The sequence below is a fragment of the Eucalyptus grandis genome, chromosome 9, assembly GCF_016545825.1.
Source record: "Eucalyptus grandis isolate ANBG69807.140 chromosome 9, ASM1654582v1, whole genome shotgun sequence".
Lineage (NCBI taxonomy): Eukaryota > Viridiplantae > Streptophyta > Magnoliopsida > Myrtales > Myrtaceae > Eucalyptus > Eucalyptus grandis.
The window spans coordinates 8,210,711-8,338,335 of record NC_052620.1 but is presented as its reverse complement, the minus strand read 5'-3'; the positions used below and the strand labels follow the sequence as shown (position 1 = coordinate 8,338,335).

General features: G+C 39.1%; 8 protein-coding genes and 1 long non-coding RNA gene across 13 annotated transcripts; 4 read left to right on the top strand and 5 right to left on the bottom strand.

Annotated features, from left to right (window-relative positions):
• The first annotated feature begins 24,063 nt into the window (after positions 1-24,063).
• Positions 24,064-29,923, top strand: LOC104418238 (photosynthetic NDH subunit of lumenal location 4, chloroplastic). 3 transcript variants are annotated; one of them, XM_039301542.1, is made up of 6 exons: positions 24,064-24,561; positions 25,629-25,721; positions 26,843-26,903; positions 27,007-27,075; positions 27,487-27,621; positions 29,729-29,923. In XM_039301542.1, the coding sequence occupies exons 1-5, from the start codon at positions 24,151-24,153 to the stop codon at positions 27,564-27,566; spliced, it is 714 nt and encodes a 237-aa protein (XP_039157476.1). In that variant the 5' UTR covers positions 24,064-24,150; the 3' UTR covers positions 27,567-27,621; positions 29,729-29,923. The 3 variants fall into 3 exon arrangements, with proteins under 3 accessions (XP_039157476.1, XP_039157475.1, XP_010027814.2); XM_039301541.1 differs by lacking the exon at positions 29,729-29,923 and adding an exon at positions 27,795-28,971; XM_010029512.3 differs by lacking the exon at positions 29,729-29,923 and adding an exon at positions 28,997-29,414 and having other exon boundaries at positions 24,065-24,561.
• A 550-nt stretch (positions 29,924-30,473) lies between these two features.
• Positions 30,474-32,056, bottom strand: LOC104418236 (heavy metal-associated isoprenylated plant protein 23). Of its 2 annotated transcripts, XM_039301407.1 has the most exons (3): positions 31,840-32,056; positions 31,498-31,744; positions 30,474-31,216 (listed from the first exon to the last, which is right to left on the bottom strand). In XM_039301407.1, the coding sequence occupies exons 2-3, from the start codon at positions 31,652-31,654 to the stop codon at positions 30,915-30,917; spliced, it is 459 nt and encodes a 152-aa protein (XP_039157341.1). In that variant the 5' UTR covers positions 31,655-31,744; positions 31,840-32,056; the 3' UTR covers positions 30,474-30,914. The 2 variants fall into 2 exon arrangements, with proteins under 2 accessions (XP_039157341.1, XP_010027813.2); XM_010029511.3 differs by having other exon boundaries at positions 31,498-32,055.
• Positions 32,057-39,581: 7,525 nt separating this feature from the next.
• On the bottom strand, positions 39,582-44,687 carry LOC104418235 (aspartic proteinase-like protein 1). Of its 2 annotated transcripts, none has more exons than XM_010029509.3 (10): positions 44,112-44,687; positions 43,133-43,271; positions 42,219-42,460; positions 41,848-42,075; positions 41,596-41,734; positions 41,454-41,524; positions 41,267-41,366; positions 40,430-40,490; positions 40,282-40,353; positions 39,582-40,047 (listed from the first exon to the last, which is right to left on the bottom strand). In XM_010029509.3, exons 1-10 carry the CDS (start codon positions 44,429-44,431, stop codon positions 39,761-39,763), a joined length of 1,659 nt encoding a protein of 552 aa, XP_010027811.2. In that variant the 5' UTR covers positions 44,432-44,687; the 3' UTR covers positions 39,582-39,760. The 2 variants fall into 2 exon arrangements, with proteins under 2 accessions (XP_010027811.2, XP_010027812.2); XM_010029510.3 differs by having other exon boundaries at positions 42,219-42,494; positions 44,112-44,258.
• A 4,693-nt stretch (positions 44,688-49,380) lies between these two features.
• Positions 49,381-60,823, bottom strand: LOC104418234 (protein CELLULOSE SYNTHASE INTERACTIVE 1). Its single transcript, XM_010029507.3, is given in 10 exon segments — positions 49,381-49,830; positions 49,936-50,052; positions 50,782-51,236; positions 51,965-53,782; positions 53,785-54,051; positions 54,054-54,522; positions 54,600-57,651; positions 59,145-59,218; positions 59,868-60,037; positions 60,597-60,823. Coding segments are annotated over 8 exon segments (6,336 nt in total). The 5' UTR covers positions 59,162-59,218; positions 59,868-60,037; positions 60,597-60,823; the 3' UTR covers positions 49,381-49,689.
• Positions 60,824-66,011: 5,188 nt separating this feature from the next.
• Positions 66,012-75,038, bottom strand: LOC104418233. Its single transcript, XM_010029505.3, has 12 exons — positions 74,942-75,038; positions 74,620-74,683; positions 73,446-74,147; positions 72,718-72,831; positions 72,446-72,598; positions 72,178-72,255; positions 70,709-70,801; positions 70,507-70,626; positions 68,872-68,949; positions 68,549-68,728; positions 67,282-67,383; positions 66,012-66,935 (listed from the first exon to the last, which is right to left on the bottom strand). Exons 1-12 carry the CDS (start codon positions 74,947-74,949, stop codon positions 66,702-66,704), a joined length of 1,926 nt encoding a protein of 641 aa, XP_010027807.2. The 5' UTR covers positions 74,950-75,038; the 3' UTR covers positions 66,012-66,701.
• A 2,534-nt stretch (positions 75,039-77,572) lies between these two features.
• Positions 77,573-85,128, top strand: LOC104420218 (18S rRNA aminocarboxypropyltransferase). Its single transcript, XM_039302077.1, has 8 exons — positions 77,573-77,673; positions 78,297-78,362; positions 79,574-79,614; positions 80,221-80,357; positions 81,147-81,237; positions 82,027-82,098; positions 83,198-83,310; positions 84,319-85,128. Exons 1-8 carry the CDS (start codon positions 77,668-77,670, stop codon positions 84,450-84,452), a joined length of 660 nt encoding a protein of 219 aa, XP_039158011.1. The 5' UTR covers positions 77,573-77,667; the 3' UTR covers positions 84,453-85,128.
• Positions 85,129-91,984: 6,856 nt separating this feature from the next.
• On the top strand, positions 91,985-97,496 carry LOC104418232 (apoptotic chromatin condensation inducer in the nucleus). The gene is made up of 5 exons (XM_039301648.1): positions 91,985-92,386; positions 93,736-95,007; positions 96,118-96,318; positions 96,406-96,557; positions 96,674-97,496. Exons 2-5 carry the CDS (start codon positions 93,789-93,791, stop codon positions 97,172-97,174), a joined length of 2,073 nt encoding a protein of 690 aa, XP_039157582.1. The 5' UTR covers positions 91,985-92,386; positions 93,736-93,788; the 3' UTR covers positions 97,175-97,496.
• Positions 97,497-98,295: 799 nt separating this feature from the next.
• Positions 98,296-100,770, top strand: LOC104418231 (DNA polymerase delta subunit 4). Its single transcript, XM_010029499.3, is given in 4 exon segments — positions 98,296-98,456; positions 99,876-100,064; positions 100,365-100,376; positions 100,379-100,770. Coding segments are annotated over 3 exon segments (363 nt in total). The 5' UTR covers positions 98,296-98,456; positions 99,876-99,892; the 3' UTR covers positions 100,558-100,770.
• A 9,911-nt stretch (positions 100,771-110,681) lies between these two features.
• On the bottom strand, positions 110,682-112,181 carry LOC120288058. Its single transcript, XR_005546299.1, has 2 exons — positions 112,099-112,181; positions 110,682-110,770 (listed from the first exon to the last, which is right to left on the bottom strand). It is a non-coding gene; the product is annotated as an uncharacterized LOC120288058 (long non-coding RNA).
• Positions 112,182-127,625: the final 15,444 nt, after the last annotated feature.

The window sequence follows — 127,625 nt, the reverse complement described above, 5'->3', positions numbered from 1 at the left end:
AATGTTAGCAATATAATATTTTCCATTATGACATCATATGAGTCTGTTTTAAGAGTATGTTTCTGAATGATAAACTCTTTTCCTTTGCACTTATGAGGCGCAACTACGATATTGATTCAGAATAAGTCAATGGAGCAGACATCGGGAATACCAACATCTCATCTTCCGGCAAATGTGCATAACTTGTTTTGGCAAGATGATCCTCATTCCAGTGCTACTGATAATCTGGACTGCAATGCTTTTCTGGATACTGAGAGGTATGGTCTCTCTCCACATCATAATTCATGACAGGACCCTTTGTATTCCAGAAGAACTAATTCTCCATATATTGGATGCTCGTTGCCATGACTAATTATTTTGATTTTTTTTTTCCATCTTACTCATAGCTATCCCTCATTTGTTAATGGAAACAATGATGATCATCATGCTGCTCTGTATCATGGGAATCCAACATCTGAAAAGCTAGAAGACTTGCATTTATTGAATAATCCTACTTCTGAGGTATGAAAATCCTTTACCTGTATGACATTGTTTTTATCTACCTGAGCATGTTTTTATTTTAACTATAAGTATATGTTTCCCAACCGTAAACTCTCTTCCTTTGTGCTTACGTTGTATAACTAACATTCTGAGTCAGAATAACTCGATTAAGCAAACATTCAGAATACCAACATCTTATGCTCCTGCAAATGTCAACGACTTGTTCTGGCAAAATGGTTGTAATTTCAGTGCTAATGATAATTTGGACGGCAATGCTCTGGTGGATCCTGAGAGGTATGTTCTCTCACCACATCATGATTCATAATAGCACTCTTTGTATTCTAGAAGAAATAATTCATTATATTTTGGATGTTTCTATGACTGATTAATTTGATGTTTATTTATTTTGTTTACCTCATTGCACTCGTAGAAATATATATCTCTCATTTGTTGATGGAAACAATGATGGTCATCATGCTGCTCTTTATCATGGGAATCTATCACCAGAAAAGCAAGAAAACTTGTATTTATTGAATAAACCTACTTCTGAGGTATGAAAATCTATATGATATTGTTTTTATATACCTGAGCATGTTTTTATTTTAACTGTAAATGTATGTTTCCTGACCATAAACTCTTCCTTTGCGCTTACAACGTATAGCTAACATTTTGACTCAGAACAACTCATTTGAGCAAACATTTGGAATACCAACATTTCATGTTCCTACAAATGTGCACGACTTGTTCTGGCAAAGTAGTCATAATTTCAGTGCTAATGATAATTTGGACTGCAATGCTCTGGTGGATCCTGAGAGGTATGATGAAACAATTAACTCTATCTTGGATGTTGATTTCCGTGACTTATTATATCAATATCGATATTGATATTTTTTTGTTTTTTGTTTCATTTAACTCATAGAAATATATATCCCTCACCTGTTGATGGAAACAATGAGGGTCATCATCCTGCTCTTTATCATGGGAATCCATCTCCAGTAAAGCAAGAAGACTTGTTTTTATTGAATAAATCTACTTCTGAGGTATTAAAGTATTTACTTCTGCTTGATTATGTTCTAATTTTCTTTTTACTGACTATTTTCTTTTGTGATGCTCAGCAGGAGCAGGGAAATATGGCACCAGAAAACTTGCTGAGCATTGAAGAAAATCCAGAAAGCAGAAGTTGCAAATGGGATGGCTATGCCCTAGCAAAACTTTTGAACTCAGACAAGTTTGATACCATGTTTTGAGCCCTTATCTATGATCTTTCTTTTGGCTAATGGGCAAACTATCATATTATCTTTTTCTTCGAGACTTTGAAGGAGATCAAAGTTTCTTAATTTGGAGTTATGCATTTGATTAGTGACAGCATAGACTTTGACACCTATTTGCTTGCATTCCAAATTTAAACATAGACCTTGTGGAAGGACATAGTAATCCGGATGGACTGTTGAACTTTAGTTCACAGTGACGAGTCGGTAAACTTCTCTTTCTTCTTGTTTTTCCGTGAATGACGTGAAATATTCACGGACGGACATGTTTGACAGCACTTATCAGCTACAACGATATATGACTTTCATCTAAAAGTTGAAAGCTAAAATTGCACATGATTCTACCTGTCAATACTAGAGTATAATGAAAGATTTCAACTATTTTGGTAAAATAAAATTCGGAGTACAGTTTCCACAACATTCACAAACATTTAAACAGCAAAAACAAGATGCTGACACCCAAAAATACCTTTGCTATCATGTGCTGATCACGAGGGAAGAAATAAAATCATCCTTGCTATCACATGTGGACTCTGATTGACATCACCCCAGCCCATGTTAGTCATGGAAACAAAGGATGGCCAAGGATTTCAAGAGCCCTTGGGCTAGATTTCGACAAACCTATAGGCGGAGATACATAATTTGATGATAAAGCAATTGATTGTCATGTGTCCAAGCCAAGAGATGCTATTAAAGACAGAATTTAGATGGAATAGACGGCAAAATTTGGGCGGGAACAGTTGATGTTTAAAGGGCACCAAAATCAAAGGAACGGTTAATACTTGCTAAACAAACCATGTGAACATTGTCGAATAGGTCAGAAAGCAACAGGATATGGATAAGGTAGTTCAATAAAGAACGTAAAGCAACTTTTAAGGACGAAGCAACCACTGATGGTTATCAAATTGACCTATAAATACTATAGGCAATCCAACAGAGAGCTCCCCGAACAACACACAAAATTCCTTTCTCTTGCCCTTTAGTTATCTTTGCAAAGTTTAGCTTAATTATAGCTTTGAATTCCCGTCATAGATTCAATTCCAACTAGTATATATATCCTAGGTAGTGCCGTTGATTAGATTCCAGTTTCGTTTCCACCATCCAGCATCATTGATTAGATTCCGATATGTGTCCTCATACCTATTTAGTAGCAGTGTTTATTAGGTGTTGTTTCCACCATCTAGTGATGTTGATTAGATTCCAACATTGTGTCTTCATACCCATCTAGGAGCAATGTATGTTTCCATTGTCCAGCGTCATTGATTAGATTCCGATGTTATGTCATCATATCCATCTAAGAGTAGTGTCTAATGGTGTTGTCCAATGTCCTCGATTAAATTCGGACGTTGTGTCCTCACACCCATCTAGGAGCAATGTTTACTAGGTGTTGTTTGTACCGTCCAACATTGTCAATTAAATTCCGATGTTATGTCCTCATATCCATCTAGGAGCAGTGTTTACTAAGTGTTATTTTCACTTTTCAGCGCCGTTGATTAGATTCCAACATTGTGCCCTCATATCCATTTAGGAGTAGTGTCTATTAGGTGTTGTTGATGTCATGCCCCGATCCTTGAGTGTGTACGCATCCCTCACTAGTCGATAGATATTTGCGACTTCCCAGGACGAGTCATCGACTCTTTCATTTTAATGCACATGCGGAAGCAAAACAAATACCCCTGACAACAAATAGCATGGGATAGGAAAGCGGGGCAACATTTCACAACATCGCATTCTTATAAACAATGGGGTTTAGGTATAAAACAAGTCTGGTCAAAAGCCTACAAAAGATCGGTTCTCAAAAAGGAGCTGTCCTACGACATACTAGTTAAACAAATATGCCGATCCTTCGGACTCCACCTCCACAGACTCTGGGGCTTCGGTCTTCCATGACCACCATCTAAGAACCTGAAAATGGTTATACAATAACCAGTGAGATAATGTCTCGGCAAGTCCATCCCTTAATCCCTTATTAGAAAGGAAATACACCCAAGGGTGGCCTAACCACACACAACAGATGACTTACCTTACCTCAATTCCTTCATGCACGTTAGCACAATTCATATCTCATATACGTACAATCATCACTCAACAATTGGAATGCATCATACTATATCTCAATCAATCGCTCCAACAACTCAAATCATCAAAATAGATCGAATTATCGGTCGATCAATCCAGTCAATTTCATGTCATCAAGACCGTCACACGGTCATTCCAATTATTCATTCCAACTAATAATTACGGCCACACTCGAGCACAGCCTACTAAATGATCAGCGGTAAATCATGGCCCAACGGGCACAACCTATATTAGGTAGTAATCACGACCCAATGGGCACAACCTCTATTAGGTGGTAATCATGACCCGATGGGCACAAGCTCTATCAGGTGGTTTTCTAGCTTAGCCAGGTGTCATACACAATTGCTCACAATTCACAATCAATACACAATTTCACAACCCAATCATCAATAGTACAATCCTATGGCACCCCTCGACGGCCCCCAATCCGTTAGGGTCACCACAAATTACTTGCCACTCATCCTATTGCATGCCAGTTTATTGACTTTTATGATTAAAATGAAACCACAGTTCATAGAGGTTGATCAATGGAGTTTCTTATCATTTTTTTTGTAAAGGTCCTAGTGCAGTTCATCAGCGAAAGCATAAACAAGTCTCACCATCTCTTCCTCCAATAACCCCAATGCAATGCACACCAACTATGCATCAAAAGAAAAGATAAAGCCAATTCACTTTTATTTATATTTTCATGATGGACTTTCAAGTCGATACAAAAAGGCCAAGATTTTTAACTATACTTGGCTATACCCAAAAGAGAACTCGACCCTATACGAAACATGTACATCCCTCCATCAACAAGTGTCGACTATCCCTAAAAAGAAAGCGTCAGCTCCCACCAATCTTATGTGCCATCACACCCACCCCGGTGCATCGGGCGGCGGCGACGGTAACATCCCTAGCATCACCCCATTGCATCAAACGTGAACGAACAAAAACTCTTGGATGATAGGGCCATCAACTAATCCCACGTCTTACATCACCAATACTTGAACTCGGACATACTCCAGACCAGGTATACTAATATAGGAATACTCGATGCACTCCACCTCGATGTCAATAGGTATGCCATAAAAGGTACCACGCACAATTGGTGAAAGAGGCATCTTTCTAATCTGAAATGTTAATACCTAAAATGGGTGAGTACAACCACTCAGCAGTAAAGATCCACCAAACTACACAATGCGTCAAACAGAACAATCAAGGTATCATGAATAAAGCACATATGATTCATGCATTCAAGCATACCTTACCTTGCAGCCATGCGTATATCACCATGCCATATGTGCATATACCACCATGCACTTATCATCAAACAATCATGCATATATCACCATAACATATGTGCATATACCACCATGCACTTATCATCAACGGTCATGTATATATCACCATGCCATATGTGCATATACCACCATGCACTTATCATCAAACAATCATGCATATATCACCATGTCATATGTGCATATACCACCATGCACTTGATACAGTCTCAATTTTTTTATCTTTCCAGGAACCAATGTTTGCATCCCTCAATTTATCGCTCGCATCCAACCTGGCATCACGAGGAACCTTCGGGCATCCGACACACACACTCCGGGCATCTCGACTAGCATCACGAGGTATCCCCCCCCCCCCCGGCACACACCTCCGAGGCTTCCGGCACACACCTCCGGGCATTCCAAAACTTCCGAGGACATCCGGCACACATACTCCGGGCATCCGGCACCCACACTCCAGGCATCTCGAAACTCCCGAGGCATCGTCGGCTCACACCTTCGAAGGTCTTGTTATTATCTCAATTTATATTCACATACGAATCTCAATTTCAACATGGCATCTGATGCATCAATATCAAGAGTCTCAACCAGCTTTTAATGCCATATAACATGCCATATGTCATCACATATGCAGCAAAATCAACCACTCAAAGCATTGCATCACATGGAAAAATTCATTTATTTTTTATAACACATCAATTTTTAGATAAAACAGAATACACTCCTTTGGTTAAAACTCTAGGAAAATTAGTAAATGGTATAAATAAATTCTGAAAAATTGACACATTATAGACAAGACCTAAAGGCAGATATCTCATGAAGACCACCATACCAAAAGAATCTCACACAAAACAGTACGGTCCATGCATCACGGTCTTCAAAATTTTAACACTTCAGCTTGCACAGTTTCGGAAGTAATTTAAATTAAATATCGAATTGAACTCCGAAAATTATGAAATTTTGATATGTTATATAAAAGTCCTAAAGGTAAATATCTCGTGAATAAATCGAACCCCAAATTGTGACATCCTGATTTTTCAAATCTGATTTCAATTGAATAAATCGGGCCTTTCGTCGACACGTCTATAGTGTTATTCTCTGAGCCGATCACTCATGAGATAACTAGACTATCTGGGAAAATTATTAAGGGATTTTAACGCAAAAGGCTTGAGAATTCGACCAGGAATCGACTACTCGACCATGCTAATTTGCAAGGATCATTACGGCACACTTAAAAATCGATTAGAGATCAGAGATAGGTCGATTCGATTGAGATGAGTAATCAAAATGTGGGTGATTCCACATGATTGCAAAATTCTCACCGATCGGCACTAAATTGATTTTCTATCGTTTTAGGTACCCTGTGTCCGTATTTGAAACCTTGAGATTTTCATGACAATTGAAAGTCGTCAATGTGTCGAAGATGTACATTGTGACTCGAGATAAATCGATCACGGGTCAATTGCACTAAAAATTCCTAAAAGCTACCCGATAGACTAGGTCACGCTAAAAGCGCGCCGGATTGAAAATAACCGTGAATTTGAACCCGATTTCAAAAATTGAAAGTTATGCGGTGTCACGAGCTATTTGAGGAACGTCGACTCATTCTCCGAAGAATTTTCAGAGATTTCGGGATTTTTGCGGAAAATCGATTCGGACGTTGCGGAAATTCAGATGGGCTAAATTGATGGAAATGGAACTTCTAAGCCAGCGCTTGTGAGTGTCGGGAATTTATAGAAAATCGTTCGGGATTTTTCTTCATCGAGATTGGATCTCAATTTGGGAAATTGAGTGAAGAAATTTATCCTAAAATTAGTGAAATTCGGATCAATAATTGGGGATGGAATTTTGCACTTAAATTGAGTTATTTTGGTGGATAATTGATTGGAAAGTAATAGGGAACATCCAATTAATGGAGTGGCTAAGGTTGTTGACTAATCTTCCCTTTTTGGCTGGCTTCTACTTCACGATTCACCCCCTCCTTCGGACGCTCATAGCCGCACACTCACCACAGCGTCGATCTCTTCTCGTCCGTGTGCTACTTCACTTTCATTTTCATTTTTTCAGCTTCTGCATTTCGGTCTTCTCCTCTGCAACGACACCCCCACCGAAAACGCCTGCCCATCCACCGAATTCCCCTCATCCTCGCCACTTGTCCCTCAACCAGCAGCTCTTGGTCAACCTTCAAGCCCACGAAGCCCAGCAGTTGACCGCTTGTAGCCCACGCTCGCGCCATACGTCCGTCTTCTTCATTTTCTTCGGTCAAGCTCCACGTTCCAGCAAGTGGCCGAAGCTGCTTCTCTGTTTATTTTCAAGCGAGGCCACCGGTTGACTCCTCTAGCTGCGCGCCTGCCCCCACTTTCTTCGTGTCCTTACTTGGACGGCACGAGGTTAAAGTCTCCAATCGCAGGCCCATCTTCACAGTGTCTTCATCTCCAACGCTGGGACTTCTTCGGTCAGTCTGCAGCAAACGAAGCCACAAACCACCGAACCAACGCCGCCTGGTCCCATCTTCTTTCCTCCGCTCACGCCAACTGGACCGAGCCCATCTCCTGCCAGCAACGTCGTCCACACGCCGGCAAAGCCGAAGATCTCCCACGAAGCTGCTCTTTCTCCTTTGCCTGTGCTTCGCCCAGCAACTCCTCGCTGCCCCTCTCTCCGGCCCAATTGAAGTCAGGCCCAGTCGTGGACTTTAGCTGCAGCAGCCCGCACAGGCCAGTCCATCAAAAGCCAGGCCCACCGAATCAGCAGTCTTCAGCCCATTTGAAGCTTAGTACAGCGAATTCCAGCAGCCCAATCTTTAAGCCCAAGTCCAGCAACCCATCTTGAAGTCAGCTCAGTCCAGTGAAGCCCAGCCCGTTTCAGCAACAAATCTCAGTTGGGCTGAGATTTGTTGGGCTAAGTTTAGGCCCGGCCCAAGTTTGTCGACGCCGCCGAAAATTTCGATTTCGGCCGCCATCGAGTCGTTGTCGCGGTGAACCGGTTTTCACGATACACCGTGAGTTTATACTCTAAACTCGCTTAGTAGGTTAATGACGTTTAAGGGGTGTTAGATTTATTTTATTAGGAATTAGGTGGTTAGTTAGATTAAATTAGAAATTGAATTATTTAATTCAGCATGTTAGGTGGTTAGCATGGTTTACCTAAAGCCTAAATAAATTGTCTTGTTTATCTAGAAGGGTTCGGGAATTTTCAGTCCGTATTATTTTTAATTTAATGATTCTGCCTAGGTTAGTATTTTTAGAATTGAAATTTATTTATTTAATTAATTTCAGTAATTATTTAATTATTAATTATTTTTCCGGAAATTAGACCGGATAGCCGGTGACCGAATTTCGTGCGATTGCAATGGTGTGGTTAATTTCTACAATTGAGTGCTAAGTTATGCAAATTGAGTGCTGATTGGATTTTTGGTATTTAATTCCAAAATTGTGAATTTCAAATATTTATTCAAAAAATCCCAGGTGTCGGGTTTTGATACCGAAAATGGTTTTTAGTACTATATGAAATAGTGGGATTTCAAAAAGGAGGAATATCAATTTTTCTGGATCAAGTTGACCGTGTCCCCACACACAAGTAATTTCATGTGAATTTCTAATATGAAGAAAAAGGCCAGGCTCACCATTTTAATTGAAGCATTTGAGTGCAATGCACGGTGTCCTGGGCCATATTTGAGTGATCGTGTGATGGTTATGAGAAATCGTCCCGGGCTGTTGAGCTGGACGTTATCCCAATGTGGGATACCCCCTGGACAACGGGAAGCCGGTCACAGTTGATTATGGACCCTATGCTCCTTCGGGAAAGCCGTCTGATAAAGAGACGTGCCGTGTTCAATGGGGTGAGACGAAGCCTGGCAATGCCAAAAGACCGCCGAACTAAGAGTAGGCCGTGCTATATGCCGAGATCAAAATTAGGAACGCGTGATTAATTGAGTGTGGCGTTTCAATTATTGGAGCTTATTTGTTGCTCATGCTCTCATGTTGTCTTTAAGATAAATTGTACTGACTTGCAGGGTGGGTCTGAGACGAGGTAAGTCTCTTGATTGTGTGATTGCGTGCTTAGGACGCTTCTTGGCGTATTTCCCTCCTAATTGGGGTTTAGAGCTTAGACTCGCTGAGATGATATCTCACCCCGTTGTGGGACAACATTTTCAGGGTCGTCGAGTGGAGGACCTGGAGCTGAGAGGAGGTGATCGGAAGTATAGGTCAGTTAGGACTGCTTCTTTTTGAAAGGCCAGTCTTTTGTAGTCTTTTGGCCATAAACCTGTGTGCATGACTCAGTGTATATATAAAAGCATGTTTGTTTGTGAATCTATTGTCCTGCCTTTCTATCCCGAGATGATTACTGTCAGGGGATTTCTTTTCGCTTCCGCATGTGCAATAAAATGGAAAGGGTCGGCGACTCGTCCTGGGAAGTCGCAAATTATTATCGACCAGATAGGGATGGCACGCGCTCGGGGTCCGGGGTGTGACACAAATCGTTCTAGATTAATAGATATAGACGATTAATTCCCCCTGTTCTCGGTGTCGTTTTTCCAGATTATCTTCTTTCAAAGGAAACTCGTTTCACCGATCTACATATGTCCGTTTTGTCTCAAATTTTAGTATGTTATTCCTCAAGATGTTCTCTACAACTTTTATGAATAGATTGAAGCAAGATTTCAACTAAAAGGTCACATGCAGCTCACAAACTCGTGAAGGGTCGGACTGGTTTTTCCAGAAAACAGCATACTAGGCCAACGAATTTCTCCCCATAGCTTCGACCTTTCATCACATCTACCACAACCAAAATTTACCATCTTCTACACACACAACACAGCAAGCAAAGGGTAGGTTTTAGGACTCTACTTGCCTCGAATTTAAACTCAAAACAGCAACAAACGGCGGGCAAAGCGGCGAACAAACGGCGGCGAGCTAGGCGAACGATCGGCGGACGGACCTCCCTCCTTCCTCTCGCACGCGTGGCCTCTCCTTTCTCTCTTCCTTTCTTCCTTTCCTTTCTCTCTTTCTCTCCTCTCTCTCTCTCTCTCGGACGACTCTCCCTCTTCCTCTTCTCTTTCTCTCGCTTAATCCGCCCCCCTCACTCTCTAATTTCTTCCCCCTCATGATTAACAATCATGATCTTTGCATGCCGGCGCCACTTGGCAATTGCCATGCATGATGGGCTTGAATCCAGCTGGGCTTGGGCCAGCTTGGTCGACGGCAGCTCCTCCTCTCCCTTTGGGCTTCGTGGGCTAGGCCCATGTGGCTGAATGGTAGGTGATCTTGGGCTGGTCTTGGCCTAAGAGTCTTGGCCCACTCTTCTCTAATTTAATCTACTAATATCTTCCACTCAAATAAATTCCTAACTTACAAAAATAGTATGGCCATAATACTTGAAGTCATAAATCCATAAATTCCAATTTATAACACACATGGCCAATGATAGAATTTTCTTTCCTATCAAACTAATTATCCACTAAAAGCTTGGGCATAAATCTCATTGCAAATTATGAATCAAATAGCTACAATATAACTTGATGGTACTTCTATCACCTATTCATAGACTTTAATGCTTCTAAAGATTGCCATGAATTTTGGGATGCCACAAATCCAACCATCAATTGCATAATCTAACCAATTCACAATTATCACACAATTTCACAAAACCTCACTCAATTGATCAATCTAGCAATCGACTACACATTCTTGCCATACCACAGGTGACCAGCTCGAAATTCTATCGAGCGGCTCTCCCGACATAATTTTCTAGAAAATATTAATTAATTAATTAATTAATAATTAAATAAATTCTGAAAATTAATTTAATTTAAATATTAAATAATTCAATTAAATAATACTTAATTTAAATAAATAAAATAATTAATTATAAGTCTAATCATGCTTAACACTAATTTAATCACATAATTAGACTAATTAATCCATCCATTAAACTAATCATTCATCTAATATAATTAACATTTACTTAAATTAATCTAACCACCTAAATATACTTAGTATAATCTAAACACCCATTAAGCATCATTAACTCCTAAGCGGAGATTAGTTAGTAAACTCACTAGTTTAGTGTTCCGATGAGTCCACAGCGACAGTGACGCAGAGTCGAGCGACAATCCTCCTAGCTGCGACACCAAGCAAGGCCGGGAAGGGCTTGAAAATGGGCCATGAAGTCCCAAAGCCTTGCTGGAACTTCAGCTTCTACTCTTGGACCAAATGAGGGAAACCAGCAGCTGAACGGCGAAGAGGCGGCTGATCGAAGCTTCGGCGAGTGGGTGGCCGACAACCAATGGCTCCTGGGGGTCAAAGGGGTCTTGTTGGTGATTGATACAAGCAAAGGAAGGGTCAAAATGGAAGAAAAATCGAAGAAAACGCGAAACAGGCAGACTAGGCGGGCAAACCGACAGACCGGCAACCGGTGGCTTCTCACCGGCAGATCATTCCGGCGAATGGCGAGATGCTCCTGTACGAATTGGACGTGCTGAAGACGATGGTGTGTGGAGCATGGGCTAATTCTCACGAGAATACAACTTTTAACTTGAGTTTTTTACGAAATGTCAGTTGGAGCAAAAACTGGAAGAGAGGAAAACAGAGAAGGAAAGAGGTCCGGTCGCTTGGGCGGGTGTGCAACCAGCTAGGGGGCTGCTGTGCTCAATTCCTCTAGTATTTTGGGAGCTTCAAATGGCCTCTAATGGAGAAAGGAGGGAGAAAGAGGAAGAAGAAGGTAGCTACTGAAGAGGGTCCACCGAATGGCCTCCAAAGTCTTCAACCTTAGCCTCATTCACTCATTGCTTGCCCCCACCACTTCAGCCCTATCTTCAGCCCTTTCTCTCTCTTCAATCTTCCTCAAGAAGCTTCCCATGTGTCCCAAATGTTGCACCCCACCATGGCCTACGAATTTTGTACCTTTGCCCATTAATTTCATTCAATTTCTCCTTCAAATCCATTCAATTACACTTCAATTCCATCCAATTGAAGGCCAAACAAATCAGTCATGGTGTCCACACTTAAATCATGATTTTTCCTCATCAATTGAACTAACTTAACGGCCATGGGTGCACTCAAAATGATCCCATGAATTTTCCCAATCCAATTCTGCCAATTCTTTGAATTTCCGCCAAATATCTCGGTTTGTAGAAAAATCTTTGAAGGATGAGTCGACGTTCCTAAAATGATTTGTGACATGACAGAACTTTCAAATTCTTAAATTGGATTCAATTTCGCGATTAATTTCAATCTGACACGAGTTTAACGCGTCCTAACCTACCGGGTAGTTTTAGGAATTTTTCATGCATTTGAACATGATACCTCATGAATTCCCATTTGAATGCCCATAAAACCTACTTTAAAAATAATAATTAAGGCTTATAAATTGGATAATCAATATCATGGCATAACAAACTCCGACAACAAAAATTATGCATAATTTCATCCAATAAGTCAGGTAAAAAATTCTGTTTAACGACTAATCCATCATTAAATTTGCACTAATCGTCATTAATTAGGACTAATCGTGATTAATTAAATTAACTATGATTAATTAAACTAACTATGATTAGTTATGACTAACTATTGTTAATTAATCTAACTACAATTAATTAAGCTGATTACACCTGATTAAGCTAATCATGATTAATTAAGCTAACCATGATTAATTAAACTTATTGTCCTTAATTAACTAACACTCACCATTATCCCTAAACTAAACCAATCCTTAAACATAATTAACTTTATAATCAAAGCTTAGGAGTCAACTCACGCTTTTCTAGCAATGGCAAACTCATGACGACAACGGCGCGACAGCAATGAAAACACGAGTCTCTTGGTCCAACGGCGACACCCCCGTGCAGTGGTTGCGATTCAAGCTCACAGCCAAGCTTGGGCTTGGGAGGTGGCTTGTGGCTTGGTGGCAATCCAGCAGCTTGAGAGATAGCGGCACAGATGGCGTGACAGCATAAGTGGACAACAACAGTTAACAATAGCAAAAGGTGGTGGCAAATAGGGCGGCTAAGGTGAGGAAATGGAAGAAGAATAAGAAGGAGAAGAAGAGGAGGAGGAGGAAAATAGAGGGGAGGGGGCTATGACCACTTGAGGGAAAGAATGAGGGGAGAGAGAGAGAGATTTGAAGATTTTCCCCAAAAATTCATCATGAAAAGTTCAACAAAAATCCCCAAATCCCTCTCCTTCACTCATTCTCCTATTTTGTCATATAGTCCATATATGCAAGCTTCTAAAAGAGCATTTTGGTTATTTCACACACTTTTTGACCAAAATTTCCAAATTCACCCTTGGGCGCGTTTGCTTGAATTGGACTTGAAATGGGCTTGGTGCATTTGGCTTGGCCCACTGAAGCCCTCATGGCCCATTAGCATTCACTTGGCTCGACTTCCCTTTCCAGCTTCCAATTCTCGACTGATTAGTCCTTATCCAAAACTTAAAGCTTGCCAATAAATCGCAAATAAATGAGACAATGTCAAATAGGTTAGTTTCGAAATCCTTAAAAGTTCGATTCCTGAAATCGAATTTAATTTCATGATTAAAATCTATCAAATGTGACTTTAGTCCGATCTAAACTATCGGGCAGCTTTTAAGGTTTTCACCCAATTAACCCATGATCGATGATTTTCAATCCACATTTATGTCTCTTCAAATCGTGGACGACCCTCATTTGTCACATAATTGCAAGAATTCAGTTATGTACCCTAAGTACATAATCAATAGAGAATCGGTTTATCGTCGTTTGACACAAGTATCATAATTGTGCAGAGTCACCTGCAAACTAATTACGTACTTCTATCAAATCGATTTATATCCGTTCATTAATGGACTCATAATAGTGTAGAATTGACCTTTGTCGATCATTATGGTCGAGTGGTTTGTCCCTGATTTAATTCTTTGATCTTTCAAATTTTAATCATTTATGACCTCACCCAATTAATTAGTTAACTCATGAGTGATCAATTAATAATAAATTCACTATCAGTGCATTGATAAAACAATTATTTTATATATTTCGAAATGGGTCAAATTTCAGGATATCACAAAAATAGCGCTTATGTCAATAAAATTGGCACCGTTCATCTTAAATTTGCTTCCAAAACCTGTGACGATAATTCTTGTCATGTCATATTCAATTTTGAAAATTGCTTCTTTCAAGACTATTTGACTAGCAAACCAATGGATGTTGGTAGTATCGAATGAGGACTATATTTTTGGACTAGTTTTTTGAAAGATTTTAATTTGTTGAATAAGGGAATCTCTCGTAATGCTACTACTAGTAGTAAAAATTTTATTTCTCATCAACGTCTAGGCCATGCTACTCATTTTCCTCATCCAAAATGTCCAGAGTATCATTTGGCTAAGCAATCACAATTATCACCCTCGATCAATACATCTCAAGCTACTAGTGCTTTTTCTTGATTCATATGGATATCTAGGGTCCCCATCATACTCAACATTGTAATGGATCCCCTGTTTTCCTCACCATTGTTGATGATTATACACATGCCACTTTGGTATTTCTTATGCAATCCAAGAGTCCCAACTTTTTCTCATCCATCGAAGTTCCCTTCCTTGGTTAAAAATTAGTTTGACAAATCTATCCAACAAATTCGGACAAATAATGGGCGTGAGTTTATCACTAGTGAATGCAATTCTTTTCCATCCTCTCAAGGGATACTCCATGAAAGCTCCCGCACTTACACTCCCAGACAAAAAGGGATTATCAGGTGCAAACATCAACACTCTTGGAAGTAGCTCGAACTCTAAAATACCAAGCTTCGATTCCTAAAATTTTTTGAGGAGATTGTGTAGTCACGGCAGCATATTATTGCATGCCAACTCAAATATGTGAAGGTCAAACTCCTTTTGAGATGCTTTTTGGAAACAAAACCTGAGATTGAGAGTTTTTTTGTGCTTACGTATGTAACGACCGTGGGCGCTCGAGATAAAATGGATCGCTATGCTCTTCAATGTGTTTTCATGGGATATCCTACTCTACATAAAGGTTATTAAGTCATGGAGATATCCTCGAGCTATTGCTTTTTTAGCCAAGACATTGTTTTCCATGAAGATGTGTTCATATTCTAAGAGATGACATCTTCGTGCCAATCGCCTGTAACGACCCCAACTCCATCTCCAGGGTCTTCAGCAACAAGGGTTATTTTCGCGACATCCTAGGTGCATCACCATCCCATTTCTTTTTAATCTTTAATTTAAGCACATGCAAAAATGTACATACAACACCTAGACAATAACAAACAATCAAGAAAACAACCACTTATGAGTACACAATTACATCAATTATATTTACAAGCCCTTTTGTCACGAGCCATTATATTTACAACCATTACATGCTCTATGCTCAAAAAGGCCAGGGTAAACCTTAATTCCTCTATCAAAACTACAACTCTTCCATACCTACAATTATGAAAATATAACGGGATGAGTTATGGACTCAGTAAGTAAAATCCCTAATTCTCTACTAGAGGACATCTCATCATCAAAATCCAATAGGTACAATACTCGCAATACAATGTCGATAACAGATAAATGGTAAACTTACTGTTACACCTCTTGATTACATGCAGATGTCCATCACAACATGCTTTAATGCATACTTACCTCTGACTTATCAAGAAACATTTCAACATGTCATATTTATGCATAGCAGGCACTCATGCAAATTAATTTACCGTTGTCCTGGCTCAACCAGGCCTTTCCAGCTCAACCAGGGCTTTCAGCTTCTTGCTAGGCTTCCTAACTCAATCAGGATATTCCAGCTCAATCCAGGCATCCTAGCTCAACCAAAGCATCCCGAAGCTAACTTACTCAAAGCATCTGGGCTCAAACCCAGGCATCCTAATTCAACCAAGGCATCACATTCAATGAACGAGGCATCGTCGACAACGCTATGTGGTGACAGGCGTTTTTTCCTCTTTAAGTGCGTCATAAAAATGCATCACACAAGCCGGTTCTTACTTTTCTTCTTAATCCACTCATACACGGCCCTAAAGCGTGCCCATTCAAGTGAGTGTGCCATAACTCTTAACATCATATTATATGATATGCCAAGCACGATTCTTGGTCTGTGGCTTGAGCCGCATGCTTAGACCATTGTGACTTGACGTCGATTCCAAGCCCAGCAAACCTCGACCTCATCTAGAGGCATGAATGCACTCAAGTATGCAAACATGAACAAACCATACAAAAAAAACATACACACGGCTTACACGAGTGAGCACATCACTAAACTTGACGACATAAGCTACTGTCCTAGCCAAGAGTTAGACATTCTACTTACTTTGATAAACCTCGATAAACTATAGATGGTTTTACTAAGAGAAGGTTGTCTTGTGAGGTGGTGGGCAAGCAAGGGGAGAAGGAGTGATAGTGAGAGGGTATGAGAGAGAGAGAGAGAGAGAGAGAGAGAGAGAGAGAAAGAAGAGAGAGCAAGTGAAGGAGAAGAGATGGGGTGGTGTGTGTGTGGTGATGGTAGGATTGCCTCTATTTATAGGCAAACCTCGAGGTTGGGACACCTGGAATGTCATAACTTGGCACGGAGGGACACTTAAGTGTCATAACTTTAAAATGGTACACTTAAGTGCCAATATTGGAGTAAAATGGGACACTTAAGTGCCACTCAGACGAAAATCCGACCAAATGGCTGACGTGGCCATTTTCTGCGAGTTTGGTCCAAAACGGCGTCGTTTTGCACGGCGACGTGGCGGAGAAAATGCAAAAAGACGCCGTTTCATGTCTACGTGTAAATAATAATATAAAAATTAATTAAATTAGATTTAAAATTAATTTTATTTAAAATATTCAAAAATTAAGAAAATTTTAAAAATTTTAAAAATTTTAGAAAAATTTAAAAATTTTAAAAAATTAAGAAAATTTTAAAAATTTTAAAAAATTAAGAAAATTTTAAGAAAATTTATAAAATTTATAAATAAAAAAGGTGGGGTTCGAACGAGGCGGGAGGGTGAGCCCTGCCGCCGCCGCCTCCCCCCGTCGGCTGGGAAGGGTCGGCGACGGAGGGGAGAGGGTCGGCCGGGGTCGCCGGCCCTAGCCGACCGACGGCGAGGGTTGCGAGCCCTCGCCGGCCGACCCTCCCCACTCCGTCGCCGGCCCTTCCCGACGGCGGCGGGGAGGCGGCGAGGGCCCACGAGCCCTCGCCGGATCCGGGCGAGGTCGCGGCCGCGCCTAGATCTAGGGCAAGGGTCGCGGGCCCTCGCCGCCTCCCGCCGCCACCGGGAAGGGCTGGCGACGGAGTGGGGAGGGTCGGCCGGCGAGGCCAGCCGACCGGCGGCGGGCCCGTGAGCCCTCGCCCATATGGGGCGAGGGTCACGGCCCTCGCCGCTGCGATACGACGAGGGCTCGCAGCCCTCACCATCGGTCGGCCGAGGGCCGGCGACCCCGGCCGACCACTGCCCCCTCCGTCGCCGACCCTTCCCGGCGACGGCGGGAGGCGGCGGCGGCGAGGGCTCGCCCTCGGCCGCCCCATTCGACCCCCTTTTTTAACTTTTCTTAATTTTTTAAAATTTTTAAAATTTTCTTAATTTTTAAATTTTTTGAATATTTTAAATTTAATTTAATTATTTTTTATATTATTATTTACACGTAGACACGAAACGGCGTCGTTTTTGCATTTTCTCCGCCACGTCAGCATGCAAAACAACGCTGTTTTGGACCAAACTCGCCGGAAAATCGCCACGTCAGCCATTTGGCCGGATTTTCGCCGGAGTGGCACTTAAGTGTCTCATTTAACTTCAAAACTGACACTCAAGTGTACCATTTTAAAGTTATGGCACTTAAGTGTCCCTCCGTGCCAAGTTATGGCACTTGAGCTGTTCTTTTGCCGGCAAACCTCTCATCATTACCCTTCCAAATAGACCAATAGGATTTTTTTATGTGGCAAGTCTAGGTTGATAAGGTGGCAAGGTTAAAGAGATGAGTGGCATGTCTTGTTCCTAGAGGAGGACATTTGCTTTTTCTCTTGTTGAGCCATTTGGGGTTGAGTCATCTTTGTAATGATGAATAGTAATGATGACTATATTAATTAAGGGACACCTAAGCCTTATGACTCAACCTAGCACTAATGCACTAAGGTCCAAGAGCACTTGATGCATTCTTATCTTCAAGTCAAGAAGTCTCTAGATTGGCTTGCTTCTCAAGTTGGGCATGCAACCCCCTTTCCTTCCAAGTTGAGCATGTGACCCTCTTATCCTAGGGTGAAAAATAGTTTTAAGCAATTTACAAAATAGGCACCGTTACCTTATCAAATGGGCTTGATAAATTATAAAATTTTAATATGTTGTAGAGAAGATCAACAACATTTTTCATGAAGGAAGCTTGGAAAAATTCATTTTATGGAAAGAGTAGTAAGTCACTTAACACAACCCAAAAATTTGTCTGTCAAGTAGGTTCAACGGTTGGAGAAAAAGACCCATTTCAAAATCCAAGCCTTCACAAAACTCTTTGAAATTTTCATATGTTGTAGACATAGATGTCCTTTAAAATTTTATGAAGGAAATATGTCCAAATTCAAAAGTAAAAATTTTATAAAAAAATGGAGAGGGCAACCTAGTCACTGATTTTACTACACTAGGTAGGTTCTAACTAATAAATGATCAGGCCCTCATCCCAACCATTTCCTTTTTCAGACAAATATGAAATTAAAATATGTTATAGGTTGAAATGTTTTGAATAACTTTTATCAAGAAATTTTCTCCAAATTCGAACCACAAAGAGCTCTATAAAATTGAAAAGTAGGAAAGGTCTAGCAGTTTCGAAAAATTGGAAAGTCAAAACCTATGAAACTCAAGGTGGCAAGTCTATGGAGGAGAGATGGCACCCCTAATGGTCTTTTGAGACCATCCTTCATTAATTCTTCTAGACCAATCATTCACCAAGCATTTAAGGTTGGGAAGAACTTATCTTCCAAGTCTCAAAGTAGTGGAATCATAAACTAAGTTCTTTAGGGACACATGGACATGTGATTCACCTCATTCATTAATGGCCTATCATGATAACTATATACCTAAGCTTATGAGTCATCTTCTTTCACTAGTGGCTTGTCATGATGACTATAACGCCTAAACTTATGAGTCATCCCTTTCATTAATGGCTTGTCATTAATTACTAGCTTCCAAAAGTAATAACTACACCCATGGGAAAATATCTAAGTTAGAAGGCCGTCTCATTGGGTGGGTGTTAATCAAGTTTAACCGCGACCGACTACCTTATTTGGCCTAAGGTTCATGCGTGAGCCATGACCAAATGGAGCCGGATGCAACCAGGCTCAATCGGCAAAACCAAGCTCAAGCTCCCCTTTATCGAGTGAAAGGGGCTCATGACTGGGTCCACTGGCCAATCCTTGGGCCAATCGACTAGTCTTGTAGCTAGTTTTGTGGTCTACTAGTCAAGATCGATATAAAAGTCGAAATCGAAGATATTACATCACATATCTCGTCATCTAATCACGGGATATTTGTATCTAAAGATGATTTATCTATGACACCCCAATGCATCTTCATTGCCCCAGACCCACTTGGTCAATGTCAGTCAATCATGATTTCATGGATCAAGCAATTGGGTCTCCAACATTATCATTTAAGGAGAATCATTTGTTTATATCACCAGTGGCATCTCCACCACCTCTTATTGATGGATCTTTTTCAATATCCCCCAAATAGAAAATTACTATGCAACCTCGACACTTTGGACGTCATGTTCGCCCCCCACATGGACCAAGGATTTGGTTTATCTTGCATTGGATTCCCCAAGTACATATTTTCCAGTATCCTCATATGTCTCATTTATTTGACTATCACCAGAACACATGTTGTATTATTTGTATATTCGAGGAAGAGGAACTGCTTTCTTATATAGAAGTAGTGTGATCGACACTGGCAACATGTTGCAAAGGTTGAGTTAAATGCCCTTATGCAAAATCATACTTGCGACATTGTTCTATTACCCCCACATTGTAAACTCATTGGATGCAAATGAGTATACAAGATCAAATACAAAGCAGATGGCTCTATTGAACATTACAAGGCTCACTCAGTTGCTAAGCAATTTTATGCAACTGAAAGGTTTTGATTATTACAAGACCTTTTTTCCAATCACCAATGAGACAACTGTTCGTTCTTTTTTATCCATTGCTACTTTTCACAATTGACAACTGCATCAAATGAATGTCCAAAATGCTTTTCTACATGGGATCTAGATGAAGAAATCTATGTGAAACTTTCACAGGACTTGCCAAGACAGGGGGATTCTTTAGTATGTTGTCTCCGTAAATCCCTATATGGACTTAAGTAGGATTCTCAATAATGGTATGCCAAATTTACTAATGCACTCATAGGTGCAAGCTTCTAGCACTTCAAACATGATTATGCTCTATTTACTTGGACTAGAGGTACATAATCAAATTATTTATTAATATATGCTAATGATATACTTATCTTGAGAAATGATGAATTTTCCATTGAGAAATTCAAAAAATATATGCACTCTACTTTTCACAAAAAGGATTAGGATCTCCCAACTATTTTCTTGGCATTGAGATGGCTTGATCCGACAAAGGAATCTATCTCGGCCAACAAAAATTTGTTTTGGAGATTATCTCATAAGCAAAATTGTTAGGGTGTAAGCTAATTGTTATACCAATTGAGTAAAATGTTAAGTTAACGACACATAAATATGATGTGAGTTCATCATCTAATGAAGACTCATTGCTTAAACATCCGTTAGGTTCGTTGCAAAACTAATATACCTCACTATGACAAGACCTAATATATGTCATGCAATGCAGATACTCGGTCAATTCATACATATCCCAAAGCAGTCTGATATGAATCGAGCACTAAAGGTCATAAAGTACTTGAAAGGATGTACAGGAAAGGATGTACAGGACTTGGTACACTTTTATCTCGAGACCTACTTCTTTTTCTTTGATTTGTTATTTTTATTTATTTTTTTGTGTGTAATACAACTTTGCAATATGAAGATGACAACTTATTATTCAATGACTATAAGATATATTACTGGTTTTTGCATCAAACTAGGGAGGTCATTGATTTGATGGAAGATAAAGAAACAATCAACTGTCTCATTGTCAGCTAAATCATAATATCAAGTCATGGCCAAAACTATTTATGGAATAGTTTGGAAACGAAATTTACTCCCGAAACTTAGAGTACAAGCTGATGAATCAAAAAGGCTATTTTGTGACAAGCAGCAAATCCAGTCTTTCATGAACAACAAAGCATATAGAGGTTTATTGTCATTTTATTCAAAAAAAAATTCCAAAAAGGTATACTTGTAACGAGAGGAAGTGGAACTGTGGAACAGCCTACAGACATTTTTACCAACCATTGTGTCAGAGACAACATACGTATCTACTAAGCAAGCTAGACTTCTTTGGTACGTACAAGCCGCTAGCTGGAGGGGGAGTATTGGAGAAATGAAGGGAATTGTTTATGATATGGATTGCAATTATAGACTAACTGATTTAATAGAATAAGAAAACGTAATCTTGTATTTTTTTTCCCTATTTTCATATTTTTTTCTTTTTTTCACTATAAATGACTGATTTAATAGAATAAGAAAACGTAATCTTGTATTTTTTTCCCTATTTTCATATTTTTCTTTTTTTCACTATAAATGGGCTTATGTACATGCATACAAATCATAATAATACAATACAATTCCTCTGATTTCTTCATTTTCAGTCACTAAATCATGATTATTGTGATTCTAACCTTGATTACGATTAAATTTTAAGATGTACCCCAATTGGAAAATTTCCTTTATGAGTTGTGCACAAAAGCCGAGGTTTAAATCTTGTAAACTAAAGATCGGACCCCGATTATCATTATGTCCTATTTTTTAACGTGGCAAATATTTGATTGTTTGGGTTCATCTATTATATGTTATTAATTCAAGAAACTTTCCTATTTTCAAAAATACCAAAAAATTTGCGTTGCATTTAAGATAGATTACATTCCTAATTTTCAATTGCATATCTGGGAATCATGTAGTTGATTAGAAAATTGCCTAATTTAGAATAGGATTTAATATAAATTATTTACTAATTTAAATTAGGTAATCACATGTCTTAGGTAATTTCCTATTCTAGTTTAAAAGAAATTCATGAAAATAACATGAATAAATCATATAGAATTAGTTGAATCATTGCTAAGTCGTAAGTGCCATGTCATCATCATTGCTACATCATCGTTGCCATGTCATCTTTGCCACATCATTGTTGCCATGTCATCACATTCTCATGTCGTCATAATGTTTGTATCATCAATTACACATCATCATGGTATCCACATCACAATTTTCATGTCATTGCATGTCATGTTAGGTTAATTCATAGTTTCTTTACTTGTCATTATAATTAGGTTGCATATAAATTACCAAAAAAAATTGTCATCAATTCAAATTAGAATTGGCATAGACATAATTTAGATTAAAAATTGCATCCATTAGAAAAACCCAAAAAAGAACTAAATGCTGTTGAATTTAGAAATCATGTTTAGGCCATGCATGCATTTTTCAATTAACATCGTGCAAATATTGGGAAATTAATCATAGTGAAGATATGCTTTGCTTAATACATTGAGGTTTGCCGTATTTCTAGCAATTTATTTATTGTTTTGATCTATTTAGTGTTCTATTGTTTTTGTGAACCCGCATGATCATTATTTACATGTTAGTGTTTAGACCTATAATTGACTCAATTTATTTGTTTGAGGAAGAAGAGAGAAAACCCAAGAGAAAATCTCAAACAAAATCCCAAGAAGCTCCCAAGATCGAAAGGACAATGCACAAGAGTTCCGAGGTCAGCAAGAAATCAAGAGAAAGCTCGACCTCGGAACTCTCGTGCATTGTCCTTAAAAAGTGTGATTGGACCTGAGTAAGTCCTTAAAAGACTCACGGAGGAAATAGGTGAAGAAATTGTCCTGATGTGAGAGACCCCACGCTATCCTCATATTCCCTCTCTGTCGGGAAGACAAAGATAAATAGGGAATTAGGAGGCCTCACGGTGGTAAAGGTAGACACCACGTCAAGACTTCAGTTCTGACTACTAGTGGGTAGGCAGGCAGGTATAGTAACCTCACGCGCCTGGAATGAGTAAGGGTGGGTTAAATGCCCACTATTGGGTTGACACGCCTTATGGCACTGTCATCAACCACAGGTTGACTCAATTCTCCCCATTGAGGACAGTGTGCTTTAATTGAACAAAAGAAAAGGAAGAAAATGGTAGCTTGTCAATAGTTACACTTAATTATGACACTTGCAAAACATAATATATAAGGAACGCTTTCAATTTTAAGCACCAATTATACACTTCACTAGAATAATAAATGCACTAAAAATCGTATTAGTTAGTCACTTATAAGTACATTTTAAACAAAATCCAGGGAACTAAACATAAAACAAACATATCTTTTAGGTTGACGTAATCTCAATTCAGCCCGCACATTTATCTTGTTTTTTATCCAACTTAAAACTCTTCTACAAATAGTTGAACGATCACAGTCTCTCAATTTTAAAAGGGCGAATTTCGTATTCAAATCACATTATTCCCTACTTTATAAATTTATTGGAATTTAATCAAGTCGAGGTTTGGATATTCATAATTATCAAAAAATAATTAAAAAATTTCACAACTTAAAAAGGTGCCTAAACTAAATAGATGAACCAATTCTAGTACCCACCATTTTCACATAACAATTTAGCTTTGAATAAGATTTTCGATTTCCATACCCTAAAAGAATGTAAAGTAAAATTCTAAGAGTGAAAATTAAAATAAGAGTAAATATGATTAATCCAATATATATATATATATATATATATATATATATATATATATATATATTATCCAAAATTCCAAAGGTCCCACTTGCCATTTGGCAAAAAGCCCCAACAAAAACCATACAAACTCCTCCCCAATCTTCAGATAGCATCATCATCATCTTCTTCTTCAACGCTTCTTCTCCTTCTTCGCAGCCCAACCAAGAGCGAGCAACAATGGCGCTCTCCACTTTGACGCTCACCACTCCAAAACCTCACAACCCTTTGCATGCCCTCAGTCCCAAGCCCTCCCCCCTTTCCAAGCCTCCCCCGTCTTCTTCTCCTTCTCCTCCTCCCTCCTTTCCTCCTCGCTTCTCTCGTTCTTGCTCCTCGCTTGCCACCAACGCGAGGATGCGCGCGAGCTCGAGCTCCGCGGCGGGGAAGGCGCTCGCGCTGAACGTGGGAGTTGGGTTTTTGGCGGCGTCCGTTCTGGTTATGAGCCCGCTGGATGCCGACGCCACCCGGGTCGAGTACTACGCCACCGTTGGCGAGCCCACGTGCGAGCTCAGCTTCGCGAGCTCGGGGCTTGGCTTCTGCGACGTCGTGGTCGGTTCGGGCGTGGAGGTCCCTCGTGGCGAGCTTGTCAATGTGAGTGAACTGAATTGACTCTGTTGTCTCTGTTAGGCTTGGTTTGTATCTGCATTACAGTTGAAAGGTCAAATATGTTCTATCTTTTCGAGAAGCCGTTGCGTAATTTGTTGATATTGGATGGAATTATCGCAATATCGAGATTAGAATGTACTTGCTTCTCTTTGAGTAGTGTAATTGTCTGCAAGATGGATGCCATTTTGGGTTCTTTTACGACTCTCTTCCCACCTGTTAGTGAGATTGGGATGAGAATGGAAAACAGAATTCATAATTTAGAGAGAGAGAGAGAGAGAGAGAGAGAGAGAGAGGTGAATTAAGCCATTCTTTCATTTGGTGTATAATTACTTCCAATTACCGCAGAATCTTTCCAGCTTATGGGTTGAAAAGCAGTTGACCCCTCGGCGCGCATGGCTAGTCTTTGTGCCCATTTCTTATGTATATCCATAGACTTCTGTGGAGATGTGAAAGGCATATTGACACGAGAAAAGAAAGCGTTAGTTGCAAGTAAGTTATGTTATGAGCTCAAAAGTTACCAGCTTTGGGAAATAGGTCTTCACAGGATTCCACAACAGACTACTTTATGATAGGCGTGATACAGGACACACCAAGTGTTTGTATCCCAAACACCAATTGTAACGTAATATGTAGGTCTTATGTTTTTCTTGTACCTCAGTTAGAAGGTTTTGTGTTTTAGGACGATAGTTGTGCTCTATAAAGATACAGAATACGATCAATGAAGAATGCTGGACCTTCAAGGGCATGCCAATGGTGATGGGACAATCTCTTGAATTTTTTTCTGTTCATGGTTCATACTATGGGGATAAGGCCAACTTTGAGTGATTCTGATCTGCCAAACCCTTTGTAAAAATCCAGGCAGTGTGTGTAATCTCAAAATCATGATCAGCATTATTTATGTAAACAATCTTCCGTCGATTTAACATAATCTGAAAGGACTCAGTTTCTTAGTTTACAAGTTGTTATGTTTCCTTTTATTGCCTTGAGGCAGATAAGAAGTTACTCTATGCCCAAGGTATTCCTCCATAATGCCATCTTTGTTTATTGTGCAGGTTCACTACACTGCACGATTTGCAGATGGCAGAGTCTTTGATAGCAGCTACAAACGTGCTAGGTATCTTACTATGCGTGTTGGTGTTGGAAAGGTATGAGATTTTTCTTCTTATTTGTTGAGCTTCTTTTAGGTTTAGATCACTGGTCATCAATAGGTTGATGAAGTGACTGCTTAGTTGGTTTAAGTTCAAGGCGAAGTTCTTTAGCAATGCTCACTTGACAACAAAAATTTTCATTGTGCTGTTCTCTTACCATCAATCCGTTGCTGCATCTTCTTACTGTTATTGAGCAGGTTGTCCTCTACATGATAACATAATTCAAACTCAGAGGGTTGCTTGAGCAACTTCATAAATGGTGTACTGTGCTTTACATGTAATGAATACAAGGTGGTTGGAGATGTGAAGTCACAGCCTGCAGGAGAAAAGAAATTTTTCTGGACATATAATCTATAATGTCCAAGATTGACTGCCGGTTAGATAATAAGGACACATTCCAATGCAATATCTTCAAATGCCATCTCAAGCTCCAGAAGTCTAATTATTTTTCTTTTCTTTGCAATTCATGCTTCTCTTGTACATGGATTCTGGTGTCACATTGATGACAAATCCAAACCCACTCTCCCTCTTTGGAGCATCTTGTTGCTTCAGTTTGATAAAATCTTCTTCCTTCATACAGTTGAAAAGATTCCTTCGTAGATGGTGCAAAAAGATATTGTTCCTGTCCACTTTATGAATTATCCAAGGCATCCTCAGATATCTTTACATCAATTCCTGAGCGTGGCAAGTCGATGCACAAATTTCTATAATTAGATGGTATATTTTAACATGTCCAATATTTCTTGATGATATGCACTTGCCTCTTGAAAACCAAAGTTTGTCTTGTTAATTTGAACTTGCAAAGAGAGCAAAAGTATATATTTTCTTTTAAGCAATCAACCACTAGTGCTGGAACTTGTTTGCCAAATTATGTGGTCATATCTTTTGATGTAAGTGATAATGTTATGATTCATTACTAGGACGAACATGGGCAGGGGGGATAGGGACAAGAGAAGCACAAAAATTATGTCTTTGTTTCTGGGCTAGCCTTCTGTGCCTGATTGTAGTTGGTCTTTAACAGAAAAAATGCCTCGGAAATTTTAGAGTAGTGATGTTGTGTGCCTTGAGAAAAATAGCAAGTCAGATAAGAAGCTCTGTGTTCTGCTTTGGATGCCCAGGTAATTAGAGGACTTGACCAGGGGATACTAGGAGGTGCTGGGGTGCCACCAATGCAAGTCGGTAAGATATTGAAGGCAATATATAATCTTCTTCAAATTCTGTACTCTTTTTTTTTTTTTTTTTTTGGTTTATACAAAAATATAACCCTGCCAAATTTCTGTAGGTGGTAAACGTAAGCTTCAGATTCCTCCACAGTTGGCATATGGGCCAGAACCTGCAGGATGCTTTTCAGGTGACTTTGCAAATACTTACAGATTAAGCATTACATCATTTAGTTACACAAACGCTTAAAGCTATTTTCCTTCAAGAAGCGAAAGTCAGCTTATGTGGTCAAAGAAGAGTATTATTGGACAAGGAGTTGTTTTAGTATTGTTTGCATCTTCTCTGTTTTGATATATTCTTTCTGTTTGAGGGAACCCCATGCCTCTATGTTTTTCTCATGAAAACAGCATTACGGGCCATTGTATGTTAACACCTTGTACAACTAGCTTTCGGCTAGTATATTCTTTTCTAAAACAAATGCTTGTGTCAAAATCAAAATACCTCTCTTTAGGTGTCTTATACTTGAGTATATGCCCAAAAAACCCATGCATTGGTATAAACTCATCCAACTGGAAGCTCAAAGTGTGAATTTTTTGGATAGGTGACTGCAATATACCTGCCAATGCGACTCTCGTCTATGACATAAATTTGGTGGGTATCTACTCGGGAAATGCAAAGTGAGGTCTAAGTCCCCTGCATTATAAAGTAAATCTGAGGACGTTGAAGGTGTGTTGAGGTCAGTAATCCTTTTCTTCTTGCTATGAAGTCCCTCCCACTAAATGAAACCCCCAATGCTATCGTTGAAGGAACCTTGAGATTTAATATATTTGGATTATTAGTACAACTTATAGCTTTTCCTATGTAGTCATCAAGAGCCAAAATTTAAGGACATCAACTTAGCCATTTCAGGAATCGTACCATTTGTGAGATATGGCTAGTCGAGGTCTATGCAACAAACAATGCTGGGGTGGAAGAGCTAGGCAATAGTTCGAACAACTGTATTCTAACTTGCATTTAAGGCTAGCAATGCCAGACACGACCCATTTGCACGACACATGGTGATATACCAATTACAAAGGGAACAACCGATCATGACATGACCCAACATGCTTAACTTTATATGTTAACGTGAAATAATGCTTTCGCATCGTATTTCAATTATTAAGTACATGGAATCAAAATTAAGATGTTTTAGGCCGACGCAAATTGCAAACACAATTATGACATGCCAAACCAAATTGTCAGCTGTACTTGCACTCGAGGGGTATCTCATTTATTAGAAATCTTCTTCTTGCCAGGCAATTAGCCTTTTGTCGGCTAATTGTCTGTTGATTGTTAACTAAAGCTCAGTTCAAATCAAATGATCAAAGTAAGTGAAGTGTTCGAGTTTTCATTTGTACTGGAAACTATTTTTCTTTTCCGGTTTCCTGATCCTAAAAGCGTGCTTGGTCTAATTGTTTTTTATATGTCAAAATTTCTGCTTTTTCATATTTTAGGACAAGAAAATTCTGAAAGAAATAGAAGCTTCTTTTCATTTTAGTTGGAAGACGAAAAAAAGCTGCAATTGTGGGTTTTAGTTCTACAAGACTGTTCTTAATTTAAAAACCAAAAGACAGAAAAGAGCTGCTAATCGGTTTATTTTTTCCATCTGCTTGCAATGGCCTTTCCTGTTTAAAAGTAATTATTGAAAACATTGACATTTAACGAATTCAATGGCATGGTGACATGAAAAGCCCCACGAGTGATCTTCGGTGATGTGGAGGAGATCTTTGTATGGAGTCATACATGACGTATTTAGGATTTGATGCTGAGTTCATTCTCCACAAAGACTCTGGATTCACTGGAGGGCTCTAGCCCATGAATGAACGTGAGAGGATGAGGTGGTTTTATTGGCCCCCCATTTAATGTCATTGGTCATAAGTCCTGAATATCCATCAAGCTACTTCCCTTGAATTTCTAAAGCTATTGCCTGACTGGATGACTGATTTGTTAAATCTTTTATAATAAAGATATTATTTTTCAAAGGCCTTTGGGAAAGAAATAGCATGTTGCACATTATTATTTTGCCCACCATTTTGACATCGCTTGCTTGCTTGCTTGCTTGTGATTAGGTTTCATTTTGGAAGTAAAGAACAAATCTGTCCCATGATGATGAGAAATGTGAACGAGACAATTTGTTTCACATGAACATAGAGCCTATGTCTCTAACCTAACCTGTCGCTTCTGCCCAGAAGAGAAATATGAAGATCCCTGCTAATATGTTTCTGGGCTGGCTTGGAGCCACTGACCTCCATCTCTTCACTGCCTTGAATGGGGCAATTGTCATACCGATTGATACTTTAGTATGCGGTACATCTATTCACATGTAGAGCAACTTGAGCTTTGTAGCGAAACAGCTTCTGCACTCCGGATGTATTGATACATAAGTGTTAAGATGAAAGCTTCATGTTAAATTGATATATTTCCATGGTGACAGTTGACCTGATCTCTGCTAGCTTGAGTGGCAGGGTTTGAGGTGGTATTAAGCATTCACTCAGCCACAGTGCATTTGTATAGTATGCGCCTGCCTATGCACACAGATGCAACTTACGTAGATTTTTGTCATTTTCAGCTCCTTCAAAAAGATTTTGACCCGTTGGGGACAAATCAGAGATTGTGGCGAGAACTTTGGCAAGTACGAGCATCGTCTAGGTTTAAAACTAATAGCCGGGAGTCTTTTTGGATGTTAAGTGCTTTTAAAAGTTCTGATTTGTACCATTTTGTCAAAAGGGGGTTTGAGACTTAAGAGAGTGGATCTTGAGATTTACTGGACAACTTCTTATGAATCTCTGCTGTCTTCACAGTGACTTTACGCTTTCTTTGGCTCCAACAAAGGGTCCTCAAAAGAGAGAAAGCTGAAGGGCAAAAGAAAGTTGATTGATTCTTGTGTTTGGTTTGGTGGGACATGAAGAATGTGCCCTTTTTCTGCTTTTCCTCTAGCTCCCATTTGGAACCAAATGAGTTTGAAATAATTCGAACCATTCCAATCTTCCATATTATCCTGCTTTGGGAATTTAATTTATAACGTCTGCCTTGTCGCTTTCAGGCGCATTTAAGACTTGATAAGAGTTAACGCTTTCAGGCGCATTACAAATGTCTTAAAACAATGATGCTTTCAGGCGCATTTGAGACTTGATAATAGTTAAGTACAAAAGTCTTAAAACAATGATCCAATTGAATATCTGGCCTTTTGATTATTGTGAATGTCGGAATGTCGAATCCATCGGTAGTAATCTATTTAAATCTCTTTCTTTTTGGTAAGTCTATTTAAATTTATTCAAATAATCGAGTGAGGACTCCAGGTGATTATTTCTCGAGTCTCTTTCTACGGAAGAACCAGTACTTGGCGCTGCAAAACGTAAGCCAGATCTGGTTGATTTTGTGATTTGGGTCAGAACTAAACACAGCAACCTACTCAGGATCACCATATTGCATCCAGCTTGCTCTATGCCTATAATGTCCAGGTCCAGCTGGGGGACGAAATCAAAGTCATCTCAATCATGAACTTGGAAACGTAACATCACATCATGCAATAAACGACAACAGGGAAAAAAGAAAAACACAAGCAAAGCTTACATTGCATAGACTATTCATCGCCACATTACATGACCCAAAAGAGCAATAGATCCATACAATACGTATATGACAACATGGGCATTGACAAAGTAGAGGAGAAGAAAGTTACAAAACTCAGCTAGCCTACAAAAGGGCACAACACTGACTAAACACTCTAGATTCTGAAAGTTGCCAATAACAAAGATGCATACACAACAATAATTTTGACCCTAATCAACCCAATATTCCTCCCACTTTACCAAAATCTCAGTACCCCGCTATACACCAACCCGAAATTCAAATTCGGAGCTGTACGCTCCTCCTCCTCCTCACATGATTGACCGCGAACCAAACCGCGAGAACCGTTGCTCTTACTATTGCTTCGAGTTCGACAACCTTGCAAAACATGTACATAACAAACTCGGGTCCCGAGTCCTACATGATGGAGCAAGCATTGGGGTTGTCGTCGCTGAAGAGGGTCATGTAAGGGTCCTCGTGCCGGGTCACGATGGCACTGGTGGCGGTTGGCTCGACCTTCCTCACGTGGCCGGGAGGTGCCTTCTTGTCGTAGGACTGGGCGATGTACGGCTGGTGAGCCACCACACTGTAGGGTATGTAGGGCCATATCTCCGCCTTCTTCCCCGTCGACTTGGCCCTCTTCAGCACCTTATTCTGGTCGACGTACCCGTTCACCGTCACCTTCTGCTGCTTCCTGTTTATCTCCACCGTCTTCACTCCTGCAATCACCATCGAACACCCCCCCTTGAGTGGACAATTTATATGTCAAACAAATCATGTTCTTGAAAAACCTTTGCTCTCACTTTGGTCAGTTTCGTTTTTTAATGGCTTTTGGGATGCAAAAATTCAGTTCAGTTGAAGAAGGAAAAATGCTAGGAACAGAGAGACTCTCCTAAAGTTTGAACTAATGGGAAATTCAGTCACTAAATGTGAATCTGTCTTTTCATGTTCTCTTTTCAACCAAACGTTCAAGAAGGACAGATATTAATCTGAAACTCACCGTCTAAAGAAGAGAGGGCCTTCCTGACCTTGAGCTCACAGCCATCACAGTCCATCCTCACCTTCAGCTCCACCGTCTGCAACTGCTTCCTCCTCTTGTGCTTGTGCCCACTGCTCATCAAGTCAGACAAGTACTCCAAAGTCCCTGCAACACCCATCTCTCTCTCTCTCTCTCTCTCTCTCTCTCTGTGTGCTGAAGCTGAAAGCCTCGTACAAAAGAGAAGTTCAGGCGAAGATGTTGATGGGTTCTGTGGATCAAAGTGGGGTGGGGATTTCAAGAAAACCCTACGAGAGAAATCACAAAGATTAAACAAACTTCCCTCCGAAAAAATGCTTTTCTTGCCTTGCAACAAAACCAAGAAAGACTGCTTCAAAGGCTGTGCTCTCCTCTCCTCTTTGTTTATCTGCGAGTATGAGGAAGTTCCTTAGGACCGAGGACACGCTTATATAGTCGCTTCGATGGAGCAAAGCATTCTGGAGTCGGGACCCACGAACAGGAGGGAACAGACGAATTATGGGACCTCGATATCTGCTGGTCGCATCAGACAATGCTGTCTTAAAATATCCATCAGCTCATCAAACGATACTCTTGACGAGATTTGATTTATACTAACTTTTTGTGTTAAGAAAGATGGGGCATTGCTTAGGGAGGAAAGCTTTGCACCCGGTAATGCGTCCTTCGGAGGCAAGCAAGAATATTTGAAACGTGCCGTTGGACCTTCTTGGATGGTGCCCTTGCATCATATTCATGTGCTACTTACCTTTTTCTCTTTTTTTTCCTACTTAGATCCATTTTGGTATGGTCGTGGCTGAACGATTAGCGTGTTGCATTAACCTAAAAGGTCGGCGAATAAATTTTCTAAAAGTTACCGTGAGATATTTGTCAAATACTTTACAAAAGCCATGGTATCTACTGGGAAACTGTTAAAATTATTATGATGAAATTCACCAAATAGTCTCGTACTTTCTCTATCGTACATGTCCAGCACTCATCATGATTGAGTCAATCTCAATGGATTGATTTCATAGATAAGGAATGTTGAATGAGTTGGATGTATTCATAAGAACGTAAAAAAATTACTAGAAACTCTAAACCATGTAAGTTGTAATATCAAGGCTCCAAATTCCTTTTCGTACCTAAAAAAGCTCTCAAACTCGTACCGGTATAATAAATATACTCTCTATCATAGTTCTGTCGAAGTTGGCCGTTAAACCTACATAGTGGCACATGCAAACAATCTTCCTTTTTGAATTCAATGTTGTTTTAGTGAAGCCAAAACAATGTCATTTCTGTATGGAAAAGACCCACCTCATTTGTTGAATCTATGAGATATTTTGTGTCGTGCAAAAAATCTAACATGGGTGAAAATGATTAAGAGAACCGATGTCATTTTGACTTTACAAAAGGCACGCCAACTAGTTTGCCTACTATTGGATTCACGTAAGTTGCCACTAGGATTAAGAGAATTGTGATGGAGGATGCTATTGTTATATTGATATAAGTTTAGGAATTTTTGCAATTGAAAAAAAATTGAGTCTTAGTGTCATAACGAGCATAACTTGAGATTTTTTGTGCTACTTTCTTTTATGAAAACGTCTGCACTGAATTGGAGAATGCAATTAATTTTTCATTTTTCCTCCCCCATTCTTATCCCTTCAAGTCAAAAGGAGGAAAGCTAGACAACAGGGAGATTAGGTTCCTAGAGGAACGTTCATGGAAAGGGACTGGCTCCCCAACAATCTGCTTAATAATGGAGCGCCCTCCTCCTGATGAACACACTAATTTATTCCACTTTACAATAAAGGACCGAAAGCGACCTGAGCTTGAAAAGTCCCCCCAAAGGCAAAGAGCAAGCGGGATGCACGCCACGTGGATCCGATCGACAGCGGAGATTGCTCGAGGAGCCGAGTTGGAGCAGGTGGCGCCCCTCCGATGGGCGGGGCCGTCCGTCTTTTGTTCCGACCAAGTCGGTGGGTCGCTCCATGGGAAGCTGATGGCGCCACCAAGCAAACGTCCTCAGAGTCAGAGACCAAAATATATTTATGCCAAATTCATGAAATTTAGCTTACACCATGCGTAATCTAAGCATGGCCACAAGCACGTAGATTCGACTATCAAGAAACCCAAGAAACCCATGAACTGCGTTCGGAATTTTAGGCCTTTATAGATAACCTCAATTCAGAATGATTTACATGTAATTTGTGTGATTTGATCAGACGACATCAAAAGTTTCTAAGCTGGAAACGCTGGACCCATCAACCTTGGAGGCCAATCCTGCAATTCCGTGATCGAATGATTTGAGTTGTTAGAAAACGGGACGAGAAGAATATGGAGGCATGTGGAAGAACAGGAGAACGGAGAAGTAGAGTTTGATAACAAATCGACTTCCGTGAAAAGCCTCATGGATCGCATCGTAATAACTTCAATTTCTCCTAATTACGACTCGATCGATCATTGCAAATTTGTAAAAAGTTCACAAGGGCCCTTTTTTATGGAAGTGGTAGGGGAAAATCCTAGGTTTGAAAATCTCCTATTCGGCGTGGACCGGTTAGGTATAAATCATTCCTTTTTTGCAGGGTAAGAACACTACATAAAATAAAGGAGCTTGAATCCTTCCATTCTTGTTATTAAATTGCTTTAAGGTTCAACATTCGCGTCCATCAACTTTCTTGGTGGGAATTTGCCAAACGAAAACAGCTGGAATATTATATCTTGCCAACGTCTCCTAGGTTTTGAAATTTTGAAGCTTCCTAGGCTCCTCCTATAAATTTCTATATATATGCTCTCCTGTTCTTTTCAAGTGTGCATTAGCTTGCATATGGGCCCTTCCATAATGTTATTATATTCATATAGAGCAAGCATCACACACTTTCGGTATATGTTGAATCGTTTCATCCCAATTATCTGAATATACGAGCCTAGCGTGAGATTCACGATATCCAATGGTTGAAATGAAGTAGACTCATATGCTTCAGGTGCATATAAGAATTTTTCTATCCTTACGTGCTCTAGCAAAAAGCAAAATTTGACCATTAAAAGAACGAAAGAGGATAGCCCAAACCTATTACTTAATAAGCGAAAGAGGAACTTGGAGTATCAACTTGTGATCTTATCTAGTTGAAATCACATTACATAAAATAGTAATTAGATGTTGAATGTGAAGTCATTCTTTAGCAAAAGATCAAGCTCTTGCTTGTAAGTTTAAAGAAACCAAATTTAATTATGTGGGTGATTATTGGAGTTTTGGGTTTGTCGTCTGCTGAATCTTGGGCATCCCTCTTCACGTCCAATAATATACTTTTTTTCATTATATGGACAAGAAAAATATATGGATGTGTAATTGTCACGTAGCTGTCGTTGCATGGTTGATCCTCACCACCAAGAATATTATTTTGGTTATGAATTAAATAATTACCCACCGAACCCACCACTCCATCCAATAAGCTGTTCCATTTTCATCATGAAAATAAAAAAATATTGCACGTTTATTATTTAAAATTAAATCACGTCCTTGATTTAACTTGACACATATAGAAACTGTTTAACAACTGTGAGGCCCTCTCCAAAGATAGTACCCTAGAAAAGGACATGATATATGTGCTTCCACCACACAATCCGTAGTACAATAATCTATATTGTAGTCAATAAAAATTACACAAGCCTTCCCCATTTTTCCCTTTAGTTTATGTAATTCCCCATTTATATTTTACTGTTTAGTTTCAAGATTCTACACTTTGCACCCTGAAAGCTAAAAAAAGGTATGCATTTTACACGTTCTATACGTATAGTATGTGTGTGTACATATAATATATATATATGACTTTTCCATACTTTTGAGGTGTAAATTGCATGTTGCAAAAGAGGGGAAATTCAGAAATAAGAGAAAGCTGAGGTACTTCTAATTCAAATTAGTTTATCCAAAAGGGAAAATGCTAGGCACAGTTATGCAAGGCTTCTCTTTTTATTGAGAAGATATTTTTGTGTATCAGATGCATCACGCAAGTATAACACGTAGAGAAATAAATTAATAATAAATAAAAAAATTTAAAATTTAAAACTACAGTTATTCAAGATGGATATGCCACAAAGAATGTAATTAATTCGTTATGTATTATATCAACTGTATAATTAATCGACGCATAAAATACTTTTTTCCCCTTTTTATAGAACAAACCCATGGGCGAGATCAGTCGGAGGGATATCTTCTTAATGTGATTGATGTAAAAAGTGCAGAGGAGAGGCGACCTATAAGCTTCACCTTTCACCTGCTACGACAGTGAATTCATTGCTCCTCTCTTTTGTACTTTTACTCAGACGAGGAAAATATCAGACATTGAATGAGATTTTGCAGATCCTCAGCAACCAAAAATGGAATTCTAAAGTTAATTTATGCAATCAGGCAACACCCAGCTTATGCAGTGACCATTTAATTCCTATTTTCGCCTTTTTCCATTAATATTATATTATTATCTTCTTATCAGTATAATTTGATATTATCTCTCAAACAACAATAATGATCACAAAAACGTTGGGATTGAATTTAGTCGTGTTTGTGCCAACCTAGCTGTTGAGTAAGCGGGTTGATTTAGCTCATTTACATGTACACATTCAAGCATCTTCAATTGAATATGTTAAGAAGTTAATTGCATCACCGTACATGTTATTATACTATCTAAACCGATTTCTATGTACTGATAATATGGAAAAAAATCATTTATTACATGTACTGAACATGTTGTGTGGTATATATATATTCAGTAAAGTTATCGTACGTTTAAATTTCATTTTTCATAACACAACAAATAATGTGTCGTGTTCGAATTAAAATGATGACAAAGGAATTGTTAACCTGTGGAACCCACCATACTTCCATCAATGAAAGACTGACAACAAAGGAATTGTCAAATCTCTTTTCAAGATAGTTCAATATTCAACGGTTAAGATTTGTCAAGTTGTTGATTTTTTTTTCCCAATAAATAGTAAATAACGTGCTGCATATGGCAAATTGCCATATACATACAAAAGCTATATCAGCTTTATTTGATGGTATCTTTACTCCTAATCTATCATTGGAAAAGATCAATTTGAGTTCAGGCAGAATCACTTTGGCAGTCCTAAAATTCAGTGAACCTGCACCAAGTACAGCGCATGGGATTGTGAGTAAAATTGGGAAGATGCAAAACCTTTCCAGCTGGAGCAAGCTGATGTATCTTATTTCTCTGAGCTTAAGATAAAGGCTGATTTATGGCAGCAAAATTCAGCATTCAAAAAGTGACTTTGAAAGGCTTCACAAAAGGCAAGGAAAGTACACAACTTTTCTACTAATAATTTATACTCATTATTATTTATTCTTACTACTATCTCTACGTAAGCCCAGTCGAAATATCATAATGTATAAATCTTGCAATACCAAAAATCAAGGGACATATCCCTTTTCTTTACCATTTCTTTGGGATTGTCCACATATAGCAGGATGGAGTTGTCTAATTGCAACTCAATTGTCGTAATTGGAATAAGTGTACTTGAAATCCTAAAATTTATTATAAAAATACAATTAAGTCATAAAATTTTCAAAAATACAATTAAGTCCTAAAACTTATCAGCATTTATCATTAGCTAAATAAAATGGAACTAATGGAAGAATTTGATTGCATCAACTTGACAAATATTAAGATTAGATTATTCTTTTTGAAAGTTTTAAAATTTAATTATATTTTCGTGACAAATTTAAGAACTTACACTTTTAAACATTTTTTGGATTCAACTATACTTCCGTAATAAGTTTTTAGTACTCGACTATACTTCCGTAATAAGTTTTTAGTATTTTCAATGCACTTATTTCATTATGATTTACAAAGTTCGATTCTATGCTATCTTGTTCGAAACCCTCACCGCATCAGCCAATATGATATACGATTTAGGGCTTGTAGCAGATTTACAAAATATTCAAGACTTATATCTCCAAATCAAATAAATAAAAAATCCAAATGTCAAGACAATCTATAGAAAACAAAAATCAGAAAAGGCATACAAGAGAAAAAAAGCTGTGAGTCTATGCCGTCTCTCCCTATGGGTACAAAAAGAATGCAGTTCTAACCATGCTTTATCTTTTGCCCATAGAGAACAAGGATAGAATGGGAAATAAAGTGATAGAGAGAGTCTGATGCATGCCACCCTTTTAACAAATCATCTTCCTTCATTGGTCATGTTGCTTATCTAATATTTCATTTTCCCAAAAAAGAATACCCGAAAGGGCTATATTTTTCATTTTTTCACGAAATTTCCTCCGATCATACTTTTGATTGATAGATTAACAATTTATGGGTTATGTACATTATCTACGTGTAAACTTGATTAAATATAAAATTAGTGATGTTCAGATTTATAACTTTTCGTTTAAAAGACTGATTTTCTTCTATCAGGAATTGGGAAAGAAAAAACATGATGAGAGCTATCAATCTAACAAGATGTGATAACTCCGAGTAGACCAATTCGAAATCGGACATTCTCCACCAATAACCCCATTCTCACGCGATGTGGCGGTCTGGAAGTTCAATGCTTCCTTTGTTAGGACGGGCAACCAAATTTCAACACCTTACTTTCAAAAATCATCAATAAAGAGCTCAAATCCAAGTCACAGCATACTTACATAGACCTACTTTCATTCGAAAGTTCAAGTCCATGAATTGCAATTGCTCGATACATAAACTATTTCATATCATATCAATTCTCTATCGTATAATTCTTTCGCCTAACGTCCTAACAAGTGCACCTCAACATTATTACCCTCATTGGGTCTTGTCGAATTTCCGATTTAAGAATTTTAGATCGACAAAGGGAAAAAGGTAAGTGAAGAGCGTGAAGATGGGTGCCTTTGGCAACTTCTACAGCTGCTTTCCACCAACAAAGAGAGCACAAAACAATGTTCTCCTCCCACTGCAACTTTGTTTCTACTTCAATACGTGCAACGCCCAAAAGCAAAACCACGAGGGAAGATCCATATTCCCCACGATACTTTCTAGTGCGCGTTGCTCTTTTGTGCTTGGAGGCTTGTGTGTCTTGTACAACAGGCGAAAAAGCTTTAGGACGATGGCGCAGATTTCTTTTAATGTTGGGTCGGCGCCCTTTCTTCAATCATGCAGTGCACTTCCCTCTCTGCGACCCAATAATTGCTCACCTTATTGTAGCATTATAGCATACACTTTGACGCATGCATACGAAGTGGGAAAGTAACACGTATGATTGCATAATGTAAGTGGATTGACAAAAAATGAAGCCTGAAACTAGGACGCGAATAGTGGCAAACCGACCCGGCACAATACGAAAGCGATTTTTCGTAAAGTTTGTCCTGACCCGTGATTCAAACATCATTGTATATTAATTAAGATGCCCATCGTTCCGAATTGTACTTGTATATCTGATTATCAATAATTACAGGGAAAAGGCACAAAGGACTTCTGGTCCCGAGGGACGACGCAAATCACCGAGATCCACCATTCCAAAAGGACTTTCGTGTTCTCTTTGAGGGCACATTTTGAAGACAGGACGAGGCAACAGAGCAGTGCTAGACAGTGTAGAAACTGAACTCCTAGGTTCAACATCAACTTATTGTCCATGTTTCTTGTATCCTTGCCTCCTTGGATACATTGACATAGGCATGTGGACGTTGGAGCTTTTGGGAACTAGGTTGATGGGGAATCTTGACGCTAGGGTTTGTGCTTGATTTTTTTAGATGGGAGGACAACTTGAGCTCTGCCATCATAAGAGTTTTGTCTGAGGAAATCACGAGACGGTATCTGACAAAGCTCTAATGACATCCTGCGCAGAAAAGTAGACTCGTCGAAAAATTTTAAAAACCATGATCCGGCTGTCTGCTTCTGCCCCCATAGGACACAGTTAAGCAAATGATTAGAATGTGGGTCAACCTGTCCTTCTGTCCTCCAACCACCATTACCATTTTCTTAAGTTCCTGGCCTCCACCAGAACGACCCGAGCACGACTGGAGTCCCACAAACAGACGCGGAATAAAACCACACTCCATTCAAAATTATAGCGAATGAGGACAATATGGAAGGCACGGGAGATAGAAGAAGACACGGGAATATTTATAAGACGTGACAAATTTACAATAACATTATCAACCACCAGCCCAGAAGAAACACAAAAAACCTGACAGGCAATGGTCGACGCCGACAAGCTCCCCCATCCCGACTAACTCTCTTGCAAAACTGAGGAAAATTTACATGTAAGACCAACCCCACCATCAGCGAAGCGAGTTTTGGTGTATGAGAGAAAAGGGTTCGTTCATGTGCAGGAAAGTGGCAAGAAAGTGCAAGAGTAGCAAAAGCGGCATTAAACTGATTAAACTTAAGCGGGATGATATGAGCTTCTCTGAAGCAGCCGATGGTTTGGAGACCGCTCTCCCAGCCACAGCAGGCGCCACCGCATGCCCTCCTCCGGGAGCGCTCTGTTGCTCAGTTGTGGGTAACGGGTTTGGGGATCTGCCATTCGGTGTTAGAGGCATGCTCCGATCATCATCTATATCTTGGCCTGCACAAGTTCAAATGGATTTTATGCAGGTTTTAAGTAGTAATTTGTATAAGCAGTGCAAACCTAACCAGCAAGAATGTGGATATGAACAGAAGTATCACATTGTATAAGGGAAAGAGGGGTAGCAAAAAGAAGACCTGAGGTTACAAAACTGGTAGTAGCAACACATGTTAGCCAAACAAGTGATGGGGCAATGAAAAGAAGATGATGAATGAAAAGAGCCAGAGAACTTACAGTTTGAGCGTGACCAGCCTAACTTTAAATTTTCTCGGTCAAACACTATGCGGTATCCCATCATAAAGTTCTCTGCATGGATATCTTATAAGTGAATGACAGCACGCAATGTATGAGAAAGATTAGCATAAGCAGAGGGAACACTTACGTCCAATTGTTCCGATATCTATATCAGTTCCCTGTATGGCTAAACAGAATCCCACCAGCCCCTGCAACCCACAGAAACAATTGAATTTGAGATCTTATCTCAACAGAAACCAAGAACTGCAGTTCTGCTCTAAGGAGATGATGAAGCACTCCGTACATGCAAGATACACAGAAATCGAAATACTAATTTTGCAACCAATGTGCTTTACTAATACATTTCACCATCTACACTTCCCATAGGCATCATTTTAACAAGCTTTGTTGTGTATCCCAAAAACATTCCCAAAAGGACTGTCAATCTCACATTTTCAAAATGGAAATTTGCAAACTGAGTACAAGAACTTGATAAGTGACTACTGACAAAACAATTATAGTTTTCAATGCATAACTATACCAATGAAGTATGTAATCAGTATTTTGAAAATTAAAACTTTCTTCATACAACATACTTAACAAGTGCCGCTAAGGCAGTTGTTAAAAAAGACCCTTTCAATGTCTTAACTTGTACTCATTGCATCCTACCAAAGCAATCCTACATCCATCAAGACACATAACCGGCCTTCTTCCAGCAGAAAGGTGGGGTAACCAGTAACCTACAAACCATAGAGTGAATTACGATGAATGGGCATCAACTCTTTGCAGTGCAACAAGACTTTCACTAGTGATCTTGGTGTTGCAGAAAGTAAAGCCCCAATTGATCAGCCACCAACTCTCACCTCACATAGCCAAAACTTATTGGACGAACATAATTTTTTTATTGGTCGTGTTCAATGAACATGTGATATATTGCAAAGCTAGTTTAGACAGCCCACCATCGCAGAAATCAAACAATACATACCTCCATGCCATAGATCTTGAAAACAGGATCAAAGACAACAAAGCTCTTATTTAGTGGAAAAACAAACGTGAGAGAGGGAACTTTTGGCTTCTCCTTCGTACTGTCAAAACAAGTAGAATGTCAATCTACAGAAACATACTTAAGAGGGGGGAAGCAGCATTTACAACTCATCCTCAAGCACATTCACCTGGGTTTGTAGCAATACTTCCAAGGTACTTCTTTAATGCTAGAGCGTGTTGCATTTACTCGTCTGTCAAACTATTAGAAGACATTGAAATTACATATTGAACTTCACAAAATCACACAGAAATAGTATTGATGTAAAGTACCTCTTGGGCAATAGTTTCAAAAACTCCATTGGGAAGAAATGTGAATGACGTGCCACTATCTACCAGAGCACTGAAACTTGTTTGGTTGAGACAAGAGTTTCCAATGCAACATGCCTCAACCCCAACAATGTATGTCTCACTGAACCAAGATGATGAGTTAATCATGAGAAACATCACAAACGAAACATCAACATGATCTTTAAGTGTGTATTATTTACTAGCCGAACGTCAAGAGAGGATTCTGGTACACACTATTTTCCATTTGAAGGTAGAAAAGCTGTATATTTCTGGTTGGCTGGACCCTGGTCCCCAAAGAAAATTGTCCCAGAATCATCTTCATCAAAGCACAATGAAAATGAGTTGGGGACCAATCCTCCTTTAGCAAGAAAAGATGGAACAGAAATTTCTCCAAGCCCCAATCCCATCAGACCATCAGGAGCATCACCATCCAAGTAACCCCCACTCTGTTTCATACCACATCTGAGTTCAAAAGCATGTGAAAAAAAGTCATAACTAATTAGGCCATGCCAGAGTCACATTTAATTGCTACCAGAGACAGCACAAACATTAATAGAAATAGAAAATTAACTGCTAAAAGAGGAAAATCAGCAAAAGAAACACACCCTATAACGACTGGAGCCGATACAGAACTATTTGATGCCTGACCACTGCCTGAGGCAAGATGTAATATATCTTCCACCAGTAATCCAGAAGTTGATGTGTTCTCAGTGTAGTAGTTAACAGTGTATGGACATGATTCTCCAGGACTTTTACAGCTCGGGCCCGATTCACATAGCCGATGGCTGCAAGTTATGTGCTTGCTACTGCTGGAGCCAGATGGATTGTATTCATTCAGATCTCTATCCTGCACAATAATTGCCCCAAATACAAGGGAGCACCTGCCAATCAATCATCGGAAATAAGTGCTAAAACTGTTACGAACTTAAGGCCGGAACTTCACTATCTCACGACTCCATGAAAGCAAATATTCAACAGAGAACCACGCAAATGGCACTGCTTGTGGCTGGTGAGCTGTTGCATGTGTTAACTACATTACTGTCATGCTTCTTAAATCAAATTTTGCCTAATAATAGCATAAGACCCTGTAAAGTCTTCATTTTTCTCCTTCTGATGTTCTTGATATATTCTTCTATTTACTTCCAGCTATCTTGAGTTTATAAGTATCGTTATAAAATCAAGAGGGTTCTGATACTTGATCCTTCACCTGAAGTTCATATCTTACCTCAACAGTACAGAGAGCTGCTTCCTAACTACTTTTGAGAACTTGTCTTTTTCCTAACGTAAAACCTACTACTCAAGGGCAAAGCAATTACTACACAGAGAAAAGCGTATTCTTTCCTGATAGGTATTATTCACGGCTACTGCAAACAAAATAAGGACATGCTGACATCTGCACAGGATAGAGTTCACATAGCGCCTACACTAATAATAACCATAAAGACCACTAGTTGATAGAAAAAAAGCAAGCCAAAGACAGCGGCGGAAAACAAATGTATCAAGTAAGGGGAAGAACTACCAGACTGCTGTAGTAGCTGGCAGACAGAGGAGCACATTGTACACATTCACACGGAAGCCAAAGAAGATCACTCCCACCATCCAGTGCAACAAGGAAAGAAACACTTGGGCTACCGACGTCGATCCAGGAGTAGTGTAGCCTGAAAGGTGGAAGCCACACTGAGATGCGTGAACAATAAGGGTCACAAGGGACTGTCTCATCTGAGACTGATATAAATCACATCAAATGGCTACACGGGCATTTGCGTTCAGTGCCCAGAATATAAAGGAGAGTCAACCATAAGCACAGACGCAGCAGGCAGGTTAAGCATCTGCTTAAACACCAGAGCCAAACAGAAAAAATCAACAGCTGATATCAACATGGGCATTTTTCAAATTGTAAAAATCCTTTAGATGGGCATTCTCAATTTGTCTTCTTTGTTCCTCAATCCTCATGCTATGCTACGTTAAAATTGCCCTGCAATCTAATTCCCCTGGTTCGAAGCGCCTAAACATTTCCCAGAAAAATTTCCAGACCAGGAGTTAGGACTAAGTTTTTCCATGGAAAGATTCACAGATAAATCTTAACAAGCTATTCGCCGTCTCATCTAACTTCCCCTTTTTGGGCCTTGGAAAGCAAAATCTATCCCAAAATAATCTCTCGACCGGAGATTCCAAACCCCACAGACAAATTAGGATAACATTAAAGGAAGCTAATCCAAGAATCAAGAGAAATGGCGAATAAACCAAAAGCGCTGCTCAAATTATGCCGATACCGTCACCTTTATAATAATGCCAAGGAGTTTAAATATATATTCATGGCCACGACCATGGTCCATTGACTGGGTCGTCGTCTCTTGGAGCAGACTAATCAGTCAACCACACAAGGAAAGCTAAGGCGTCTACAGAATCACGAGCGGAGAGAGAAGAAAGAGACGTTCCTCAGTAAATAACAACCAAAGAAACCACAAAATTCAAAGACAAGGCGCGCCGAATCTGACCATCCGAAATCATCCCCCAGCGACATCGTCTTGCTCCCTTCGGAAGGGAAGAGCAGCTGGTGGCGCGCGCCGAGCTTCATGTTCTGCCGCCGGAGGTCGCTGGCCACGAGGACCTGGTAGTACTCCACGCTCCTCTTCTCCGGCCACGGGGCCTCGGCGGCGCAGGAGCCGTTCGCGCCGCCGCGGCGGGCGGGGGCCCGGAGCGACCTGACCTCGTCGGAGAACCGGTGGATCAGGCGCGAGGAGAAGGTGGCCGCGGCGGCCGCCTCGACGGCGAGGCAGGACAGCAGGAGCGAGACAGGCAGGAGGAGGGTGGCCATTGCTGCGACGACGCCGGCGCCGGCGCGGCGAGATCTAGGGTTTCCCGAGCTCCGGCGGACAGCCGGGCAGGCGCGAACGGCGGCAATGGGGGAATCTAGAGAGAGAAAGAAGAGAGAGAGAGGGGGGGCGATGGGTTGAGCAGGGAGAGCAGTGGCGGTGGTGGTGGAAATGGCGGAAATGGCGGCGAAGGTGGGGAGCTTGGGGGAGTGAGCTGACGAAGAAGACGACGATGGAGAAGATGAAGAAGGAAGGAAGGGGAAGGGCAAGGGGGCGGGGGGTGCGCAGTGCGCACCTTCTGGGGTCCGTGAGCGGCGCGTGTGGTCATGGGGTATCGGAATGCGAGCCACGGGGCCACGTGGATTTTTCTCCCTGGTTTTTATTTTGTTTTGAACAGTAACTGACGGCGAATTATTTCTATTTTATTATTTTATATAAATCGAGGGGCGTCTTTTTGGAGGGGGCGCGTGATTAGGGAGGGTAGGGGCAATCCAGTCCATTCACTGGTTCGAGGGTGGCGTTGCGAAGAAGCGACACGTGGGTGGTCCCCCCCCTCCGGCCGCCCCGCTTTCTCCCAGGTTTGCTTTACGAGTCCAAACACAATTCGAAAAACTATGGGTTTTAACCTCATCTGCATTAGTCCCAAAAAAAAAAAAAAAAAACTCATTTGCATAAGCGTATATTATTGAGTGTTTTTTTTTTTTTTTGAAAAATGACACAAATGATTCGTAAATTTTAATTTAATATATAATATAATTTCTGAACTTTTAATTTATTTATCGTGATATCTGAATTTTAACCTAATATGTAATGACATCCCTAAATTTTCAATTTATCTAATTTAATCTCAAAACTTTTGATACATGTACAATTTAATCCATAAATTATATGAAAATATTCAATTTTATTATTAAGCTTGAATTAATGGAAGAACAATATTGAATGTTTTCAAATCATCTAGGGATTATTTTGAGTATCGAAATCACATTGAACAAATTAAAAATTTAGGATGACATTACACATTAAGCAAAAGTTGAGAGGTCATATTGAATAAGTTAAAAGTTCATTGACTAATTATGTCGTTATCCCTTTTTGCTTCAAATGGTCACCAATTTTAATCCCACTTGGCTCGTTAAACAAGTGGATTTGACGAGGTAATACAATTCTAATAACACATATTTGGCCCAATTGATAAACCAATTCTATACTTAACACGATTTAAGAAAACTTATACCTTAATTGAGATAAGTGTATAGAGTGAGGTAGTGTGAGAATGAGTGGGGGCAAGAGAAAACAAAGAGAGCGTCATAGAAGTGAGTTTAGTTTAATAAGTTGTAAATCCATTTAACATACACATTATTTTAGATTTACTAAACTCATTTATCATCCATTTACTAAAAAAGCTCAACCCATCATATATGTATTAATAAGAAATGTGTTTTATGACCCATTTTAACTTATCTAAATTCCACGAGCTTGATAATCAAGCTCGGAGAAACTCATATCAAGGGCAATGAAGGCACTACGAGCCAAGGTCGAGGACATGCATAGACAAAGCTTTCCATAAAAGTATATGAAATCTCTAGAGATGAAACATCTCAAGAATGCGAGTGTTAAAATAATTAAATATTAAACGACACATTCATCTAATAGCTTGTGCTTTTATATTAGTCGACAATTATTCCACCAAATCTCACATGATATTAAAGCTGAAGATCCTAAGTTCGAATCTTTTTAGGCCCCATTTACCTATTCGATTAAATATGTCACCCTTAGTACTAAGCAAAAATGCCAAACTAAGCATGGGAAGAGTAATTAATACTCAACCACGCCTTAATTAAAGACTTAAACTTTTGGTATTAGTTGCACCAAAATCTCACATCTCTCTCTCTCTCTCGCCAATTTTCTTATTACAATAAATAAATATTAAATTACGTCTTTATTGAAAGATTTAAACTTTTAAAATAGTTGATAGTGGTCCTACCCAAGTTTTACACTAGCAAAAAGCTTTAAACTTTTAGATAGCAGTGATCTTATCAAAATCTCACACCATTTGTCATCGTATTTCTCATTAGAGTAATTAAATATTAAATTATACTTTCATTTAATAACTTAAACTTTTAGGTACTCCCACCAGAATTTCACACCATCTCTCGCCACTTTTCTTCAATAGGAAAGAAGGCGAAGTGTATGAATTACATGTCCAAAAGGTATTGATTAGAGCTCGCATGTGGAAAACAATTTCTGGCAATTGCTTTAATATTAAATTATAGCATCGATGACCGTAACTACGTCTGTTATAGATCTACGAGCTAGTAGTAATATCCATCTATATATATGAATAGCCATAAATCATAATTATTAAATTACACGTGCTTCTTTCCTCTCCTCCACTATATTCGTGTTGGGTAACATTTATGGAAATAAAATATACTTAACAACACTAATCATTATATTTTTTAAACAACGGTGCTATTAATAATGTACTCATTTTATAATTGCAATAATTGAATTATGTATGATGCATCTGATCGACTTTAATATTAGTCATAATAATAAATTAATTACTCTTTAATGCATCATTGCTACTATGGCTTAATATATAAGTCGATGTTTGAGCATAGTGATTCTGATTCTGATCCATTAACTAATTGAATATTGAATATTGAATATAACTAATAAAATGTGATTTATAATATGATATCATCATCTCAATTAGTTTAATTAATATTTTATGGGTGGAATGTCTTGATTTCCAACAAATATGGAATATAATTTAAATATATCTCAATTGATATTCAAACCTTTAATATATCTAAAATTGGCCTAAAACTTTTCACTTTGATTGTTTGCAATCGAGAAATGGATTTTATGTTAATATTTGATAGTAACAGTTAAACAGTTCGATTTTTAATTAATATTTTTATTTTTTGATTGATTAATATTTTCATTTTTTAGCCAAATTTTAATTGACATTTGTAAATTTATCATTTAGATTTTTGTGGAAATACTTTCATTTTTCGCATTTTGTCGGTAAAGTATTTTGTTTTGGCTTTTCCATTATTTGTCCCCATTCATCTACCTGTTGGGATTCTAGATTATCTTTTACACTTTCATATTAAAACAATTTGCCAAATGGCAAATTTCAAAGCATCTCCCTTAGCCTATCTCTTACTATATCAGTATAGAAAGACCAAAGGAAAAATTGTCCAATTTTTTTTGAAATTATTGCACTTTTACTGATTTAATTATAAATATTTTAATTATGCCAATTAAATTTATCTAACCAATTTTGGTCCAAAATTACTAATATGGACATCGTATGTCCTATGTAATGCCATCGTGGATGATTTTTAATAATATCTTAATGTTTTATTCAATTTTAAAAAAAAAAATTCTTGTGTTTATTTCTTTTACTACTCTAGCCGGCAAGGGCATCCAAGCCCTCACCCAAATAGGTGCCCTTGCTGACCAAATTCAAGGGTGTCGGCCCTAGCCTGAATCTAAGCAAGGACTACGACACCCTCGCTAGTCCAAGTTGTACAAAGAAAAACAAGAACAAAGAAAAGAAAGACAAAATTCAAAAAAAAAATTAAAATAATATTAAAATTTGTCTATGTCAGCAATTTCCGACCAAAATAGGTTACATATAGACTCAATTGACACAATGTAAAAAGATTTAGAATTCAATTAGCATAATTAGAAGGTTTATAATTGGATAGGTAAAAGTGAAATAAGTTCAAGATTTTTTGAATAATTTTCCATTACATCAATGTAAAACATCGAACTCATCCATAGGCAGCCACGCTGGTATTCGTTCTCCCCTGCTTCAATGTGGTCGAGAGTTCGAATCCCCACAATGCTAGTAATTTAAGTAGGGGGCCCTAGCGATGGGTTGCTGGGCTAGCTTTTTCCAAGGTATAGTCGCTGTTGGGCTTCCATCGCGGAGGCCCATGAGACCCCGAATCGGCGTAAGCTAACAAAAGCATACTCCAATGAATCCTTGGTCACCAAAGAAAAAAAAAACATCAACATTTAAAAAAATGATAATATTTTTGGAATATTAATTAGTGGGTAGAAATTATTAACACAATATGAAGAGATTATTTACATATATGTGGAAAGAGAGAAATATTTCTAGATTGTAATGAAAATGAAAACTTGTAAGGTATTGATCGACTCCACTAGTTTAATATGCGACATCTCCCGACGTGTGCACTTAAGAAGCTGTCCATAGAATATCGTACACGCCCCACAATCGCAATCCGCTTTTGAAAATAAAGCACTTGAGAAGGTGTCCATAGAATATTGTACACATGCCACAATCACAATCCGCTTCTGAAAAGAAAGCTTTCCGTCGCCGATGTTTGCTATAAAGGCTCAAAAAAATATTAACGCAAATTTAAAATGAATTCTAAATATGTGGAGAAAAATCCATCAGTTATTATCCATAAGTAAATGTTTGGTGAGAAAGTAATAATATTATATACCATGCTAGATTTTCAGCTATTATCAAATAATTATTTTTCCATTTTCAATTCTGAAAAATTAAGCATTTGAATGTTCATAACTTATAATTTCATCTTTTCCATCAAATGAGCTCCATGTCCCAACTGATGGGCCATGGCCTGTTCTTACTAGATCAGTGGAAACCGCTGTCCTTGTGCAGAAGTCGTGAATTGCAAGCATATTGAAGGCAAAAAGGAAGCAAAAGGATGACTCCCCAATCAATGGGACCTCAAGAACTTGATTTTGCCCTGCCTTTGCATCATTTGATTTAGACACCAGCACATTTTCTAAACCAAACTACCATGACCAATTCGTCGAAACTTACGATGATTCGCGTAAACATGAGATTTGCAGGACCATGGATCAGCTGAGAATATCATCGACGAGGCCGACAAGAAGCGGCCTCGTTGCATACTAGTCGCTTGTCGGAGTATCATCAAGATATACAAGTAAATATGGTTTATTATCTCCGTCGCTTATCGGGAAATCGATCCTTCTGTTCATTATGTTCACCCAGAAAGGAAAAAAGAATACATCAAGTTACAAAAGAATACACTGACTTGTCTTGACTATGTTACACAGAAACAATCACTAGGAAAACTCTGAAAAAGGCCCCCACTCCAGCAACGTATATACAATGACATCATAAGTACTCCAGACAAAAATCTTACGTAAAAGAATTCCTTTCTCGAACTCGGGTCCTCGCCGAGGCTCGCTTCGGGGAAGAATGGCGAGTTCCGCGGCGTAAACATCACTTGTTCGACCACTGGAACTCGATCTCCAAATTCCTCGACGGGCCGCTTTTGCTCTCTGGCAACAAAGTGTACTCCCCAGCAACAGCCCCCAGCATCACGACCCGATCAATCTGAATTGTCACTTTCCCAAAAGAACTCTGCATCGAGACAGAGAACACCAGCCATGAGTAATTAGCAACTGAATCAAGACTTAGAGCTTTTCACATTCCTGTCATCAGATATAACAGCCACAATTAAGTTACCTTTCCCATTTTGCTTTTGTTCTTGCAGGAAATATGAAGCTTCTGGCCTTTGGGAGGACTTTCAAAGGACCATGAGAAGCTTTCTTCCCACTCCGGATTTGGACCAGTGGCAACAACCTGATTACAAAGAAGAGATTTGCAAGGACACCAAATTAGCACCAGTGAAAAAACTGAGGCATCACTAAAAATAAGGCAATTAGACACAATGACATGACTAATGATGAAATTTTAGATGGAAGAATTGGAAGAGAGAATAACTTCATGTCCTGGAAGGAGAAAAAGGTATAGCTAACCTTTAGGAACTTAAAAATCTCACAGTTGCCCGACCAGACAAAATGGAAAAAGTATTTACTTAATTGTCCCAGTCATTTAGGCAGTAGTTAGCAGATTAAATGGCATCTAAAATCACAAGCATTATATTGAGGTTGAAGACTAAAAACGTTCTCCCGTTTAGCAAGTTTGAACAAGATCAAGTCAACATCCAATTCATGAATGCAAGAGTGATTTCAACTGTCAAGCACCAGCTCAAGGACAGCATGACAAAAACCTAAGTCTATACAGTTCAAAGTAAAAACGTGGCAGTGATTCACCACAATTTTGTTTTGAAGGACTTTTGTGTCCTACAACAATTCCTTGCTGCTTAAGTCCAACAGGGCTCATACTGTAAGGTAAATATTAGTACCATCATATGCGAAATGGAGATAGGCTCTGGCTAAACAAATTCTATTTGGACTTGCAGCTTCCACCCAAACCGCTTGCAAGGTAGTTGGTAGTTACAACAAGTTTCAACAATTTGTTGTTCATACCATAATACAAGAAGCAACTGATATAGTATATGCAGCTAACCTTAGTTTGCCTGGGTGGTGTGTTGCCAAGTGTGAGCTTGCAGAAAACGCTAGGGTTACCAACAGACTGCTTCATATTATTGCCACGCTTGATTATGACTACCAATGTCCCTGGCAAACACTGCAACAGAAATTCAGCCTTTTCCTGAAACCTAGGCGGGCCAGACTGAATCAAGTATTGCAGCAAGGGAATTGCATCTGCCGCAGCTACTGATTGAGCTCTTGAAACCTCAGCTGGGCATGCTGACCAGGCTTGCCGTAGCAGGAAAAGTGCATCTAAAGCGGCTTCTTGCGTTGCCTCAGAACCCGTCTTTAGGGAGGTAACCAGATGAGGAATACTGAGTGTTGCAGGCTCGGTGGCTCGTAAACGTGGAAAATTGCCAAAGAATGCATTCAGAGCCTTTAGATACTCTTCATTGACAGTTCCAGTTGCCCACAGATCCTTCTCAATGGCAGCTGCAAGGTGAGAGGATAATCATTAAAGAGGTGAAAAGATTACAGAATAGAAGCAAGGCCATAAATAGCAACACAGACGAAGAAATTACTAGCACAGTGCAACTGTTTTTCCAACCTGAAGTGCATGGACTTGGTCAGAATAATGCAGCACTAAATCAATGTGGTAAATTGGCTATACAATAACTTGAACTGTCCACTATGCTATTCAACACATCGCTGAGCTCCAATTAGTTGGACTCTTGCCGTCAATTGAATGAGAGAGAACCTTTTCTCTGACATGCGATATATACATGTTCATGCCCTAGGATGACTCAACAGATATTCTATCATTTCGCAATTGCACAAGGAAACTTCTGATGAAAGATTCTCTGTCATAGTTATAAAATAGTGATTTAGAACAGGTTGAAGTTAGCATGTCCTTGTCCTTCACAATTTAGTACCTACAGCAATATTATTTGCACCATGGCACATGATCTTCGCTGCCAAAATTGCCACGTGGATTGACTCACAAAACAGGGAAATCATCATCGTAATCTTGTTAAAATATCACAAATGTCAAAAAATGACACAAGAAGTTGCAATATCTAAAGATGGATGATTTGAACTTTGAGGGGAAAAAAACCAGCAATGACAATAATAAAGTGCCTTATTACGTGCATATGCTTGTGCTTCTCAAATTCCAAAAGATAAAACCTATGAATCCTAAATCAGATACAAAGAAGTCTCACCAGTGATAGCTCTGACTGTTTCACTTGAGGCATACTCCTGAATGGTATGATTGGAGAATAGAAGCTTAATAAACATTGCAGCTTGGACAGAAGTGTCTGGATCACTTGAACCAATCAAATCTAATACAACTTGAACACCGCCAGCCTCTGCAACTGCCCTTTTGTTTGATCTACTGTACATAACAAGATTCTGTAAAGCACATATAGCGACAACTTTCATTTCTTCGGTAGGTTGGTCTTCAAGCACATTTACTAAGGCACGACAAGCTGAAACAGCATCTGCACTTCTAGCAAGACCTTCATTCTGAAATATGTCACCAAGGGCAAGAGTAGCAAGGAGTCTGGCCTGCTGGGCTTGCGTTTGCGGATCAAGAAGGTACTGCGATAAAGGCAAGATTGCAGATTTGGTAACTTTTGTCTCTCGGATCTTAACATTGTTCAGCAATACTTCCAGCAGTCTTGCTGCCGTTTCCTCACACTGATGAGACCTAATGAGTTCCAAAAGAGCCTCTACTGCACCACTTTCAGCCATTGCTTCGGCACTAGTTGAATCATCACTCTCCAAAACCAGGAGAGCATTCAAAGCACCTACTACTGTGCTTTCTGAGCCAGAATGGAGTAACCTTACCAACACCGCGACAGGTACCTCCAGATAGAACTCAGAACTAAACTGTAGAATACTGGATAAAACAGAAGATGCAGATTCCCACAAAGCATGGGGAAGCAAAGGGTCAGTTTGCAATATCACTTTGGAAAGCTCTGCAACGCCACCTTCTTTTGCAATTTCATTCGGCCATGCGAGTGCAATTCTTTCTAGGGCCCTTACAGCCCTCTGCTGCAACGTATGTATCCCAGAACCGAGTACTCGTACAAGGGGACCAATTACCTGCAGCATTACTGAGTCCTTCTGGAGGTGTTCTCCTGAAAGCAGATGGGACAGAAGCTCAGCTGCCAATTGCTGGACAGCTGGAGCTGTAGAATCAAGTAAAGGGATGAGAGGCTCAATAGCCTGGTGGGAACTAAGGTGGTACTCAGATCGGCACTGGGGATGCTCCAAAACATTGACAAGAACTTGCAATGCACTATGCTGGCCATCTGGCCCAAACTCCGCTCTTGTCAAAAGATGAAAAAGGGGTTCCACCACTTTAGCTGCAGACGCTCCTTTGGCAATGCCGGCATTGTTGGTCAAGATCCGAAGCAATTCTGCAAAAGCAGCACAAAGAAAATCCGGTGCTTCATGGAGGATATCAAGTATGCCTTCTATAACTCCCGCTTTCACCATTTCCATCTTACAAGCAGGTCTGTCTTTTCCCAACTTCACGAGAGCCCTTGATATAGCTTCATGAAGCAAGTAATTCCTGCCATAGAGAAGGCCAACAAGTGGAACAACTGCACCATGTGCAGCAACTAATTCTGCCAGCTGCTCATCTTCAACAAGTTTTTCCAATGCGCGAACAACCGAATGCTGAGCAGGACTAAATTCGGTGACAAGGAGAGAGACCAAAGGCTCAACACAGCGAGCCGCAGCCATGGTCGACCTGATTCTTGTGTTTCCAAATAGAACACAGCACAACTCAGCTGCATCTCCCTTCAGCTCCATTGAACAATTTGAAGAAAGGATCCTGCAAAGGACATCCACTGCGTTCATTTCAACATCTGCAACAGCTAGAGCTCTTGACGGGTTCTCACTCAATAATCTAACCAATGCAGCAATAGCAGCATGCTGTTCCTTCTCTAAACCAGTGCTAAGAACCTCGACCAGAGGTTGAACAGCTTGCCTTGAAGTTTCAGCATTTCTAATATGGTCAGCAGAAAAAGGCTTTCCAGAGCTTTAGAGGCACTATACCGTGCAGCTCTTCCACCTAAACGTAAAACTGCTACCAATTGACTCACAGCACCAAATGCAGATTCATGCTTCCTTATTTCAGGAGTGCTAAATAAGATTCCCAGTAGGTCAGTAGCAGCTTCTTCAGTCACATCCTGTGGGCCCAGTGAAAGGTACTTGGTCAGGGCTTCCAGAGCACCTGCTTCAACCATTAGTATCTTGTTCGAGGGACAGTCTTTTGCAAGCTGAGTCAGAAGCCCAGTGCCAGGAAGGGTGCATCTGGACGATCAGGAATCGGCTTCAGCAAGTCCACAAGGGCAGGGATGGCTTTTCGAGAAGTTGCCCCCACCCTAATGTCCTCAACTCTGAATAACCTCTCAAGAGCAACTTGGTCTGGATAGCGCACTAGAGCAAACTCTTCTGACAATTCCAAGAGATGGAATATATCAACGTGAGCACAACCAAGTAATGAAATAAGCCCACCTGCTGCAACCGTATTTACTGCACCCGAATTTGCCACAGAAAGCAGAGTTCCCCTGCTTCCATTGCAGACAAGGCTGCACATTGCTTGGGCAGCAAAGTATCTGTTTGCTGGCTCTTCAGTCTTCAATAAATTTGCCAGAGCTGGAATTGATTTCATGGTTGCATTCGCTCTTATGATATCTCTATCTTGGAACAAAATTGCCAGAAGCAAAGCACATATCCATATGCTACTGTCCTCCTTATCTTCAATCTGCATCATTGTCATTCATATCAACAAACATATAATTACCATTCAGCAAAAGAATTTTGGGAAAAAGAAAATCATACCTGGGAATAGAGTGAGTAGTAATGCGTGATTTTGTCAGTGAGCACCTCAATGGCTCCAGCCTCCATGATCACGGTCTTAATTTTTTCATCATGACTGGCAAGCACAGAGAGTAGCCATATTGCCAAGTTTACACCATGAATCACCGTCACACTGCCTGCATCAGATTCAACACTCCCTGTTTCCTCTTTATGATGTCTGAAGAGGATCAAGGCCTCCTTATCATCAAGTGTCTGGCCTATCAGAGGAGAAGATTCAGCAGAACTGGCAAGGGTGACCAGAGATTGAATCAGATAAGTGCAAGAATTAGACTGGTTTAGATCCTCTATCACTCTCTGGTAATTGACCTTGGCAGCACAAATAAGTAATGCAGTTCCTCCAATTTTAACTCTCCTGCTTTTCGAGTTTATTATCCTTCTTGCTACTGACGACACACAGCCACTGGCGCTGGCAACTGCATCACCCAGAACAAGAAGCTGATCACGACAAAGTCGTGATAGCACTTCAATAGCTTTGTCCTGCAGCAAAGGTTCTGCATTGGCAATTGACGCAACTATAGGGGTTATGCTGTTTGGAAATTCAGCTAGAACAGCCCATGTAGGTTTTATGTGCCCACTGGATCCTGATCTCGATAGAAGTGCAAGTGCATCCAGTGCCTCTGAAGTAGCAGTTGGATCGTTGTTAGTAGATTCTAGAAAAGAAACCAATGCAAGAACTATTCCCGAGTGATTCACATAGTCAGTCAAGGCAGAATCAACTTGACGAGTATGAAGCAGCCTTGCAATTGCAGCAGCAGCATGGGTCTTTCCACCAAACGTGCCTTCACGCAGGACCCTGGTAGCAGGGGAAATAATTTCTTCAGGAATTGCTGTCTCCGACATTTCACTATCTAATATAAGATTGGCCAAGGCGCATGTTGCTTGCTCCACAACATCCAGCTCGGTGGAGTTCGCTAACACAACCAAGGGCGAGAGAGCTTCTTTGGCAATAGCAGCTACATCCTTGTTCACCTTAATCGACAGAAAAATTGCAGCAAGGCAACGGGAGGACTCCATGAGAATATTTTGAGATTCAACATTCAGTAGCTTTAACACAGACACAAGGGCCTTCACTGCAATACTGCTTTCACGCAAGTCCTTCCTTTGACAAAAGATTCCAGCTAAGGCCGATGCAGACTTGGCTTGAGTTTCTTCTTTGCTAGAGCTCAGTAGTTTAATCATGGTCTCAATAGCATCATTTGCAGCACTACCCTCTCGCAGGGTATCTCCAAGGGGAGCAACAGAAAGCATGCTCCGCAGTGCATCCAAAACGTACACTTTAGATTCAGGCAGGTCGCTGGTGAGTAATGCAGTGAGCTGGCTGATGGTTGCCGTATCAGATTTGTGGATTAAATGGTTTAAGGTCTTAGCTGCAATTTCTTTTCCATTTGTGCTTCCATTCTTTAATAGCCACAGTAAAGCAGGCACAGCATCTGCACTTTCCACACATTCACGGATATCTTCACTATGATTGCAAAGATTCCTCAGGATCAGTGCTGAGTCTTCCTTCGCTTTGACAGATCCTATCTCCAATATTTGAACAAGTGGAGGTATACCACCAGCTGCCGTGATCGCCCATTTACTTTCATCATTCTCATTAGACAGAAGAGAAAGTAATGCAACTGCACATTCTTGCTGCTGCTCTGAAGAAAGACCGAGAAGAGAAATCAACAACTGAACACCTTCACGTCCCTGAAGAGCACGCCATAAACTGCCTTCATTGTTGCAAAGTGCAAGAAGAGCTCGTGTGAGTTCATCCTGCACTTCATTGGTTGCCATGGTGATCAAACCAACAAGCAGACGCTTGTCATCAGAATTTGCCAGTTTAAGCGAGAGAATGGGATTGCCGTACAAACTGGCAAGGGCCTCAATTGTACGTTCCTGCACAAGAAATGGTAGGCGTGGTTTGAACTGCTTAATTAGCGTCAGCTCAACAGCCATAGGATCTGACGCTCGTGTTGACTCTGCTTTACTGTCATATATCATGAGAGCTGAAGCTAAAGCTCCCAATGTATCAGCAACCTGGGCTGGGGAAGCGCATGATTCAAGGCTTTGACCAAGGCTTGAGATGACATATGACAAACCACCAGAAATATTAGCGAGTGCACACATTGCATTCTCCTGCAGTGCTTGGGCGTACTCACCTTGCATGAACTCCTTCGATGGAGCAATTGTAGCATTTATCAGTGCAGGAATCCCGTTAGTACTGGCGATTTTCTGTCTTGCTTCTTTGCATTGAGCAGAAAGAGACTTGAGAGCATTTGCAGCTTCTGCTCTTATGGAAGCTTCATTTCCTGGTCCCAATAACTTGAGAAGATGTTTGGTGGTGTCTGCAGCCAAGACATTAGAACAAACAGATGCATCTTCCATCATCATGCAGGCAAGAAGAAAGCACACATTTGCCTGAGTAGTTGAGTGTCCATCTATAAGCAACTTCACTAGGATATCCGCTCCTCCAGCTTGTATCGTAGCAGACCAGAATCCTTCTGTGCTGCTGGACAGGCTCCGTAAAGCTCCGGTCAATAAGCCATCCACTAAGTTTCCGGCTTTCCGTAGTTGCTTCCAAAGCACCGGCACAACACCTTCAGTCGAGAAAATTTTCGATCCAACATGATCCTTAGAGCCACCTTGAGAAACAGCATATATAGTCTTCGCAGCAGCAGTTTGACCTTCAGCAGAGCTGGACTTGAGGAGACCAAGCAAGGGAGGAATACATCCTCCTAAAAGAACTTTTACCCTCAGGTCATTCTCTTTGCAAAGAGATCCCAGAACATTAGCAGCTTGTATCTTCACTTCCACGGATCCTGAACGGAGAAGCGAAACAAGCACTGGGACGGCCTGAGAATGAGATCCAACAGCACTGAAAGCATTTTCACGGGTATCAATAAGTTCCAGCAACTGCCTCAGAGAATGCTCTTTCTCTTGAGCAGAAGAAGTACTTTGCCGCAACTGCTCAATGCACTGAGCAACACTTGCCAATGTTCCATCTGGATCCTCCATGCTACTACTGCGGTCCCTGCAAGATAATAGAGAACATAAGTTACGTAACTAGGAGCTACATAACGACCATTAAGTGCAGGCTAAATATATAATAAAGCAAAGCTGGCAAATTAACCCTTCAAAGGAACTTAACAACACGATGACTTTTGTTTTCCAGGGGAGGAAAGGAAAAGGCAGAACCAAATCTGAGAAAATTTACTTCTTGGGTATGAAATTGCATATTAAACCAAGAACGGGAGACAACACAAAGGACAATGAACTGCCACTTAGTAGGAATGAAGAAAGCTCCTGTATCCAACCACCATGATGCAATAGACAGTAGGAGAGCATTGTGAGCATTTTGCTGAACTTGGTAAGTAAATTTTTTTATGAGCAGTTTATTTGTCTTAGCTTGCACAGGTTGGAAGCATAAAATGCAAAAAGTAAATGCAACCACCTCACAGAAGAAAGGAAAAATCATGGAAGGCATACAAAATGGTACAGCTAATTTTAGACATAGCGTATCTACCATTGTATTGTCCAATCCATTCATTTCCTATCTAACCGATTTCTTTACATTTTAAGAGCAACTCATTCAATGGACCCTCCATATCAGGGTTGCCATGGCCCATGGGTATACATCTGTGTATTGAATTTTTATATGGTTGGTCAGTGAACAGCCTGGATGTCCTTCAGAATCCAAAATATTGCAGTGAGACTTAGTACAGATGAACATAAAAATTATAACGCTTGCATATCTTTCTTTCCTCAATGGAACAGCTCTCTCATATGGGTCTAAATCATCATTCCACGCCCCAGTCTTCAAAAGGCAAAACTTCTTAAGACATGAAAAGGCATTTGGAGCAGCGCCACAGCAGGCCATATTTTTCTTGATTAATACACATACACAGTCTTAAAACAATGCTATCATCCAAGCTGAATGTGAAATTTGAAGCTTACGACCATTCATCTCTGATCTAATGCATGCTTAACTTAGATATACAGAGCTATTTACATGGTTCTAACACAATGTACCCATTAATAAGGGAAATTCTCCTTAATCCTCATTGACCAAATATTCACTTAATTTAACCTATCTCACTCTGCATTGTTCAGATCATTTGCAAGTAACATGTTGTATGGAATTGATCTTTGGTGAGTTATCAAGTCTCATGTTCATGGTCACATGTGAATCTCAGTTAAGAATCTTCAAGATCAGAACAACTAAACCAAACAGCAAAATCATCATGGCATTCAAGGAAGTTATGCATTTCTGTCATAAATCAATGCAGCTTTCTAAATACATGCCAGAATGGCATGTCAAAACAGCATAAGTTATTTTTTAATGGAAAATTGCTCCCAAAAACAATACGTGGTTGATGCACAAAATACTCTTAGGAAAAAATTTCCATTTTTATAAGCACAGCAATCAGCATCAAAACATCATGACCCAAATGGCAAAGAGGCACCTGGGTATATTCCTGCAGGATGAAAAAAAGTACATAGCTACAATTTAAAAGATTTACTAACCTTAAATTCATCTTCATAACTGAATGTGGAGTTGGGGGCTCTGAGTCTTGAAGTTTGCCATTCCCATTTCTTTCCTGCAAAGGTGAAGATACGCATTAGAGGTGCCAAAAATTTGGCTGGCATGAACTAATAGAAAAGAAGGATGATCCAACATGGAGAATGTAAGAAAGACCGTAAGCTGTAGAAAAGTGAAGAAGTTCTACATCCAGTCAGTAAAAATTTCTGCCACTGTCTTTCTAGGGAGTAGGGATGCATATCGATCCAAAGTGTAGCAGGATCTTGAATTTTGCATTCCATAATTACTTCCTTTTGAAGCTAGTTTTAAAGATTGCATAGGCACAGCTACTTGAGTGTGAAATAAAGTCATCAGTTCCACTACAAAACTCATGTTATTGATAAGCAGGAAAAGTAACGAGTTTACCGCAGTTCATCAAACTTATAATTCAGATACTCAAGAAGCTCAAAATTGCAAACAACGTTCATAATCACTGGAAAATGAAACTCAGCTGCAAAAGCACTGGGAAAGCAGCATTTACCAAAATTACACAGCAAAAGAACTAGAGATCCAATCAAAATTTAGTTAAGCAATAAGGAGAGAGGGAAGTAAAATAATGGCAAATCCAATACCAGGATACACCCCGACTGAATAAAGAAACTCTTTTATTTTTTTTGACCGGTTCAATGACTAGCTGTCAGAATCTAAGCAGCAGATGCAGCAATTACCAGATCATTAGCACCGTGGCCACTGCCATTGCTGGCAGGGAACCTCCAAGCCAGTGTGGCCGCCAGCTTTGCTACACTTCAAGAACTTACACTGAAACGAGGATCCACCCAGATCCCGCCCCAGCTCCCCAGATCTACCCTCTAAGCCACAGTCAAAGCATCAAGATCCCCTGCAATTCAGCAAAACGCAATGAAATTCAGCCTCACGCAGCATCAAGATCAGCCACCTCAACTTCAGTACAGCAAAAAGCAACCTCCATCAGAACCAAAGACCCATAAAAACCCACGATCCGAGGCTCCGAATCTAACGAACTCGACACTCGACTCGAAAATGCTCGAAAACCAGTCAACTACCGTAAGCTAGAGCAAAACCAAGCAACACGACACAGATCACGAGAGGCTCATCTCAAACACATTCACCACAATCCCCTCAACCCCAGTTCCCCACAAACAACAACACCCCAACAGAGCCACGGAACCCAATTCCCCAGATCGAATCTGAGCAAAGCCGCAAACCCATTAAGTCAAATGGGTCGGACTTGGAGAACCAGCTGGAATCCAAAACACCCCCAACACACCCACACCCCCCAACACACTCTCCCCAATGAATGCGAAACAGAGATAAGGAGAGAGAACCCAACAAGGAAGAACATTAGCAGAAAACGAGAATGCCCAGCAATGCAAAGAGCGCAACGAATGCAGAGACAAAGCGAGGGATGGAGAGAACACCTTGTAGAGAGAGAGAGAGAGAGAGAGAGAGAGAGAGAGAGGGAGTTGTGGAAACTGGAAAGAGGGTGTTGACGTAGAAGAGAAGGGAGCATCAAGAGGAGGAGGGATAATAATGGGAGCAAGGGAGATGGAGAGGGACCGCGGTGTTTGTCTCCATTTTCCAACCAAATTTGTTGTGCCCCCCGATTAAAGCTTCGATTTTTAATCCATGCTGTATGTGCCAGAGAGAGAGAGAAAGAGAGTGAAGGACAAGCTTTGAGGAGAGAGAGAGAGAGAGAGAGTGGGCGTGTGCTTGTTGATGGTTTCCAGTCGACCACCGACAATTCACGCTGCCTCACAGGAGCTCTGAGCAGCTGGCGTCTCCAGCTTTGGCTCGGCTTCTTTCCGCTTTTGAGCAAGCCATGACTCATGCCTGCCAGCTGGTTCACAGAGCCGGCTCCCTGGAAACAGAGAGGGTTTTCCAGAAAAATGAGGTATCCATGACAAAATTTTGGTAACAAAAATTAATTTCTATCAAGAAATTTCTATTTCAGAAATTGAAATGTAAAAATTTTAATTTTGATTTCTTATTTAAATCCATTTCTGAAATCTAAATCTTCTAAATAAAAAATTAAATTACATTACCAAATGAATTTTTATTTAAATCTATTCCGTAATAAAGAAATAGAGAAATAGATAAGTAGAAATTTTATCATGCGCGCCCTAAGTGAGTAGAAAATGATTTTGGCGATGAATTGCATGACAGTTTTCAATATATCATGAGAATAACAGTTTCTTATAGATCGTAAAAAATCAAATCACATATAATTATCAATTGTTATTAGATGCACTTCTTTGAGAATTTGTGGTTTACGATAAACTATTATTCTCATAATATCTCTATAATTGTTATGCTAGCAAAGCAAAAAAAAAAAATAATTTGAGAATCGGAGTATATTTTTGGAAAATTCAACATAATCAACCAAATTTGGAACCCGACACTTGGGTACAAGACTTCGAGGGATGGAGCTTAGCTCAACGCACGGATTTGGGATGCCAATTTGCTAATAAGTTGCCCTTGTGCTACAAAATCAAATTCCTTGTGATTAGGATCCTAGGGCTCAGACCCCCTAGACTCGATTCGAGTCCACAAACTTAGACACGAAAGCCTAACACGCAGAGTCCTCAACACCCAAATTTGTCACTCTATGGCCAAAGGCATGGGATCAAACTCCGAGTGTCTATAGCTCTAGATCAAACTAAAGCGATTCAGGTCCATGCACTTAGACACAAAAGCTTGACATGACAACTCCTCAATACCCAAATTTGTCACTCTACAGCCAAAGGCGAGAGATCAAACTCAGGATGTTTATAGCTCTAGATCAAACTAAAGCGATGTGACCGGACTAATTCTATTCGGAGTCCGAACCAAACCGGCCATAGTAATAGGTCCAATTCCAAGTTCTAAAAATTTGAAACTGATACTTTGCGATTAGGTTTTAAATTCTAAAAGCTAAACCCACCCACCCATCTAGGAATTGACAATATAACATGTGTTCATGCAATTGGAAAAGAATGATTTTTCTTGAATATACTTAACTTCTCTATTGCTTTTATATTTTTGCTTGTTTTGTAGGACATATTACTTCGACCACTTTGTTGCTCACGCTATCTGGTTTCAAGACAAATAAAGTAGGTTTCATATTTCAAAAATCAGGAATTGATTTTATCTTGACAAGTTCCAGAATCTCAAATTTAGGAACCGGTTATAATAAAGTAAATTTCAGATTCAAGTCTAGAACTTACCACATAATTGATCATTTTTAATTCAAACTCAGTATTCATATCAAATCTAAACGGAGATCTTAAGCAATGGCGGGCTGGGGCAAGTGGTTGCCCCTGCCTCCAGCACTTAAAAAGTCGAGTCTAAATTCATTCCGGACGGATCGTAATTGATTCATGTTTCCTTTTCAACTAAATTGAGAATATCCAAAATTACTGCTCTCGCTCGCGTAACGCGAAGGCTCGAGTCAACGGTAAACCAACCCTCACCGTCAATTATCAATATTAAAATTATTATTCGAAAATCGAAAAAATTGCTGGAGGAAAGCAGCTTCGGCATCCATCGAAGCCGCCAAGCCGCTGGAGAAAAAGTTGGCTCAGAGGTTGCTTGGTTGGCTGAAAAACAATGTGCATGCAGATATTTTTTAATGACCAAAAGACAAATCAGAAGGTCAGGACAGTAGGATAACACCTAATGCTTTAGGTGATTCTAATTTTTAGCAATTTTAATTTTAATTCCTTGAAAACCCATTTTCTTGTTTAACTGAAATAAGCAGCTCTCATTAAATGCCCTTGATCCGAATTCGAAGGGTGCTTGTAAACTTTAGAGGTTATTGGTTCACATGATTTCTTTATTTCGGGTTAAAAAATGGTATTTTTCTTGTGAATATCCTAAATCGATTAGGAAAACGATTCTCACGTCGCACAATGATGAACCGTACATACTAGAGTCACTTGATTAAAAGTAGAGAGGAATTCTAATAAGTGGGTCCAGGGATTTTCATAATAGAAATTGATTTTGGTGCGAGGCGGATGGCGGCATGGAGCATGTTGTGGTTGCGGTGGGACAGAGATTGGGGGAGAATTAGGGTATTAGTGTTTTTAGCAAAAATATTGTTTATGATTGAGTGGGCAAGTGTATATTGAGAAACACCAATAAATTGCGAGGCCGGCTAATACTTGCCCATTTAAGTAAATATTTATTTCCCATGAAATTGCATGGAACAAATGACGATGTTGTGCAGATTTTTCGAAAGTGGTAAGAGCAAAAGTTGGTAGTTGTATTGCTGACATTTTGTGTATATGTCACTATATACTAGTGAAAACTATAGGTAATAATACTTATTTTGCCTATGATTTGACTTTGTTTAATTTGAAGATGACCTTTGCCATTGATTGTTACCAGTTATCCCCACACTATTCAACCATTATTAGCAGGAGTACTTCCTTAATATTGGCAAAGTAGCAGGTACTGAGCTGAGATCACATGTGATGTGAGCTTAGAGAGGGACAAGCATGGACTATGGATAGATATCTCCAGTTTCATACCATTTTCTTTCCTCTACCCCATTTTTCCATTTTATCAAGTTCTAGTACATCCAACACATTGGTTAACCTACATACTCCCAAGAAATTACTAAATAAGGGCGATATATGTATCAACTTGAATCTAAACCATTGAAAATAACATATCTCGTGCGGATATTATCGGATTTAATCATTCAAATTTAATTTTCACATCTACAGGATAATTTTTAAGGTGCTCGTGAGGTGAAATCAAGAAGGTGAATATTAAATACTTTTTCTTTCATAAATTTTGTATGCTCATATGTGGTTTTAAGTGGGGCCCAGTTGACAACGATTGAGACTCTGCCCAACCATATGCCTATAGATGAATAAATAAAAAATTGTCCAATTTGAAAGGAACATGGAAATGGAGCTGGAGTTAGTTGAGGTGTAGCCCTTCAATCCCCATGTTCTCAGTCTAATTTTTTAATTATAGAAAAGTATTTCATGAGAAGTGATTGCTCACCGTGCATGATTAGGACCGTCGGAGAGATTTTTCATTTTAAAAATTCCGAAAATAATGGAAAGGCAATGCATCATTTTCCGGCCTGCAAAATAACAGGTGTGCCGTTAGTTGGAACATTGGAAGGGCATATTAATAATCATTTTTAAAATTTTTTTTAGTAATAGTAGCACTTGAGGTTATTTATTATTTGCACACAGATCAATCAATGAATAAATTTAAAAAATCGATGAGAGGGGTTATCAAAAGAGTTTTCAAATCTATATTGCAATCTAACCCTAAAACTTTTACCTTATCCAATTAAGTTACAAGACTTACAATACATGTTTAATCAATGCTCTCCATGAAAGGAAAAAAATTAACAGTTTCCTGTACATTGCAACATTAATGTTGCCACGTGTTGTTAGGTGCTACATGATAAAAGGATTTGGATTGAATATTTGACAAAAGTTTTAAATATAACTACAGACACACAAAACGATAAAAACTATGGAGATTCTCAAGCGCATATCGGTATAAGTTCCAACCCTCCAAACTAATGGCATGTAAATGCATGCATATGTTGCAAGAAAAATATTAAAAAAACGTATCTTACCTTTTATCCAATGATTATATGTTCTTACTTTTGAAATTATTAAAATACACATATAAGTTTTACCTTTGAAGATCTCTTTACAACTTCACATAAATTCCAAATCTATGCACGACCCACAAAAGCGTTTAGAACTAACTTATAGACAAACCATCCAAATCCTAAACGAGATGTTAGAGTGAGTTCATGAGGATGGACCATTTGATCTTTTTCAATGTGGGGTTTGGCTTAAAGATACGAGAATGGTATTTTTGAAAATACCGATATGGAAGTGGTCATTAAATCAAAAGCAGGATTGGTTCTATTTATTTCCTTAATTGCATATAAATCACTTAGCTGCCATTATCTCATTAGAGAATGAAAACAAAGCGCAGTCACATGAGGCTGTTAGTGCTTCCGAAAGGATACGATGCGAGAATATTCCCATCTAAAATCACGCCTTTGAAGCTGGGTCTTCGCTTTCAGTGATCCCAACAAGTCATTATCAGGAAGGCGACCCCCACCAGCAAGTGTGATTAAATCCTTACAATATCGACGAAAGAATCGAAATCAAAAAGCACAAAATCGAATGCATAAAACCAGACCAACCCAACAAGATTGAATATGATTGGAAAATCTTGATGACATCGGTTCTTTGTCACGACTTTGATTTGGTTCGATTTTAATCTTGGATGGCTTTATATTCGCACTAATCAAATGTAACTTTTCTGCAGGGCTGGTGTAAGGCGGAGTTTGTCACATGCCGCTAGCATCATCTCATGTTTAAATTACTGAGCTAGCTTAATTTTTTATCGTTCGATGTGATTTTCTTCTTGTTATAGTCTAATTGTAAGCACTCAAGGTTCATTTGACTCTTTTGTTCAAGTTTACGTTTTCACTAATGATGATACTCATCTTAATAACCCAAATCAAGTATACAAATCAGTACCTCTTCAATTGACCTCGAAGACCCACCATCAAAACCCATTTGTCAAGATGTGGAACAATCATTATTTAGTCATTTTTGGCGTTTTCTTTCTTTCTCGTTTTATTCCCACATGCATTTGAACTTCAAAGCACGTGCACCACGACAGGGAGATGAGAGAATTATTAGGCATTCTGAGACGGCGGAAAATGATTCTGCCACAACCGACATGGAAAGACCAGCTACCATTCCCTGTCATTTGATATCTGTTGGGGTCAAGATCCTTAAAATGGGACAACAATCGAGGATAAAAAGCGAACATGCCCAAGAGAAATCAACACACTGACACACTAGAAACTTGACTCGCCAATTTCACTCATTCAGTACATGCCAATTACGATTACATCGCTGTATTAATCGATGGCCATTACAGAACAATGACTAGATGAAAGAAATTATCAAATAGGGGCTTGGAAAGAAATGAATGCAAGACGAAGGAATACGTTGGAAAGAGGACAGAATGATTTCCAGACCAAAAGCTTAGTGGGTCTTATTCAGTTTCACATTGGAATATAACAGACTGGCTGCACAAAATCAATGTACAGATACAGGACTCCGTCTGCCAACCGCCAAGGAACATATGAGTTTCCGTTCCGTTGAACACGTTCTCATCAACTTCAGGGAATCAAGGGTTCGCAAGGACAAGCGTCCTCATCCTCAATACACCATCAGCCTGAAAAGGTAAGCTGATCCTTGGGGAAAAAGAACTTCTATCCAAATTTGTGAGAAGATTTTCTTATTCAAAAAGACTACAGACAGTCGAAGTAGGACAACCTCAGAGCAATTCCTTGTTAAGACGGAATAACGAAAATGGCTTGCCACACTGAACAGATTTGTTCAGGTTCAGTAGCCAAAGTTATGGTGTTAAAAAATCCACTCAGTCCTATTTCAGGACATTGCTCAATTTCCCGCGATGTATCTTTATGGGGTCTGCAGATATTATGGGACATGCCTCAAGTGAGATTGGGTTATTGCAGTTTAAGTGAGGCTAACTGAAGTGGCAAATGACTGAAGCAGAGTTAGGGCTTGCTCGGCAATTGCCCTATTCCTTGCCTGCTTGACCCACACACGGACTATCTCGGCTGCTTGGCTTCCTTGTAGACCTTCCTCAAGAGCATCTGCTGCTTCGGCAAGTTTCCCTTCTGCCAAGAAGCTCTCTACTCTACTAATGATGGATTCGATCCCATCATCAGAACGGCCACCTTCTTTGACCTATAGCAAAGTGGAAGATATACCTTTCAGTGAATCTAATACTGCAGCCCAATACTCCATAGAATTAACTTATCTTCCCAATGGTTGCTAAGTTTGCACATCCACAACATATATTTCTTAGTTTTATTGCCTAATGTGTCTCTGGAGTCACAGATACAATAAGCACTAACAGGGGTTAAACCTAGTTTTGATAGAATGGGGTTTCATCAGTAATCATGCATTTTTTGAAAATGACACTAATAAATAGCCTAATTTTGTGAGCAACCTCTTACAATAAAAGCAGACATCATGCTGATTTGAAAATTAACTAAGGAAAATTGTTGAATGTATATTTCTTTTTCCTGACCTTCAACCATGAAGCAACCCGTGCTAAAGAATGAGCCAAGATGCCACCACCTCCAGGTGGAATAAAGCTGAAGTGTCGGAGCGTCCCTTTTAATGTATCAAACTATTGGAAGCAGGGTGTTAAAAACAATCAGTGATTACCTTCACCAAAGGAAGCAAATTCACATGCATACTTGAATGCGAATGCATTTGTATCTCCATATCTAGCATGATTTTATAGATTAATCTCAACATATCATCAGTATCCGAGTTCTCAACAGCTAAACATCATGTTGCTATGTAAAAACTCTAGCTTTTAGTAGGATGATACATTCTGAAAGAACTCCAGAACTATGAGAGAACTAAGAAAACAATTCAAGGAGACAAGTGGGGCCTTGGTAAGCAACTTGAGGCACCGCTATAGAAGTATATTTCTCCTCTTAAGGAGGAAAAATTCAAAACTATCCTTTCCACTCGCTGTTTGGATTAGAAACTGAGAAACAAAGCCATCTTAGAGCTTGGAAATAAGAAAACTCCCATAAGTATCACAACACAGTTCTTTTCACGATTCAAATAATGATCATCCTTACGTCAAAGTTGAAACTTTGAGAACCATGTTTTTGCTTTATATCTTTAAAATCTTAAGAGTCATTTTAGTAAGTAATCAAGGCAGTTGAAAGATACCTCAGAGAGTCAAAAAGATAAATCTCATACATTTCTCTGGAGAAACCAATGGTCACATTTTCTTAATAGAGAAGAGACCACCAAAGCAGAACCCTTCTTTTTCTTCCCTCTAGAAGCATTTCATCGAGTGAAGATTATTGAAGAAGCAAAGGGAGGGGCATCTCATGGGTAAAGCTGGTTTTAGTCAAGTAGGGTGAGACTTTACTGAACCCTCTACAGTGCACGTTCTGTACCAAGCAAAAGTGCCAAGGAAGAACTATGTTTCGAGAAAAGGATCACCATATTTGCCATAAAAATTTAGGAAAACAGCACAGTTCAAGCATATTAACAGTGGAACTCTCTAACTGATCCCCCTAGCTATTATTATGCTCCCTTTAACAAGCCTAACGGTTAAAAAGAAAACACATAGGGAGTCCAACAAACATGGATGTAATCATTAGACCAAGTGGCCCCTATAAGCAGAAGTAATGACAGGTTATTAGCTTTTTCATCAATGCAATCTTCTTAAAGAAAATTCACAAGTTGGACAGTATTAAGTTCTGAAAAATTACAAAATTGATAAACCCATCAATTTCAAAATCTTTATGGTAAGAGAAATATCTCACCTGATGGTTCAATTGCAGTACAGTATCAGTGCCATGGAAAACTGTTTCTTCTGGAAGAGATGATAAGACCAAATCCAAAACTGAATCTTTGTCTATACCGTCAAGATAGGTTTGCAAAGCTTCTATTTCTGCCTTAATAGGCAGCCCTTTGGAAAGAGCATCTTCCAGCGCGAGTGCTCCCTGAACGACAATACAAGCAGGCAGACATAAATATGCAGACTAGAAAATTCAAAACCACATCAATTGAACCTGATATCCAAAGCCAAAAGAATATAGAGGTGGAGGAAAAAACTATGCAGGAGACAAACAAAAAGAACCATTACCAAAGCGAGCTTATGAACAGAATGACTCTGCCGAGCCTCTTCAGATCGAGCATAAAATGCCATGCATAAAGCATTTATCTACAAATCAAAATAGATATACATCAATGTCATTTCATTTACATAAAATTAGTGCTTTTTAAAAAAGAGTGTTCCAGTTTATAAGAAACGTATTAAAAAAAGGAAGGGAAAGGACACTAATGACATAAAATGGCTATTTATTGATAAATGGGGATGGTAACATGTGAAGAATTCTATGCACTTAACCAGAGATATATAGGTTCAACCATGCTTTTGACAGCAGAGCTTTTTCATGCAAAGCATTTAAAAGGTTAAACTAAGAACTGCACAACCCTCATATACCAGGAAGATGGATATATGCTGAACTCAATCAAACTAAAATGGCTTGCTGTAAGGCTGCTCATAAAAAAAGCCAGACCTCAGCAGAATATTGTTAAAATATGATTGTTATGCATGAGTAAGCATCACATCCGATAAGTCAGGTTAATGGCCAGGAAAACAGCTGGTTTGCTTTTCTAAATGATAATGTCTAAGTCCAGTTCTCTGAAGGATACAAAAAGAATGCCCTCACAACAATAAGACCAGGAAATGAGGAATAGAAGACAAAAGCAAGGATGGAAAAAAACAATCATAGAAGCCAGAAGGGGCTTCTCAGGCCAAAGGCAGCTATATTTATCACTTCCAATTTTTTACTAATTTTCAGGTCCAAGCATACTGATCCATTGAAAGGTTCAAAGGGTAAACAACTGCATTTGGACCGATAGATGATTGTACAAGGGCCTGTTTTCTTTACTTTATCCCCTGGTTTCTACTCCAGGAGGTTAATTGGAGAGGAAAAAAGCATGCCCAGCTAACAATATAAGCAATGCTGCTGCATGATGCATTTAAGTCAATTCGATTCTCCTACATCTTTCTCCAATTTTCTTTAACCACAGCTAACAATTACACAGCTAATTAAAACTTAAACCAGACAGGCCAGACTTACTAATTTATTGCCGCTCGATTAGAATGAAGATATTAATAGCCTGAAAAGTAAGAATCTTGCATAGTGTCCTAAGTTGCCCTCGAAATTTTTCTAACTTTCCTGAATGTAGAGGTCATTTAAGAATATAGAACTGCTTTCCAATTATTGTCCACTGAATTAATTGCCAATCATTCTTCCACCGAAAACATCAGGTACCTTCCAGTTTTCTTACATCATCGCTACTCACAGGCTAGTTATATCAAGTTGCTTCTGCACATCCTGATTCCAGAAATTTGCACTGAAAAAATTACCAGCATTTAGCTTTTCATTTAGCTTTTCAGCTATTGTATCAAGAAATGAGCCCTACAACATATCATATTCCAAAGAGCCAGGCTTATCAGCACACAATGCACAAATGATTCCCTCACATACAGCATGCATGCTCTTCCCTTATACCCAGAAGTGCACAAAACATCCTTTAACAAGATGCCTTTGCAATGGAATATCTCTAGGTGTTACCTAACATGTTGCCATATAAGAACACTTTCTTCAGTGCTATAGTGATGTTCTTTTTAAACACTATACATCCAAGTTATGCCTTGCAAATGAAATGCAAATAAATTTCTCAAATTTATGAAAAAATTAATTTATACATGGAGATTCGCTTCTGCCATTTTCTCAATCTGAGCAGCCTTCTCACGTGCAATTGCAGAAACCATTTCTGCTTTTGCCAATTCCTCCGCTTTTTTCAGTTTCATTTCTGCTTCACTCTCCTGTAATATTTTAAACCAACAATTTGAGTTTGACATTTGCTAATGACAAGAAGACTTTTAACGGGAAAAGGCCAGGTTGCACCTTTAGCTCTACTTCCAATCTGTGTGTCTCTTCCAACTTCTGCTGAAGAGCTGCCAAAGCAGCTGCTGCTTTTGCCCTCTCTCTTTTCAGTTCCTGCACAACCGGAGATTGTCACATCAGCAAAAGTGAGTCCTATGTACTGAAATGATTACACACTACATCACCCTCTCAAACTCACTCGCACTTCATCGATCTGATGAACCAAAATAAAAAGAAATGCATTTAATTACTCAGTATTGCTGCTACAAATTAACGAGTACCACAAATTCCGGCGGGAGGTCAAAAGAACCAAATTAAGAAAGGCCACAAAGAATTTAAGGCTGTAACAATTAGTGTTATCTCATTTATAATTGAGTTTAATGTACATACAAAATGGACAAATACAAAGATATAGGAACACCATTTTTTAAATTTCCCAAGTAACTTTCATAATAAAGCAACAAGGGGGATACCAACTTGTAAGTGGAGCATCTCACCCCAAGGAGGGCTGAATTGGTCTTATGTAAAACTCCAGATAGGAATTAGGATAGCATAGGATTGTGAAGGGTAGGTATTAACAAATCTATGAATTAAACACCAGAACCCAAAGTAATTGACACAAGTTGGCCATCTCAGCTGCTGCAACTTGGTCTGTATACTCTAGTCTAAGTTGCAGCCACTGCGTTGTCAAGAGCAAATTGCAGCCATGACTTTGCCCTACCAGATCATCCATGAGAAAGAGAATGTGGGGTCAAGAGAAGGGAGAGTAACACATTCAGGCGCAATCTATGTACTCAACCAAATCATTGTTGCTTGCCCAGGACTTAGCCCTGCTCAGATCAGAGATATGGTGACTTTGACAGTGACAATGGATGACAATTGTTGATAACAACAGAGAACTGGTCAAAAGGCCAGTACTTACGTTCAGTTTTATTATTAATTTCTTTTGCCAGATAGGCTATGTACTTTCGAGCCCTTCAAGGCCAGATTCTATACATTGGCTATATCTGGCCTTATCTGAGACTATTCAGTCTGAAAGTCATCACCCAAATGCTGATCAGAAAGAGGTTATCCAATCTGGCTTGCAATATACCGCTCACCCAGCATAGGATAGGACATTCTGATATCATCACACCCAAATTCAGGAACATAATGATCTCATCAGATGTAGTGAGCCATCAATGAGACTTATATTACCTCACGATTCACAGACTTGAGGTTTGAACAGGGAACAAACTACTTCAAACAGTTGTACGCCCCCCCCCAAACAAAAATAAAAAGAAAAAGAAAAAGAAAAAAAGGAAAAAGGAAAATGATGAAGAATAAAACCCAAGTGACTTTGAAGAAAATTATTTGATAATGATATTCAAGCAGTACAAATATGAAGATTCATGACATTCCTGAAAACACTGCCTTATGCACTCCAAGATTTGATGAGGATACGGAATCAAAATACTATATGAAGACTCAAACATGGAAACAAGAACCACCTTATCTAGTAATGCAGCCTCTTCTGCATGCATAAGGTCTCTAGCAATTGCATCTTTCAATTCCTTCTCGTGCTTCTCCTGAAGAACCCAAAAAGTTTAATGATTCAATAAACTCACCAGTTCTTTAAAAGTTGAGTAAATAAGAACAAGAGAGGATAATATTTATAATTTGTATTATGTAAAATGTTTATGTCTGTAAGGGGAAAAAAAATAGCACCACTAGGTGGTGTGTAATTCAAGTCTCTAGTCACAGGGGTTTGTCCTTTACCTTCATTTTTCTCTTTTCTTCAGCAAATTGATGAGCATCTAACTCAGCTTGTCTCTTTTCAGCTGCATGAATTGCTTGTAAGAAATCAAGAATCAGTTTTCCATCTTTGGTAGCTGCACCATCATTTGACTCCTCAATTGCACTAGCAAAAGCCTGGAACAAACAAAGGTAAGTCCACAATAAACTTTTATAGAAATGATAAGTGCACCATGGACTTCCATGAAATCAGCCTGGATTAAACAAACACAAAGAAAAGAAAAAAAATACAGTACCTCAATGTCAATGTCTCTATCAAGAGAAGAGGGAGGTCTCCCTTCGGATTTATCCTCAAGATGATATGATTCAAGAAGAGAAACCGGTGTTTCAATAAAATGACCAGATGCATCCTAGAAAAGAACATGTAAAAGAAAGAGGAATTCCAAATTAATCAACTTCTATCCTTAAAACAATAAAAAAACAACTTCTCTGTCCACTGCTCTCAAGAAAAGTGCAAGTATAGATTAATTTAAGAATATAAAAATAAATGAACATTTCATGGCAACATCCCTGGAAATTGGCCTTTTTAAAAGTACCTAACCAACATCATCAAACTAAAGGGAAGCACTGTCAGACAAGTTAGGCTTTCCCAATGTCTTCAAGGCTTAAAACACCACACTGCTGCCAACTCCTTTCCACTCTTTCTCTCTCTCCCCCTAGATATGCCATATTATACTCTGATGGCAGATGTGAATAACAGAAGAACTCCTATATACATAGCAAAACATAGTCTAACCAAGGTTATAAAGCACAAAGTAAGATGGCATCTAAATGAGAGAACTAGAATGAGCCATCCCCACTACTTCATGCAGCTACTAACAGAAGATGAAAAAAACCACTACAAGATGAAATTAGGCAATATACTATTTATAGCAGACACCATCACCGAACTAAAAACCTAGCAATCCAAACAAAAGATAAATGCAACATATGATGGTGTGCTTAGTGAGCAATGACAAAGCACCTCCTGTCTCTCTTCTGCTACAAGATCCTGATGAGGCATTACTTTTGCCTCATCAAGGTTGGTTACTAAAGTAGCCTGGTCGGATAATTCCCCAACTTTAACTTCTTCATCTGGTAGCTTACTTATGCTAATCGTTGGGCCTTGTGTATCAGGACTGCCTTCAGATGATATTGCAGAATCTGTGCTTTCAACATTAGAAACTGCATCACCTGTGGGCAAGTCTTTATGTTGGTTCAATGTGTTACTTTCTCCAAGCGTGACTTCAGATTTATCTTGTGAGGAAGACTCAATATCAATCTTAGTCTCATTTAAAGCATCAGATTGAGGAGCAACTGGCTGAATTTCATCCTTCCCCCCATCACCCATTTGAGGACTCAAATCTTTAGGCACTTCACTACCCGTTAAAACTTCTTCCTCTTTGAAATGATGGACGGATTTTGCATCTTGAGAACTTGCATCCTGATTTTTAAAATCAAGACCAATCCTAGAGGTCTCGAGAGAATCATGCTTCTCTTTACCAAGCATCTGATCTAAGTAGCCAGATTGATAAGCTGCCATGAAAGCAGCGCTGACGGCAACACCTCCCAAAATGAACTTCGGTAACGAACTTCCAGACTCAGGTGCCTTTCCTGGTTTCCCAGTTGATGCATTTTGTGGAGAAGCAGTTGAAAATTCCCTTCTTGAAGAAAGATACAAGGACCTCTGCCGAAATATAACCATCATAAATTAAGCACTGTAAAAAGATGCGATGCTCAACAAAAATGATTCCTCATGCACTTGTCTAAGACTCTCTTATACCAAAAAAAAAAAACAAAGATTTCTCGCACACCGTGAACAGAACAGGATGAAGTACTTAAAAAACCGAGGATTTTAAGAAGTGGAGATCCTTGCAATGGAGTTCCCAATCTTTAAATAAAAAAGAAATGCATTGCATCCAGAATTAAAGTGAAAATTACTGAATTGTCTTAACATTCCTATAAACCAAGTTCTCCACATTCTAGAATCTAGTGAAACGGGATTGATAATCAAGCAATACAATGGTATTGAAAACCAAAACAAGACGACCTGAACCATCGACATCGACATCCACAGTCAAACTGAACACAAAAGCCAAAGGAAATGCTATAAAAAAAAAGTAGCTTTCACGAAGCTCAATCAACAGCTGCCGTAATACCTGACCGGCGATTCGCCTCGGGATCCTTCCGAAGGATCGGCGGGCGGGCGATTCCAGAATCGACCTGCGAATCCACCACCGTAAGTTAGCGCCCGAATTCAGCAAATGCCGCCGCGAGTTCGCCTCGCCGGAACCTCAAGCGGCGACCCACATATGATAAAAGGAAAAACCCTAGAAACTTCTCGGAAAACGGACGACGCGAGATGATGCATTTCGCGCTGGAAGTTCAAAACCAAACCAAAAGGAAAAGGGAGAAAAAATAATCCGGAGGAACACTGTCTCTCTCGGTTTCGGAGAGTATCGCCGGAAAATCGCGTCTTACCGGATCATCTCTTCTTCAGTTGATTCGTTTCATTCGGTTCGACGGTGGCGCCGTCGTTCGTCAATGGCGGATCGTTGTAATCGCAGTAGAGAAGGAGAGAGGGACGGTACACAAGGATTCTTCAAGAAGCCCCCTTACTAGCAAGCACGGCTGGGCGGGATCGGGCCGGGCCGGGCCGGGCCGGGTAGAACCGGTTTCCAAAATGGTTCGACTTTCGATCGAGAACCAAAATGGTTCGACTCCCGATCAAGAAAAATATAGATTGATATATTGAAAGTTTTAAAACTTTATTATAAAAGTACAATTGAGTATTAAAATTTAAAAAAATATTCGAGTTCTAAAACTTATTAATTTGGTGTAATCAAATAGAGGTGTGCAAAAGGACCAAGAATCACTTTGAATGTCTAAAACCAAATCGGACCATATCCAAATGGAGGATTCCCAAGGGAGTTGGTCCAATTCTCAATTCGAATTTATTGAAACTGTTGGTCGATTCTAGGTGTAGCCACCCATTCGGACCTAATTAGTAATAAATAAATATGTATTTAATTTTTAAGAAAGATTTCCGAGCAAAAAACAATTTAACAAAAATGAAAACCTTAAAAGCTTAACTTCCATTAACTAAGTATTTGTCTTATCTTACTTTTACCTCGTTAAAGTCGTCACTCTATTCCTCACTTACGATATCCACTTTTAAGCTCAACACTCATCAACTTATGGAATCGACTTTCAACTTTTAATGTTAGTTTAATTTTTTTACTAAATTCGCAAATAAGATTGCATTTTACTTTACTTTGGTTTGTTGGAAAAGGTCGCACTAAGTGCGGGATCAATTCCTTGAACCCACCATGGAACCAGGGGTGATCGGTTCCCGGTTCGGTCTGGTTCCACCCAAGAATCGGGAATCGGATCGAGAGGACCGGTTCCCACTTTTCTGGACCGTGGACCGGACCGGCTATCTTGGAACCGAAAACCGAACTGGACCAACCGATTCCCACGAGAGGGCCTTGGGAATCGTCAGGGTAGTGACGAGAGACGGGAGAGAGGAAGAGATGATGACGATGTGGGGAGGAATTAGGAAGGGTTTGGGAAAATGAAAGTTGAATCGAATTACCGCCAAGTTGGATCACAAAAATTGGGAAAATAGAAGTTGATGTGATGGTTACTGTATATTAAAGCATTAAAGCAGAAACTAACCAAAAAAAAAAAAAGAGGGGTTTAGCCATTCATTTAAGTTTCAAGAGAGGGAAAGGCAAGTGAGGAGAATTGCAAAAATTTGGAAAATAAAAGCTAATGTGATTGTTACGGTTGAGTGTAGTTTAGAAGCAAAAAAGGGAGGGATTATTAGCTTTGAGTTATGAGAGAAGAAATGAATATGATGATAATGGGTACTATAAATTATTTCAGAAATTAAAAAAAAAAAAAAAATATATATATATATATATATATATATATATATAAATGGTCGGTCCGCTGGTTCGGTTCGACCCCAAATCGGGAATCGGACCAACCGGTCATCGGTTCCAAAAATAGGAACCTGAGACTAGACCGAGACCCTTTAGGATCGCTCGAAATGCAGACAGTCCAGTCCGGTTCTGGTTTGGGCGGTTTCCATTGCACACCCCTAATGGAACCAATGAGCGATTATTTATTTCAATTTTTCGGAACCAATGCTTAGTTGGTGGTTCCAAATTCTAGGGTGAAAATCATCCACTTCGGACCATACTCACCTCTATAATCAAGTTCTTCCATTAATAAAAATACAAATATATTTTAGAACTTAATTGCACCAATTTGACGAATTTTCAAATTTGATTGTATTTTTTATAAAATTTTATGACTCAATCGTACTTTTTTATAAGTTTTAAAATTTTCATTACACTTATCTCAAAAAATAAAAGTATTGAGAACCAAAACAATTGTTTCGCATTTTTGTTTTTGCACTATTTCATTGTGAAAATATATATTAGTCAAGCGATTATATTGTTGTTTTTTCATGCCGAATCTCATTGTTAATATTATTTCCTTTAAATACCGGTCTCAGTTTCCCGAAACCAGGCACCGGCCTCGAATCGTCCAATGTCCGGTTCGGTCCGGTTCTCGGATCAACCTGGACCGGTCTTCCTCTGTTCACCGATATGGACACGGGCCGGGTCGCCCGGTTTAGGCGACCCGACTGCCGCCGACCCGAGAGGGCCAAGGGCCCGGACAGGACGCCATCTTAGCCCGGCGCTCCTGCTGTTTAACGCAGTTCGCAGCAGAGGCGGTCGAAAACCAACGCAACAGTAGCGCTTTCTCCCACCTTCTTTCCCTGGATCATGGGCAAAAACAGGACCGGACGATTCAAGGACCACCACAATCACCGAGGCGGCCAATCCAGCAAGACCCATCAAGCGGCGAGGCAATTCATCTGCTCTCTGGAGCCGCTCGAGCTCTCATCCCTTTTTGTTCTGCCTTTCTGGGCACTGGGTCTTTGTCTTTGGGCTGTTTTTTTCACTGGTTTAGTCTCTTTTTTGCAGGGAAGATGAGTCTCTGCCGAGTGACCCAGGTTAGCTCCTCCCTCTCGTTCTTGACAGTTTGATTGCGGTCGCGTGCCAAGTACTTGATGGAATGCTTTGGTGATCCCAAATTGTTGTTGTTCTGTATTGAGTCCTAACGAGATTCTTCCTTTTGCAGCTGGTAGGAGGAGGAGGAGGAGAGTACCAGTGCCCAGAATTCAGCTTGCCATGTGGGTATGCCTTTTCTATACCCTTCGAATCGTTTAGAAATAGTCACCACTATTGGGTATGAATTTTGGGAAAAAATTAGCGGCACCTGTGGAAATTCGTTTAGCTATTTATTTTTTCGGTGATCATAGCATCCAGTAGTGGATTCCTTACAGTTTTATTGATTAAACATGGCCTGTATGGCTTACGAATGTGGTGCGAGAAGTGGTGATTGAAAAGCAACTTGGCCCTTGTGATTTTTGCTGTGCCTCTTTGTTTTTTTACCTGTGTTGTCATGAAAGTATCTCCTTAGCAGAGGTATATGTTCTCTTACATGGGTAAAGATAAAACTCTCTCCTCTGACGCATTTCTTGATCCAGACCTTCTATAGTCAAATATACGAATGAGGATTATCTTATCTGGATTAAATTATTTAGTCGTTAAGGAGCATAATTCTCTTTGGTATCGTTGTTGCCTATTAGGATAAGTGATTCACTGAATTCCATGATCGATTATTTTAATGAACAATCATGGATTAATATGCTCTGAAAATGATAAAAAAGAGCTCCATAGATATACAATTTCAATGTATTATCTTGCTGGATATTTGTGTAGTTTGACTCATTAGTCTTGTGGTACTTCTTCCTCAGGATTTTGGGCAATGTGATGCAAAAAGGTGCACGGGACGGAAACTTTCGAGATTTGGCTTGATAAAAGAAAGTATCTGCTTCTAAAGTGTTGTCCGTTTATTCTTCTCTATGCATATCGTTGCTACAATGCCTTTTCCTTTCCATGAAAAAAAACTTCAAGCTGCATTCAGAGTGACCATACTATTGATAATATGTTTGGCAAAAGTGACTTTTGAACATTTAATGCAGTTTATTGAATGTCAACAAATTAAACGAGCCCCAAAACCAAATGAGTCCACACTAGTTAGAAGAAATTTGGGAATGATGAATTGTGTAAAAGTGCCTTTTGAACATCTAATACATGTCAGCAAATAAACCAGCCCAAAAACCAAATAAGTTAATAATATTTGAAGGAAAATAGTCTCTGATAAATCCACTGAATACTTTTATGTATATAGAAAATTTAGTATGCACCATTCATTTTTCGTTGAATGGAATCAATATCTAGCATATTTGTCCACTGATATCTTCCTTCTCTGACTAATACGGTGTTCAGTCCATCGATGAGGAGTTTCTGCCCCTTCCTTGGTTCAGAAGATTTGGTAGAGCTCACAGTTAGTTTCTTTTGCTTGCTTTGGATCGGTTAGTTTATTAGAGCTTGGTAGTTGGGTTGTTGGAGGTATGGAGCCCTTTCTGGGACTTAGGAGCAGTGAAGCATTACCTCCGCAAGATTGAGATGAAATTTCAGACCATTCTTTGCACATCTTTCTTAATCATCTCAACCCAGCACCCAAACCAAAGAGCCTTCTTTTCTTTCGAACTAGCCCATCCAGAGAGGGATAGCTGTAGTTGCTAAAACCTTGAGATTGCAATCTATCGATGTATTTAAGCTGCTCTTTTGAGGTCCAATATTACTTGAGGTGGAATATATTTTCGCTGCTTTATAAGTGCTCAAGTAGAATTAGTCTCTGGAGTTATGATTTTATCTGTCTTGTTTTGACTGAACGAGCCAGGAATTGTATAGAACAATCACATTGATTTTCAGAGTCACTGATATAAAACTAGCAGAAAGAAATAACTAAAGTTGCCTGACATAGAGGCAATATGCCGAATAGGTGCTTTTTTCCCTGCAGATCCACATTAATGGTATATGATTTAGTTGGACATATTATAATTGGTAAGATGCTATTTGCATGACTACTCATGATTTAAAGATGATGCTTAATACCTTGTGAAGTCCTGTGAGATAAACTATTTATTAAATGTCAGTAATTTGATTGATGAAAAAACCCTTGCAGGAGCTGCGCGTGAATAGTGGGTTTGGTGGCATTGCTTTGAGGTATTTTTGGATCTTTCTAATGGTTCATGTTTATGAGTGTTTTGGGGTGTTCTTGTCTTTTTGTTCTACCATTATATGTTCATGAGTGTATGAAGGAGCCTTCAGTTTCTCTTTTGAATTCTCTGTTGCTATGTCAAAAAAGAAAAGAACAAGAGAAAATAGTGAAGAGAAGAGAGAGTGAAAAATCTTTCATCCATTTGGCATCCTACTCTATGTAGAACATATAATGGTAGTACAGAAAGACAAGAATACCTTTTAACCTCATACACTCATTAACAGTTCATGTGTGCTTTATCATACCTTTTGTCTTGTAGGTGTCACATATGCTTATGGAGCTGCTGTTTAATATGTTCTAACCAAATGTAGCTAATTTAATTTTTAAATCAAATGTTTAGATAATTTGGCTAGATCAATGTCTTTGATCTTTTGTAGCTGGCATGTCTAAAAAATCGAAGCTTCTAGCATGCTTTGTTCAAGTCTTAGAGCCACTAACAAGCAAAAGCACTTCTTGGAATGTATAATTTGGAACCATCCTATGCTTGCATTCATAAAACCTGTATCTTATCCTGGACAGATGCACTGACTCTTTTACTATGTTTCATACAGTCCTGTTGGGAAACAGTGTGTCTCAAAAGAAGACTACAACTTAATCAAGAGGAAAGGATTGGCTGTTGTTGACTGTTCGTGGGCACGCTTGAGTGATGTACCATTCATAAAACTGCGGTGTTCTTCTCCACGCCTTTGTATGGTCCTTCGCTTGTCAATTTTATTTTCTGATTAGTCACATGTCACACAGTAGATGCAGTCTATACAGACTTGTGGATTTTGGTGTTGGAGTACATATTCTCCATGGGTTTATCTGAATGTTTGGGCATCTCATGTATTTGTTTTCATCTCTTTTAGCAATGTGTTGACTTCTTCCCTGTGAATTTGTTGCTTTTCATGGTAAGCCCTTGTCAATCTTCACCATTGAAGATCAACAATAGTTGACAAGGAAAGGAATTGTTGAATATACTAGACATTAATATCTTCTTCAAATTTATGCTAAGTCAAGTGCTGTCTGAATCAAGACTGTATGAGTGTATTTAATGGGTAAAGTTTAAGTCGACTTTTATAAAGGTTGGAACCACGTGAACTAGCAATTAGCAAAGTATTCACAGATGTTTCTTTCTCAAGGATCTGCAGTCTGTAATTAACGTGTGAATGTTTTAGAAAGGCAGTTAGTGAGGTAATCTGTTTTCTAGCTGTGAATCAAATTAACTTATTAAATGTTGTGAAACTGCTAAAATAGATGTAACTATCTGCTGTAGTTATAACATCAAAGGTATTGTTCACTTTACCCTAGAAAAAATTTAACCTTCTCTTGATGATTTAACTTATCCTGAAGGTTGATTTTCTTCTATTGAGGTTTGGTTTCGTCACAGTAATTCACATCTTTCCTCACAGTAATTCACATCTCATGCAAGCCTCATTAAATTCATCTGTCATATCATACTCCTTTCCTGAAAGTAACATATCAGTTGTAACTGCAGTACCATGGCTTGTAGCAGCTAATCCAGTAAATTATGGTCGACCGTGTCAGCTATCTTGTGTTGAGGCATTGTCTGCCGCTCTCATAATATGGTATTTACATTCTTCTCAAAGGAAACGTTTTTCCTCTCCTTTTGCTATATCTATAACGTGGATAATGATAGCGATATACTATAAATGCCATGGTTTGGATCCTCGTACCATCTCTTGAACACTCGTGTACTAAGAGCTGAAAATTGGTGTTGATCTTTCTGAAAACAGTCTCGAGAATGATTTTGCAAGGGCACATGATTGCCATATGGCCACTGGAGTAGTCTGTGCATTGTGTTGATATTAATGTCATTGATAACTTTGAAATTGCATGTGTTTGAAGTTGCCGAGCAGGAATAAATTCCTGATTTTCCCATAGAGGAACTATTAGACTAGTCGAACTTGTTGGCTTGGTGAAACGACTAACTCCAGTTTGTGCTTGAGTATGTGGGATGCTCAAAGGTGGACTAGAAGTTTACCTTCATTAGATCAGAGACTTATGAGTAATACTTGAACCCTTTTTATGATGGAATATGTCTGTGCAGATTCCTATCAATCAAGCTAAACAGTTTCCAAGTTGTTGGGTTTAAATTTGGTTGCCCACTAGTTTAGACTTTAAGAAGAGAACGATTCATTCCTTTTTCAAATAGACTTTTACCTTTGGCCAGTGGCATATCATTTTCGAGTTCTTTAATCTGTGTTTTTTCCTAGTGGGAGGTTGCCATACTATATTTGTCTGTGGAAATTTAAGTTTCAGCAGTATTTCACAGTTCAGTTTTTTCTCTCAATCTGTAGAAGTGATAAATTTCACAAGGATAGGTGCTTGTTTCATCCTTTCATGTTCATTCACAGTGGAGAAGAGGAAACTGCAAATTTGTTGCTGGGAAAGTTCAAGTGGGGTCATGCTTTTCTTTCTCTGAATAGGTACTGGACTCTCTCTCTCTCTCTCATGGGTGATTGCATGGAGGTTTATTTTTGTTCCTCTATTTTCATCTGTCTACTCTTGTCTTTTTTTTTTTTTTTTTTTGTATGCATGTGGGGTAGGTGGAAGGGATCTTTAAAAGAGGTGATGATTTCTGTGGAGGCATTATTCCCTGTGGCAATCTTATTGTGTGATCTATATTCTTGGGTCTTCTTCTAGTGCTGGATGGGTCCAGCCATTCCAACCAGTTGGGCTTCGAACCCACATTTGAGTCCAGACGAATTTGCTTCTTCAGGATCCTAGTGAATCAAGTGGACCACCAGACCCTGTTGACATGGTTGGCTGATCAGCTAGACAAGGATTTGCTAAAATTTAAGAGAGCACTGGACCCTGTTGAGGTAGTTGGCTGATCAGCCAGACAAGGCTTTGGTAAAACTTAAGAGAGCTTGTGAAGAAAAACACCTGAACCCTTGCTTTTTTCAACAGTTAAGAAATAGTCTACGAACTATCAAGGCTTCAGTCCAGAGCATTCTCTTAGTAACGAGGCATATTTACTTATTCTATATGTGTATACACTTTACACAAATTTGCAAATGAAAGGAGAAGGGAATTGAACTTATCCCCTTAAGAAGCCAATGAGTGAGATTATGTCACCTGGAGCAGATGCCAGTTTGGTCAGGAGCCTTTAGGTATCTTTAGCCCCTAAAAAAATATTATCGGGCCGATGGCTCCATCAGTGGACTCATGAATCCTCACATGGTCTTACTCCAGTCTGATTTCGAAAACATAGATGCTGGGTATTAGGTTGTGCTGTCGTCGGTTGGGCTAAATGTGTGGGGATTTTTAAGCATAATAATAGGATTATGTCTCTTCCATCATTTACACAATCACAGTGGAATCATTGAGATTGTTGAGACACTGACAGAAAGCCAGCTTGGCCTGTCACAAATTCTGAGGAAGAAAGGGTTAGTTGTTAGATTATTGAAAAAGAATGGTGCATTAATAACTTTTTGAGGGGAGATCCTGCTGATATGGTGCATTAATTGCATGTTGCCTTCATATCCAATTCTATAACCAGCTTGGGGGTTTATTTTAATGCAGGGAACTTCTCAAAGCATACTCTCAATGTGAAAGTGGTGCTGATATTATTTCGGTCCAAAATTCATGGCTTTCCCAACAGAATGAAATTCCAAAGGTCCCAGCCGAAATAGAGGGTATTCTCCTTTGTTGATTTAAAACTCTGCCTTCTATTTGTCACTTGAGAGCCATATTAGAGGAGAGTCATGCGAGCAAATTATTACCATGTTATGGTACAAATTTTATGGCATTACTAATGAGGAATCATGAAGAATATATGAGAAACTTTGAATCCTGTATATTCTGGCCGAGCTAGTACTGCTATGTTTTCTCACAAAAAAGGAGTTGATTATGTGAAAGGTTACTTTGCATGGACCTGACAAGTTCAGCAACTATGGAAGAGTTCTATCTGACCTTGTCAGATGACTTTTAAGATTGTTCACCATATGCTGCAATTTTGATTTGTGTATCATTTTTTTTCTATCACACAGCCTTCTAGAGTACATGTCAGTCGTAATGCGTTATCAGTATGTGCTGCTTTCTGAAAATTTATTTTGCAGTTGACTTCTAGATGATGACAATTTGAGTTCATACGTTTTAGCAGTAGATTCACAGCATCATGAAGCAAACTGCTCAGTCCTCTGGATCACCAGTGGAGTGTCAGTGGAGATTAAGGGTGTAATCAAGTCAAGTCGATGTAGTGCCAAGCTCGAGTTTTAGGCTTGAGCTTGACTTGAATGAAAATTCCTAATACTTGAGCTTGACTTGATTATAATAGTGTTTATACATAAAGATGAGCTTGAGATTAATTAGGTTGGTTACTTTCCATTTATATATAGATGGATACTCTAGTCCACATCTCTCACTTGTTTGTGGCAGCAAATGGCTTTTGCATCCCTTTTATATCATGGGGATGCTTTTGGGAATTATATGACAAGGAGATGTTGCACACTGAAACAAGAGGAAGACGAGAGATTCATTAGTTTTTCTCAATTTGTTTCACATAGTCCGTTGATAGAGGGGAGTCAAGGGGTTAACAATGGTTCAGTGCTTCTTTCTTTGCTAGTTGCGAAGAACTACCCTAAAAACTGTCAATCATTTGAATATGATCTCATAATCTAGCTGTGTTCACTTTGCCTCCACAGGGACAGCCACGGAATCCCACGACGAGGACGAGGACGAGGACAAGGACTCGTGCGATTCTGAAGATGGGCTTCCACCTCTTGAGAGGAATATGAATCACTTAGTCCTCGAGGACAGTGAAGACGAGAGCGAGTAGCTGTTGTTGACTATGGTCCGTCTGTGCTTTCACTGCAACAGTCTTCCGACTTTCTTTTCACCGTTTTGGGCGGCTTCTGCTCTGTATATGAAGAAGTTTTAATATGCAGGTTTGGTAGGATCAGCTTTCATGTCACAGCAGGACGTTTCTGTGCTTGAATTGGTTGAGTGTTGTAGCTTTCATTATGGTTCTGTATTTACTGGTATGAGGCTTGCAGATGGAGTGAAGGCAGCCATTTAGTATTCTACTTGCGGACCATGTTGAGCTGCTCCCTGCCACGCAGCAGTTATTTGCGTAGATTGTTCGAAACCTTTGTGCATCTGCCGGCGAGTGCGCTCGATGGAGAAAAGAAAAGGCATGGGAGTGAGTAGGATTTCTGCTCAGGTGAAGAAATCTTGCAAAAGTTTCTTGTCCAAAACACATTGTGAATTCTCCTTTTCCGTCTCTTGTGCACCCATGTAAGGCACTTTGCTACTGAGAGTAGAGAGAGGATTGAGTGGATTTCGACCTTTTACACACACATATCCAGAGAAGCTATCCATACTAAAATGCTTTGAGGTTGTCGGGGCTGCGGTCTCATTCTGATTCATTCGGAGGATCGGAAAAGGTTAAGGCCAATAAGGTGGAATTGTAAAAGTCCCAGATCTATTGCATGAAGGCTGATTTAATTCTAAAATTTTCAGTTGTGTCCTTTTGTCTTAAATGTATTGCTGATTCCTGGGCTCTCTTCATTTCAAATAACTTCCAAGAAAATGTTTTTTGGATTTTTTAGCATTTGCTTTACAAAAAATAAGTTAATCAAGAAAAAAAAATTTGCCAATGGAGAAAATACCATCAAAATTGAAGAAAATATTTTCCACTTTCTAAAAAGTGTACATCACTCATTTTTATTATTTTTATTTTTTAAAAATATGAATATTTAATTCCTTTTTTTCCTTTTTCTTTTATCTTCTTATTTCATCGGCAAGCTCGAGCTTGCTTGAGGATGATGAGGCTCGGGCCTCGCAAATCGGCAACACTCAAGAGTCGCCATTGGGCGGTGAGGCTTGAGCCTTACAGATCGGTGCTCAAGCGTCACTCGGGCCTCCTAGATTAGTGGTGCTCAAGCTTCACTAGATGGTAGGGGTGTGTATAATCCGGGCGGACAATTCCCAACCTAGAACCGGGAACCGCTCGTTAAGGACCGATTCTGAAAAATTGAAACCGAGATTTACTCATTTGTTGCATGGATCCATCCGGGAATCAGACTGCAATTTTAGTTAAAAATAGAAAAACTAATTTGCACTAAATATGTAAAAAATTGCTGCTAATTATTTCTATTGATAATCAAGTTTACTACCATAGCAACATGTTGGCATTACCAAGATAATATTCAAGGGATGGATAAAAAATAACCATTGAAAACACAACATAGCATTACAAGAGGCAACATTCAAAGACCAAAAGAAAATTTCATGAACCATATAGTCTCCTTTTCTCATATTAGGTAATAATACACTTGTCTAATTTTCATATATGCACTGGGCGCTACAATGGGCAGTGAAAATTTAATATACAGAAAAGAAAAGGAGGACATTTGGAGAGAGTATCTATGCAAATTTATAGTTGCAAAGAGAATATACTGTCGACGACTCAAGAAGACAAACTCTTTAGCAAAGAGAGAGAGAGAGAGAGGGGTGGGATGGGAGAACAAAGATAACCTTGATGATGCATGTAAAAAAGAGAAGGGGGGGTGTTGGAGATTGACACTAATTACTAATGGCTGATGACTGAGAGATGAAGCGAGGAATGAGTAAATGCAAATCCACTCTAATTTAGCAAATAACTGAAATCAAAGACAGGAAAGGCCAAAGAAAAGAAAAGAGGAGAGAGAGAGAGAGAGAGAGAAAGCTATTTCCATAAAGTCCAAATCCACCTATCAAACCCTTTGTTATAAGTCCAGTTTTTAATATTAAAAATTAATCGGTTTGGTCAAGGTGGGCGAGTGGACGGATCCGCCCATGGAACCGGGAATCGGACTGATACCCACCGGTTCCCATAAATTAGAACCGGGAACCGGACCGATTCTCTTAAGAACCATCGGTTCCGGGCGGTTTCGATCCAGTTCTGGGTGGATTATGGTTCTTTTGCACACCTCTACTAGAGGGCATGAGACTAGGGCCTCCCAAAATAGCAACACTCGAGCTCGAGCCTTGCCTTATGGCGAAAATCACCAACCATTGTTGTGGTGGTGATCGATTGAGAAAAATAAAAATAAACTAAAAATGACAATAATTTAAAATTCGACTTTTTCAAAAAATAAAGTAAAATAAAATAAATCTAAAGGAGTGTATGAAATAAAATAAAATCAAATACCAAATGGTGGAAAATATTTTCCACTTCAATTTATGCTTTTAGTTGAATATTGGAAAATATAGTTTTTTTTTCGAAAATGACTTTTCTAAAAACATCACATATTTTGTAAAAAGAATAGAGTTTTAAACTTTTAATTGTATCAATTTAGTCGTAAATCTTTTGATAATTTATCAATATAACAAATAATAGGGTTAAGAATGAATTGGCAAATCATAAAAGAAAATTTGGGGTTAAATATGCACAATTGAAAGATTTAAAACTAATTGGTTATTGTGTAATAGAATAATAATCCTAACCAATGAGTATTGTGTTATGACATGGTGCTTGGAAACTACATCATCGGCATGCACTTGGGCTTGGGCTCGAGCTCGAGTAATTAATTTGAGTTGATTTTTTTTTTGTCAGTCCTATTATATTTCTACTCTAACTTTCACTCTTAAACTTTTGCCCTACCTCATTGTAGAGCGTGAGAGTCGAAACTCATTCTTGAAATTATATTGTTCCCACCCCAACCTCCTCAGAATGTGGAGATTTGAACCTCCTACTTCCCCTTTCCACTTTCAAGTTGGAAGGGTGGCCACTAGACAAATCCAAATAATTAATTTGAGTTAATTTGACTTAGCTCAATTATGCCAAGTATAGACATGCCTCTTAAGCCATATCAAGTTGATTCAACTCCCTCAACCTTCAATTATCTTGATTACCCAATTTGCAGGTGAATTTATTATAAACTCAGAGTCTTCACAGCAAACCCATATTCCGAAAGTACATCGGATGAATCATAGCATCATTTGTACGTACGATGTCTTTCAACTGGGAGTACTGAGCCGACAAATTGCTAATTTATTCCATCAATAAATAGATAATCAAGATGGAACCTTCTCCTGTTGGACAAAGCTTGGAAGCTACTCGATCCAGGTACCTCTGAACTTCGATCCGAGTCGATTCGTCAAGCCACTTGGACTTGAGACGAATTGAGTTGCTTGAATTTCGCGACTCGACTTGACGAGCTTGCATCCATAAGTAAAAACCCAAAAGTCCCATTTCAAAAGCATGAGTTGTGTGACTATGAAGGATTTGCTACATTTTCTGGGAAATCGAATGCGACTAGATATATAAGGTTTATTTATTTATTTATTTATTTATTTTGTTATTGCTTTAAGGGCGCGCATGACAACATGTCTGTTTTTTTATTTTTTTATTTTTCTGTTTCTCGAAATAAGTTTGGAACGGAAATTCATTTAATAACGCAATTTCATTTTTCTATTTCTGGAACAGATTTATGTTCTATAAATATATTTGGAGCGAAAAATAAGAAATTAAAATTTTTAGCTTTTCTATTTCTATACAAATCAAAATTTTCCTTATCATTCACCCTCGTCACTCACTTGTTGTCCGTGGGATGCCAGCTCGCCACCAGTTGTCGGCCCGCCAGCCGCCACTGGCCCTGGCCACTAGCTATCAACCGCCGGCCACCAAACGTTAGCCACTGGCCACCAAACTTTGGCCGCCTGTCTCCAACCGTTGGTCGCCGAATGCCAAACTCCCACGGGTTGTTGGCCACTCATCGCCAATCATTGGATGCCGGAGGCTCATCACCAACCACCGGATGTCTGCTGCGTTAATTGTCCGCCGCTTGCCAATGGCCGCCGGATGTCGGCCGCCCACCACCGACTCAAGCCAATGGCAACCCATCACCAACCTCCGGTCGCCAAACTTCGAATGTTGAACATTGGACATTGAACTCCGAACATTAGACACTAGTTGTTGGTCGTCGGACTTTGGACTTCCCGCTCGCCATCGTTCACTAGACGCCGAACGTCGGTCATCGGTTGTGCCGCTCCTAGAAATAAAAATTTTATTCTCGTTATCAAATGAATTTTCATTTTAGAAATAGGAATTTTGAATCATTATCAAATGCATTTCTTTACTCAAAAACTCGTCCATGAAATAGAAATTGAGAAATCAATTTTTAGCTAGAAATTGATTTCTATTCTAGAAATTTTTGTCATACGTGCCCTAAGCATATCTATGTTTCGGTCAAGCATTTTTCTGTGGGTTTTTTTTTTTTTTTTTTTTTTTAATTTTGCTTTTGCGGAATCTTGATAGAATTGCTTGAGCCCACAGGTCCATGCAATATTCTTTCTTTTGCTAGGAAAATTTCATGTCATGCGTCTCATTCACAAAAAATAAATAATTGAAAAATATATATTTTAAATATGATTATTTGCATTACTTAAAATAATATATTAATGAAAAGTGTTTGCATGATTGATTAAATTTATGAATGAAGAAAAAATTTCATTCACTCATTTTTATAAATAATATAAGAGAAATTATAATTTAAATTATTTATTTTATCCCGAAATAAACGGAACCTTAATTAAGAAGTAGACAACTTCATTGATTTCGTGATTTGATGCCCCAGTCATGCGTTTCTAGTTGTTGTAGAGAAATGCACGAAAGGTGTCTTTTAAAATGCCGAGCTAAGCTGTTCTCACGTCAATTCAATTTTTCAGACTACACTGTTTTAGTGAAAAATGAAAATTGTGGTTGTCGTTATTTTAAGTCTGAGATGGGCAATATAAATTAGCTTTTTAGTAGCTCTGCGCAATTTAAAAATTATCTTCACAAGTGAACTAACACAGAAGATTGTCAAATTGCAACTATCGTATAAAAGAAAATTAGTCATTTTTCTTATAAATGATCCATTGTGGTTTTACGTGAAACAGATACATCTAATAGGGGTAAGCAAGCAAGTTAGTTGCAATCGTACCTAACCAATTTTAGGTCGGCTCACAAGAGGGCCACATATGTTCCTAGGCAAAAAATTGGGCAGCTTTGACCAGTTTGATTCCTAATTTTAAACCATAAATTTTAAGGGTCTTTTTTAGAAATTATTTTCCGATTTTCCAATATTTGGACAATGGAAAAGTAATTGCCTTATAGAAAATGTTTTTCATGCATTAAGATCAACAAGGTTTAGATTAGGGAAAATGACATCCTCTCCAAATAAGAAGGATATCACTTCTCTTAAATTATCAAACAAATAAAAACTAACAATTTTTCTTGGAAATGATTTTCATGAAATATATTTTCCTTTGTCATAAATTTTTCAGTGAAACAAATATACCCTTTTTACTTGAGAATTGGTTTTTAGCTTTTCCTTACTTTTGTTAGAAATTATGGATATGCTGGAAAAAGGTTTTGAAGATAAGAAGAGTGGAAATTCCATCAATCTCTCAACCTATGTTTTCATAAAATAATAGTTATATTACTTTACTCATAAACTCGTCCTTGTAATATAAATTAAGAAATCAATTTTTAGTGATTAATTGATTTCTATTTCAGAAATTTTATCATGCGCACCCCTAAGATATCTCTCGTTTCGATTAAGTATTTTTTTGTGGGTTTTTTTTTTTTTTTTTTGCTTTTGCGGAATCTCGATAGAATTGCTTGAGCCCACAGGTCCATGCAACATTCTTTCTTTGCTGGGAAAATTTCATGTCATGCGTCTCATTCACAAAAAAAAAAAAAGAAAAAAAAAAAAAAGAAAAATACTTTTTTTTAATATATGATCTTTTGCATTGCTTAAAATAATAAATTAATGAAAGTGTTTGCATTATTGATTAAATTTATGTCAAAAAAATTTTATGAATGAAGAAAAAAATTTCATTCACTCATTTTTATAAATAATATAAGAGAAATTATAATTTAAATTATTTATTTATCCCGAAATAAACGAAACCTTAATTATGAAGTAGACAACCTCATTGATTTCATGATTTGATGCTCCAGTCATGCGTTTCTAGTTGTTATAGAGAAATGCATGAAAGGTGTCTTTTAAAATGCCGAGTTAAGTTGTTCTCATGTCAATTCACTTTTTCAGACTACAATGTTTTAGTGAAAAATAAAAATTGTGCTTGTCATTGTTTTAATTTTGAGATGGGCAATATAAATTAGCTTTTAAGTAGCTTTGCGCAATTCTCGTAAAAAAAAAAAAAAGTAGCTTTGCGCAATTTAAAAATTATCTTCGCAAGTGAGCTAACACAAAAGATTATTAAGTTGCAACTATCGTATAAAAGAAAATTAGTCATTTTTCTTATAAATGATCCATTGTATTTTTACGTGAAACAAATACATCTAATAGGGGTAAGCAAGCAAGTTAGTTGCAATCGTACCTAACCGATTTTAGGTTGGCTCACAAGAGGGCCACATATGTTCCTAAGCAAAAAATTGGGTAGCTTTGACCAGTTTGATTCCTAATTTTAAACCATAAATTTCAAGGGTCCTTTTTAGAAATTATTTTCCGATTTTCCAATATTTGGACAACGGAAAAGTAATTGCCTTATAGAAAATGTTTTTCATGCATTAAGATCAACAAGGTTTAGATTAGGGAAAATGACATCCTCTTTAAATAAGAAGGATATCACTTCCTTAAATTATCAAACAAATGAAAATTAACAATTTTCTCTGGAAATGATTTTCATGAAAGATATTTTCTATTGTCATTAATTTTTTAGTGAAACAAATACATCCTTTTTACTTGAGAATTGGTTTTTAGCTTTTCCTTATTTTTGTTAGAAATGATGGATATACTGTAAAAAGGTTTTGAACATGAGAAGAGTGGAAATTCCATCAATCTCTCAACCTATGTTTTCATAAAATAATCGTTATATTACTTTACATTAAGCTTGGTTCTCAGATCAACCTTAAATTTGGCCGGTTCAATTCTCAATTCCAAAAATTAAGAACCAACCTTGATTAAGTAGATTTCTAGGTTCCTGATATGGAATCTGCTTACCCTGAAACCAAAAATAACACGAAGTTATTTTGGGATGCAGATCTCACCATCACAGATTTATGATCCTTATCCTAAGCTCAAGGGTAATCAATTTCACAGTAAGTAGATTCCAGATGATTTTTTATGACACGAAAATACTTATTTCCATTTCCTTTTCTCGCTACCCAAAAAAAGCTTCTTTACCATTCACGGCCAGGAAAAAAAAAGATGGAAATTATCAAATTACCATTATGCCCAGAGCAAGAGTACAGAAAGAGGCATCACTTACCCAATAGGAAAAGGGCAATATGGGCAATCCGATTGCCCTCTCTTCTCGCTCCTCCATAAGCGAAACTCGCAAAAAACCACAACAGAAGAAACCCTAGAAATCGTCCCCTCCCCCCAAAAAAAAAAAATGCGTCCGCAATCGCCGTGAAAAAAAAAAAATCCGCCATTCCCTCCGCCGCTCGCCGCCGACGATCCGCCGCCGCTTCCCGCGGCAGATTCCGATTCGCCCCCTCGCTCGCCTCTCGTGCTGTGCGTTTTTCTCTGCTGCGTTTTTCCCCCCTGCCTGGTTTTAGAGTGTTGTGTTTTCTGTTGACAGGCCAGCGGAAGGGTGGGAGAGCTCGGGGTTTGAGCTCGGAGGCTCGATACTCTCTCGCCTGGGCTCCGATTGAGTGGCGCTGTTGCCTGGGTTTTGCGATTTCTCCGTTGGATTTTGGTGATAGGCGGGTTTCCTGCTGATTAATTAGGGTTTCGCGTCATCGAATCTGTCGACGCCGGGGCGGACTTTCCTGTAAGTTTTGGTCACTGTTTACGAGGAGATGGTTCCTTCATTGTTTTTTTTTGACATTTGTGACTCTCTTATGAATGTGCGAATGTCTTCGTTTTTGCCGTGTCTTTTCGTGGTTTCGCTATTCTTTTTCTTCTGTGAAGGTGGTATTGGATCATTGTTCGTTCGTTTGTTTCGGTGCAAGGATTTTGGGAAAATTTCAGATGGGGATTTTGTTATGATTGAGTGCCATCTTAAGAAATTCTCGCGAAAGCAAGTTCTGGGCTGAATTTTTACCCACCATGTCTGGTTATCAGTGTCAACGGGCTTGTCATGCATCGTTTTCCGTGGTTTTATGTTTGAGCCTTTAAAGTTTTGAGCTTTTTCTCTGGGTGCTAATGTGTACTTTATTTTGAGTAACTTGGTACATAAAATGTAATCTGAAATGTAATGATACACATATTTTTGACGCTGAAATGTAATGATACACATATTTTTGACGCTTACATAGGCAATATGGAAATTTTTGCATTTCTATTCTGTGTATTTTATTTGGACGTATTGGGCGTATTTTGGGATGCGCCATTGGACATTTTTTTATAGGAAATTTTTAGTCATGATTTATTACTCACAAATCTGCAGTTTTGGCTTTGGAAATGAATTAATTTAGCTTAGTTGTTATTACTTGCTTTCTTTCGTAATATTAGTTAGTGGGTATTGTTATTTTTACTACACTCTCCGTCTGTCTGTCTGTCTGTCTGTCTGTCTGTCTGTCTGTCTGTCTGTCTGTCTGTCTGTCTGTAGGGGCTAGTATGTCCTTTTTACTGGATGCCTTAACTGTTTAGTTGCATCAAAGCTTCTGCATTTTGGGACATTTGTATCTAACTTAATTTTGGCATGTATGGGGAATCCGTTTCATTGTTGGCGGTGTAGATGCACTGATAATACTCTTATTTCTGATTTGGACTAGCTAGTGTGAATATTAACTTGTGTAATGTAGCGTAAGAATGATCTTGTATGGCTTCATGTTCTTTGGATTTTGGTCTGTGGAATACCTATTTATCAATTGACCTTAGACATTCCAATTTGGATTATTTGGCAATCTTACTAAGGTTAGTGGCGCTAATCATGAGGAGGAGCTGACATATTGAGTTGATAGAATTGATTTGAAGAAATGGACTCTTTTACTACTCTACTGCATAAGCTAGAATGTTGTACTTAACTGGAGAACAGCTTCAATTGCATGTTTTGTTTGCCTTTTTTCATTTTGCATTAGAGGATGTTGAGTAAGGACAAATGTTGTTATATTATGTCATCTTACTTCTGGAATCTGATGAGATAGTGACTAATTTTGCGTGTTGGTAATTTGATAGGTTGTGAATGGTCAGTCATATCTGGGAAAAAGCAAAATTTGCAATTCTAGAAGATGTCATCATATCCGATTCTTGGCAACCGGCCTATTGACCAGTGGAAGGTTACAGAGTTGAAGGAAGAGCTTAAGAAACGGAAGTTGACTACAAGAGGTCTGAAGGATGACTTGGTAAGGCGCTTGGCTGAAGCAGTTAATATTGAAAGGGAAAATGCTGAAAAAGAGAAGCAAGTGGAAACTGAATTGAGGTCAGATCCACAGCCCGGAATTAGTACTGAAGATGGAACAGATCCTGTTGCATTTCAAAGTGCAAAAAGTGTGGATGATGGTGATAAAAATAATGACGAGTTGGTTTCTAATGCTGGTGATGATGGAAATCAGAGAGAGGTTGATGCTAAAGTTCAGATTGACATCAATGACAGTTTTCCAGTCCTAGATCCACCTGCTCCAGAAGGGGAAAGTACAAATGTTGGTAATTTGGGCAAAGGGGAGGAGGAACCAGTTTTGGGGAAAGCGGAGGAGCCAGTTGTTCCTACTATTGTCGAAGCAAGCATTCCAATCACCGTGACCAGTATGCCCGATGTGACATCAAGTGACCAAGATCTGCAAAATCTTGAGACAAAGGAGGAGAACAGAAATTCAGAGATCGAGCTGGAGAGTGAGCATTTGAAGGCTCCGCAAGAGGATGTCATCCTTGATTCACCTGCCCCAACTAACCAGGTATCTGAGGTCAGCCCTTCTTTAGGGTTTCAAGTAAGATCTGATTCTATTTCTGCTGATTCTGTGTCAATTAATGAAAAGAATGAATCTAAGGATAATATAATTGCTGATAATGTAAAATTAGAGCTAGATGTTAAGCCGGAGATGGTGGAAGTGGAACCATCGTCTAGCAATGTTGTCCCAGTTGGTGGCGAATCACATCTTATGGATGTTGAAGAGCCACCTGAGAACAAGATAGCTGTTGAGGTTAAAGAAGACATTGATGCTGCAAATGCAGACATGAACAAAATCAATGAGATTACGGATGTGGGGGACTCGGAAAAGTTAAATTTAGATCGAAGTTCAGGTGATGATTCACTGGATGAAGACGTGTTGGATAGTAAGCACATTGATTCGAAGCCTGTCTCTGATGAAGTTGGAGGTGGAAGTGAGAAAAAGGAAGTCAGACCTGTTAAGGAGGAAAGCCCTGTTGATATCATGGGTGATGCTGACATGAAGGATGTCAGTGTGGAGAGAAATGGCCAGCCTCTGCTTGCAGAGAAAAGAAAGATTCTTGGTATGCCTTTTTTGAAGAAAAAGTTTTCAACGTGCTTTGATGAAGCAATTTCTCTCATGCTTGTCTGTACATTCCTTGATTAACCATGTCACTTGCCTGACATTCTTGCACCAATCTGGCAGATTTTCCGGACAGTATATCTAGCGTCTTCAGATTTCTGAATCTGAACAAGGTTTTTGTTTATTAGAGAGATTTATCTCTGGGCAGTTTGAGTTTGCGTTGTACTTTTTTCTATTATTGAGACTTCCCAGTTTAGGCTTCTGTGCAAGTCAGCTTGCTGATGAGCATCGTAATAAATTGATCAGTAGTTGCTTAATTGGATTCTACTACTTTTTTGCAAAAATTTAGTGTCCAAACACTTGCTCATCTAACAATATCAAGTAAGATATAATTGATCAAGAGAGAAAAGGAGGGACCAACTCATAGAGTAAAATATTAGGGACTTGAGAGAGAAAAGGAGGGACCAACTCGTAGAGTAAAATATTAGGGACTTGACTACTCATGAAGATAAAGGAGATGCAAATTGGTAATGTAATTAATCAAGAAAACGGCTGTTTCTGGAGCAATCAAGAATATTTTAATCAATATAGGGTTTAGAGTGGATAGTTGATTACTGATGGAGATGTTTTTTGGAGTTTTTAATAAGTGAGAGTTCTCATACCATTGTGATACTGCTTTATAAGAATTCAGTTTTTGTAATCATCACACTAAGGTGGAGACTGTATCGGAAAGTACTTAATAAATTCTTGATGCTTGGTGGACACTCGCTCGTGAGTAACTTGTCTATTGTCTTGATGTGTTTCAACTTGTAACAATGCAGATCTTGTTTGATTTAGTTGCTAAGTATCAATTTTAATTTCTCTTTTTCTGCTGTTTATGTTTGCTTACTTAGTCTTTGGCTGCAAAGTTTTTTGTTTTTGTTTTTGTTTTTCTTCCTTTTTGCATGCGCGCATGCATGAATTTCAATATTTTTATTAAGGTTATCATCCAAAACTTTGGAAGCTGTTTGTCTTGTCACATGCGTACTGTTAAAGCCATACGATAAAACAATATGCTTGATAAAGATCAAGCTTTGTAGATCATTTTGATTTGATAACCTGCTTTTTTCAGATCAAGGCGGCAACGGAAGTACCGATCCTGCAAAGAGGCAGCGTAGGTGGAAATCTGAGAGCCTCAAAGATGTTGAACCACAGCGTTCAAATGTTACACCTGTAACAACACCTAGGGATGGAGCCCAGGCCCAATCTTTTAGGCCTACCTTCTCTAGATCTAACTCTGCGGTTACTGATGACACGCCTAAGGAACGTACTGGTAAATATCTGTTATTTCACTATATTGACACTGTTTAAGTTAGTTTATCATGCTTAAAGTTATTTCTTTTTAAATTTTTGGGGACAGTTCCACCACCACAAAAACCTCCAACTACTTCCCTCAGAATCGATCGGTTTTTGCGTCCCTTTACCCTGAAAGCTGTCCAAGAGCTATTGGGAAAAACTGGTTCAGTTACCAGCTTCTGGATGGACCAGATTAAGACCCACTGCTACGTTACGGTAAGATCTCACTTATTCTCTCTGTGTGGATAAGGATTCACGTTTATGCACTTTGAGTGGCAGAGTAGAGTGAACCTTATGGATTTCTTGTGTTAATTTCTTTTTTTGTTGATCAGTATTCCTCTGTTGAAGAAGCCACTGAGACGCGAAATGCTGTGTATAACCTTCAATGGCCCCTGAACGGTGGACGTCAACTTGTGGCTGAGTTTGTTGACCCCCAAGAAGTAAAAGCACGGCTGGAGGCTCCTCCAACACCTAAACCGGCACCTCCACAGGATTCAGCTCCGACCACACCTCTTAATATTGGTCCGACTGCTGTTGCTCCACCTACGGTGCAGCCCCAGCCTTCTCCCCGCCAACTGCCTCTTAGGCAGCAGCACCTGCCTCCACCACCACCTCTTCCACACCCACAAGCAAAGGCTTCACAAGAAAGGGATCGGCTACCCCTCCCGCCGCCACCGCCGCCTCCACTTTCTGAGAAAGTCGACCCTACCATCGTCACTCTAGATGTTCTCTTCAAGAAGACCAAAGCCTCTCCCCGGATATACTACTTGCCATTGTCCGAGGAACAAGTTGCAGCCAAATTAGCAGCACAGAGGAGAACCGGCAGGCAGTAGGGACTCCGCTGGCTTCAAGTTTTCAGTTGGTAGAAATATTTAAATTGTTGAACGAGCATGGGATATTATTTAGTTAGGTTTTGTGCAGATACCTAGGTGTTGGGACTTTCTAGGCCGGGGTTGTGCATGAGGATCTGAGTATATTGAAGTGGATTCTCTGGAACACTTCTTTTTATCTCAAGAGTCTTGTCGTGCTATGTTGGAATTCCTCTTGAGAGGTTTCGACAGCTCGATTCGATTGATTTTCTTTGAACCTTTTGTTTCAGGTCCAATGAGAAAAATTCTATGAATCTCTGCTGTTAATGAGTGAAAACTTCCAAAATAATGCTATGTATAAAGTACCTTGGTGTTCTTTCCATTTCCAGGATTTCCAGAACTCAAGACTTCGAACCAAGACAGAGAATCCTCTTGTCGTCTCTGTCGTTGGACTTGTGAAAGTCAAGGGTTGAGATTGGGCTTCACTCAGGTTTATCTACGCATCATGGTAGTCCTCATGACAATCATGCTTTTCCACACTTGCATAATTATTTAATGACATCATAAAGATTGCGAGAAGGTGATCCAGCCGACATAAAATAACGAAGTGATACGTAGGGCTGGTAATTTGTGTTTATGTGTCTTAAGGCATATTTTTGCGACCGTGTTAACTTATGTTGTTGATAAATAGTATGCTAAAAGACGGTTGATAAATAGTATGCAAAAAGACAGAGTTGTGATGAGGGTAAATATGACATTTACAATGCATATTATCATGTGTTTTGAGATTTATCGCATATCGTTTTATGATTGATTCGTGTGATCTTATTAATAATAAGAAATGAAGAAAATGAAGAGTTGTCCTATCTTTTTACGGTTCAAAGATATAAAGTTGATGAAATCATCACAGCAATTCCAACAATCCCATCAAAATAAAAGATAATACTGATAAAATAGATTCAAAAAAATTGCAACTATTTAAACAATTAACAAAAAAAATTAGCCTTAATACTAAAAATGCTAAATCCCCTAATTGATGGGGATTGTGAAGGGCTGAAATAGTAATTACAAAAGCCAAATATATTGATTGGCCGAGCCAACGAATATAAATAAAAAGAAGAAGAAGAAAAATCATCGGAAAGAGTATATTAATCGAGAAAAAACCCAAAAACACCGTCTTCTGCACTCCTTGCAATTTGAAATTTTGAATTAGGGCTCTCCCGAGTTCCAGTTTCTTCCGCCCAAAGCCTCTTTCTCTCTCTCTCTCTCTCCCCTCAAAGGGCTTGTCTCTGCGTCAGCGCTTCCGGTAATCGATCGCCGAACCCTCTCTCTCCTTCCCTCTCTGCGTGCGTGTGGAGTTCAAGAATGTTGTGCGGCTTGAAGAATTTGTGTCCTCACGCGTCGTTTGATTCCTGATACTTCGAATTCGCTGCATCGTGCGCGTCTCTCTTGGCTTTTGTTGCATTTTCTGAAGTGGGTTCGGTCCGCTTTGATTGTTGGCATGATATATTTTCATGGGTGTGTGTCTGTTTTCCCGGGGTTGTCCTCTTGAGGTTCGCGTTGCGGTGCTTTTCGCAACTCGGCTGGAGTTTTCCTTAAGTAGTTGTAGGTTGATTGGGCATGGCCAAGATCTATGTAGGCAGATGATCTTGCCAAGATCTATGTAGGCAGATGATCTTGCCCGTCGTGGGAGAGCTAATGCTTTTTTGGGTATTTTGGTTTGACATTGCTTTACGCCTGAAAATGAACAACTACTGCAGGTTTGCTTTTGGCAAATAGTTCAAATTCATTATGTTATGTCTTTCTTGTCGTTGGCCAATCATCTGATTTCAAATTCTATGTTTTGTTGATCTCTATGGTGGACCGTTTGTCCTGCCTATGGCTTCTGCAGATTGTGAATGCTGAGTATCGACCAATATAGTTTTGACTTTCTTGGTAGGATCATCATCTGTCTCGGCTTGAATTTGGGAGCATGTTTTCTGTTTTGTTCTGGAAAGTCTTCCAGAGTATTGAAGTGAATCTAGTTGGAAGTGCTGCGAACTTATCCCTTGTATGTCGACCATCTACTTTGATGCTAGTGCTGGCGTGGTTTTCAGCTTCATGCTGTGTTTCTAGTAGAGATTCCTGTCAGTATAGATGTTTTCTTGGCTTCCTATTGTTAGTTTTTATTTGGTTATGAAAGTAATCAGTCCTATGAGTAGGAGCTTTATGAAACTACTGCCTGTTAGTCCACTTACTAAGAAGTATTACTTCCCTTGAAATTCTTGCCTACACCTTGTTGACAAAGCAAGCCTGCTATTTTTATGGTTGTAATGCACCAACTTTGTGTACTCGTTTTCAAAAGAAAAGATATGAACTAATGTAGGTCAAGTGGTAGAGCTAAAATAAGAATTACGTTTCAAACATTTATCCAGTTCTGGAAAGTTTTTCCTATTTTGGAAAGATGCTGGCTCAATCTCATCTGCATTGTCCAGCTGATGCAATTTGTGCAATGCAATTTGGAAGTTTCTCTGCATAATTGACTAAAATTGGCATTTTACTACTTGATCTTAAAATCCCACTTCGTAGAGAGCCTTCACTGGTTGAAATTCAATTTTGATTTGTTTCCCCTTAAATTGCCATGTAATAGTAGTTCTTTCTTGGATTTTGGGCCTATGGCATTAATATAACAGCTTTTTCCTGCATCTTTTGCAATTCGTCATCATCATTTCACTTTTCTCTGCAGCAATTTAGCATTGAAGGATGGCAACTAGATCAGCGAACATGAAAGGTTTCTTCAAGCAGAAGAAGAACACAAAGTCCACTTCCAGTAAGAAGGGCTCTTCCAAAAGATCACCGACTAATGCCTCAACTGTTGGTTCTAATGTGACTCAACCGCCTGCCCTCATATCCCATGGCTCCATTGACCTGAAAGGTTTCTCTCTCTCTCTCTCTCTCTCTCTGATATTTCATCTATAATGCTAGTTTTGTCATAATGTTATGTGGTCCTGTGGACTTGTGCCTGGTTTACTAAATCGTACTCTACTGGGTTCTCTGGGGAAAATCCAGATAGAAGTATGATAATTTACAAACTGAAACTCGCTTGGTAGAAAGTCTCATAAAACAGTGTGAAGGTGGCTTATGAGAAAACAACTTAATGTTTGACAATTTCTTCTGCCCAAGAAAGTGTAGCACTCTTTTTATTTACTAAAGTGGGTGGCCCATGACTTTGCAGATGATCACGACAAGCAGAAGAAGTGCTGAGACAGTTTGACATGAACATGGCTTATGGACCATGTCTTGGAATGACTCGACTGTCTCGCTGGGAGCGTGCTCAGAAACTTGGTTTGAACCCTCCGAAAGAAGTCGAGATCCTATTGAAAGGTGATAGAGCTAGTTCTGAGTGCCTGTGGGACGGACGTGTCTAGAACTTTATCTTTCACTCTATGAGATTTACTGCTTCCCTTTTGTAATGTGTTGCGGACTCTCAAACAGTATCTTCAGTAGGCATCCTCAGCTGTTGGTGCGCCCAGCTGCGCGCTTCTGTCTTGACAATTACAACATCCAGTTGATTTATTTGTCTGTAGGATCTGTCTCTGTGACTAGTTTTTTAATGCTACTTGACTGAATTCTCATGCTTAGAGACATGTTTCACTGGGTTGGCGTTAGATATCGGTGGATGAAATGCTGGTGAAATTTGTAGTTCAGTTTTTGTCGCATCAGTCAGTTTCTTAAACATCGATTTCAATCTATTTCGATCAAAGCGAAACCATGTGATTGTGGACAACTTTAAAGACAGTATGATCTTTTCTTTTTTCTTTCCACATTTTTGTCGATATCTGATGAGATCCTGCTCCCCGAACTCATGATGTGCTAATATCTCTAGTCTGTCCTTGAAAGACCAAATGTCAAAAAAATTAAATGCAAGAAATCATTTTTATTGGAGAAATTCGAGAAAAATAATCATACTTTTCGTACGACCCAATAATAATAATGAACTTTTTCTCGAACAATAAAAATATCCATGAATTTATACCTTTGCGAATTTGATAGCTGTTGTAGCAGCCAAATGGGTCTATCATTTAAAAAAGAAGACGGGTCTATTATTCTATTCTTGTCAAATCCCCCCATGAGAAAGTCAGTGGACACGAAAGGGACCTTGAAGCAATATAATAAGAATAGCAGGATTCAAAGCTCCTTTACTTTAGGTAAAGAACAAGTATAAGTCATAAAATTTTCAAAGAGTCCACCTGGTCTTTACATAAGGAGCAGTAAGGATCTGGTATGATTTTTGGCTTGTGTATGTTCTCCATTGCGGGCAGACTATTCTGACATGCATTCCAAAGGAAGAACTTAATTTTAGGGATTGTTTGCATTTTTCAAATCTTATTCCATAAAGCTCGAGGAGCCAAGAAAGATGAGGAGGCTATTGGAGCTTTTCGGATAGTCTCGGTAAGTCTTATGTAGCTGTAGTCACTTTTCAATGAGTAATTCCCTGTTGATGAATTTGTCTACGCTAGTTTGTCTTGAATAGAATGGATTATAAGAGGAATAGCCAAAATTTCCTTCATAGTGTCCTCTTTGAAAATATTACGAAGAAGAGGTTCATTCTAGGAATTTTCTTTGTGGTTTACAAGCTCTACTACCTGTTGTGGGTCATTTTCATACTGCCCTCCAATTACACCTCTTTTCAACCCAAAAAAAGAAAAAAAAAAAATCCGTCCTCGCCGATATTGATTGCTTCCCTTGTCCCAACTACCAAGATTTCGAGATAAAGGATCTGTCCCTTTCCCAGCATTACCAGAAACAACGTTGTCAAGGTCTGAATTGTCTCGCCACTTTCTAATGTTGTTTTGATTCTTGGACAGGAGGGGTGCATTTATCAAATTGGCCAACAATTTAATAAGGCTCGGATCATCGTCACAAATTAACAATTATTAAATTCATGCTTACAAAAAGGAAATATTTTTTTTAATTGTTTTACTTTGAAGCCTAGTTTTACTTAGGGTATGCATATAATTTTTTATATTGACTCAATAGGATATGGGGATAAGAATTTCATCTATTTTAGAAATTAACACCAATGTGGTGAATTGCTCTGAATTCCCTCATTGGTTTATTTTGAAGAGAAGAATCAAGAGGATTCAACCACCTACTCATTATTCAGAGGCGAATCACGACACACCAAAAGCTGTGGTATCTTGTGGACCTAACATAGGTCACATCCCTCACAGCATTAGATAAAAAGATTCAAACCTTCCTCTTTGGAGTGGAAACAAATGTGGCCAAAACATATAAAGATCGGCGTTGTCACTCATAAAGACAAATCTATCAAGATAGAAGATGTCTAGATCGATTTATAGATGGATTTCTATCCATATAAATAGGTATCTCCGTGGATAGAGAAAAAAAAATAGAGATCCATCTATATCTTGATTTGATATTTCATTCCATGTGAACGGGAGAGATGGTGAATCATTTTTTTATTGAAAGAGAGACAGTGAGCTAATGTTAAAAATAATGTATTGAACTGAATCTTTTTGATTGAAGACAATTTGATCAATTAATACAAATTGGGTATGTGTCATCTTAAAAATTCGTGGAAATAATGTATTGAACTGAATCTTTTTGATTGAAGATAATTTGATAAGTTAATACAAAATGGGTATGTGTCATCTTAAAAAGTCGTGGAAATAACGCGAAGCAGGAGCGTGCAGCGGCTTGGTACCGACCCTGGTCGGACCAGGGAACCAGACTGAACCAAATCAAATCAGCCAGCAACAGTTGTGGGAAGATTTGTCGAGCGTTTATCTGTCTACGTCCTTTCATTTTTTCAGAAAGTGACAAACCTGTCTTTTCGATAGTAGTGGGAAGTGCCCAAACATGAGACTGGGAAAGCCGGACAATTCGGTGACTGGCCGGCCCCTCACTGAGATTGCCGTCTCGGGTGGCCTCCCTTTTCTTGGATCACCACATCCAGTTTGGCACATCAAATTTGGATTTGGTACATGAAGATATGATCTGATGGATCTATCTTATCTATAGAAATTCTAATATCCTGAAATTTTAAAATATTCAACCAAAAATTTCACTTGTTAAGCAGAAGAAAACCGATATGTGTACAAGGTCATCATAAAAATTCTCGCATGCAACGTTGCAAGAGAGTCTAACACATTCTTGCGGTTTTAAATCGAAAATAAAATGTTAGTGGTGAAGATATTTCATGTTCAAAACTTTGAAATCAACGTGGGAAGTGATAAGAAAAAGAGAAAACAACGGAGAACTAATTTATAGCTGATGAAAGTTTAGCTCAATTTTGAAGCCGAGAGCAAATCGAGCGATTGTATATGTTTTGCTGGTGACTGACCTCTGGCTTCCATCAAAGCTTTTTATCTTCTCAGAATACAATAATAGGATAGGGAATTAGAATCAACACAAGGCGGTCATTATTAGCCAAATCTAAGTGGTTAATGTCATAGCTTTACGGATCATAAACCTAATGCAATCCCTGTTCCAGCCCTATGTATCTAGAAGGAATTTGTCCCCACTTTTTTTTCACTTTTTACCCCCTCCGCGGTAGCAAAGATTTTCTACCGCCGCTTTTAAGGAGCACCCGCTTGTTCGCAAAACAACAGGAAGCAAATCAGTCAAGAAACTGCTCTCGACATGCAAACATAATTAAATTCGAGTGGGTTTCATCTTTTTATAACATAATATAATGGTAACATATAACATAATATGTTCTTAATATAACATATTGTCCGAGAGATCCAATTGTTTAATGCTAGAAAGAACATTAAATAACCGATGAGGAACTTTATCTGAGATGCTGACATTTGACATGTCTAATATGGAAACCTTTTTCTGCCTTCGAAGCCAGTTTGGGAATTCTGGTCCCACTTTGCAACTTGACATGAGAATTTCTTGAATTTGGAAAGGAGGAACCGTTTATTCGCAAAACAGCAAAACAAAAAGAGCAAAACAACACGAAGGAAATCAGTCAGAAAACTGCACTCGACATTCAAACATAATTAAATACGAGTGGGTCTGATCTTGTTATCATCATGGCCCTTTAGAATCCTTGATCTCACCACTTCCCTTCACGTGCCGAGGATCTTCGAACCCTACGCCCTTCTTGCCCTCGTCCCGCGGCAAGACGCGAATCGACCCGTGCAGTCCGGCCACTTCTTGCAATTTGGAACGAGCGTGGTACGGGCAATCTCCGAGCTGCCATAAAAGTATATAATGTCAGTGTTCGTACACGGAGCGTATCCATCTACAGAGGGTTATTCCCCCATGAAACTCGAAATTTTAGGGGAGGGAGATTCATCAGTGAGTAAAAATATGGCCGGAGAGAGCCGGGGCGATGGAGGTCTCGAAGTGGGGCTAGTCGGGGATGATGGTGGACGCTGAAAATGGAGATCGGAGCACTGGACTGTACCCACACCACCGTCGACGAGGAAGAACGCAACGTCAAGGAGAAAACAGCCATCAGGCTCTCCTCCCGACCCCCTCCCTCCTCTTTCTCCCGATCGCCTCCGACCCCCGGAGGAAGGGCTACGAGGTGAACGCCCCGAGGACCCACGCGCCGCCGCCACAGGAGCCCCTGGCGCCAGCCCGCATCGAGACGTTTTGGGCGGTGTTGGACCCGGCGCTATCGCTGGCGACGTAGAGCCGACCGAAGTCAGCGCAGTCGGCGAGCAAGGGGTCTCCGCCGCCGGGGATCTCGTGCGGCGGCATGTGGGAGGCGACCCACTGCAGCGGGGCCCAGCAGTCGCACGCGGCGGGGAGGGCGGCCTCCGGGGCGACGCGCTACTCGTCGGAGACTGCGACGAGGCGGTCGACGAAGGCGGTGGACGAAGGAGGAGAAGGCGGGGCTCGACGCAAAATGCGCCGCCGTAGAATGAAGAAACGCTTTGAGATCATTCGTAAAATCTTTGTAATGGGACTCACCCGATTAACGACGAACTGATAGGCAAAAGTCTTTCCGGGCCGAATGGGGTCCGTCCAACCCTCACCAATCTGCAAAATCCACAACGTCGTCATCATCACCACCACCACATGGACTGACCGCCTTCACGATACATGCTTTTTTGATGTCTTCGTTACTTACCGGTCTCACTCCGTCGATCTGGATCCCGAGGTCCTCCTTCCCCAGCTCGTTGGTGACCTCGATGACGAGCAGGTCTCCTTGATAAGCCGATATTATCGGGCCGGGGGTTCGTCCGTTTATGGTGACGGACAGCTTCCGGTAGCCCCCTGGCGGCGTGAGCTCGTACTTCGCTACCCACCTGTAGCGTCGTGCCGTGTCCTCCGCCCTCAAAGGCATGGTCGTCGGTACCAGAATGCAAAGCAACCCTACAAGTAATGGAGCCATCTTTTGCGCATCCATATCGAAGAGGCAGAGAGAGAGAGAGAGAGAGAGAGAGAGAGAGATTTGGAATTTGAATGTACAGCTTGCGGATGGAGAGGGCGTTTGTGATCTTTATAATAAGGAAGAGACAGGGAGGAAAGTTGGAACCAAATAGTGATGTGGAATTACATGGGACAGCTTGCGGATGGAGAGGGCGTTTGTGATCTTTATAATAAGGAAGAGACAGGGAGGAAAGTTGGAACCAAATAGTGATGTGGAATTACATGGGACAGCTAGCGGATGGAGAGGGCGTTTGTGATCTTTATAATAAGGAAGAGACACGGAGGAAAGTTGGAACCAAATAGTGATGTGGAATTACATGGGACAGCTAGCGGATGGAGAGGGCGTTTATAATAATGGAGAGACGGAGGGAAAGAGAAGGCGTTTATAATAATGGAGGAACGGAGGGAAATTGGAATCGAATCGTGATGATATGTGAAGTTTACAAGCCCTTTCTAGAACTGGCACGCCCAGTGGTACGACCAAGGTAGCGTGCGTAATTCGACATCTCCTTACATACGAGTCCCCCGCTACTCCATTGGCTAGAATGATGTTGTGAGTAGTCATCTCTGCTAGGATTAGTAAGCATGCCATGAACGGTGGCATGACTTAAACCACATATCAACTTGGTACACCAAGACTTAGAATATGTCGAATCCACTCAACTCAACATAATACTGAGAAACGAAGAAGTGGAGAGAAGCTTTTCTAACTGAACACGTTAGTTCCGCCTCTTGCCGGTGACTACTCAACACGTTAGTTCATAAAACCACGGACCAACGTAGCTCAACCTTCTATTATAAATCTACTTTCTGTGTTTTCGAAAAGTTATTCAAAGAAAGCTGAGAGAAGCCTCGGTAGGGATAATGTGCACCGGGAGAAAATTAATCATTTTACTAAATTTTTTGAGTACAAATCTAGTTCTGCGACAAATTTAGAGATTTATTAAGTAGTTGTCCCTGCTAGAATCGTTAATGCACCCATCGAATGAGAAGCATGCCATTCACAGTGGCACAACTTAGACCACGTATCGACATGGTACACCAAGACTTAGAATTTGTTGATACTACTCAACATAACACTGAGAAACGGAGAAGTGGAGTGAGATTTTTTTAACTAAATACATTAGTTCCGCCTCTTGCCAGTAACTACTCAACACATTAGTTCGTAAAACCCGGACCAACGTAGCTTGACCTTCTATTATAAATCTACTTCCTGTGCTTCCAAAAGGGTCGTGAAATTACCTCCATCCTCTAGTTAAGTTTGCATACCGGTGATACTCATAACTTATGACCTAATCAAAGAGAGGCACTGTTGTATAGATTATGCCCCATGCTTGGCTGTGATAGCGGATAAGCCTCCCATCGTGCTCCCATTGAGTTGCTTGCTTTTCATTTACAAGTGGGGGACATAAGTGTTGTAATATAATATGGAAATTGACAAGATTTTGTAATTAAATTAACACAAAATCACCAAAAATATCAAATATAAATATGGTTTGATTCGAGCGTTGGTAGTTAATAGAGAGTTAACTAATAAATAATGTACTAATAGTCGGAGAATTAGAGTTATAATCATTCACACGTTTGAGTGTTTTTCACACCTAAATTAAGTCTAAACGCACAATGCAATTAATGAAGCATGTTTTGGACAATCCATATTTTCTTGATTTGATTTATTAATGAATATGGTTAATGCCATAAAAAATTCTAAATTATGTCCACTGTGACATAAATACTTCAAAAAATCCTAAATTTGCTCACCACGACATAAAATTTTTTTCTTCTAAAAACCTTAAATTTGCCCATCGTGACATAAATATCCCAATCTTTTTATTGTCATAAAAAATTATGAACTTATATTAGTATGATCAATAAACTCTTTATAGAGCTAAAATATGGAGCATCTTTTTTGAGTATTTATTGCAATGAACACATGAACTTTGTGACCATAAATTGCTTAGTAGAATGGATGGAAGAAAAAGGATGAGAGTTTAGGTAAATGCAGAATATGAATTGATAAGTGGAAGTTGAGTTTACGAAATTGTGGTTTTCTTTGTGGAATAAAAAAAGTTATGGATATTTGTGTTTTTAGTGTGGGTAAAAAGTTTGATTTTATTTTTTTGAATTTTTACTAATGAATATCGCCAAAAATAAAGGTTTTATTGGCCGTTTAATAAATGTGAGGAAGAATATCAAAAGAAAAGGGAAAAGGGACAAATCCCAAAAAGGGGGGTGGCCCAAGTTATCATAAGCACATACGACGAAGAGTTTCGAACTTAGCAAAATTCCAACCCCCTTTTTTTCAGTTTAACTTTTAGATTTGTCAATTCAAACCAACCATTTCAATTATTATTATGTCATGGACCACTTCAAATTCCGGGGCCCTTCTCCGTTCGACTTCTTAATGGCTGATCCTCTCTCTCTCTCTCTCTCTCTCTCTACCTCGGGCTAATCGAAAAGAGAAAGAAAGGCTGATCCTCTATCTGTCTCTCTCTCTACCTCAGGATGGCGACACCCGACGAGAAAGAGAATCGAAAGGGCAAAGAAAGGCCGATCCAGCCTCTCTCTCTCTCTCTCTCTACGTCGGGATGGTGAGACCCGAAACGCGGAAAGAGATAATCGAAAAGAGAGAGAAAGTTTGATCCTCTCTCTCTACTCTGTTTTTACCTGCCCACTTGCGACGGTGATGATGGGGCGGTCGACGGTTGCTGACTTGAGAGTCAGGAAGATTCTTTTTGTGTGCCCTTTTGTTTGTGGAGACTTTGATGAGAAAATTATCTTAAAATTTCTTAATTTATTATGCTTTTATTGATTTAATTTTAAATATTTTAATATTAATTGAATTCTAACTCTTTAAGCATTTTATCAATTAAATCAATCCAGTTAATTTTTATTTTTTTTTCAAATTTTATACATCTTTTTTTTTTTCGTTTTCCTTTTTTTCCTCCGCGAGCCACGTCAGACCTTGGCTGGCACAGATTGCTTGCCTCAGACAAGGGCCGCCCTTGCCCAGGCGGGAGTGAGGGCAACCTCGCCCTCGCCAGGTTCGCTTAGTCAAGATTCATGCATGTCCAGCTGAGGGGCCGCTTGATGCTTTTGTATTCTGATGGAAAAATTGAGATTTTGGACGTGAGTTCAACTGCTGCATAAGGATACATCCGCGGATATGAAACAGCCGTTATCTTCAATTTCCTACTCCCCGAAGCGCACACCATTTGCCATCTTTGACAACTTCAAAATCACCACTCCGTGATGAAAGGAAGACGCCTACAACAGGACATTCTAAGATGACAACATTTGTCAACAATTGCCTAAGAGGAGGGGTCCTCATATCCAACTCCTTGAAAGGTGATTTTAAGGGGAAAAAAATCTAAGATTTCTTCAACTATTCATCACAAAATTGCTTTAGCTGATGATTCCATGGACCAGCTTTCAGATGTTTCTCAATGAAGGTACAAAGGGTTGTGTCCTCGTGTATTCCACTACAGAAACCATCCTCAACCACAAAACATGATATCATTGCTTTCTTCCCCATATGGACAGTCGCACAAATTGGTTCTCATCATTGGAGGTGAACATAGGTACTGCACATCAGCTTTCATCAAGATTAAATTGCACAGGACTTACATAGGACTCACCAATGGTCACAAACAACCACATCTGTCGAGTGAAAGCACCCTTCAATTATCCATGAAATAAAATTTCTCCTGAAACAATTAGACAAGCAGAGCTTTTACAGATGAGAAACCCACAAATAATTTCAAATTTAGATTCCCAAGAGAAATCTTCCTATTAAAAAAACGTCTAAAGAAAGGCCTCATAAAGGCGGGAAGAATAACCAAAAGCATGGGATTGCGAAGGTCAAGCAGACAGAAAAATTGCTTAAAAATCAATGAAAAACGTGTCAAGATAAAAGTTGACATTTACGGACTCTTTAAATCTGTCTATCCAAAGCGTGACCCCAAAAAGCCAACGCATGACAAGCCCTGCACTCCTAATCTTGCGGCAAGAAAATAACTTAGCAAATGAGATCAAAAGCTAAATTAGCAGGTTAGACAAGTTCAATTGTGCTCGTTTAAGAAAATGTTCCTCATAAATATTTCAAAAAGCAAAGAAAGAAGCAATTCCTGATAGCATTTTCTCAGTTAAATGCTCTATCCAAAATACTTCTAGCAGCTGCAATGGTATCCAGATATAAACCCATATATCTATGATTCAGAGACAAAGGTGATATTATAGAGATAGAAGAGCTGATCTTACCCTTCAGGAATGCCTCTTTTATCATCAGATGGCTTGATTATTTATTTAAGGAGAAATAAAGATGAGAATCAGATCACATCATCACAGGTAGAGTAAACACTGACCCCAGAAGCAAAATCAGATTTTAAAGATAAATCTGAAATGCCTTCAGAGAGACCCTAGCTGACCTAATGTTGTATACCCCAGCCAAGAGAATGGCGCCAGACATAGACCCCATCGGACTTTGCTATACCTAAAGTATCTTATCTTTACAAAATTGACAGGATCGAATATGTAATCCACTCTAAAGTCAAGATTCTGATGTTGCACCTTTCCTCATATCGAGACTGATTTCTGCCCCTTTTGACAGTCCACTTGGAAGGAACAAGAGGTTTATTCTCCAATGCAGCTGCCAAAGGTTTGGAGGTGAAAAGGCAACTTAAGATAAAGACACACTTAATTTAGCTCTTGCTCTGTGGGTAGATTCAGTGACCCTCTTCACTTCCTAGAGAAAATTATAGTTTATGTCAATCATGAATTCAAAGATTTATGAATATATAAAACTCAAGAATAAATGAAATATGTTTTACAAAGAAAACATGAAAACAGAAGCAAGCTCTGGCTTAACTTAATTTTCTGAGGAAAAGAAACCATTCAGATAGAGCAGGGCAATTACTGACAGAAATCTATGCCTGAATAATCATACTCACAAGACAGCAACAAAGCTAGAATCTAGATATGCATGCATGTGCAGTGTGAGAGAGAGAGAGAGAGATGAACTGAGTCTGGTTCCTCTTGCCAATGCAGCCAGTATGGTGTTTATATAAGCCTTTACACATGGAAGGTTGCCTGAGCAGAAAGAACATGCAAGGCACTGGTATTTTGATGGGTTCTTTTCGCACTCTTGACATAGAAGAGCTTGTTGCTTCGCATGTGGGTTGCCTAGTTTTTCTTCCTCTTCTTGTATCTCAAGCAAATATGAGAGAGCTGAGAAGAATAGATTTTGGAATTTTTAAGAATAATGGGATAATAAGAAGATGTATGATGATTTCAATACAAAAGAACAATAAAACCTAGTCAAGAATGAAATAGGCGATCCTCTGGTTATTTCATTAAAAGGTACATGACAGATGAAGATCTATCTTGATCAGTGGATTTCCGGTCCTTGACGAATGGCCATCATTCAGGGACTATATTTAGCCACATGCATTTCAGAAATTTTATCATAGGACAAGGAATCTAAGGAATCTTGAATACCCTACCTCATCTCATCAAATCCATAAGAATCATCTTATCATTATTAACCCTCTAAACCAGACCACTCGCAAAATTTGACATTAGCAACCATTCAAACACCACATTTTTATTACAAAGAACAATCACTCCAATATGGGTGCCAAACATGGGCACTTGTCATAGTATCTGACTTTTCAAAGTTTCCAAATCACGAACAACAGTTCTCAAGGCAAGTTTCCAAAATTTTGATACAAGTGCTCGGATAGCACACCTGATAATAAATATTTCTATATTCACTAAAGCATAATCTTAACATTAACTTCATTTCAGTTCCGATAATCCCAGCATTTTGAAACAGCATTGGCAGAATTGGGGTCCTAGGCAGGATGATTGTGAGTGAGGTCTTTGAGGAATGGATAGAGGGTCATAAGATCCTACAAATTTAACACACTGAGGCCAATTTGTGAAATTGTAACATAGTTTTGCACAATTAGAGACCCATCGACATTAAAACAAGCAAATGAAGTTCAAACATAGAAACACTGTCTGAATTCCTGAACTCCGACATAAAACATTTTCTCTGTTTTTTTCTGTCTTTGGAGTAGACCAATTTTCTCTTCTTAACATTGTCCAGCAAGCTAACCAAGAAAAGAAAAAAACACATTGTCCGGCACCTCCTGGCTTTTTACTAAAGATTGTTAGGATTGGCATCCTAATTAGGAACGAATGAAGGTGTCAAAATGATAGGATCGTGGATTGTGAGATCCTAAAAATTACACAAACAACGGAAAAATATGGGATAACCATTTGAAATTCATTAATTATAAACATTCTGCGACATTAAGACTCCAAAATAGTGTGAATTTTAAGTTTATGATATCTTTATACCATATGGGCGGGGCCACAGTGACACTGAGCCCTAACACTACACTGGTTCTGCTAATAGCCTTACTTCCACTAGGCCTGGATGTAGGAAGAGTTGGTTTGGGTGAAGGAGAACCCTCAACAACAACATCACCTGGTGGGGGAGTTCCAAGATATTACTGGGGTGATATTTCGTAGTATATATGGGAACTCACCTGATCAGCAACAAAACGATAGGTACGTGTTTCTCCTGCCAAAATGGAGCCATTTATTCCGCCACGCCACGGAGTTCCAATCTGCAATGTAATGTAACCCAAGAATCAATCATCGTCTCATAAACTGGTTATGACAAAACATAGAGAGGCAATGCAATCGATATATTCATCAAACAGAGCTTTTGTATGTTGCAGTTGCTGCCCTGCTTTTATGTTTCAAGGAGGATGCATGCGGTGGTGGTTCCCCAGCTAAGGTGGCGCGCCGCGCATCTTTTTCTACATCTAATTTCAGTTTGACATACGACCAAAAAGGCAAAAAAATTTATAATTCGAAACATTCATACTGACCTGAAATCAAACAAAACAGATTAAAACTCTGATCTTTTTCTCCCTCTTATCTCCTTCATCACACCCACCGCTCCGCCGTAACCTCCGTCCACTAGCCCTCCGCCCGCCGCCGCGGTGAGCCCCCTCCCAACGCCTTCCGCCGCGGCAGCTCCGATCTGGCCGGCTAGATCGGCAGCCGCCATCGCGATGGCGGGGGCAAGACGGAGCCCAATCACAGCCGGGGATCTCGACCTCGCCTGTTCCGGCCATGGGCGAGCCCGGTCGTGGCCAGATCTGAAGGCTCCGCCGTCGGGATCTCCACCTCGCCCACGAAGAGAGCGAGAGATGATGGCGGTGGTCTCAGGTCTGAGCAATATTTTCAAATTTTTTTTTTTTTTAAATTTATTTCACACCGTCCGAGGGGGTCGAGAGCCGGGTCCGGGTCGGGTAGCCGCACGGGTGGGGGAGTGGGCCTTTCCGGTTCGGGCACGTGTCGACCTGGCGCATGAGACACGTGGTTGGATGAGAGCCACGGGTGGATGTAGATTCCCGCACTGTCGCGTACTGCACGGACAATCAATGCATCGACCGTCGTCATCTTCTTTCCTTAAAGAGAATGTGCGGCTGAATTGACAAAAACGGGAGGTTTAAGAGAATAGGAAAGTTGTCTTTTGACTCGCCGCCGCTTTCTAATGTGGGCCTTTGTCTTTTTTTATTTAATCTTTTTTATGTTTTTTATTTACCAAATTGGCCTCGGTCGAAAAAATTGTGTCGATCTGTAAAGATTGGTTAGCTATTTAATAAATGTTGATCGCCCCCAAAACAATTTGGTGAGGCTCTGGATCATCTTCTTTTGAGCAATTATTAAATTCATCATTCTCACAAATAGGAAAGATATTTTTTTGACTTTGAAACCTAGGTTCTGTTTAAATTATGCATATCCAACAAATATGGTTGTGAATCAGAGAGATGATGAATTATTTTTATTGAAAAATCTTGTGATTGGAGGAGAGTAACTAATGTTAATAATAATATCAGGTTAATTTCATAATAAGAATTTGAAATATTATCATTTTTTCAAATAAGATAAAAATCCAAAATTGATATACATGTGATAAAAAGCCGACTTTCTCTATATTAGCCTACTAGGCAAAGATATTAAATTTGAAGAGTTTTAGGAAATAGATATCAAAGGGAACGTTCATTTTTAATGCTGAGGACCTCAATCCAAAAATAATGACAATTTTAATAGAACGGGGACCAGACTAAATATTTTGGCTGGTTAGAGGATATTTTTTGCCGGGTCGAAAGACCATTTTCATCTTAAATTATTTTTTCTTATTTTTTTATTTGTCTTTATTCTCTCCTTTTTTTTTTATATCAAATGTCAAGGCAAGAAAAATCGGCCATTCACGACACTAGGCTGCTAGCAAGGTGACCTTTACCCATATTTGGTAGGGTCGGAAGCAAGTCTCGCTCATGGACCTATGGTCGACATCGCATCTTGATTGGCCTTCCCAAGGCATGTGATCGACAAAGAAGAAGAGAAAACCAGAAAAAATGAAAAATAAAAGGGAAACAAGAACGAGAAAAAGGAAAGAAAGATAAATAACGAAGATACCCTTGACCAACTAGAAATTTGACATCGACAACAACATGAAGAAGTACAATTTGGCAAACCCGATCAGGAAAAACATGGTGGCGACCCATCATTACGGGTGGACCGCCTTAAGGTTTGTAGTTGATAATCCTGGCGTTTGGGCGTTCCATTGCCATATAGAGTCTCATTTCTATGTGGGCATGGGTGGGGTGTTCCATTGCCATACAGTGATTGCAAATTGCATTGACCTCTTGTCCCTAAATTCTAGCGGACCGAAACATTACCCGAAAAATTATGAATTATGATAATACCGGTTTGGTCCCCCGAGCAGCATCCGGACACATATGATGAAATCAAATTTCCAGATTGACTGCCTTGCTTACAAATAATTACATATCAGACGTCTCCACTAATTCTAATCTTATGAATTTTTTTAAAATGGTTAATATCAAGAAAAACATTCCAAATTTATAAAAAACATTTGTGATGAATTTATCCCAAATAATTTTTTTGACCAAACAAAAATCTCAAACTAAATATTTATGATAAATTTACTTTAAATTATTTTTTTAATCATAAAAAATCTTAAATTGGTACATATATGATAAAATTACTCAATGTACAAGAATTAATTTGAGCGGGTCAAATCATGTCATGGCCTTTTCGAATTTTCCTCCGAAGGCTAGCCTTGTCGTTGTCTAACGGGCGCAAAACCCGTATCCACCCGTAATGTCCGGCCTCTCTTTGTTGCACGGCGTGTAGTACTGGAAGGTTCCGACCTTCATAGAGTATTACGTTATTCATCAAATAAAGTGAATTGCCCAGGAACTCAAAATTTACAAGAGCTTTGAGTGTAGGATATCCCACGAAACTATTTGATAATCTTCGTACCGTGTGTATGGGACTCACCCGACTAGCAACCAATCCTTGCAAAAGCCAACTAGCATAATCTCACGAACCGGAGAGCAATAGATAGTCAACACAGTTTTTTTTTTTTTTTTTGTCATAATCTAACTCTTTCCTTACCCAATCCTGAGAAGGTGAAAAATCAAACTCTTCTCCTCCTTCCCATCCTGGTGGTTTTGATGGTATGGGAGATAATTTTTTTTTTAAAAAAAAAATGGAAATTGGCTGAGGGTCACCATTGGCTGGGGTGGGGTCCACCACAACCAACAATGACCCTTGGTCCTTTTGGGCGAGAGCTGGCGACCCTCGCCGGATTTAGAGGAGGACTGCAACCCCTCACCCTAGATTTGGGTGAGGGCTTTTTGCTTGTGGTCGGCTAGGGAGAAATCAACAATAGAAAAAAAAAAAAAAAAAAAAAAAACCATTAAAAACCAAAAACCAAAACCAAAACCGCCACCCATGCTGACTCTCGCCCCACCATTGTTGACCCTTTCCGCGATGGTGGCGTGGCAATGGCGAGAGTTATGGAGGTTCTCGCTGAATGATGCCTCCTCCTCCTCCTCCTTCTTTTTTAAATTTAGTTTTTTAATTTAATTTAATTAATATCTATATTAATATCCAAATTTAAAATAAAATATGTCATTTTAGGACAATGATTGCTAAGTGGATATTCTAGCAAGCCTCGTAAATCGGTTTAATTATTAAAATGATGTCAAGTCGGATTTTCGGTAGGCCTTACCGGAATTAGCACTTAAGTATCTAATTTTCAAAAAAAGTGGGATTTAAGTGTACCCTTTAGAAGTATTGGCACATGTTTGTTCATCTGGGCTAAGTTTTGGAATTTGTGATGTACTTTTTCCTTGCGTATGTAGTGTAGCTCATCAGGTTAATCATAGGAAGGTGGACTTGCCTCCTTGCTGATTTGTAGGCAAGCAAAGCTCAAATTTACAACCATTATTTGTCATAGTGTGATCAGCTTAACTTAGACCCAGACAAATTTAGTGATCCACAAATCCAAGATATGCAAAAAGAACGTTACGTGATTATAAGCATTTTAGGGATGCTATTTACTTGAGTCCATGTCCTCATTGCTAGCGTTCACGTTACAAAATTTCACTCACATTATAAGCTTATTCAATGATTCTCAATCTTTATGAAGAAGATAAATGGATTTATGTTAGTAATGGTAATAAAGAAAATATTGATATAATCTAGGATTGACCCAATTGATAAGGTATTGAAAGATTTCTATTTAGAAGTTGTAAGTCACTTGTTTAAATCTTGCCAATTGCATAGACAATACTCTAGGTCTCGGCCACCCACACTGGCTATGGCTGTGACTACGTTGGTTCATGAGATTCATAAGATAGTCTGTGGACTCTCATGTAGGTAAGTCTCTGAGCTAATACCCTAGGGATAAAAAAATTGTACTTTACATAAGATAAAAAGAAAAATCATCCCGACAACCTCTGAAATAGCTTCCTTTGGGCGATATCTTGAATTCCTATAATAAAAGAAATTAATTTTTATCCCTTTAAAGAGCCTTGGCCTCCATAAAAGTTCTTTAATTAAGGAAATAGAATAGAGAGGTTGCTACCATTTCTAGCCCAACTTTGGCTCCATACAACCTTTTAATATTCATAGAGATTACTATGTCAATAATTAAGAAAATTGCAGAAGGCAACATGCAAGAACCTCAGACTGGGGCTAAAGTGACTCAGCTTCAGTCCATGGACCTTGGCCAGTAACAGGGGAAATGAAATCAAGAGACGGCCCACATTAAAGTTCATATGTATTCATGTCATTTTTATACTGGTGCAAATAGAGGCTTACACAAGGTATGATCATATGGGCATGATCCAAAAGGAAAAACTCCAGCTCGGGCATTGACTTTGCATTTCAAGTGAGTTTTTTTTTCCTAGGTAAAACGAAGATATCTATTTTCATATCCCTTCGACGACTGTAACGTTTAATAAACATGAAAACGCTGACCTTAAAGAGGGATGGGAACCAGAGTTCAAACTATAAGCAAAGAACACGTATGAACTGGATGTGAAATCAAACTACACTTGCCCACTCCTATTCCAAGCCAAAACCAAAACTCAACTACAAAATGCCTTACTCTGTCCTAGAGAGAACACGGCCTGTACCGGACGAGGTAAATGAGCGAAGGTCATTGATATGCACACGGCCGATCTTTGATCGCTGCATGTTAGTCGGTTCCTAAGGGACGATGACAGGCGTCGGTCCGGCGACTGGAAGTGGTGGAAGGTAAAATTTGTCGGTTTCGGCTCAAGATAACCTAGGTGTTGATTGATTGTTGGAGCCTGGATGTCCTATGACCATTGCTCAAATTCCATAGTCTGCAAAGGAAGACGACGATAAGAAAATGGGTAAAGGATAAAACAATGAAAAGGAGTATAACGATAGGCTAGTTATGATCGCAATGGATGGCATGGGCTTAATGTTAGGGTAATGGAAAGTGGGTTTATTTATAATAGGTAATGGGTTCAAAATGATTTAGCTCGGTCAAATGGGTAGATTGTTCAAGTCGAAAAATGATCCAATCAAAATTGACTCAATTAATCTATATTGACTCACTTTTATGTAATACAATTTTAGTGACTCAAATCTGACCCAACCTGACATATTACTAAAACATATCCATATGTGTACCAAAACATTTAACTTACTTTAAGCTCATATGAATATGTTACTTGTTTTATCAAATTAAAAATGAGATTGATAAAATAAAATTTGTGAGTAAATAACATTAAAAAACATGAAAAAAAAAACATAAAGATTGAAATGCATGTAAAGAATTGGAAAAGTATGCATGTGTTGTGACAAAACATACGGAAAATCACCAGAAAAATCCTAAACGTATTACATTAATGCTAATTTAGTCTCAAATTTTTCAAATTTTCAATTTAGTCCTTAACTTTTTAATGGTTTGTCAATTTAATCATTCTCACCAACTTTGACCGAAAATTATTAATGTAGATGCTAAATATTCTACTTGGCATGATTGGTGCTAATATGAATTTATATATATATATATATATATATATATATATATATATATTTTTAAAATTTATTTTTATTATTTTTTTCCTTTCTTTCTTTCCCTTTTTTTTTCTTCTAAGTTTAGCAAGGCTCGGCGACCATCACTAGTCACAAGTGAGGGTCGGGCCCTCATCTAGTGGCCATCTAAACAAGGGCCAGGACCATACCCTATGACCAGCAAGGGTTCCCGACCAACCCTCGAACTTCATAGGAAAAAAAGAAAAAAAGAATATTAAATAAAAATTTAAAATTTTTTGAGCGAATTTAGAAAAAAAACTAAGAACTTATAAAATTGTCTTGACATATCCAACTCCACAAGACAAATTAGGCACTTTATGTACTATTAGAAGACTGGCGAAAAAGTTCTCTATTTTTCATATAGGTTCGAAATGAGTTGGTCCTCAACCCATTTAAGATGTATCAAGTTATTAGGCAATTACCGACCAAAAAAAAAAGTAGTGAGGCAATTATTTTTTTGGACCATTCAGTCTGTTTTTAAATCTGTGATTTGCATAATTAAATACTGGTTAAAATGTGGGTTCTAGACTTATTTTGCCAAAGAAGGACATGGGCTAAGCGGGGTTACATTTAAATTCGGGCTTGTGAATTTTAATCGAAAAGGGCTTGACTAATAAATCCATTTTGAGGTTATCCTTGTGAAGCCCAAATTTGACTATTTGCATGTGGACTAAACCCAAGATTTCGGCCCTCGTCCTTGGGAGTCCAAATTTGATCCCATGCACGGACCAGGCCTAGGGGCCGGCCCGAGTCCCAATTTTCCAGAATATAAAATTAAAATAGTAAAAAAAAAAAAAAACGAAAATAAACTGGAAAAAAATAGAAAAATATTTCTTAATTAGCTTGTAATTTTGGTGTTAGTTTTAGTTTTTTTTGTCATTTAGTTGATATACATCCACTTCGGAAATTTTAGTTAGTGCTTTTGATATAGTTTAGGTTCAGGTAGATTAGCCTTTTAGAAAATAGATTAGTTTAGTGTACTATATTTTTTACTTGGCCTTTTATTACTGTGCTTGATGAATTGGTTGTGATGCCTTCGTATTATTTTTATGTTGTGATTTGCTTGTTTTAGTAGATTGGTTAAGTTACATTTTAGGACTATATTAAATAGAAAAACACCACATGGACATTTAGTGGATGAGAACTTTAACATTCATAATAAGCTAAAAAGACCATGTGGACACTCTAGTTGACAAATGATCTAATTTAGGTACCAAAAGGGCATTAATTGAATAACTAGTATAACAAAGTCCTTGACCTCTTTGGTTGCACAGGAAGTGAGGTATTTTCTTATATCTCACTTGATTTTTAATTGATTCTAATAAGCTAGTGGTGACCCCATTTCACATGAAATCTCATAAAATAAATCAATACAATGAAAAATCCAGGGTTGCGTGAGGTAAGTGTTAGAGAGAATTCATACCAATTCGAGATCGTTAGTCTCATCTTGGCACAAACTCTTAAACTTGTCTTTCTACCCCCGTTGGGAGGGTTGCGACACCCACTTGGAATTCTGATAGAAAAAAATGACATTTTGGACTTGAGTTCAATTGCCACATATGGTCACACCTGCGCTTCCAAGCAGCCATTATCTTCAATTTCGTACTCCCCGGAGCGGACGCCATTCACATTAGACTTATTATTTCAGACAGAACATTGCAGATCTGATTTGGGGGCGATGGCTCTCCCGTCTTTAACAATTTCAAAATCACAACCGTGTGATGGAAGGAAGACGTGTATTACACGATGTTCTAAGATGACAACATTTGCTAACAGTTGCCTAAGAGGGGTCGCTATATCCAACTCCTTGAAAGGTGCCATATGTAGAAATGAACTCACTACGCTGAATATTTCACGGTTGAGAAGTCTGATAATCAGCATGTAAGATGGCCAGTCATTTTCAAAGATTGACATACAAAATTGATCTGATGCACCCCTCAATTGAAGAGAATGATTCATAGCTTTACCAAGCAAAAAGAAAGACTAAAGAGCTCCCGAACATGCTTGCAGAAGGGAGGATTGCCTTTATATATATGTACGTACGTATATGAGAATGTCCATTTATTCATCACAAAATTGCTTTAGCTGATGGTTCCATAGACTAGGCTTCGGATGTTTCTCAATTACGTCCATGGGTCATGTCCTCCTGATGTACAGCACATCAACTTCATCAAGATTAAAATTACACATGACTCACCATGGTGACAAAAAACCATATCTGTCGAGTGAAAGCACTGTCCAATTATTCTTGAAATAATTTTTTTCTTGAGACAATTAGACAAGTACAGTCTATAGATGAGAAACTCAAAAAATAATTCCAAAATCGAGTTCCACCTAGAAATAGTCATGTGAAAAAAATCTAAAAAGAAAGCTCATCCAAGCGGAAGAATGAGAGTGCTGCAATTTCAGCTATATTTGACCAGGCCCGTCAAAGTAACGGATCAGTTTAAAAATAATCCGACCTAGAATGACCCATCCACAATTCAAGCAATATTTTTTTGTAAATATGAAAAATACAATAAATAAAATAGATACTAATAAAAATAAATAAACAAATAAAAGAAGAAAATAAATCAATAAACCCATTCCAGTCCGCTGAACTCCGTCCATCCATACAAGCCCAGTTGCGACCCAGACTCGCCTTCACTCCATCTTCTTACCAGGTGCATAAGAAAACTGAGCCCTGGAGGACAAAAAAGCCCATATAAAAGAAGCCCGTCCGAATTAAGAAAAAAGGCCCAGAGCCTCTTCTCTCCCTTTCATTTTACTCGTCTTCTTTCTCAAGCTTAAATAGAGCGCAGTTGATCACGCCCTAACAAACTTCTCTCTATTCGACCCGAAAAGAGTAAAAGAAAAAAAAAAAAAAAAAAGGCTCTGTAGCCACTCTAGTCGCTCAAGGTAACGAGGGACCGTCAACCATTTTGAACAGCCAAGACAAACAAAAAATTCGAGACGCTGGACATGCCTGATAATAGAGATTTTCTTTGATTAGTGGTTTGCTAGAACTTGCCTCGGCGATGAAATACTTTTCATCAGAAGTCATTCTTCGGTTTTATTAAGAGGAGACAGACTCTATGATGATTCCGAATAGGAAATATTACAGGGTACACAAAGACCGATAGATATACAATTCAACGGGATTTAATTGACGTTAAAAGTATACAACACTAAGGCACTGAATGACGGTGAATGAGGCCCGAGCTCAGTGAGAAAAGGAAGAGAAGTAAAAAAAGCATACTAGGTGCCCTTAAATGATGAGGGGAAGATGTTAATCTGTCCCAACGATTAGTCCAGAAATCGACATCTTCATCCGCATCCCTACTGCCAACGGAAAGGGGAGGAGCTACTATCATTTCTATTATAATGCCAAAAAAGAAACTTTCTAAGTATAGTGAACCGGTTCCACTCTAGTTTGCTTAAATGTGTGCTTAAAAGCTAAGAGATGAATAAACCCTTGTAGTTCAAGGGAAAAATTGTCAAAAAGTCATAAATCTATTACATTTTTGTCAATTTAATTCTAAATATTTTAGTTTTGTTAATCGAGTCCTAAACGTTTCATTTTTTTGTCAATTGAGTCTATTCGGCCAATTTTAACCGGAAATTGTTGAAATTGACATTGACAGTCCTATGTGGTACACTCCGTTAACATGAATAATTTTAAATAATATTTTAATTTTATTTTCAAATTTTAATGTATTTTTCATTAAATTTTCCTTTTTCCTTATCTTTTCATTTCATTTCATTTCTTTTTCTTTTTTCCTCTGCTGGCCACTGACAAACCTTGTAGATGGCTAGTAGAGGTCGTCAACCTAAGGCGAGGGACGCCTGTGCTTGGATTGGTGAGGCCAATCACTCTGTGGAGCTTGTGCATGGCCTTGAAGGATCAGAGTGCCAACAGATGAGTCTTGGGCAGATGGAAAGCTAAAAAGGACATATCTTTGGGTTTGTTGACGATGTTCTCATTAGCAAGCGATGTACTCGACTTTTCTAGTCCTTGCAAATCTTGAAAGCACCATTTGTGGTTGTGGCGCCCTACCAAAACTATTGTATATGCATTTCAATCACGTCTATTAGTCTGTCCAAGTCTATTCTATCAAGTTCATAACGATGATATGAATAATGCTAGGCATACTAAGACACAACATGAAAACATTTTTCTCATTGCGACATTTGGATCGTGAAAACAAGTCAACGAAAAACTAATGCTTAAATTCAGAAAAATAATTTTCTCTTTAAAAAATAAAAAATCATTTTATAAAATTTAACTACATATTGACACTTGCCCTGTGCTTGGGCAAGAGAACCCCAACGCTCGATCCCAAGCCCTTGGTAGTGAAGTTGGGACTAGAGTTTAAGGCTAGATCTACTGAGGTCCATCGAAAGCAAGCTCGAGTCCACCGAGGCACGGCTTGGGACCTAAGTGGAAAGGCTTAGAACTTTGGTATCTAGGCTTGGGAGCCTAGCTTGAGTCTACCTAGGCCGAGCCAAGGACCCTCGAGTTCATCAAGGTCACGCTCTAGACACCGGTGCCCGTGCACGAGATGTTGTGCTCGGCTTTTATCATGGTTGGGCCTCGAACCTCAGCTCTTGTACTTGGGTCTATTGAGGTCAGGGTTGAGATTCCTAGAGCTTGTGGTTGGGTCCCTAGTGCTCGTGTCTGAGTCCCTAACGCTGGCACCTTAGTCCATTGATGTCGACCCTGATCTCAATGGACTAAGGCATGGGTGCTAGGGTCCCACGCCCTAACGGGTCTGATTGTTGGGGATTGGGTCTTAAGTGCCAAGGTTTGGGGCCTAGCTTCGAAAAACAAAGCTCGACACTGGAGTCTCGGGCTTGACCTCAATGGGCCTAGATCTTGCCTCTGTGGACCTAGGTTGGGGCACTAGGAAGTAGGGCACGAGTATCGGTTTCTTGAGCAATCGAGATTGTAAAATGTCTTGGGATGATGAGATTTATCTTACATTAATTTGATTTTACTTCCTCTCTTTCCTATCTATTTCTTAAAAAGAAAAAAAAAATAGTGGGATTGGCTCGTTCATCCCATCGCAGCCAAGTGGGTTTTAATGCTGCAAGCTAGAATGGCAAATAAGTTATTCTTCAATCATAAAATGTGAGATGATACGGCTTTGTCGATCTCCCAAATTTCTTTTTTTGGTGCAAGAGCTCCCATGATTGACGGAACCATCGTCTAATCTTTTCCCTCTAAAAAAGAATCGAAGTATTATCGTAATATACCGACAAGAGAGAAACCTCTGTCTCCATCTGGGGTCGTCACATCAAATAATGTGAACTCTCTCTCTCTCTCTCTCTCTCTCTCTAAAAGTGAAACAAAGAAAATCAAAGGCACCGGGTGATTTAGAGCAAAAGCCAAATGATGAATCTTTGAAATTGAAGACCCTCAGTTCAAAGCTTTACAAAGCCTGAAAGATTGCGCCGAGATGGACCTGAGCAGGTCCCAAACTGCTCTGACATCCTGGAAAGACAGGATAGTCCCAGGGTTCAGGGGACGAAAAAGATACTGGGCCCAACCGCCGGGGGCAATGTTAACCAACTAACCCCCGGGCTTGATCCCGCGATGACGGTCTCCTAGCTCTTCTAGGCAGTTACAAAGAAAATCAAAGGCACCGGGTGATTTAGAGCAAAAGCCAAATGATGAATCTTTGAAATTGAAGACCCTCAGTTCAAAGCTTTACAAAGCCTGAAAGATTGCGCCGAGCTAAAAAGCTTGCACAGAGTGAAGAGCCCAAAAAAGATGCCCACCCTCCTCCGCCATATAAAAAAAAAGGTTATCGAATAGATTTGTTTTATGGGTAATCATGACGTAGAAAATGCGTATCTGTCCTAATGAGTTTCGTTTTTTTTTTTTTTTCAGTAAATTAGTTTAATAATTTTTCGGTATGTGGTCGGTTAGGTAAAAATAGAATGACTCCACATGGTAATACCTCGCGAAATGTTGCTCGAATGCATGTGCACTAAGGAAATAACTGGAGCCAAACTTGTCAAGAAAAAAAAAAGGATATGTGAATATTGCAGTCATCTTTTTGCTCACGGCAAAGTTGATTCTGCTGATGGAAGCTTCATGATAGACACTTAAATCCTAATCCGTAAATTGCTGTTTATAGATTACTTTCTTTTGTCTGGTTATAATGCCCTATGGAACTTACTAAAATCATCTTAATTTCATCCCGAAATTACATGATAATCTCGTTTTGTTTAGACTCTCTTCCCCTCCTAGTAATCCATGCTCAGTGGACTCATTCCTACAATCTCTAATCGAAGTTTCTTGAAATTTCACTTTTCTGGGATTTTGAACGGCTGATAGCAATAATGTAAATGCATCGCGTATCTACCCTCATTCAAAGTTTGAATAGACTGAAAGCTCATGAAATCACCAGTCTTATCGTGCGAACTGGATTGATGGATTTGAATGGGGCTGACTTAATGATTCTGCGATCAGATTAAAATGGCGTGCGCGATGCCTTACAACTAATTTGTCCCTATTTTCTCGCCCTTTGCTTTTCTTTCTAGCCTTGTAAAGCCGAAGGACGTGTCTTTTAAGTTTACCGACCTAGGAACATAAAGAAAAAGACATCCCATCACAAGTGTTGAAAAGATATCGTGCCGAAATTAATCATGCATGAGAGACTTTTCATCGACATTAGTTCATCGACGGCTGGACAATGTTCGAGAGGTTGCTTGCGGCGCTTTGAAAACCCGATTCTTTACCCATGGAAAAGCGATGTCAATGCCTAGAAATCAGCGAATTATTCCATTTGTTGACTCAACTACAAAGACTCCTGTGTGAAATCCGACATCTCTTCTTCCGTATCTATTACCCCTATCAGTCCCCCTAAAAAAAGTCACAGGTTATGGACATTTGAAGATGTTCGACCGAAAACTAAAATTGTGAAGATGATAATTGCGAGGTCACTTTTTTCTTTTTTATACTGTCTTGAGAAAGTAATATTTCGGTTCCCGGTTCGGTCCGGTTCCATCTTGAAACCGGGGAACCGGACTGGGAGCACCGGTTCCCAAAATTGTGAATCGTGGACCGGACCGAACCATCGGTTCCGGTCCGGTCCGGTCTAGTCCAACAAAATCGGCTCTATTTTTTTGCACTAAAAAGTGACTGTCTAGTCCAATAAAATTAGCTCTACTTTTTTGCACTAAAGAGTGACTGACTTTTTTGCACTAAATAGTAACCGCGCTCCGGACTGATCAATCTAATTCGGTTCTCGGGCGATTCAACGAAACTAATCACATATGTTCTCACATGCAAAATATTAAACTTCACTTGTGTGAAACACATGAAGTATGAATCACACTTAACTTTAACCATAAAGGCCATGAACAATTTGGCTAAAGGTTGGACTTGGCTTAAATTGTAATCCTATAAACAAGTAACGTGGGGACATTTTAATCACTAGAAGTCAAAAAATTATAATCTTATTCGCTAAAGAGTATATTATCTAATTTCCTCAAGCAGGCAGAACAAAACACAAAGCAAGGATCATTCAACCATTCATCACAAAATCCCCAATAAATCAATTAAAAAAGAAGGAGTCTCTTACTTTCCCTCTTTCTCTCGATAACTAACTTGCTAGTACCACTCGAGGAACCTTGAAAATAGAGAACTCAAGTCACAACCCACGTTACTAACAAGGAGATTTTTTTCTATAAATAAAAGAGTAACAAAAATGGTTTTAATGGTCTCTTGGCCATATAAGACGTTCCTACCTCAAATTGCAATTTTGGTTGCAATAAGTTATCATGTTTATATATTTTATTAATTCTATGTATATAAATTATATATTAAAAAATTTGGTTTGGTCTGTCCCGGTTCGGTCCAATTCCCACCTTGGAATCGAGAACCTGACCGACCGCCACCGTTCCAAGATTAGGAACCAGGAATCGGACCGCCAACCGTGGGAACCGCCCAAAACCGGCTGGTTCGATCCGGTCCGGCCGGTTCCCGGTTTGGGCGGTTCAAGTTGCACACCCCTAAGTAATTATACGAAATTGGTCTACGTATATCAACATCGTAATAGTTATTGAATATGTAGATCCCCCACAATTCCCAGGCTAAGATGATGTTAGTTTTCACTTAAATTTTGGGACTGAAATATATTATCATGACAAATTTGAAGACTTATCGAGTAAGGCTCTATTTGGTAACCAGTTAATTTTTCACTAATTATGTTCTTTTTTCTTTTTTTTACTATCTTTTGTTCTTTTTGGAACACAAAATGAATATAAATTTGTTTGGTAACGTAGCTAATTTTTCTATTTCCGATTACGTTAGGCACCGTTTAACTGGTTATCAAATGTGCTCTTACTCCATTTTATCAACTCCCCCCAAAAGAAAGTTGGTGGACGCGGAAGCAATACAATAAAAATAGCAGGATTCAAAGCTCCTTTATTTTAGTTAAGAGATAAGTGCATTAAAAGTCCTAAAATTTTTAAAAAGTATAATCAAGTCCTCAAAGTTTCAAAAAATGCAATCGACGAAAGGATATGATTAAACCAATTTGACAAGTTTAAGAACTTGATAACATTTTTTGAAATTTTAGACTGAATTGCACTTGCACTTTTGTGACAAATTTTTGGATTTAGTTGCACTTTTTAAAAGTTGTAGGATTAAATTACACTTTCATGATAATTGTTAAAAATTTTAATGCATTTATTATCCCTTAGGTAATGTTCTTATGCTTCTGTGCAAAACAAAATAATATAAAAGGCCTTTGCAATTTAGATCAACTTTTTATAATTTGACCGTTGACCCATGGATTAAGTTGTACATGGAAATAGTTGAGATAATTACAATGTGATTAATCCATTTTTTCACACGCTAATCTAGGGTTGAATTTAGATTCTTTATTGACCCTACTTTCTCGTTCTCTGTTCTTCCACATATCTTAATATTCTTCTCTTCCTATTCTCTAGCAACTTAAGTCATTCAAGCACTAAATTGCATGCTCAACCACCAAGTCTGACGCACTTGATTGAGGCATCAGGGATTTTGAGCTAAAAATTTGATCCTATATGTTCAAATCACCCCAATCATATGTAAATTTCTTCAAATTAGGGTTACCTGCACAAAACAAAAGATGCAACTCAATTAATTGATTCAAGATGTTTGCAGAGTATTCAACATGTCTCATGGCAATTGGGTCTTTTGTGCTCTTGACTGTGGATGATAAAAATATTGCATGCTCAGTCTATACATTATGTAAAGCTAATTAATGAATATTTGGCTTCATGGCGTGCCATCAGCTTCTTGTGGAACGATAGGAAAATATTAGGTAATGATGTTTCACCAACTCATTAATAAGGCACTCCATTCAGTGCGTAACACGTGTTTATTGAGTTCCATCTGTCAGAAATTTTTGTAAGATTCTCGATCCGAGTTTCAAAAGTTTCTTATAGGTGGGACTTCATGGACACATTTCGCGATGTCATCTTCGCCACAACATAGAGAAGCAATCCAATCAAATCTTCTCATCTTTTGCGGTCACAGGAGCCGAACCGCACACAGCACGGGAGATGAAAATAGACGGAGTTTTTTTTTTTTTTTTTGGACAAGTAAAATAGACGGAGTTTGAATAAGTGG

Coding starts and splice junctions, on each gene's coding strand:
- LOC104418238 (XM_039301542.1), top strand. CDS start 24,151: ATGGCGCTCTCCACTTTGACGCTCACCACTCCAAAACCTCACAACCCT. Junction 24,562..25,628: donor CTCGTGGCGAGCTTGTCAAT/GTGAGTGAACTG, acceptor TTTATTGTGCAG/GTTCACTACACTGCACGATT. Junction 27,076..27,486: donor ACCTGCAGGATGCTTTTCAG/GTGACTTTGCAA, acceptor TTTTTTGGATAG/GTGACTGCAATATACCTGCC.
- LOC104418236 (XM_039301407.1), bottom strand. CDS start 31,654: ATGGGTGTTGCAGGGACTTTGGAGTACTTGTCTGACTTGATGAGCAGT. Junction 31,217..31,497: donor GGCCCTCTCTTCTTTAGACG/GTGAGTTTCAGA, acceptor TGGTGATTGCAG/GAGTGAAGACGGTGGAGATA.
- LOC104418235 (XM_010029509.3), bottom strand. CDS start 44,431: ATGGCCACCCTCCTCCTGCCTGTCTCGCTCCTGCTGTCCTGCCTCGCC. Junction 43,272..44,111: donor CTGGGGGATGATTTCGGATG/GTCAGATTCGGC, acceptor TCCACCTTTCAG/GCTACACTACTCCTGGATCG. Junction 41,525..41,595: donor TTGAAACTATTGCCCAAGAG/GTACTTTACATC, acceptor GTCTTCTAATAG/TTTGACAGACGAGTAAATGC.
- LOC104418233 (XM_010029505.3), bottom strand. Junction 72,599..72,717: donor ATAGAGACATTGACATTGAG/GTACTGTATTTT, acceptor TGTTTGTTCCAG/GCTTTTGCTAGTGCAATTGA. Junction 66,936..67,281: donor GGGTTGCTTCATGGTTGAAG/GTCAGGAAAAAG, acceptor ACTTTGCTATAG/GTCAAAGAAGGTGGCCGTTC.
- LOC104420218 (XM_039302077.1), top strand. Junction 81,238..82,026: donor TCTGCCGCTCTCATAATATG/GTATTTACATTC, acceptor GTTCATTCACAG/TGGAGAAGAGGAAACTGCAA. Junction 83,311..84,318: donor GGTCCCAGCCGAAATAGAGG/GTATTCTCCTTT, acceptor TTGCCTCCACAG/GGACAGCCACGGAATCCCAC.
- LOC104418232 (XM_039301648.1), top strand. CDS start 93,789: ATGTCATCATATCCGATTCTTGGCAACCGGCCTATTGACCAGTGGAAG. Junction 96,319..96,405: donor CACGCCTAAGGAACGTACTG/GTAAATATCTGT, acceptor TTTTGGGGACAG/TTCCACCACCACAAAAACCT. Junction 96,558..96,673: donor AGACCCACTGCTACGTTACG/GTAAGATCTCAC, acceptor TTTGTTGATCAG/TATTCCTCTGTTGAAGAAGC.